At 38.6% G+C, this 144179-nt stretch overlaps 4 protein-coding genes and 2 long non-coding RNA genes across 8 annotated transcripts in view; 4 read left to right on the forward strand and 2 right to left on the reverse strand.

Annotated features, from left to right (window-relative positions):
* Window positions 1-1973: 1973 nt before the first annotated feature.
* Window positions 1974-30363, forward strand: LOC117678461 (ovotransferrin). The gene is made up of 17 exons (XM_087872124.1): window positions 1974-2367; window positions 6450-6619; window positions 7832-7943; window positions 9214-9405; window positions 10744-10879; window positions 14531-14586; window positions 15736-15908; window positions 17798-17972; window positions 20452-20609; window positions 21469-21559; window positions 22256-22300; window positions 22982-23146; window positions 24839-24995; window positions 26487-26551; window positions 27894-28078; window positions 28622-28805; window positions 30137-30363. The coding sequence occupies exons 1-17, from the start codon at window positions 2325-2327 to the stop codon at window positions 30175-30177; spliced, it is 2148 nt and encodes a 715-aa protein (XP_087728250.1). The 5' UTR covers window positions 1974-2324; the 3' UTR covers window positions 30178-30363.
* LOC132709409 (uncharacterized) lies at window positions 24195-26553 on the reverse strand. The gene is made up of 2 exons (XR_009620415.2): window positions 26461-26553; window positions 24195-25098 (listed from the first exon to the last, which is right to left on the reverse strand). It is a non-coding gene; the product is annotated as an uncharacterized LOC132709409 (long non-coding RNA).
* A 4936-nt stretch (window positions 30364-35299) lies between the features above and the next one.
* On the forward strand, window positions 35300-42963 carry SRPRB (SRP receptor subunit beta). The gene is made up of 7 exons (XM_034439576.3): window positions 35300-35609; window positions 37180-37274; window positions 37449-37526; window positions 37769-37851; window positions 38194-38330; window positions 38952-39006; window positions 40475-42963. Exons 1-7 carry the CDS (start codon window positions 35474-35476, stop codon window positions 40689-40691), a joined length of 801 nt encoding a protein of 266 aa, XP_034295467.1. The 5' UTR covers window positions 35300-35473; the 3' UTR covers window positions 40692-42963.
* Window positions 42964-47549: 4586 nt separating this feature from the next.
* Window positions 47550-95967, forward strand: LOC117678780 (ovotransferrin-like). Its single transcript, XM_087872125.1, has 18 exons — window positions 47550-47873; window positions 53804-53973; window positions 58175-58286; window positions 59523-59714; window positions 65274-65409; window positions 74998-75053; window positions 77666-77838; window positions 79449-79623; window positions 82418-82575; window positions 83774-83864; window positions 84546-84590; window positions 85286-85450; window positions 87395-87551; window positions 88976-89040; window positions 90355-90539; window positions 91051-91234; window positions 93281-93340; window positions 95750-95967. The coding sequence occupies exons 1-18, from the start codon at window positions 47831-47833 to the stop codon at window positions 95764-95766; spliced, it is 2184 nt and encodes a 727-aa protein (XP_087728251.1). The 5' UTR covers window positions 47550-47830; the 3' UTR covers window positions 95767-95967.
* A 4238-nt stretch (window positions 95968-100205) lies between these two features.
* On the reverse strand, window positions 100206-141616 carry RAB6B (RAB6B, member RAS oncogene family). Of its 3 annotated transcripts, XM_087872126.1 has the most exons (9): window positions 141031-141426; window positions 129899-129947; window positions 122676-122734; window positions 114638-114691; window positions 112459-112564; window positions 108197-108308; window positions 107825-107918; window positions 107246-107312; window positions 100206-102342 (listed from the first exon to the last, which is right to left on the reverse strand). In XM_087872126.1, exons 3-9 carry the CDS (start codon window positions 122703-122705, stop codon window positions 102278-102280), a joined length of 528 nt encoding a protein of 175 aa, XP_087728252.1. In that variant the 5' UTR covers window positions 122706-122734; window positions 129899-129947; window positions 141031-141426; the 3' UTR covers window positions 100206-102277. The 3 variants fall into 3 exon arrangements, with proteins under 3 accessions (XP_087728252.1, XP_034295470.1, XP_034295471.1); XM_034439579.3 differs by lacking the exon at window positions 129899-129947 and having other exon boundaries at window positions 141031-141616; XM_034439580.3 differs by lacking the exons at window positions 129899-129947; window positions 141031-141426 and adding an exon at window positions 140431-140596.
* Window positions 141617-144166: 2550 nt separating this feature from the next.
* Window positions 144167-144179, forward strand: part of LOC117678828 (uncharacterized) — a 1001-nt gene continuing 988 nt past the window's right edge. The window contains exon 1 of the long non-coding RNA XR_004595146.2: window positions 144167-144179. This exon is cut by the window's right edge and continues 226 nt beyond it. This is a non-coding gene — a long non-coding RNA (uncharacterized LOC117678828).

Here is a 144179-nt window from a genome sequence, read left to right on the forward strand (position 1 = left end):
CCACGATACAGTTTGGACTGGCATCAGTTCCGAAAGCGACTCAGCCATGTCAAACACGTCTGGCCCGCAGTGGCTCAGGAAGAGGGTCCTTTTTCAGTTGCCCGGAAGGTTTTACAGGTCCAAGGAGCACTTCAACCGGATCATGTATGACCCCCACTTCTCTCTCGCTGGGTCGAAAGGCTTTGGCGGTACATACACAGACATCGTGGTAGTCCTGCTATGTACGGAGCTCGTCAGCCTGGCTGAATCCACTGTTGTGAGCTCTTTTTCGGCTTGCTTCTCATTGCCTCAATCCCACCTTCATTGCCAATGTTAAGTTGGGTGATTGAGGAGGCAGAAGCAAGGTAGTGCATGACAACAGCTCTTTAATATAGTGTGAACTTCAGCAAAAGCTAGAGCAATACAGGTCCCTTTATATACCTTGTTGGCCAGGAAACTGGCCAATCATGAGTGACCCATTGTCTTTCAAATCTCCCACCAAAACTTACATACATAACAGAAGAAGTCTTACAAAGCTTGCAATGCTGTCGCATTGAATCTATCTCCTGTCTAACATGAGGATTATTAGCTTCCAAATTAGATTCTGAAGAGAGTGGCCACACGGCCCAATCTTTATTTTCTGATACTTCTTGATAAGGTCTGTCTATTCTTCCTACAATTCCTCTTTGGACAGGAGCTTTTTTGTGTAAGAGTCTGTCCCAAACGGCACTCCCATCTCCACTGCAGCATCATGGTAGTCTGTCTCTCTGGCTTCCAAGCAGTTTTGATTGTCCTGCTCTTTGTCACATTACTTTTTCTCAAACTTCTCACAAAAATGCAATCTTTTCTAGTATGTAATTCCTATTCCTATTTGGTCCTTTCTTTTTCTTTGTTTGTCCTTTCTTTCACACTTCTATGTGGGCACATAGTCCATTCTTGCTCCATCTCTGAAGCCTTGCCAGAGTTCCAGTGGCATACAGAATAGTGTGGTATTTTTGTGTTAGGATATTTTTGCTACTGTCTCTGTAGGTCTGCTTCAACTGGTAAGGAGACCAAGGAGAGCTCTAAAGGTATTTTAAGCCATTCTTTTGTATTGGACCTTGAAATGGTCTCTATTACTTTTTTTGGTCAATAATTATGTTATGGTATTATGAAGCAGATGAAATTTCGACAGAGATTTCAAAGCCAGCTAAAGTACAATTCTCCAGTAGTCTCAATATGATATTACCCCAAAAATGCATCACTGTGGCCAGATACATAGTATTACCTTTCACTGGAAGATTTAAGAAGAAAAGAAAGCTAAAGAATCTACAAAATCTCATGCTATAATGTATTTGTCATTGGTTTTTAAGTTGCTAAAAGGTGGATGTTTTTGTAACAGTTAAATAAAGGTCTTGAAAAGTTTTTATTCCAGAAAAGAATAGCATCTCTATATTCCTCATATGGGTTCCTATGGAGTCCTTGGCACTGGAATATATTACTCTGCAATGCTGTTTATTTTTGGTTATGCATATTTTTTTTTAATCCTGTTTACACATGGTAGGATTATAAACTGCTCAGAATCAGATAGCAATTGGAGTGACATGGAAGCCAAATAAATAAAAACTTAAATAAATAATTTGTTTCCTACTTGAAACAAGTCCTGAGCCACAATGGATTTTTGAATGCATTGCCTTGTAAAAATAAACCGAAGGAGGGAAGGAAGGAAGGAAGGAAGGAAGGAAGGAAGGAAGGAAGGAAGGAAGGAAGGAAGGAAGGAAAGAAAGGGTTCCTTGACTTTCAACCCTCTGTTCATTTCAATATCTACATTGAGGCCCCCTAACAGAGAGTCATCAATAATGGTTATTGCTTTTAAGATATAGTATTAGTTGTATAGAAATTAAACCTCTGACTTTTAACAGAGTGGAGCTGTTGCATAAGTAGGCAAAATTGAGTAACAGTTTCAGCAGGCATATGTAGATTGCATTGCAATGATGGGAGTGGAAGAATGTGTCCTTGCTAATAGAACTGAGTTTCAGGTAAAGGAAGAATTAAATGATGTGGAAATTCCCAGCTGAAGCTTCTCGAACAATTCCCCCTTTTCTATTCCGGGCATGCAGTGAATTCAGTGCCAACGTGAGATTCTCCCTGAAGTGGGCTGGTGAGATAGAGCAGGAGAGAGGCACTATTGGGAAACAAGGAAGGACAAACACTGTTGGGTCACTGCTTCTGCTAACCCTGCAGAGTCCAGGCTCTCTATAAAAAGGCAAGACAGCTGAGTCAACAGCCTTCACAGACTCTGGGAGAGCAGTCTGTGACTGACAGCTCTGCAACACCTTGCCTGAAAGCCACCAGAAGAGGGGAAAATGAAATTTGCTCTCCAAGCCACTCTGTCCTTTGGGCTGCTGGGTAAGTGAATGCAGACTAACAGATAGTAACAATTCTAGCACCAGAATTGATGAGATGATTAAAGGGGAAACTTCTACACTAGCTTTCAAAATGAAACCTTTTAACTACTGTGGAATATTTCTTTCTCTTTCTATTACATTTATTTTCCACCTTTTCTTCTAAGAACTCAGGTTGGCATATATGGGGTCTTATTTACTTTTATGTTTTCACCTACCCTAAAGGTTGGTTTGGCTGAGGAAAAGTTTAGTATAAAATCACTCAGCATACTCCATGATCATATGAGGACATGAATATAGATTTCCATCATGTAAGTCTAGCACCTTACCCACTATGCTACTCCAATTGCCTTATTCCAGATGTTTTTTAAGAACTAGAAAATTGCAAAAAACAAACCAAAAACCAAAACCCTCCCAAAAATTTCATTTTTAACTAAATATCTGGTTCAAGAATTCTGCCAAATATACATTTTTAATATGAAAATTTAAGTTTCAGTTTAAGCAAATGCTGAACTTGGAGTTATGCTTTCATACAGGCTGAAAGGGGGAATAATACATAAATTATTTAATTAGATGTGAGTTAAAAGGCAAAAGAAGAAAGAGTACTATTTTTATTATCATTATGAATGAACGTGCTTTGAACAAGGAATATTAGGGTGGGGTGAGATACTTTAAGAAATATTTCCAAGTTAATGTGATTGCATAATAAAAGAAACTATAGGAGAGAAATGGTGAATAAGAGATAGGTTGGTTAATTATTCCTATGTCATCTAAATTATCCCTGCAATTTACTTCTTTCCTGGTGAGATTAGAACAAATACAGGTATAGGGGCAGGTATGGAATGGAATAGACACACTTATCTTGATAATTAGTTCCTGCTATTGTTATCTCTGTCTTGTACACAGGTTACAGAATAAACCTGAGTCTGAGAAATCTATTATATTTGTTTTATAATGTGATTTTGAGGACTGAAAAGAATGGGATGTGTTGTGGAGGCAGAAATTTTGGAAAGTTATTTGGCAGTGGCTTTCCTAAGTTTCAGAATAGGAAGTTTTTCACCTCTAACCTAATGCTGTTCCTTGAAGTAGGGATCAACAAAACATTGCATCAACTCTGTTATTTTAAATAATATGCCGGCATTTTAAAAAAAAACTGTGTAAATTTTGGAGGTGGAATGAAGATCATGAACCTGGGGTGTTAGTAAAGGGAGGTTAATAATCTTCCTGTTATCCGTGATGTTATCAAAATCTCAATAAAAGTCCTTTTGCAGAACAGTCTCCAAAATTCAATTCAAATGCCAATATTCATAACCAGCAAAATTAATGGCAAGAGATAGTACAGGGATCCAGAATGTCTATTTCAAAGGCTGTAAATCTTTTCATATGTTACTGTCATGCATTGGTACACCTTCCAGTAATGAATATTTGTAATACAATGGAGAATATGAACATTATCTCATGTCATGAGTTGACATGTGATGTCTGGTACACTTCTAAAATGAATTGCTGCAATACAGTTATAATTCAGCAGAGACTGAATAACAACAAATAGGCAATGGATTAATATGCATATCTCATGACCCTATATTGGTAAAAAACATAATAAATAGTGAAATATGTTGATGAAGATTCTCAGTCATCCAGGTAGAGTTGTCTGTAATTTGAGTCATGGCAACTTGACTTCTTTTCTTTCTTTGTTTGAAATGTTTCACTGCTTATCCAAGTAGCTTTTTCAGTCTGAAAAAGTCTTTTAAGACTGACAAAGCTACTTGGATAAGAAGTGAAATGTTTCAAACAAACAAAGAAGTCCAGTGCCATGGCTCTACTTCCAAACAGATAGTGAAATTGCTCTAAACAGTGTTACTTTTCCATCATCTTAAGAAACAATACAACACAGTACATGACTTGAAATAGGTTTTTTAAAAAAGCTGGTTGAAGAACTTGATGGGCAAGTTGTTGAACAATGCACAGCATAAAGAAAATCTACTGGCAAGATCCTACATCTACTATTCATCTAGCTACAGCTTGGAAACCTTTTGAATGTATTATGATAGTCTAAATCAGAAATAGGCCACCAGGGATGATTAACATGTTTTAGACTACACCCTTATAATCCATTAGGTAGGTTTGGGCTTTCAGGTCAATTTTTGACTGCTGGTGACTTCATAGACTAGTCTTTGCAGTTTTCTTGGCAATTTTTTGACCAATTTGGCTAAGTCTAGGGGAATTGTTGAATATCTAGAGAACATCAGACTACATATCTGAAGTCTAAATTATCTGTACAAAAACAATCAGGAACTTTTTTTTTGTTCTTGCTTCTGTTTGTGTCTTCTTTTGTTTTTGCAATTGAGCTTATTTTGCCATAAGCATCACTATTAAAATCAGGTAGAGTGATTTGCTAAAAGAAATCTATATTCCTCTAAAATTCTTGTGTCTGTTTGATTGTTTGTAACCTTCAATTGGGTGAAATCAAATGATATATCATAAGGCAACAATACTTCAATCAACACACCTCAAATGGGCTAACTTACAGAAAGTGTTCAAAATCCAGAACCCATGGCTAAGTGGCATTGGAATTTGACAAAGGTGTGGCCACTTCAATGCTATTGTACTGCCATGTCATTATAGTCAGCCATCGTCATTTGATCATAATTTCCAACATTCCCTGCCAGTTTACTACAAGAAAAATCAATGAGGAAGATGGCTGGAAGTCAGAAGCTGCTTCTGATCAAATGGCATTTTTGTCGGGCCATATCATTCTGTTTCTTTGTTATGCATGGAAAAATATCTGAAATGATGACCCAATGACTCATGAGTTATCTAGTTCCTTTTCAAGATTTCTATGAGGCTAGTAGAAGAGCTTGTGCAGCAGCACCGCCTCTATTTAGGAGCTGTGGTGGCGTAGTGATTAGAATGTAGTATTGCAGGCTGACTGTCAAGGGTTAGATCCTCACTGAGGGAGCGGGAGGAGGGGATCTGGGCCCCTTGAGTAGCAGCCGGTGTGCAACACGCGCTTGCATGCGCAGCTAACTGATACACACACACACATGCGTACACAGGTCAACTTTTGCAAGTTGAGCTGAATGCACACGTGCACACCGGCCCGCAGCTCATGCAGCCTGGTTGTGAATAGGCCATGGAATGGTAGTGGGCCATGGCCCTGGGGTTGGAGACCCCCTGAATTAGATAATTTAGATGAAAATTTTCTGTAGCAGCATGGGGATTGAGTAACTTCTTCCCTAACGAGTTTAGTTTGTCTTCTTCACTGAATAGTTTCTATGCGATAATAAGAAATTCTTTTTCTGCTCAATATTTGTTGTTTTATATGTTTGGCTGCCAGTTTTACTCTTTGGAAAGTTTTTGGCCTGTCTTCAGTCTCAATTGCATTTAAATTGCTTTAATGACTTTTTCATATCCCTTCTTGAAACCCAAAAACATTTTCTAAATTATTTTGCAAACTATAAAATTTTTCTCAGTAATTGATCTATAATATATTGTTAAAAAGTGCAATTATTTTTTTTCTATCACTGAGCATGCTAATCACCTTAACAGATTATCACTTTTTATAATAATGATGTAATTGTAATGTTATCTATTTAGATATTGTATCCACAATTTTATTTCTAGTTAATTTCATTTATTAACTTTCTCTGTGTCTCCTCTTCCTAAGTGAATTTAAAATGAAATTGGATTTACCTGGATTTTAGGAATGTCTGCTGACAAATCTTCAAATTGACAACTATCTTTTAGAAACTAGAAAAGATACATTTCTATATACAAAATTTATGTTGCTGCTCATTCTACGAAATCAGTAATATAACTAACCTTGCATATAAAAATGGATTCTAAATAACAGGTGACATTGTTCGATAAGTGGCAACCCAAATGCAAGTCCAGATATTCTTGTCTGAGAGACGCAAAGCACCATCCCTACAGTCAATAAAAATGAATCCAGTCCACTTCCGCTCATTACCCCTCTTGATCTGATTTTGTATGTTGAAAAAGCTTCAACCAGGCAACTTTATCAATCCTTGCTTAAAATCTTTGATATTAACTTTATCTGCACCCTTTTCATTCTTTTCGTAGCTCTGTGTCTTGCATCTTCTTCGGTAAGATGGTGCACAATATCCAATGAAGAGCAGGAGAAATGCCTAAGGCTTAAGCAGGAATGCTTTTCCCAGCAACAATCCAAGGAATTTCCAGAACTGATTTGTGTGAGGAAGACTGATTACCAGGAATGCATAACAGCTATTAAAGTAAGTGACTGCTGACACCTGGATAGGAAAGCTGGGAAACTTCCTGAGTTCATTGTTCAAACAACCTTATTTTTTAATTCCCTTTCAAAAATGATTGATTTGGAAGGTTCCAGATAGAAATAAAACAGGAGCAAGTACTGTAGAAAATAGAAAATCATACATGGAAGCAGAATTTGGAAAAATATGCTTGGATGATGGGAAAACTGACATAGTCTGAAATGATGCAATCAGTATAAAATATTTTTTGTCCACTTATTGAATTTTCAGATTTCGGAACAGTCATTCATTGCTTGCAAATTTTATTTATTAGATCAGAGACCCCCAACCTTTTGGGCACCAGGGACTAGTTCCATGGAGAGAGTTTTTTCCGTGGACCAGAGGGGGCGTGGTTTTGCATACTGTCTGCATCCCATGGATGGGGTTTCACTTGATTGTGAGGCCTGGTTTCTGGCATGCCGCGGTCCGGTGCTTGTCCACGGACTGGGGGTTGGGGGGTTGGGGACCCCTGTATTAAATCAATAAAATTCTGACCATCTGCAGAGGGTTGTCTAAATCAGCATTCCCCAACCTTTGCAGCTTGGCAGCCCAGCTGGGGAGGAAAAGGGGAATTGGGCCGCACAAGCAGTGGGCCAATGTGTATGTGTACAGCTCAATTTGTTTGAGTGGCAGGCTGGCACACATGTACGCAAGTGCCAACTGGTCTGCCACTTGTGCAAGTTGAGCTGCGTGTGTGTACATACTCCAGCCATCCATTCACATGGACCAATTCTGAATAGGCCATGGCCGAGTAGTGGGCCACAACCTGAGGGTTGGGGATCCCTGGTCTAAATAGTCAAAAGACTACCATGATCATGTGATTAAACCCTCCCCTCCCCTTCCCTTCAACATATAATAAAGAGGCCAGGCTTCAATCACAAAGTTGTAACTTAATTTTAATTTTAATTTTCTTGAACTCCTCTGTGGATGCTCCTGACTTTGGAAAGAAGTCAGCTTAAGAATCCCATGAAACTATCAACTGATCTAGAAGCCCAGTGCTCTGTTCAAGATAGCATTATCACTCTTCATGGCAAATATGCTGTGAAAGAAAAGGAAGTCATGTTAATTTCCAGATCTAGGAAGAAACAAGGAGATATAACTGTTATGAATTCATGATATATTTTATGCCAAAGAAATACTTTCTCCTTATTATCCTACTTTTATGTTTTTTTTTAGAACTCAGAAGCAGATGCCATCACTTTAGATGCCGGTCTTATTTTAGAAGCAAGCTTGAACCCTTATAATCTAAAGCCTGTTATAGCGGAACTTCATCAAAAAGGCTCAGGAGGTAAATTTGAATACATTGATCTGAAAATGCAAAGAGGATGCATAATTCATTCAATAGTTCGTCATTGGGAGGGGAGATGATAAGGGCCCTTCTGTGTCATGGGAGCTGCCCAGGTTATGGATAACTCCAACCATACTGCCTTTCAGAAAGCCATGAAAACCTGGCTCTTCTCCCAGATATTTGGGCCAGGCTATTAATTTGGGAGTTCTGGAGTAGACATACAGAATACATATTTTGTGTTTTTAATAAGAGGACTTTGGCTTGGATTTTTAATGTTATATTGCTGGTGTTTGCCAACCATAGTTTTGTAGAATCAATGAGTGGCCTTACAAATTTGATAACGAAATAAAGATAAAGTTGCTAATATGAATTAAACTAGATATGTGGGTTGCTATAGCTCACCATGCAGAATCCACTTGGAAATTCACTCAAATGAAGCCATCAGAGACTAGAGTTGGGGATTTGCTACATGCCAGGTTTATGTTCCAGTCCAGTCAAATTTGACAACTTGAAGATATATGACTTAATTCCTAGAATTCTCCAGACGGGCCTGGGAATTCTGGAAGTTGAAGCCCATATATTTTCAAGTTGTCAAGTTTGAGAAATACTGCAGTGCCCTTTCTGGGTATTGACTCCTGGAGGCTCCAGATGTATTTAAGGTGAGTTTTGGATTTGTGATCCAAGGATACAGTGCTAGGATACCTTCACATGCTCAGGGTTTTTCTACTCTTCAGCCTTAGGCTGCCAGACTCCTGCACACAAACTTCTGGAAACCAAGTCAGTTTCAGAAATCCCCTTTCAGAATGTCAACTCCTTCCTCTCCTTTAGTTATGATGGTGGCCTGATGTTTTCTTTGGATCACATTTACCAGAGCCCCCAACTGGTGAAGTCCTCTGGACTGATCAAAAGAGAAAGCGTGTCCTTCCTCCTTTTCAAGATACAGTCTCTGTGTTACATTTGCTTTAATCAATTTCACCTTAACACAGTCATGGTGCTTTAGTCTTTAATTTATTTAATTTAGTCTTTAATTTATTTAATTTATTTATACAAATAGTTTCAGTTTATTAACATAACAAGCAATTACAATAGAAGTACATTGGCAAGCCCACTCCTAAATATATATTTTGCTGTTTCCTCTATAGTATAAGGATATTACAGGATAATGAAGTTTGTTCATTTTGCTACAAATTGTTTCTTAAACAATCTTGTTGGAAATAGATAGAGACTATAGCTATAACCTACATTTGATTTTTCCTTCTTTCCTTATCAGTAACTACTACTAGTTATCATGCCATTGCTGTTGTGAAGAAAGGAACTATTTCTTCACTTGAAGACCTCAAAGGGAAGAGATCTTGTCACACTGGTTTTAGAAGATCTGCAGGCTGGCTCATCCCAATAGGAACTCTTGTGTCTAAGAATTTGATACAGTGGGATGGAACAGAATCAGTACCTGTAGAAAATGGTAAGAAAAATCTCTATAGTTCTATTTGTCTATTTATCATCTATATCCATATTTATTATTTTTACAAATAACTCAAGGTAGAGAATATATCCTACACACATTCCTTCTCCCATTCTCCCTAAAACAATCACCCTGATAAATTTCTGAAAAAAAACAGAAAAAAAAAGGAGGGGGATGAACAATCAAACTAGTCCCTTTTTAAAAAAAAATTCCCTAGAGATTTTCCAGCTGTATTCATAATAGAAATAATTTTAGAGAAAGCATCATGCTTAAATTTATGAAATTGCAAAAAGCCTCTCAGTAAGGGCAATACTTCCATTAAGACATGATTTATCCTGGACAGAATTGTCTGAAATAAATTATATTGCAGGAGGAACTGAGAATGCAGAAATGGTAATAAATAAAGGCAAATAGTCACACACTGAAGAGCAGAGCAGAAAAGGATAGTCAAGTTATCAGAGAATAAGTCTAGCACCATTAAAACTTTATAAAAATGTATGCTCCATTTGAATTATCATAAGTGGTATCATGAAGTTGAGGGTTTTAGTATAATCTTTTGAATCCCCCAAAATAAAAATCAACACATGAAGTAGTTATGTGTGTGATAAAGAAAGAACAATCTTTCTGGCAAGTATAGAAATATATGGTTAGGTTGAAAGGTTGAATGAATGGTATGAATATAAAATGGTTTTACATATACTTCTTTTTCTTTATCTTATGTATTTAATTTCTTTGGTATATTATTTATTACCCTCTTTTTTGTACTCTACAAAGTTGCTTGCTCCAAAAAAACCCTGTGTGATGTGTATGTGCATTTAAGAATAGGAATATTTCTTCATCTTTTCTTTTTTTCCCCTTTGCCTCTCCATATATTCTTTTCATATGAACACAGCTACAGTAAAATGTTCCATATATAAAACAATATTTTTATTGCCTTACATTTTTATTACCTTATGTAGTTATGGAGTAGGATCCAAGAAGTGTGCCTACTTATATGACCTTGTAGGGACCATACTTTCTCAACTGGTATGCAGCTGCTGTCCATAAGTAACATATGTGTGAGATTTATGATCCAGCAAATCTTTGACATCACAGGGGAATGTGGAATCTTCCAATCTGAGATTGTTTACCAACTACCGGTGCTTCCTTTGAAGGAAAAGATGTCCCTGTCACCCTTGAATATAATAAGACTTCAAGCATGCCATGTGAGGCACAGTATGTTCAATCCAACTCTGAACCAAACTTGAAGAAGGCAATTTAATAATATAAAGGACCTATTACCTTTATCGTGCTAATAAAGGTCTGTCAACGACTTACCCATCTGATTTCTTTTTACAGCTGTAGGAAGATTTTTTGCAGCCAGTTGTGTCCCAGGTCTCAAAAATGTACAAAATTTACAAAATCTGTGCCATGCTTGTAGAACCGGAACCTGTGACTTGAATGATCCTTATGCTGGATATGCAGGAGCCTATCAGTAAGTGACACATGCTTTCCCCCATAAGCCATGGTTAACTTTTATCATGCTTCCATAACTATTTCCGAAATATATTTTATAAGGGTCCATGCCCTCCATTTAAGTTCAACTTTTTAAAATTCACATTCTGTTCACATAGAGTAAAATATTTTTTTACAGAATAAAAGGCAATTTGAAAGAAAAAAAAAGAAAGAAAAAGGGAGAAAGAAATAAGAAAGTACAGGAAATGAAAAACAAAGAAAAAATTAAAGTTAAATATGTGAACGACTTCCAACCTTTATTTAAGAGATAATTACAATCTTGTTGTCCCACTTCCCTCTTAGTTGATATGCAAATCCTTTTAGCCTTCATATGCAGGTAGTCCTCAATGTACGACCACCACAATTGAACCCATAATTTCTGTTGCTAAGCAATGGAAATTATTAAGAGAAGGTTGCCTCATTTTACAACCCTTCTTGCCACAATTATGAAGTGAATTGCTGCAGTTGTTAAGCTAGTAATAAGGTTGTTAACTGAATCTGGCTTTTCCAATGACTTTGCTTGTAAGTAGGTCGCAAAAGGTCATCATATGACCCCAGGACACTGCAACTGTCATAAATACCTGCCAGTTGACAAGCATCTGAATTTTGATCATGTGATCATTGGGATGCTGCAATGGTCATGTGGAAAACTTCATAAGTCACTTTTTTCAGTGCTGTTGTAACTTCAAATGGTCACTAAACGAATGATTGTAATCAAGGACTACCCACCCATCCCCCAATGCAGAAAAACCTTCCAGTTGCTCTTAGGTCCAACTGGGAACTGAATTCTGTGAGATTTGCACATAGACCAAAAGACCTACTGCATTCACTGTGCTGCTATGCATAATGAACAGAGAAATGTTCACTTCAGGGCAGGAGAATCAAAGCCCTGTGAAGGACTAATTTAAAAAACTATGATAGAAACAAAGAATCATCAAATAAGGCAGGGACAAAAGCAATATCACTCAGATGCTATAATGTGCAGAATCTCATGTTAAAGTTCCCAAAGCCCCATGTACATTAGCCTTACTACACACATTGCAGTGATGGGTAATTCCAAATGATGTGTGCAATGTTGTCCTTGGGGTGTGGTCATGCACATGCTCATCCAAGTCAGGCTTCTTTTGAATCCATGTTGCATGTGTGGTAGGGAACCATTGCTGCATGGAGTTCTTTAAAATCTCCTCAAATTGTTAGTAGCCCTCCTGCTCCTGGAGAGTAGTTCAGATTTGTTGTAGATCTTATCCCTGACCATCTTCCACTGCATGCAGCAAAGCACTGCTGATGTCCTCTAGAACAGGGGTCTCCAACCTTGGCAACTTTAAGCCTGGTGGACTTCAATTCCCAGAGGTCTGGGGAATTCTAGGAGTTGAAGTACTCCAGGCTTAAATTTGCCAAGGTTGGAGACCCCTGGTCTAGAATGCTCCCAGCCTGGTGTATATTGCCCACTGTTCCTTCTCCATTTTGACTGCTATAATTGTTTTTCAGCTGGTCATTTCCCCCCCAATGTGCAATATTACCATTGGGAATATCCAATAAGCTCTTGCTTCTATTTATTAATATGTTAGCTGCCTGCAATTGGCTAACTGACTACCATGTTTCCCTGAAAATAAGACCCTTTCTAATATTTTTTTGAACTTCGAAAAAAGTGCTTGGCCTTATTTTTTGGGAGGTCCTATTATTTTAGGGCATGTAGAGGAAACCAGAAGAAATGGCGGGGACTGGCTACACATGCATTTAAATATTTTCAGGGAGGGTTTATTTTCAGGAGGGGCTTATTTTAGTGCATGTGCTCAAAAGCCCGATTGGGCTTATTATCAGGAGATGTCTTATTTTAGGGGAAACAGGGTAGGACAACATACAACCAGTTCAACAATCAGTCCTGTTACTGCCTGCACCAAGAAGTAGGCTACGTATTTTTACATGGTAGCAGTATAGTATTAAGTTCTATTGGATAATGGAACTCTAAATGTTACCCAGAGTGAATCTTTTGGATCATGTATGTTCCATTTGCCCTTCATCCATCTCTTGCCAGATATTCCTTTTTCAGTACAGGTAGTCCTCGGGTTACAACAGTTTGTCTAGTGACTGTTTGAAGTTACAGTGGCACTGAAAAAAGTAACTTGTGACCATTTTTCACACTTACAACTATTGCAGCATCCCCATGGTCACGTGATCAAAATTCAGATGCTTGGCAACTGACTCATATTTACAATGGTTGCAGTGTGCTGCTTTCATGGGATCACTTTTTGTGACTGTCCTGTCCTGCTCACACACGCACACTCCACGGGTGTTAGAAGTCTTTACTGATGCTTCCCAAGCCCCAAATAGTTTTCCACCAAGTTTGAGGTATAGAATCCAGGTAGTCCAAGGCAAAAATTACGTTGGTTAAAGAACGCATGGCAAGAAAACAGACATGTTGTTCCTAGCGTTGTTTCACTCTCTGGTGCAGCCCATTAAGAATCACCTCGCAAGTAGAGTGGCTGACTTCCTTGTGCTGGCCTCCTCTCAGCCCTATGTGCTTTCGGATTAGGAGGAGGAGGCAGTTCTTTCTTATCTCCACTGGCCAGCTGTGCACCTTCTCCACCCAAAGCCTCTGGGCTTCCCAGCTGCAGCTATGCCTCTCCTGTCAACCAGCTTCTCATCTTGTCACTCCTCCTGTGATAGCTCCGCAGTGCTCACCCTCGCCACTCCTGGCTTAGAGCTTCCGGCAATCTCTGGACACTCCTCCATGTCCCCCCACATAATATCCCTAGACCCAGTTCTTCCTCATCTGAGCTAGCATCCAGAGACTTGTCCAGGGAAGTGCCCGGGAAAGCCATTACAGTGACCTTCTAACAAACAAAGTCAATGGGGAAGCCAGATTAACTTAACAACTATGTTACTAATTTAACAATTGCAGTGATTCACTTAACAACTGTGGTAGGAAAGGTAGTAAAATGGGGGCAAAACTCACTTATCTGTCTTGCTTAGCAACAGAAATTTTCACCTGAATTGTGGTCGTAAATTGAGGACTAACTGTAACAAGATGTAAGTCAGTAGTTCATTTCTTATCTTAATTACCAAAGGTTTCAGGTGCTTCAACTAGGCACAGTTCTGGTTTTCAGTGATGGCAAAGTGTTTTGTCCAACATCCTAAAGAACTGTTGCCAGTCTGTTTGCACAATATTGGGCTAGATGGACAAATTGCCTAACCAGAGAGAAATCAGTTGTTTTACTCCTGCCTTGATTCTTCTTCCATATTCTCACTATTAATTTCCTGTAAAAGTTCTCTATTCAGTTCATATTTATTTATTCTCTTGGTAAGAAACAATAATTAAAGTACGATATCAGCAGTGTTAGCTTGAGGATATGGGTCACATTGACAGATGCTACTACCTCCCATCAATGTACAGATTTGTATTTTTAGAAGTGCCTTTGTTTTTGGAATAGGGGCAGTATTGGCACACCCTAAATTTTGGTACCCTAAGCCAGTGCCTCGCTTGCTTTGGTTAGCTGAATTTGGGCAGTTTGGGTAGGTTGCTTCTATTCAGTTGAAAAAGCAGAAATGTTGTTGATAGCATCATACAATATGCAAGAAATATAATATTTAACCACCACCCCTTTCTAATATTTTATCCTTTTTTCATAAGGTGTCTGAAATCTGGATCTGGAGATGTGGCTTTTGTGAATGAGGGAGTCGTATTAGGTATGAATCTGGGAAAATGCTAAGCTCTAAATTCAAATACCAAAAAGTGCTTAAATATATAACTATTTGCAAGGATTTCATTTTATGAAGTACTCATCTTTTGGGTCCTCAACTCCAGTTTTCTAGAGGTGTTCCAGAGAAAGCTTGAGGTGTACTTAACATTTTTTGGGAGATCAGTGAAATCTATACATATAATAGCACTGTACATGCTTTTAAGTAAAGTGTACCAAGTGCATTAAATGTGGAAATTTCCCAAACAACAGTCTTACAAGAATATGTGACAAGTTGGTTTTGAAATAGGAATTTCAAAACCTGTTTATGATATTGTATAATGGTCTGCAATTGAGAAAGAGAAAAATAGTATTATGTTAAATATGCAAGGGAGTCAGGGCCCGTTCAATTTACCTGTCCCAGGGGATTAATTGAACCCGGTGGAGTTCCAGAGAGAGATTGGAGGTTTCCTGGTGGACAGTTCAGCTGAGGCTCTAGTTGCTGTCTGAAGTGGGCAGGTGCCAAGGCTTGTACTGTATCACTTTTGTTGAGCCAGTGATTCCTGAGGAAGTGGACAGGGCTCTCTGTGCTATCAATTCGGTCACCTGTTTACTAGATCTGGATTCCTTCTGGGTTTTGAAATCAGCAGATGGCTCCATGATATAGTGTCAACCTCTTTGATAGATGGAGTAGTGCCCCCAACTTTAATAGAGCTGGCGATTCACTCCGTCCCCAAAGGCCATCCTTGGACCCAACAGTCTTCAATAATTATCACCAGCTTCTATTTCTCAATTTCTGTGGAAGGTTGTTGAGAAGATGCTTGGCTTGCAGCTGTTGAGAACCCTGGAGAAAACTGATATCTAGTCCTATTTCAGTCAGGTTTCAGCCATGATTTAATACTGAGACTGTTTTGTTCACACCAGTAGATTATCTGTAGCAGAGCTAGGATGGTGGTGATACATCATGCTTGTGTTCCTTGATCTTTCAATACTGTTAATCATGGTACTTCTTTTTGCTTTTTGTCTTTTCCATTGTCTTTGTTTTTCATCCTTGAAATAATTATTACTTTTAAAAAAATAATTCAAGTGACATACAAGTTTAATAAACAACAACCTACTTTGTTTTCTTACACTCACTGTTGCCTTTTATTCTCCACAGCTGACAGTGCAGAAGAAAGAAGCAAGTATGAGTTACTTTGTTATGATGGCTCCAGAAAGCCTGTTGAAGAATATGAATCCTGTAACTGGGCTAGAGTGTCAGCTCATGCTGTGGTAACACGATCTGTTGATGGTCGGGCAGATAAAATCTGGGCACTCCTCTCTTATGCACTGGTATTTATCAAGTTTTCCTTTTTTTATAAAACAGAGATGAAAAATAAATATAACAAACGTCTCAATTTTATGAAGGACTAAAAGAAGACCAATGTATTAAAGCTACTAGTAGGAAAATGTTAACTTGAAAAGGGAATGCCACTAATAAAGCTGTTTTGACTGCTTTGTACACTACGAAGTTCATTTTAAAAAGAATTAAAAAAATATTCTTTTACATTGTTCCTGATCTGGTACTGTGAGCCATTTTTACCACAGCCAGATAGAGAACATAAATTCTTTTGGCTGACAGCAATAATTCATAATTTTCATATAAGTGGAAATTTGCCTGACCCATTAGTAAAAACAGTAATGAGATCATTGTGATAGTTTCATGGAGGAACTGATACTTTACATTGCTCCATACAAAGAAATCAGCCAAATGGACAACGAGTATAAATTTTCACTCTTTATACTAAAGGCTGAAAATAACAATTTTGCCACTGCCTTTTAAAGGAAAAGGTATTAAACTGCTGCGAAGTCAAAATTATGCTTAAATTCCCAAGCAGATTTACCCAAAGAAGTCTTCAGAAGGGTGGTTCCTACAGGTTTCAATTAAAGGACAGTGCATTGATTCCATTTGCTTTTTGTAAATGAACTAAATTGTGAGGAAATATGAAAGAATTACAGGTGAAAGTTTTCGTCATCTGAATTCCTCTCTCCCATAACATTTCGTGAATAAGACAGAGTGATATTTGAACAATAATAGTATAGTGTGGAAGATTGTTCAGATAAATTGGGGGTAGTAAATAATTGAAACATTAAAGCTACCAAGGAAAGAGAAATTGGAAAATAAAATGGAGGGAAAAAAAGAATTGATATTTTTGACTCCTGATGGTGTTTCCTGGTTTTAAAAAGTCTTCCCTTTATTCTATAAATCAGTTGAATGAAGAGAATTAGAAGAGAATTATATGCAAGGAAAGAGGGGTGGATGGATCACAGAATATTTTGGTTAAGATAAAGCCAAAATTGCTACCATTCTCTTTCCTTTTTCAATTGGGGGCTCTGGTTTAGAAAAAAACTTCTGAATTTAATTCTAAGTTTGTTCACACTGCAGTAGTCTTCTCCCAAACTTCCTACCCGCAATGTAGCTCCTGAATTTTTCATGCAGTTGTCTTCCTATCTTCTCTCTGATCCCTCAAAGGGTGGGGGAGGCCCTGCTCACAGTCACTCATGCCCTTGTGATCCCCAGTAATGAACTATTGTAATGCACTTTATGTGGGGCTGATCTTGAAGAGTATTTGAAAGCTTTAACTGGTACAAAACATGGCGATGAAGACAGTTACTGGTACCAGTTACTTGGCACATGTAACACCACTGCTCCGTAAACTGCATTGGCTTCTGATATGTTGTCGGGTGAAATTCAAAGTGCTGGTTATCAATTTAAAACCCTTTGTGACTTTGGACTGAGCTATATACAGGATCACCTTTCGCCAATTATCTCTATCAGTCCTATCAGATTTGGTAGAAAAGTACGCTTTGAGTGCTATCAGACAGGAAGTGTTGCCTGGCATCTGTCCATTGGAGCATCATCCCCTCTGAGATTAGATTGACCCCATCCCAGTTGACCTTTTTTGAGGTCTTGAAAACGTGGCTTTGCGCTTGAACCTGGGGCCCTGAGTGTGGATTAAAGCCCATCTCCTGGTTATATGGATGATGTTAGATCACACCCAGCTGCTATGGGTTTTTATTTTTGTTTTATTTATTATGTATTCTGTCTTTTTGTTTTATTGCAAAACATGTAAAAGTGAGACGGTCAGCTATACAAATTGAATAAATAAAATAAATATTCCATTAAATTTCATATTCCATCTCATCTCATTCTTCTTTGATTCGTTTTTTTCTTATTTTAGGAACAGATGAAGCAAAAGCAAACAAGATGCCAACTTTTTAAATCTCCTAATGACTCTGGCAAAGATCTCCTGTTTAAGGATAGCGCAGTTGGTCTTGTTCAAGTGCCTGAACGAGCAGATGCTGAACTTTACCTAGGTCCTAAGTACTGTGCTGCAATACAGAGTCTCAAAAGAGGTAAATAGGGCAGGACTTGTTATGCATTATGAAGTCACAGTGATGAACACCAGGCATTGAAAATGAGGCATTAGAAAACTGTTTAAAAAATAATAATTAGTTCACTTGCTATCAGCAATACTAGCTTAATTGCAATTCAGTCTGATGACTGCTTCTAAAATTTCTGTGATGGGTAAAAATGTCAAACTTTTGTCAAAGTGGAAGCTTTTATGCTTTGGCTACACCCGTGTTATAACGGGATTCAGTCCAACTTGTTTGTGACCAAAACTCATATTTTATTTTGGCTAACTGAGGGTAGCACTGAAGTAATAAAAAGGATAATAATAGCAAATCATAAGCAATAGAATCTGGGAGCAAAAGTAAGTGTAGATATTCTGACTCAGCTCCCCAAACACGACAAACCCTATGAAGTTAACTCAAAGATTCCTTTATGAGGAGTGCCAGTGGCCCCGGCAAAAAGTTTCTCTCTCAACACAGGCTAACAAGTCCATCTGGCTGGAAGATGAATAGTTGTCTGCCCTGATCTATTCATCTCCACCCCATGCCTTTTATCCCCAGAGCTAGGGTGGGACTTCGTTAGCAACAGTGGCTCTTCCTTCCCAAGGATCGACCCACAGATTTCCACTGCTTTCCTCTTTTCTGCTTTCTGTGCATCCGCGCATCAGGCACTGGACTCAGCTATTCCTCCTCTTCCTCATCAGTCACCTCCAGACCTGGGGACTGTTGACTCTCCATCTGAGGGCTGATGGACGGCTCAGGGTCCGCCTCTGTCTCTGTCCATCTCAAGCTCCATTCCCTCTTCCCCCTTGGATCTCTGGTTGTCTTGATGCTGACCCTGACTCCCACGCCTCTTCCTGCTCTGATTCGGCTCCTGGAGAGGCTGGTGGCCAACAGGCCACAACAGTACATCCAAATTTCTCCTTCTTGAAAATCAAGAGGAAAAACTTTTACAGCAATAAATCACAGTCCCTATTTTATCTCATAATCCGGAATGAGTTCCAGGCAGATGGGAAAAAGGTTTGATTGCAGAAACCAACTCTCTCTCTCTCTCTCTCTCTCTCTCTCTCTCTCTCTGTGTGTGTGTGTGTGTGTGTGTGTGTGTGAGTTATGACCGTTTTTCACAGTTACCACCTTTGCAGCATCCCCATGGTCACATGATCAAAATTCAGATGCTTGGCAACTGGTTCATATTTATGACCCTATTATTACGTCTCCTTTTGCAACCTTCTGACAAGCAAAGTCAATGGGGAAGCCAGATTCACTTAACAACCAGGTTACTAAGTAATCAACTGCAGTGATTCACTTAACAACTGTGGCAGGAAAGGTTGTAAAATGAGGCAAAACTCATTTAACAAATGTCTCACTTAACAACAGAAATGTTGGGCTCAGTTGTGGTAGTAAGTCAACGACTACCTGTACAAGGTTAAAGCATCAAAATGCACATACAATATATAAGCTCTTTTCCCTCCTTTTGCTAAGTACCTATTTCAGTTTCCTGGCTTTTTTTAAAAGTACAGTGGTATACCATTTAATCCTTTTTTCAAGTTGACATATGCTAGATAAATAACAATTTTTCAAGTGACCTGAGGTAGAAATGTTGTACCACCAGCAGCCAGGCAGTCTGTTTTGGATTATCTGGGAGCTAGAACAGAAACCTTTCCATGCTAAATAAAATAAGGATACAATAACGAGGTCTAAAGTTTTTCTTAGTGCAGCTATGTTTTAATTGTGTCATATAAATGTAATTTCTACTATTTTTCTAAAATGGCTAAATGACCCTTTAAATATCTTGGATACTAGTGTTCTAGAACAAAAGCCTCTAAAGGACATTTTTTGTGTTCTTTCCCATCTCAATTCTGTTTTTCTGATTCTCCTTATAAAAATCAAGACAGTTGAATATCATTATTTATACAATAATAATATAATAAGATTAAGAAGTAAGGCAGAATTGAAAAATCAATACATTATAACAACCTAGGTCCTTGGGAAGAAATCAGTGCATATAAAGGCCAACAACAGCTAAAGAACCGGCAGTTGTGATTTCACCTATAGTGAACTGATAATAAATAATAACCAGGTCTACAACAACTTGCCTTAGCCAACTAGCCACTGGACAACTTGTCGCGGGACAAGAGTTACACTAATATCAAAGAAATAGTGGAACAGGATCATTAAAAAAGGATGCCAAAGGAGGGAATGACAAAAACTAAAATATTTTTAAAACTATTTTAAATAATTAAATTGAATTGTTGAATTGTCTCACAGTGAGTTGTCCTGTGGTGAGTTGGTCGTGGCGAGTTGATGTGGTGAATTGGCTGTGGTGAGTTTGCTGCAGTGAGTTCTTCCATTCCGCTCTATTTGAGTCTAGAGCATAAAGATGGTACACTGAAGGTTACAGTGGTTCTTATATCAGCAATTAGTCTGCAATATTCTGAGGAATCTGAATACTTGGTTAACCGAGATATTTCTTGTCCTTTAGAGAGACCCGTTTCAGATCCTGATACCACAGGAAGAATTGTGTGGTGTGCAGTGGGCAAGGCTGAAAAGAAAAAATGTGATATGTGGAGTGCACAGAGCAATGGTGCCGTTGAATGTGAGGTTGCAGAAACTACGGAAAATTGCCTTATCAAGATCATAGTAAGTGTTTGAAGTTTCCACATACCTTTTCACATGAAAATAGTGATTGAGTCCAGGCACTTTAGTTGAAAAAATATTTTAAAAAACAAGGGTACTAGGTGCAATCCATGAAACAGACACTAGTAAAATAAACAAGAAGTTTGTGATTTTGCTGGTACATGTTAATTGAATATATCCAAGGAATCCCATGTTATGAATCTTTTATACTGGGCAAGAGGCCTCTGCAACAATGCACTGAGTGCATAGTGTAGTGTTTCCCACCATGAGATTCTACAGATATGTTGAATTATAACCTCTAGAATTATAAAATTCTATAATTCTAAGATGGGAATGATTGAAATAGTTAAAGACTACCAGTATGAGGACAGTTGATACTTCTATTCATGATTTACCTCTGCACTTACGGTGATGTCTCTGCCCTCAATACCAGTGCCAATTTGTTCCCAGGGAACATACTCAGTGGTCCGTTTAACTTTTATCTTCTCCGTTTGGAGCCTCTCTCCATTATTTTACAGGGCCTGGTGGCTCAGCAGACTGATAGCATTGTGATTAACACCAGCTGTCTGCTATTACTGTAAGTTCGAATCTCACCAGGCTCAAGGTTGACTCAGCCTTCCATCCTTTCTAAGGTAGGTAAATTGAGGACCCAGTTTGTGGGGGCAATAAGCTGACTTCATATATACAAAAGTATGAAGGCTATTGCTTAACGCATTGTAAGCCGTCCTGAGTCTCCGGAGAAGGGCGGCATATAAATCAATTAAAAAAAAAAAAATTCTCCGCTTATTTTATTTTGACTGGAATTGTAACCTGTAATATTAGGAAATGTGTTTGCTGATATAAAATACATTGGTCTTTGCAGAAAAGAGAAGCTGATGCCATTACCTTGGATGGCGGGCATATCTATACTGCTGGAAAATGTGGCCTTGTCCCAGTATTGACAGAAATCCCTCGTAAGTATGAACTGAGTAGATCAATAGCTGTTGTAAGTATATAAGAAGTGACCTGTTATATAGGACTCTGGCCCATGTATTCCAGTAGTTTATCTCCATGTGGCTATCCAACTGCATAACAGAGTCTACTAGTCTTCCAGCATATAGTCTTCAAAGCAATCCCACGGCATTCAGGGTAGTAGCCATAATTATGTGCATGAAAATGACTTCTGAGGGCATGCCATTTTAGCTCTGTGCTTTAGACTAAGAAAAACATAGGTGTTCAGGCATCTGATCTGAAGGGAAGAAAATCTGTTCCAAGTGACCTCAGTCCTCCCTACTGTTCTTGGATCATAGCTGAAGCATGATCTTTCCTCCTTTTCATTGTCATGTTCACCAAGTGATCTAATACTTTTACCTCATCCACAAAGAGTGATATGCATGGCCCATTGCAAAATTGTAAGAGGATGGATAGAAATTGAGTCCATCTTTTTGTTCACCAGCATCATCAGTCCTAGATCATAGACATTATGTCTTGAGTTCAGATGCCATGCACTCCATAATGGTGTCCTTTATTTTGCAAATACGCTTGGCATTATCTGCTTTTAGGTCTATTTGTACAAGACACCTTTCCTGTAGTCCAGACAAAGGTAGATGAAATGTGCTTGAGCTTGAAGTGAGTTCTCCAAATCCTATTTTTACTTTTATTTCTTCCAGCTGAAGATTCTTCTGCCTGTGTCGATCCCAAGAAAGGTGTAACAGGTAGGTAATTATGGTGAATATATTGCCACTTAAGAGATCTGCAAGCATCTAAGCCTTTATTTGGCAATTTAAAACTTGGTCAAATCTTTCTGTACCAATCTTCCTAATCCGTTGAAGAAAATTCCTCTTTTTGGAGAAAATAGAGATAGTCCTCAACTTATGACCAAAATACAGATAGTCCTCAACTTATGACCCCAGCTGGTCCCAAAATTTTTGTTGCTGAGACAGTTGTTAATTGAATTTTGCCCCATTTTAGGACCTTTCCTGCTGCAGTTGTTAAGTGAATCACTGCAGTTGTTAAGTTAGTAACATGGTTGTTAAATGAATCTGGCTTCCCCATTGACTTTGCTTGTCAGAAGGTCGCAAAAGGGGGATCACGTGATCCCAGTTGCCAAGCGTTTAAGTTTTGATCTTGTGACAATGGAGACCCCGCAACGGTCATAAGCGTGAAATACGGTCTTATCTCACTTTTTTCAAAGTGCCGTTGTAACCTTGAATGGTTACTAAATGAACAGTTGTAAGTTGAGGTCTACCTGTACTTAGGTTTCCTATACGCAGGTGAACTCTTTTCTCTTTAAATGTTTGCAAAAGATGTGAAGGAGTCACTGGACCATGCCTACCTTCTGTGAGATTATTTGAATTGTCAGTGGAGAAATGCTGAGTCTGCTTCTTGTTTTCCAGCTAAAGGCTACTATGCTGTAGCTGTTGCTAAGAAACGTGACGCTGAGATCAACTGGACCACTCTGAGAGGAAAGACCTCCTGTCATACCGGTGTTGGTAGAACTGCTGGCTGGAATATTCCCATGGGCCTCATTAACAATCAGTATAATCTTAGCTGTAACCTTGGTGAGTGGCTTTATGTCCATATGGTTGCTTATGTTTTTTATACTACTACCCCACCCATCCTCTAAAACAGTGTTTCTGAACCATGCTGCCTGAGGAATTCTGGAATGGAAGTCCACACGTCATAAAGCTGCTAAAGTTCAGAAGCACTGCTGTAAAGGATTCAGTGCTTCTAGGACAACAGCTTCTGTAGTTCCAAGGGTTACCAAAGGGTTATGCATTAATTATGTCTCTCCACCCCCACCCCAAATAAGCATTTTGCATGGAAAAAGAAGAAAGAACAAATGATTGGCTATAAATGGAAATAGGCCTTATGTTCATTTCTTGATAATGTTTCAGAGACTATCACTAATTTTTCTTCTTTAGTTTTTTTAAAAAATAAAGTAACATAAACATTAGGGGCATGCAAAATGTTTGATCTAAAATGTCTTGAGCACATTTTTGGTGAAATGTTTTACTTTGAGCTTCAGGCTCTCCCCAAAGTACTCAAAACAGGTCATTTTGCACTAGAGATTTAATGAACCTTTATTAAAAACTCAAATTCAAAATGTTTTTAAATAAGACATTGTGCATGCCCTGCCCCAAGTCAAAATGCTTCTTAAGATATGTATATGTCAGTCCTTAAAATAGCATTCTGCTAAGATAATACAGGAGTGCAAAAGAATCTTGCAACATTGGACTGCTGCATTGAAATTTATGGAATAAATGGAACACCAGAAAGCGAATGAACATTATGAAAGCTATTCCTAATTCAATTTTTATCTAAAATCCCTGATGAAAATTAAATGAAAAATAAACATTTTTATTCCTTTTTCTCTCAACGATGAGCCTTAACTGCTATATTTCTGAGAATTCTGGCATATCACCTTCCATACTATTTAAAGATGGCTAAAGTGAATGCTAATTAATATTTTTTTTGATTAAAAGCATGAGCACTCAGTTAAAAACTATCATTGTTCACATTTTGAAGAATGCAGTTGAGCAGATATAGATAATTTTGGGGTGCTGTTAGACATATCTCAAAATATCAATTGTAGCTAGGAGAGATATATACGTTTATGATAGGCTTTTATTACTCAGAAAATTTATTAATCAGAAAAGGTGATCCCAGAGTCTTTCTGATTTGTGAAGGTATGTTTGTATGTATCCTCACAAAATGGCTACCAATGGGAAGGCTTGCCTTTCATAAAATGGCTACCTTTTTTAACATTACCAATCACAAAATGCACTTTTTCCAGCAGATAAACTGGTAACCACCTCTGCAACTGATCCTCTTTATTGGAGCTGGTCATTCTTTGGAAAAAACCAGCACAGTTTTTTCTTTTTAACCTAATACGACTGAGAGCAAATTCTGGGTTCCTCTTGAGGAACCCTGCTGTTGGTAGTTCCTTAATTTGTAATGTGATAGTCAGTTACATATTTTGAAAAGCCAGAATTCCGAAGTTGGCATTTTTAAGCTGGCCATGCTTCCCAATAATAATATTTTGGATTTGGGTCCAGATTTTGTAGATCTAGTTGTCAATAGTTAGCTTTATTACAACTACAGGATTGCTAGACCTAGATCACCCAATCTGATGCATTTCCCATGCTTTCTGGGGACTATGCAAACTGAAATCCAACACGACAACCAATTGGAGTATGTTATAATAATATATATAAAAGTATTTAAATGTTTGTTCTCTGATCCCATGCTAGATACATTCTTCAGAGAAAGCTGTGCGCCGGGTGCACCTCTTGAGTCTACATTGTGCAAACTATGCAAAGGCAGCGGTGGTCATGGTGCCCTGACTCAGAAATACAAATGTAAACCTAACAGCAATGAAATCTTCTATGGGTATAATGGTGCTCTTCGGTAGGTTGCTTTTCTTGGAATATGATAGATGAATGAGAAGACACTTGTTGATTATTCCTCATTCTCCACCTCCAGTTCAGGATTCCTTCCTGTAGATGTTAGCCTATAATAAAATTTATGTGTTATATGTGTTCTTAGGCTCTAGAAATAGTGCAGAGAAGAGCAACAAAGATGATTAGGAGACCGGAGGCTAAAACTTGTAAAGAACAGTTTCTGGAATTGGGTATGTCTTGTTTAATGAAAAGAAGGACTAGAAGTGACATGATAGCAGTGTTTCAGTATCTAAAGGATTGCCACAAAGAAGAGGGAGTCAATCTATTCTCCAAATCACCTGAAGGCAGGACAAGAAGCAATAGATGGAAACTAATCAAGGACAGAACCAACCTAGAACTAAGGAGAATGTTCCTGACAGTTAGAACAATTAATCAGTGGAACAACGGACACAACTCCAGTAGTTGTGAATGTTCCAACACTGGAAGTTTTTAAGAAGAGATTGGACAACCATTGGTCTGAAATGAGATAGGGTTTCTTGTCTGACCAGGGGATTGGAGTAGAAGACCTCTCAGGTTGCTTCCAACTCTCTTATTCTGTTATATATTTGTGGGAATTAAAAAGTCTAATCAACCAAGATAGTAAATACAAATGAGTAAACTGTGAGAATAAACAGTTTCAGATGGCTCATACAAGTCAGAATAGGGGAAGAAAATGTAACATGTGAATGAAGCTGATCTTGGAAAAGCTTATCTAGAGGTTTCAGAATTACCGAAGCATTTCCAGAATTCTTCCAAAGGAAATCTCAGAGCACATCAATTCCAAACCATAGTGTATATTGCCTTAATATTGCCTACTACTCAATTTTAAAAATATTCTTTCTTTTCTTTTCTTTTCTTTTCTTTTTTCTTTTCTTTTCTTTTCTTTTCTTATTATGGGGAAATGAAATTGTTAAAACAATAATTGGTCTGAAATGGTATATTATTTTAAGTAATGCCTTGGACTGAGAATCCTGTGAAAATACAAGATTCTGTAGTGTATCAGTCAGTGGAGGCTCTGCACAGGATCCTATGAACATTCTTAGTATATTTTTTTATTGTTATTACAAGTATTGTAACACACACACTAGGCAAAGCCTTGATATGGAAACTAGATTGGAAGTCCTCTTTAGAGGCAGTTACTACCCCACCTAGTGGTATAATGATCACTGTTATTCCACAATATAAGCATATATTATATGTAGCTTTTAAAAGCTTTTATGTTTTATATTAACATGTAAAAAGTAATCCCAAGTATATTAATGTAATATGATAAACAGGGCAGAACTTTTTCAGTTCACAACTATTTATAATTCTTCTTAATTCCAAATTAAAATGCAATGTAAACAGTGCAGAAATATTTGTTTTTAATTATTTTTGAATAATTTTTCAGATGAGAAACCTATGCAAGGCAAGAAGTGAAATGTGCCACTTACCTTTTTTCTTTGGTTGTATTTTCCAGATGCGTGATTGAAGTAGGAGACGTAGGTTTTGTTAAACATACCACCATCACTGAGGTCACAGAAGGTATGGAATCATACAAATAAATACATAACTGTTGATCATCTTATTTATGATAGTTGATAGTTGAGAAATAGTTGACTGATGAAGTTTGTCAGGCATAATCAAAAGAATGGTTATAATAATGCAATGCAATGCAATATAATTTAATAAATATAATGTTGATTATAATAAAATGATTATAATATAATGATAATGTTTATAAGATAAATTAACATTGATCCAGAATCATGTTGCATTAGAAAGCATCATCCAGTAGAATAAGAATACTGGAAAGCTCATTTTGTGCTGGAGTTGTACCAGACAAAGTTGAATACACCTATTCAAGTCAAGATGCAGAATACTAAGGTTGGCCTAGTGATTCTGGGGCATTCAGGCAGAAAATCCAAGCATCTGTGTTCTTGGAACTCTTAGAGCAGCACAGAAAAAAGAAAGATCTCGCATTATTACATGCCTCAAATACTTTGTCTCCCCTCAAATTTTCAGTTTGAACGATCGGATTAATTTTAATAAGTTCATGGAAAAGAAAACAGTACAGGTAGTCTTTGCTTAGTAACCACATGTTCAGCAACTGTTTGGTGATAAGGGAGATTCAAACATCAGCCTCAAAGTCCTCACAATCATGATTCAGGTGCTTGGCAAACTGCTCACACTTACAATGGCTAAAGTGCCCATAGCCACATGATCACTATTTGTGACTTTCTCTGCTGGCTTCCCACAAAGCAAAGTCAATGAGGAAGCTGGCAGGAGGTCCCCAGTCACTCCTGCAATTGCTCCCACTCTGCCATTGCTCCCACCCAGGAACCCCTGGGTGGCATGGGGATTTCTATTCCATAATATGTGTTTACCAACCTGCTCTTTGTAGTGGGCATCTTCCCATACCACCCATCTGCACTCCACAGTGGCTGCTAACCCACCAACACTTTGTAACATCATCTATCCTGCCCAGACTCCATAGGGCATGTCCATTGTACGTGCCATTGTGCCACCTGCATTTTGCACAATGCATCCACCCCTCTGTAGTGCCTACACATCCATTCGCCTGCATACTATAGCTCTTGCATGTAGCTATATATATTATTTCCATGTATGATATGCCTTATGCTAATTCAATAATAAATAAATATGAACATGCTGACAAAATGTCATGTATACACACCACTCCAAAGAACTTTGAAACTACTACATTGTCATATAGACTGTATTGCCAGTGGGATGCGAAATGGCATGGGGGGCAGCTGGCAAAGTCCTTTCTTCCCTTTCCATGGAGTAGGGATAATAAGGAAAATAAATGCATAGTGCTGCAGGGAGTCCTTATTCTTGTTAATAATTTTAATCATTTTTATAGGAGAGAACAGACCTGCTTGGGCAAGTGGCGTAACTTCTTCTGATTTTGTTCTTCTGAGCCAAAATGGTGAACGTTGTCGTCCTGATGAATATCAAAGATGCCATTTGGCCCAAGTTTGCAATCATGCAGTGGTGTCAAGACCTGAACGAGCAGAAGCGGTTAAAAAGATGGCACTTGAGCAACAGGTAAGCTCTGAATTGAGATTGTTATGTTTAATAGTAAAGTTATATAACATATACACATGGGGGAGATGTTTATCAGCTCTGATAGGCCAATGCACCGTAGCCAATTTGCCATGGCCAATTCTCACGGGACAAATTTGCCATGGGACAATTCAAGAATTCAACTTAGTTATTTGAAATAATTAAAAATGATTTTAATTTTTGTCAATCACATTTCAATTTGTTCCCTCTTTTTGTATTCTTTACTTAATGATTCTATCCCACCGTTTCTTTGATATTAGTATAACTCTTGTCTCATGGCGAGTTGGCCCTGGTGAGTTGTCCTGTAATGAGTTCCCTGTGAGAAGCATCTTCCAGTATAATATTCCAATAATAAAATTCCTTCAGAAATAACAGGCACAAATAAAAAGTATCAAATAGTACTTTTTATTTGTGCCTGTTAGAAATAGTACCAAAAAGAAGAAATGTTATGCATTCACTGGAAACAACCGTATTTATTAAATATTATGATAACTACTGAAATCCTGCTTTTGTTGATTTTTACAGAAACTATTTGGAAAACAGGGAACGCAGAAAGATGTCTTCCAGTTGTTCCACTCTGAAGCCAAAGATAGCTTGTTCAAAGATGGCACAGAATGCTTAGCTGTTCCAAATGAAAAAACCTTTGAGCAATATCTTGGGCAGGAATATCTGCAGTCTCTTGAAGGATTCGCCAAATGTTCATCTTCAGGTAACAATCTTAGATTAAGATGAATGGCATTCATCCATTTCAGTGGTAGAAATTTCATTTCAAACTGGTTATAAATGTAACTCTGACAGACTGTAAAATAAAGTGCAGGAGGCCCTCTCCAGACACTGCTAGATTGTAACTAACACTGTACCTTGTTTTGGCAATGTTTATGTTTCCCATCACTAACAATATAGTTTTATACTACTAGTTTGGTCTAGAGGTTAAGGCATCAGGCTAAAAACTAGGAAACCTTGAGTTTTAGCTACACCTTAGGCATGGAGCCAGTTGGGTGACCTTGGACCAATTCTCTCTCAACCCCAGGAAGAAGGTAATGGCAAGCCACGTCTGAAAATCTTGCCAAGAAAATTGGAGGGACTAATCCAGGCAGTTGCCAGCAGTCAAGAATGACTTCAAGGAACATATATTCACACACACAAGCTTGTTATTGTAATTTAACTTAAAAACTAAAGATGTAAATGAATAACACAAAGTAACATTAATACTAATTTACAAGCAGTCTACCAGATAACTCAGACTAGATTTGGAACTTTTGACTATCTGATCCTTCATAAACATCTAGGCTTGTAAAAAATATTATAATATACTATATTTCCAAACACCAGGCTCAAGGTTGACTCAGCCTTCCATCCTTCCGAGGTTGGTAAAATGAGGACCCAGATTATTGGGGGCAATATGTTGACTCTGTAAACTGCTTAGAGAGGGCTGTTAAGCACTGTGAAGCAGTATATAAATGCTAAATAAAGTTTTCTTTCTTTTGTTCATTTTTTAACTGTTCTGTTAAGTTCTTCAGAGATAAAGGAGAAGAAGCCAATTGGAGCAGGGTTGTTGTTTCTTTTTTTAAAAAAATTAATAGAACTTAACACTACTAAGGAATAATTTAAAACAGTTACAGTGATGATATTTTAATGATGCAGAGTATGCACTTTTGGAAGGTCTTTTTCAGTCTCATTATCTATAGAATATGTCTCTTTTGTTTCCATGCTCCCAACAATTTGTAGAGGAATGTGGAATTAAACACATGGTTAGATAAAAATCAAGTGGTTAGATATTTTTATACTCTCACCGCTCCCCCCCATTTCACACGAGTTTTGTTTTAAGAGATGCCATACTTCAGCCTTCCCAACCTGACAAGCTCTAGGTATTTTGGGACGGCAGGGATTCAAGCTGGGCCTGGAATAGTCAATACAGGAAAAGATTCTAACTACATTTCCTAAAGATTAAAGAGTTTGTGGGCCACTCTGCACTATTGTAGAACAATTTATTTAGTTCTGTCTCTTAATTCTTACTTTTTTTCTGTTTTCTTGTGACAGAACTCCTTAAGGTCTGCACCTTCCACGCTCATGACTGGTGAATATCAAGTTCTTGCAGTGAAATAAAATGGATGCTTCATACTTACTTGCCCAAAGTTGACAAAAGTCTACCGTACTTACTTTATTCTTCTTTAATACCAACAATCTGTTAAACTTTCCATTCTGGCTTTGTAACTCTGTAGAATCACTAGTGCAAAAAATAAAGAGAATTAACATCTACAGTTCAATTTCTGTTTATTATGATTGCTTATTTTAGTAGCTTGCCTTCATATATTAGCATTTTGTGTCATCGTCTATCAAGGCTGAAAACAATTCCTTGGACACAAATAATAATAACAAACAATAGTAAGGCAACTTTATTTGGAACAGCTTTCACTCTGTAACAATATGTTTAACACTATCAAACAACAATGGCTTATCCTAACTCCTTCGAAAGGAGTCAGTAGGTAGATAATAATGCCAAATTGAGTCTAAACATCTTGCTGACTATGCAACCAACCATAATAATTGCTTATGATTATTAATTGTGATGGTTTGTTATATAGTCAGTGAGATGTTTAAATTGGATTTGGTATTTTTATCCACATTGAGTGATTCCCAAGGACCTGGTATAGACAGCTGTTTGATAGTGCTAAAGTACCATTGCAAGATGTAAGCTGTTCCAAGTATAACTGCCTTTTGCAATTGACTGGTGGTGATTTTATCAATGTCAATGGTGTTCAAGTGATGCTCCCGATGTTTTGGGATTGCACCGAAGCCACTTATTTCTACTGATACTATCTTCATGGCTCTTCTAAACAACACTAGAGTGGGGCCATCCAGATATTGGAAGAAATCTAATTCCAGAGGGCAGGCACTGCTGCAGAAAAGGTATACTTTTAGGGTCCCAATAGATCACATTATTTAAACAAGGAACCTGAAGTGTGCCAGCCCTGCACTGAAATGGCCTACTCTAGATAATCCATTTCCTCCAGGTTCTAATCAGATGCAGTCTAACTATCAGCTAAACAAACTTTTCCAAGAAGGGATGATAGAAAACTGGTTGGTGGTTGTTGAAAACTGTTGGATTCAAGGATAGCTTTTTGAGGAGGGGGTGCACTAATGTTACCAGATATCTGAACAGGCAAAAGAGAATAAGGACAATTGGAAGAGGGAAAATAGGAAGGTGGGGGGGGGAAGGACACACCATGTATTTGTATTTACTTTCATTAGAGAGAAATGGATTACAAGTGAATAAACAGGTACACATTGCTAGTGTTGGCTATTTGCCTAGCCTGCTCTGCAAGGCATGTAGAAAGTTAGCACCCACCCCTCTCCTAGAAGAATGAAATATTTTGGAAAATATTATAAAAGACAGAATATTATATTCCCTAAAGGAGAAATATGCTATTAGAAAGCAGCCCCCACCTTTCTTAATAGCTCCAGTAGGCCAGCCTATCTACAAGACAAAAGACCTTCAGCTCCAGGATGATGGGATTATCCTTCAGGGAAAAGCCATTCAGCCACAATAGGAACTGCATTGCATCAGCCCAAGTTTCAGTCAAGCTTGACTCAGAAAACGTACAAAATTAGCTATGACCCCTGCATAGCTCCATGGGACTCTGACAGCAACCAATAGGATACATGTCCTTGCTACAGAAACAGGAAGCTCAAGGGCAAGGCCCAAGAGAGGGTATAAATAACATTCACTCTCCACTCCATGTGGCCAGCTGCCCAGGATCTCAAACCCATGTGGTCCTGTTCACCAATAAACCATCTTTCCAATCAGCCTCCATGTTTCCAATGTCTTTCTCCCCACTTGGAACGGAACCAGATGGATATTTTTTCCAACAGGCAGTTAGAAGTATGAAGCCGCTGGGTGAGATCATTCATGGTTTTGGGGTGATGTATCACCAATATGCGGATGATACTCAGCTTTATATCTCCACCCTGGATCACCCTAGGGATGCCCTTTCCGTCATGTCCCGTTGCCTGGAGGCAGTGCAGGCTTGGATGGGTAGGAACAGACTCAGACTCAACCCATCCAAGACTGAGTGGCTGTGGATGCCGGCATCTCGGGATCTAGAGGTACCATCTTTAGTGATAGGAGGGGAGACTCTTACCCCCTCCACTAGGGTTCGCAATCTGGTTGTCCTCCTGGATTCTCGGCTGTCCATGGATGACCATCTGACGGCCGTAACCAGGGGGGCCTTCGCACAACTACGTCTTGTGCGCCAGTTGCGCCCTTTCCTAGACCGAGATGCCCTCGCCACGGTCACCCACGCCCTTGTTACTTCTCGATTGGATTACTGCAACGCCCTCTACATGGGGCTGCCCTTGGGATGCATCTGGAGGCTCCAGCTGGTCCAGAATGCGGCCGCGTGGGTAGTTACTGGAGTTCCTCATTACTCCCGTGCAACACCTCTCCTGCGTGAGCTGCACTGGCTGCCGGTTGCTCTCCGGATCCGTTTCAAGGTGCTGGTGCTTACCTATAAAGCCCTACATGGCTTAGGTCTGGGGTACTTGCAGGACCATCTTCTGCCTTCCTCCCACCATCCCGTGCGCTCCCACAGAGCAGGCCTCCTGAGGGTGCCGTCGGCCAAACAGTGTCGACTGGCGTCCCCCAGGGGGAGAGCATTCTCTGTCAGAGAGCTGACCCTCTGGAATGATTTGCCCACCGAGCTCAGAATAGCCCCGGACCTCCTCTCCTTTCGCCGTGAACTGAAGACGTGGCTCTTCCGTCAAATAACTTGATCTGCTAGGGGTTGCACAAACTGTAATAATTTTAAATATGGTTTTTAAAGGGTTTTTAACTTATTTTGTTATTTTGTGATTTGTATTATTGATTGTTGTTGTAAGCCGTCCTGAGTCCTTTGGGAGAATGGCGGCATATAAATCGCAAAAATAAATAAATAAATAAATAAATAAATAAATAAATAAATAAATAAATAAATAAATAAATAGCAAAAGCCTTCAGTATGTCGCTAATTTAGGTCTTGTCAATTTCAAGCATCAGTGAAAGTTAGCCAAAGGTAAGCAAATAATTGATGTCAGAGAGCAGAACTTGCCTAAGCACATTTTCAAAAAGCTGCTGAGGAAGAAATAGTTTGTATCAGGGGTATCAAACCGGCAGCCAGTAGTCTGGATGCATCGTGAGCAGGCTATGCCAACCCCGGCTCCGCAAAGGCAAAAATCATTGCGATGCATCACGTGGTGTCACATAATGCGATCCGTGTTGACACCCGTGTTGTAGATGCTCAAAAAATGTACATTTGCTTTTAAGGTTATGCCCGGACAACGATACCACGTTCTTTTTCAGTGAGGTCAACACTATTGCCTGGCCCCAACAGCAGATTGCCTTCCTGGCCACTTTTACAATCCAGAACCCTAACCACTTCCTTGGGAATCAAGCCCAGATTAGAATCTAAATTTGTTTGCATGTTAAACAGAAACAGCTTTCACCCAAGAAAATCCAGAATTGGGAAATATTTTATTAATAGTTTAGATCATGGGTCCTCAAACTACGGCCCGCTGTAGTCATTAATCCAGCTCGCACAGGACCAAAGGCTGCCCCACCCACATCGCCCTGCCACCCTTAGGCTGAGCGCAGGACTTACCTTCCCTAGCCCCGTGGGCTGGAACTGAAAAGTAAGGCCAACAATATTGGCCTGCAGAGACACTTTGGAGGCAGGGGAGGTGAAAAATAGGGTGCCTAGACACCTCAGGAGGCCAAAAAATGGACAAAACCAGCCCATTTTGCCTGTTTTTGGCCTGCAGAATGCTGTTGGAATTGGGGGAGGTGAAAAATGGGGCGCACAGATGCCCCAGGAGGCCAAAAAAAGGGCGAAAACAGTCTGTTTTCACCTCCCCCACCTTCAGAAGATAGAGACAGAGAGACAGAGAGAGGGAGGGAGACAGAGAAAGACATAAAGAGAGAGAAAGAGAGAAAGAGAAAGAGAGAAAGAGGGAGAGACAGAAAGAGAGACACAGAGAGAAACAGAGACAGAGACACACACACACACAGAGATATTTCTCAAGCTTCTTGGGGCTGAGAATTGCTACAAAACTGAGTTTTCTGAAGTGGACCACTAGACTCCTAAACAACTGAAAAAATTATTTAGTAAAAAGAAAAGTCAACCAAAAGAGCAACGTGCAAACATAAGCAAATAAAACAGCCCCAGGAGCAAAACAAATTAAAGTTTAATTTGTGTGCATTGTTTAATGGACTGTTAAATTGCCCCCCCGCCTAGTCACATGACCTAGCCACCAGACCCATCCAGCTGGTCTGGTCCCCCAACAGTCTGAGGGACCATGAATTGGCCCCGTTTAAAAAGTTTGAGGACTCCTGGTTTAGATGTCATAAAATCTTGAGTAAGCTTTGGGGTTTCCTCAGATTTCTTCATCTAGTTGCATATAAAAAGAAATTAAAGGAAAGAATATGATGTAGAATTAGTGCTCTACCTTTAATATTTGCATATTACAGTGTATGACATATTGGAACATTGTAGTCACGTTTTAGATAAACATTGTCATGTTTCCCCCCTCACTTCTGACCATTTTTTTTTAAAAAAAAATCAGACTGATAAACATCTCCGAAAGTCACCACTTCAGAGCACTTTGATTATTTAAATAAAATTATTACTCAATTCAGGTTTGAATAGACATGCTACCATTACAGAGGTAGCAATAGAGTATGGGATTTACACCAGTTTGTTCTGAACTTAGTAAAAACACTCTCCCATTATTGTGTTGGAAACAAAATTTAATAACCACTTCCGTCAGCTTCTGTCAGTAGAGTAGGAGATGACTGACTGAGCAGAAATATTATTCTCGGCCGGGTTTTTCAAGAGTCATGATCAAGATCATCATTGCGTGGACACTGATCAATTGCACTAACAAAGCGTTTTTAAATGCTCTCCGTTTCATCTTCTATAGTTTTTATAAATCTGCCAACACTTTCCATGCCGAATGAAATGGGCTAATAAAATCATATTCGAATCTTTAAATCTGGCTCATTCCCCAAACTCTGATTTTTGGGTATAATATTACAAAATTCTCTTGATTTTGTTCCCTACAAGAAATTCATGCTTTAGATTTAGAACAAGCTTCCGCGTCTCGGTATCACTAACTTTCTTCGCTAGGAATTCTGGGCGCTGTAGTCCAATGTAATTATACCCCTCTTTGTTTTTTTTCTTACTTGAAGATGAGTGAACTACAGTTCCCATAAATCTCTTGGAACATGTTCCTCTGCTCCAGTAGCCAGCCACCCGCTGTAGAAGCCGGAAGTGGACGATTCCATAGCTGGACACGTCGCTACATGAGACGTATTAAGCTGTCACGCGTGTCGAGCGGCTCAGCATGAACGGTGTGAAAGTGACGCCGCAGCGCGAAGGGTTTCCCCCTCCCCAAGATGCGCCCCTGCCGGCCCAGGACGTGGCGCAGGTCCGGCTCCTGATCTCGGTGGCGGTGGCCGTGTTCGTCGTCTTGGTTCTGGGTGAGTTTCAGCGCGCCTTAGCCCTGCTCGGCGGTTGCTTTCCAGCGGCGCAGAAAGCGGGGAATGGAAGGTGAGCCGGGCTCTCCTGGTGACGCGGAGCCTTTCATCGCTCTGGCCCTTTAACTCACAATTGCAAGGCTGGCGTGCAGCATGGTCATTTGAAGGTAGGTGGCAGTGGGGCTTTTGTGAAGTTCATCAGGGGGTCTTGCCCTAGATTCTGTTATGGATTGCACCAGAGGGGCTAAACCAATTTCGTTGATGCACAATGACAATAAATGCTATATTATACTATACTATTGTAGAGAAACATCTTGCCACGTTTGGGGAATGTCTGGAAGGAGTAGTAGATTGCTCCCAAATGTATTACATTTGAACTTTCTTCTTTTCATTGAAGACTGCCATTAATCGACTGATTTGGGGGACTTTTGCAAAAGGCTATGTTCCTTGTCAACCTATCCCCCCCCCCTTTCTGGCAATTGACTCCAAACAGTCTTCCACTGTCAAAATAAAATGGCTGGGAAAATACGGCTTCTGATAAAACACATCTGGCAGCCCACAGGCTGGTGAAAAATTGCTTTGGACTTTATGGTGAGGGTTTTATAATATTTGATGAAAGTGCAGGAGAAAGAGAGCTTGTAGGCAAATTTAGAAAGTGAGAAGTAGGCAAATTTAATTGACAAAAGTGTGATTTCTGATTTAACTGATTTCTGACAAGATAATTGTAATTTGTAATTCTGTCAAAGTAGTGTATTTTATCATTGAATTTAATGTTATTTTGAATGAACTGCTATCCTACTACAATGATACTAAAAAGTTTGTAAACCTTTTTGAATGTTCACTATTTCTACATACCGTAGATATGATATAAAATGTGATCTGTCCTTCACTAAAAACTAGATAAAGAAATCAGTTAAATGAGTCAAAAACATATTTGTTTATTGTATATTTGAAAATGATCCAGAGGTACATATCTTTGTGTGATAAAAGTATGCCACGTTTCATATGTGAACCTTAACTGACAAGCCACCTTTAGGCATCAATAACTGCAACTAAATGTTGATTAGTTTTGCATGTTGATTTGGAGGAATTTTAGCTCATTCCTTCTTACAGAACAGCTTCAAAGGGATGTTGGTGGAGCTCCTTGCATGAACTGCCCACTTCCACAATATTTCTATACAGGATGAAGATCAGGATTTTGACTTGGTCAGAATATTTAATTTTCTTTGCTTTAACGATTCTTTGGTAATTTGACTTGCGTTTTGGGTCATTGTCTTCCTGCATTCCTAACCTTAACACTAAATCTGCACAACCATTTTCTCTTAAACTTCAGTTCAAGAACAGATGCTATGACATTTTGCAGTAGAATATGTTCTTACAATTCAGAATTCATATTTCCATCAATGATGGCAATCTGTCCTGGTCTTTGGGCAGGAAAGTAGGTTCAAACTCTCTGTACATAATGTGAAGTAGCTTTGGTTTTAGACATTGCATAAATCAAATTATTTTCATGGATAGCAATGTTATTTATGCATATAGCTTAGTTATTCAGTGGATTACTTGTCTTTTTCAGTACTTTGGAAAGTTTTCCAAGCAAGAAAGAGCAGTCGGACAGCAGTGCTTCTGGCTGGTCTGTGTGACTCAGGAAAAACTCTTCTATTTGTTAGGGTATGCAAGTTTCTTTCATAATTTCTTTTAGACTGTATCTAAAACTAATATTTTGTTGTGATTTTTTTATGTTATTGGAAGATTAAACTTTAACACTTGAAGTCTTTGAAAGCATTAGTTTGGTAATTTTACTGAGAATATTTAATTTTGTCTGCTTTCTTTTGATTTCCATAGCTCTTAACAGGAAATTTCCGAAATACTCAGACTTCCATAACAGATGGTTCTGCCTCATACAGAATAAAAAATGACAAGGTAAGGATGAAAATGTTACATATTGTGGTGTGTGTGTGTGTGTGTGTGTGTGTGTGTGTGTGTGTGTATATATATATATATATATATATATATATATATATATATATATATATATATATAAAAGGATTGTTATTCATTTGAAATAAACTCAAATAAAGGTAGAAGGCAATAAAAATGTATAAGTCTAAGCAAAATACTGCCTAAAATTGCTCCATGATAAATATTTATTGTTTCTCCCATAGAATAGGAATGTGACTTTAATTGACCTTCCTGGCCATGAGAGCTTGAGACTTCAGTTCCTGGATAGGTTCAAGACTGCAGCTAGGTAAGTTTCAAAAGAATGGTTCTATTAGCATTTTCAGGACATTACCGGTATATAGACTTTTAGGATTGCTGCAAATAAATAGAAGGATGTGATGAAATATGTGCATCTCATTTGTTGGATTTTGTTCATCTCTCTCTGTTTTCCTAAACTTTTCTGCCCTGCTAATTGGAGAAGAGAAGAGTTTCAAAACAAAACAATTCACATTAAGATAGCAAATTTTGACAATATCAAAACTTAGAGGGGGAAAAGTGATGATTATAAGCAGTTTCATATTGTGGAGGGGGAGTTGTTTATTTTGCTCATATACCAATTGAAGTTAATATGCACTGCATTTTTGTATAGGGCAATTGTGTTTGTTGTGGATAGTGTAGCTTTCCAACGGGAGATGAAAGACGTGGCAGAATTTCTGTACCAGCTCCTGACTGATAACACAATTCTGAAAAATGCACCTCCCCTCTTAATAGCCTGCAACAAACAAGGTAAAGACTATCATCTTTGAAATAAGCCGGCCTTTATTTACACATATTTTAAAATGTTTATACTGATTAGTATTTTGCCATGCCTTACTGTATATAAGGTGTAGAATAAATGCACATTTGGAAAATAGTTTCTGTCAATCCTGGTAAACTAATTAACAGCTTTTATCTGTTTCTGAAATTTGGATCCTGTTATGGGAAATCATGGTTTATTTTAATGGTGGTTTATGAACTCAGTCAATTAGCCAGATACAAATATAACTATTATTTATGTATCTGGATGGATATCACCAACCTCTTACCAAACCACTGTGTTGCAGTGGTGAATTCAGGGCTTACTAACTGCCCTTTTAAGGAACTGAGTGACGACTGTGTCTGGAAGTAATAGCTGTGTAACTTTCTCCATTTCTTGCAATTATCTGAGGAGATTTGCCTTCATCAACTTGCCTGATGACAACTCAGATTAAGCTTTCTCTAACAACGCTCCAATTTCTTTGGAATGCACCCCCTAGAGTTCAGAGGCCTAGCAGTGTCATTAGCTTTTAGAAAGTTCCTTCAAATGTATCAAGCCATTGTTATCTGTAGCACAATATTAATGTGTTTTTTCCCTTATTTCTTCCATAGATGTTACAATGGCAAAATCTTCTAAGCTCATACAACAGCAACTGGAAAGAGAACTGTAAGTTCAAAGAATCAGCTTATCAGGGGTCACCTTCATGCATCTTTCCTTATGTGCAAGGTTACTGCCCAGTAGGGATGACATTTTAAAAATTATTTTCCCATGGTTGTGAAGGCACATTGGAAAGTAACATTGAGCAGTGAAAAATAAAACCGAATATGCCCGTAGAATTTCCAAACTGTTCTGATGCATGAGATCAGCTAGATTTTTAAATAGCAACATACATATTAATTTAATCAAGTCTGTTAGATGGAGTATATTTTTAAAATGTTGCTTTCAAAAATTATTCAAATTATTCTTGATTTAGTATCTCAGTTGGTGTCCTCCCTCCCTCCCTTCCTCCCTAGCCATTGATTTTTTGTTGACTCCTGGTTCCTGAACTGGTCCCTGCAGTTTTCTTTATAAAATTTTGGAAATGGTTTACCATTATCTCCTTCCTGAGAGGGTGTGACTGAGTTCCTACAATATCCAATTTTACAAAAATGTATTTCTTTTATAACCTGAATGGAAAGTTATAGTTTTATGCATACTATATAGTTCACATTGAAAAATAACAAGAGATACCTTCTTTTCCCACGTATATACTCTCCCATCCATTAAAATAAGGAACATTTAAAGTAATGCCATAATTTGTTTTGTGTTTTCAAATTAAATTTCTCAGCAGATGTAACACACAAAAAGGTGTTTTCCTTTGTTGATCTTTAAATTAATCCTTAAAGCTAATCCCTGAATCATTATAATCTTATTTTTGATTATCACCAGAACTGACAACATATTGCAAAGTTGTTGCTGAGAGGAAAATATCACTTTCTTTGCCTTTTCTCCTTTTCCTAAAGTATAATTGAAGAATTAACACGCTTGACCAATTATTGAAACTTTAATTTCATTATGATTTACTATTGCCAGATTTTGGCTATAAATATCTATGATCTAATAATTAGGTTCTTTTCCCAAAGATGGATCATTCATCTTTATTTATTTCTGTTCCATGCTTTCTCTTGGGCAGCTCAGAGTGACTTACAAGGAAGTACTCTTAAAAAGAGTATAGCTAATCAAACATGAAAATAAAGTAAAAGTTATGCAGCGAATATCTCTACGTTGGGTGTAGGATAAGGATAAAGGTTTGTCCTCCAAGCTTATGGGTTGGTTTCCAAACATTTTGTTACCAGGCTAGTTAACATCTTTAACTCCACTGAAGATGTTACCTAGATAGCTAATGAAACGTTTGGAAAACAATCCACAAGGTCAGAGAACAAACCTTTATCCTAAAAGTTACGTTTTAAAAAGGAAAAAAAAAACCCCAATAAAACAGATAATAGTTTGGTTGTGGTGAAATTGTGATCCTACTCATATTAGCTAGTTTCATACATCTCTCTCTCTCAAGATTGTGCAACCTACCCACAATGCCAATGGTTGATTTTATACAGACCTATTTGTCTAAGTTTGTTCTCCTTGATTTTTTTTTCAGTAATACCTTACGAGTGACCCTCTCTGCTGCCCCAAGTACCATGGATAGTTCAAACTCGGGATCTGTCATTCAGCTTGGGAAGAAGGGAAAGGAGTTCGACTTCTCTCAGCTGCCCATGAAAGTTGAATTTATTGAATGTAGTGCCAGAGGAAACAAGGGAGAGGAGGGTAGTGCTGACATCAATGACTTGGAAAAATGGCTAGCAAAAATTGCCTGAGAATAAGAAGGTGGCAAAGAACAAGCCTTGGGAAGAGTAGGTATTGGAATGAGGCATGCAATTTAATAGAGCAAGAACTTGAGTTTTAAATAGTAGTTTGGCTAGGAAAAGATGCACACTTGGAGCTTGTAGCAATGGTGAGGACATGCTCAGGGAAGTTTTTACTTTCTGTTCATTGTTCACAGAAAGGCTCTGCTGAAGTAGCCTTGTTCTTTAAATATAGCCTAGCAAAGAGTAGCCCCTTTTCTGCTTCCTATTCTCATTGTTGCAGGTAATTTTCCTACTCTATTTTAGGAAAAGATCCCTTAAAAAGGAGAATCCTTGTTACACAAAAGTCTCAAGATGAAAAGGAACATTTCTAGATATTCCTAGATTCAAATTCCTTTGCTTCTGTTTTCCTTCCAATACTCTTTTCATCTGAAATGCTTGAGATCCACGTCAATTTGTTATTTTATCCTTTCATTCTCTAAAAAGTTTTATAACACTCTGGAATGAGTAGAATTTACTATTGTAACTATAGTAATGTGGCTTCTTAAAAAAAGTAATAGATAACTACTTCCAATGTTTTGTGCAATGCCTAGCAATGTGGCCATCCTATCACTTGATATATGTTGTCTGAATAATTGGTACACATTAGAAAATCTCAACTAACTTCCTTCCTTCCTTCCTTCCTTCCTTCCTTCCTTCCTTCCTTCCTTCCTTCCTTCCTTCCTTCCTTCCTTCCTTCCTGATGTTATTTCAGCTGTGCTTCTAAAAAGAAACATCACTATTTGTCTGATACACATTTGGTTGGATTACTAACTTCTTAGCAAATCTTAAATGTTATAGCATCTTCATGGAAAGAGAGTGCCAAGTTTGTAAATCTACTAAAATGTAACATGCTACCTTCTGAACATATTACATTTTAGTAGATTTAAAACTTCCATTACTGCTTTAAGACGTGTCATTTCCATCAGCTCTTGAAAGATGTTTCTCCTGTAGAATGTTCAATGTTCAAGAGAAGTAGTAACCATTAGAACTGTGTACCTGTGGTTCTCTATCAAATAAGATGTAACTGTTCTCACTTATATTCTTGTTTCACAGTGTATTTTATGCCATGCTTTTTACAGCAGAAATAGGTAACTTAGAATTTTTTTAGTGTGTCACAAGCTGGACTTGATACTTTTTCTAGATGAGTTGCATTTCCCAAAGTGTTGTCTGTAAAAAAAAGTAATACCTACACAGAAAACATTTCGAATTATTGTTTTGAATGCTTAATGTACATCTCTTCTGTCCTGTACTTGTTACTAAAGACCAAGTTCTATTAAATTGTTTTTCTTAAATTGTATGAATTAGTCCCTAAGATTTATGTATATCCCACAAAAATCTGTTCAGTATTAGTAGCTTCATGATTTGCTCCGAAGTTTAGACTTAGAAATAGCTTTTTGTGCTTGAGTGACTTGCAAATAGAACATCAGGGCCATGATTTTAAACTATGTTTGAGCTTAGGAATGGAGTTGTGCTCTCTTGCTTTTATTTCATAAGCTTTTTGCCAAATCCAGAATAAAAGTGGTAAATAAATCATGTCAGAGTTCATGAGAACTCTGCTTGCCATGAGGCCCACGGCCCACATTGTCTTTGAACAAGCTGCAAAGGTGTAGAAACCCACACATTTTACATTGTTATTTATGTCTACAAATAAAGATATATTTGCCTAACATGCCTCTGATTTTCTCAGTCACATTTTCTTTAAATAGAACGTGTGAATGCATTGTTCGGAGTGCATGTTTAAACATGGTTATTTTTGCTTGTGAAAGGCTTACAACTCTTGCTACAAAATTCTATAGGGTTAAAAGATGTATTTTAACAGGAGTTACTGTACATTTTTTTGTACTTCAGTTCTAAATTGTAATTGGGGAGGGAAGCAACAGTGATGTTGTAGAACTTAATTTGTTATAGGATGTAAACGTTCATTCCTGGAGCGGTGTCAAATTGTAGCATGTAAAAAATTATATCATGGTTACAAGCAACATTAAAACCTGTCTACTGCAGGGTGTTGGGTTTAAAGACAGCCCTTCAGGTTTGAGAAATGCTGGATTACATGTGAGAATACAAATGCTATATATGAAGCAATAAAAATACCCTATATATATTTTAATGTGAATTTACAAAGACAGAATTACAAGGCACAGATATGTGGAAACAGCATTTTATGAAAGATATATATGTTGTCTGCTTCTGTATTTAAGTAATTGCTGGAATAAAAGTAAATAAAAATCTTTTCCTATTGCAATAGGAAATTACTCTCATAGTTTTATTCGCCCAATATGTATTTGCCAATTGAAGGCAGCATTTTAACTTTTTTTAAGGCTTTGTTAATGGTGCTAAGAACATTTGCATGGAGATTCTGCTTTATTAAAAATAAGCTTTGATATATTTATATATTTAGTTACCTTTATTGTCATTTATAACCAGGAGCTTAAAGACACTGCTCTGCCAGTTGGCTTGAGACTCCAAAGGAGGGGCTCCATGTTGCGAGTGGTAGATAATATCAGATCCCATCTCCCCCACCGCTCATCCTACTCCCTCCCTCCCTCCCTCCCCATCTTTTAGGTATTGTATTTTGTATTTTTATATTTTAGGAGTATTCATATGGTTTTATCTTTTTAATATTGTAAGCTGCCCACAGTTACCGTGTGGTAAGATGGGCAGCCAATAAAATTAATAAATCTAAGTTCAATTCTATAAATTCCAATGAAAGATGATCCTAAAGAGACTGTCTCTTCTTCATTTTTTGTCTATAGTTGTTTTCTTCTCAATTCAGTGGGAGACTCTCCCTTGTATGATTTCTGTAAATTGCTCTGGGGAGTGTTATAGAAATTCTTCTTTGAAAGCTCTTCAGCTGAGCTATGTTGAAGTTTAGTTTTGTGTTTTGGTTGAATTTCTTTAGTTAATGCAAATGGCCAGAAGAGGGCAGAACCTCTAAATTTTAAATATTGGCCTGTGATTCCTTCACTTGTGTCTCACTTTGCAAATATTGCAGTTTTATGTATCAGGCTGTGATGTTAGTTTAATTCCTGGAATACTGGTGTTCCATTAATCTTGGGTCTCCTGGCTTAATTTAACTAGAGTGTTTCTAACTAAGTTTTTATTCTGCAAGTTCATTGTCCCTCTGGGGAATTTTCCTGCTGTCTTCACAAACAAAAAGTATGATAAGAGATGGAATAATGGCTCCCAGACATCATCATGCCTGCGATGATGTCTGGGAGCACTCTTTGCTAAGAATTTTGAGTGAGCAAATATTCTGCTTGGTGAAAGAGTTTTCTTTTGTACTCTTTTTCTCCCTAATATTTTGGGAATTTATCTACATGGGTTTACTGTTGCTAATCTGTGTGCGTATTTATCAGAACCACTTTTCTGCAACTTCTGCAGCCAAATGTGTTGGAATAACAACTCCCAGAATTTTAGCTAGATGGCATAATACGCCATGTTTTCGGCTTTCTCTTCCACAGATAATCAAATATTTCTGATGATATATGAAAGACACCTCCCCCTCCATTGGTACAGAAATTTTGTTTATGTTTTCTCAATTAGATAAGTATAAGATTAGATTATTAATGTACAATTAATGAACAGCTAAGATCATACAGAAAAATATAGATTCTACTAGAACAGATTTTTTAACTGGTTACTCTCATACTTGGTTTTCTCCAAGGAGATTCACATCCATTATTACATTTTAAATTCTACAGGGATATCAGGACTGCTTATATTCTGTTCCTGTTATATAAATTTCCAGGAAAACTGGACAATGTCTAAGTAAATCATTTTCAAGAAGATTCAAAACCTTTCAAAGCAGTTTTGGTTGTCCTGATCTTTATCACATTACTTTTTCTCAAACTTCTCACAAAAATGCAATCTTTTCTAGTATGTAATTCCTATTCCTATTTGGTCCTTTCTTTTTCTTTGTTTGTCCTTTCTTTCACACTTCTATGTGGGCACATAGTCCATTCTTGCTCCATCTCTGAAGCCTTGCCAGAGTTCCAGTGGCATACAGAATAGTGTGGTATTTTTGTGTTAGGGTATTTTTGCTATTGTATCTGTAAGTCTGCTTCAACTGGTAAGGAGACCGAGGTAAGCTCTAATGGTATTTTAAGCCATTCTTTTGAATTGGACCTTGAAATGGTCTCTATGTTTGGTCAATAATTTGTTATGGTATTATGAAGCAATTATGAAAAAAGGGACACGGTGGCTCAGTGGCTAAGTTTGTTGATCGAAAGGTTGGCAGTTCAGTTCGAATCCCTAGTGCTGCGTAATGGCTCCCATTACTTGTCCCAGCTTCTGCCAATGTAGCAGTTCAAAAGCACGTAAAAAATGCAAGTAGAAAAATAGGGACCACCTTTGGTGGGAAGGTAACAGCATTCCGTGTGTCTTTGGCATTTAGTCATGCTGGCCACATGACCATGGAGACGTCTTCCGACAGTGCTGGCTCTTCGGCTTTGAAACAGAGTTGAGTACCACCCCCTAAAGTCGGGAACGACTAGCACATATGTGCAAGGGGAATCTTTACCTTTATTATGAAGCAGATGAACTTTCCACAGATACTTCAAAGCCAGCTAAAGTACCATTCTCCAGTAGTCTCAATATGTTATTACCCCAAAAATGCATCACTGTGACCAAATACAAAGTATTACCTATCACTGGAAGATTTAAGAAGAAAAGAAAGCTGAAGAACCTACAAAATCTCATGCTACAATGGACGTGTCATTGGTTTTTAAGTTGCTAAAAGGTGGATGTTTTGTAAAAATCCACAAAAGAATAGCATCTCCTGCATATGGAGGATCTGTTCCAGTCGGGCTTCAGGCCTGGGTACAGCACAGAAACGGCATTGGTCGCATTGGTTGATGATCTCTGGAGGGCTCGGGACAGGGGTTGCTCCTCTGTCCTGGTCCTATTAGACCTCTCATCGACCATGGTATCATGCTGCACCGGCTGGAAGAGCTAGGGGTGGGAGGCACCGTGTTGCAGTGGTTCTCCTCCTTCCTCTCCAACCGGTCACAGTCAGTGTTGGCAGGGGGGCAGAGGTCAACCCCGAGGCCCCTTGTATGTGGGGTGCCACAAGGGTCGGTCCTCTCGCCCCTTCTGTTCAACATTTATGTGAAGCCGCTGGGTGAGATCATCCGTGGTTTTGGGGTGAAGTACCACCAGTACGCTGATGACACCCAGCTGTACATCTCCACCCCGGACCACCCCAATGATGCCCTTGAAGTGATGTCCCGGTGTCTGGAGGCTGTACAGATCGGGATGGGGAGGAACAGACTCAGGCTCAACCCATCCAAGACCGAGTGGCTGTGGTTTGCGACATCCCGATATAATCAGTTGGTGCCATCACTGACTATTGGGGGCGAGTCATTGGCCCCCACGGAGAGGGCTCGCAACTTGGGACTCCTCCTGGACTCACAGCTGTCTTTAGAAGAGCACTTGACGGCTGTGGCTGGGAGGGCGTTTTATCAGGTTCGCCTGATTTGCCAGTTGCGTCCATTTCTGGATCGGGACTCGTTAAATACGGTCACTCATGCCCTCGTCACTTCCCGCCTGAACTACTGCAATGCTCTCTACATGGGGCTCCCCTTGAGGAGCACCCGGAGGCTCCAGCTGGTCCAGAATGCGGCCACGCGGGTGGTTATGGGAGCGACGGGGCACTCCCATGTGACCCCCCTCCTGTGCGAGCTGCACTGGCTCCCGGTGGTCTTCTGGGTGCACTTCAAGGTTTTGGTTACCACCTTTAGAGCGCTCCATGGCTTAGGACCGGGGTATTTATGAGACCGCCTTCTGCCACCAGTAGCCTCTCACCGACCAGTACGCTCCCATAGAGAGGGGCTCTTCAGGGTGCCGTCGGCCAAACAATGTTGACTGGCGGCCCCCAGGGGGAGAGCCTTCTCTGTGGGGGCACCCGCCATCTGGAACGAGCTCCCCCCGAAGATACGGAGGATCCCGGACCTGCGCGCTTTTCGCCATGCCATCAAAACATTTCTTTTCCAGCAGGCCGGCCTGGCCTAACCTCTCTTTTAAACTTTTTAAAATTTTAAAATTCTTCAATTTTAAATTTGTTTTATGAATTTGGGGTGTTTTAAATTTCGTTTTCTGGGCCAATTATTTAATTGTATTTTAATGCTTTTTTAACATTTGTATTATATGTATTTTATCTGGCTGTTCACCGCCCTGAGTCCTTCGGGAGTCCTTCTGCAATGCTGTTTATTTATTTGGTTATGTCTAAAAAATTTTTAATCCTGTTTACACATGATAGGATTATAAGATGTTCAGAATCAGATAACAATTGGAGTGACGTGGAAGCCAAATAAATAAAAACTTAAATAATTTGTTTCCTACTTGAAACAAGCCCTGAGCCACAATGGATTTTTGAATGCATTGCCTTGTTAAAGTAAACCATAGGAAAGGGAGGGAGGGAGGGAGGGAGGGAGGGAGGAAAGGAAAGGAAAGGAAAGGAAAGGAAAGGAAGGAAGGAAGGAAGGAAGGAAGGAAGGAAGGAAGGAAGGAAGGAAGGAAGGAAGGAAGGAAGGAAGGGGTTATTTGACTTTCAACCCTCTGCTCATTTCAATATCTACATTGAGGCCTCCTAACAGCCATCAATAATGGATATTGCTTTTAAAGTATAGTCTTAGTTGTATAGAAATTAAACCTCTGACTTTTAACAGAGTGGAGCTGTTGCATAAATAGGCAAAATTTAGTCACAATTTCAGCAGACATATTAGATGGCATTGCAATTTTGGGAGTGGAAGAATGTGTCCTTGCTAATAGAACTGAACTTCAGGTAAAGGAAGAATTAAATGATGTGGAAATTCCCAGCTGAAGCTTCTCAAACAATTCCCCCTTTTCAATTCCGGGCATGCAGTGAATTCCGGGCATGAACGTGAGATTCTCCCTGAAGTGGGCTGATGAGATAGAGCAGGAGAGAGGCACTATTGGGAAACAAGGAAGGACAAACACTGTTGGGTCACTGCTTCTCCTAACACTGCAGAGTCCAGGCCCTCTATAAAAAGGCAAGACAGCTGAGTCAACAGACTTCACAGACTCTGTGAGAGCAGTTTGTGACTGACAGCTCTGCAACACCTTGTCTGAAAGCCACCAGAGGGGGGAAAATGAAATTTGCCCTCAGAGCCACTCTGTCCTTTGGGCTGCTGGGTAAGTGAATGCAGACTAACAGATAGTAACAACTCTAGCACCAGAGTTGCATGAGATGATTAAAGGGGCAACTTCTATACTAGTTTTCAAAATGAAACCTTTTAACTATTGTGGAGTATTTCTTTCTATTACATTTATTTTCCACCTTTTCTACTAAGAACTCAGGTCAGCATATATGGGATCTTATTTACTTTTATGTTTTCACCTACCCTAAAGGTTGGTTTGGCTGAGGAATAGTGTAGTATTAAATCACTCAGCATACTCCATGATCATATGAGGACATGAATATAGATTTCCATCATGTAAGTCTAGCACCTTACCCACTATGCTACTCCAATTGTCTTATTCCAGATGTTTTTTTAAGAACTAGAAAATTGCAAAAAACAAAACAAAAACAAAACCCTCCCAGAAATTTCATTTTTAACTGAGGATCCGGTTCAAGAATTCTGCCAAATGTACATTTTTAATATGAAAATTTAAGTTTCAGTTTAAGCAAATGCTGAACTTGGAGTTTATGCTTTCATACAGGCTGAAAGGGGGAATAATAGATAAATTATTTAATTAGATGTGAGTTAAAAGGCAAAAGAAGAAAGAGTACTATTTTTATTATCATTATGAATGAACATGCTTTGAACAAGGAATATTAGGGTGGGGTGAGATATTTAAGAAATATTTCCAAGTTAATGTGATTGCATAATAAAAGAATCTATAGGAGAGAAATGGTGAATAACAGACAGGTTGGTTAATTATTCCTATGACATAGATTAAAAATAATACGAGAATGATTTTAAACACATTGGAGTACTATGAGATACACCCAGTGGTGGATTTCAAATTTTTATACTACCGGTTCTGTGGGCATGGCTTGGTGGGCGTAGCTTGGTGGGCATGGCAGGGGAAGGTTACTGCAAAATCCCCATTCCTCCCATCAGCTGGGACTCCGGAGGCAGAGAATAGATGGGGGCAGGCCAGTCAAAGGTGATATTTACCGGTTCTCCGAACTACTCAAAATTTCTGCTACCAGTTCTTCAGAACTGGTCAGAACCTGCTGAATAGCACCTCTGGATACACCCTGGAAAACAAATGGCATTGATGTTTCTAGATGCACAGAAAGCAGTTGACAATGTTAATTGGCAATTCACGATAGCACAACTAAAATATATGGACTTTGGGGAGAGTTTTATTAATATGATTAAAGCAATATATTGTAAACAATCAGCTAAGGTGATAGTAAATGGAGATATGACAGAGAATTTTGATATCAAGAAAGGCAACAGACAGAGATGTCCACTGTCCCCATTGCTATTCATATTGACCTTGGAAGTGTTAACCAGGAAAATTCGGCAAGATGAAGAAATAAAAGGAATGGAAATCAAAAAAGAGAAATACAAACTACAGGCATTTACAGATGACTTAGTCTTCATACTAGAAGACCCCATAGGAACTGGACTGAAACTAATTAGAAAAATAAAAGAATATGAAGAAGTAGCAGGACTGAAAATAAACAGGGATAAGACAAAGATTTTAGTCAAGAACCTTATAGATACACAGAAGAGAGTGTTAATGGAAAGAATTAATATACAGATAGTTAAAAAATTGAAGTATTTAGGAATACAATTAAAATGTGCAACAATTAAAGAGGATAACAATATGAAACTGATGAGGCAAATTAGACCAGGAGAAATGGAAACATTTACAATTATCACTATCAGGAAGAATAACCACTATAAAAATGAACATTTTGCCAAGACTACTATACTTATTTCAAACAATACCAATCAAGCTGGAGAAAAAATAATTTGAAGAATTAAATAAAAGAATATTAAGATATGTATGGTTAGGAAAGAAGGCAAGAATAGGTTTGAAAATGCTGCAGGAAACCAAAATAAGACGGGATTTTGATCTACCAGATTGGAAATTGTACTACCAGGCCTTGGTACTCACATGGGTGAAAGAATGGATCAGCTTCAGACACATAAGACTATTAACATTAGAAGGGCATGACCTTCAACCAGGCTGGCATGCTTTCTTATGATATGGGAAGAATAAGATACACAGCTACTTTCAGAGACACTATGTTAGAAATGCATTGCTATCAGTCTGGTTTAAAATAAAAGAACTACAACATTATTTGAAAATACCAATCTGGCTTTCCACTGTGGAGGCATTGAAAAAAATTGTAAGATACAAATATATTTTGAATGACAAAGGGGAATTAAAAACTAAGCAGGAACTCAGTAGCCAAGGGATAGACATTGCATGGTGGCCACATATGTAAATACAATCCCGTTATGAGAAAGATGTTAAAATGTATGGTTTTAATAAAAGTTAACAGAACTAGACCAGATATTAACTGCAACAGATGACAAACTGATAAATTATATTGTTACTTATTAAGTATTAAATTTGAAAGTGAGCAGGTAAAAAAGAGAATGATTGCCTGGGCTAAAAACTTCGGATACACAATAATCATCTTCTTCTTCTTCTTCTTCTTCTTCTTCTTCTTCTTCTTCTTCTTCTTCTTCTTCTTCTTCTTCTTCTTCTTCTTCTTCTTCTTCTTCTTCTCCTCCTCCTCCTCCTCCTCCTCCTCCTCCTCCTCCTCCTCCTCCTCCTCCTCCTCCTCCTCCTCCTCCTCCTCCTCCTCCTCCTTCTTCTTCTTCGTATTAATGGGAGGACTGTTCTTTGCAGAGCTCTGACACTTATCTCCAGGTATTCTATCACACGTCACAGAGGGAAGAGAGTCTTCATAAACTGTCTCTGAAAGTACACTCCAAGCTGGCAGATTCTACTCCAAGCAAGAAGTCTTGCCTGATAGAATCTAAATCCTAAACCATGTAGGACTTTATACATTCTCAACAGCCCCTTGAATTCCACTTGGCATCAAGCTGGTAACTAAAGAAGCTAAAACTACATTGTGTTTATCTAAGTGAAGGATTTTTTAATCAATGCAGGAAAGCTGCCAAGCACAGGGGCTACCCACAGTATTGTACTTTTTTCTTTTTTTCCTTGTTCCTCGTTATGGGTACCCCCAGGGGTTCTACCAGTCATCTATAAACTCTTGGACTTCCTCATTACAAACTCTCCTCAAGTGTAGCTTTCAAATGTTCTGCCCTCATGATGAAAGAGACTTTTCTAGATGTGACAGGTGCTTTACAGATAAAACAGATGGTTCAGTAATGGATTTGAAGCCAAGTACTACTTATAAAAGTAGTACTTTCATGGAAAATTGCCATGAGTGTTATGGAACAGAGCTAACAAGCTTTTTTAGCTACTGCAAATGTCTGCCTTCAGTTGCATTTTCTTTTCTTGGTATATCAGTCATTCAAAAACAAATATCACACATCTTTCTGTCTTGGACAGAGAATAGCTTTGCATAGTAAGAATTAATTATGGGGTCCTTGGTACTCTCTGAGTTGGCTGTTTTTTGCAGATGCTTCGCTACTCAACTAGGTAACATCATGAGTGCTAGAAGGAAGTAGAGTTTGCTCTCTATTTATATACAAGTGGTCTGCTCTGTCAGTGTTAGTGGAGAAGGGCCCAGGCAGGAGAAATTATGCTATATGAAACTGTCAAAAATTTGGTACTAATCAAAAGATACACCTAATGCATTTGGGAAACCAAACCCTCCTCTCCTTCATTGTCAAATGCATGTTTTTGAAAGATATATTTGGAACTGAAAAATGAGAGAGAGAGAGGGGGGGGGGTGGAGAGGGAGAGAACGAGAGCTACATATAAGTATTTATTTATTTGTTTGTTTATTTGTATCTCACCTTTATTATTTGTACAAATAACTCAAGGTGGCAAACAAACCCAACAAACCTCCTATTTCCGTTATAACAACAACCCTGAGAGGAGGGTTGAGCTGAGAGAGTGACTGGTCCAAAGTAATCCAGCTGGCCTTCATGGCTAAAGTGGGACTTGAACTTGCTTTCTAGCAAGATATAAAGTATTGTGGGAATTACTTTCATTTTGCAAGTATATACCCTACCCAAAAGCTAAAGCAAAGGACTCCCATCTATCAATATCCAAAGAAGTCTCTTCACAAAACATATTTAATTTAATGCAATTATTTGAGAAATATCAGATGCAATAAAAATATCAGATTAGTTCCAACATTTGGTACATTCATGAAAATAATTACTGAGTGTATTATAAACAAATCTGTGTCTATTGATATCAGTTCTGACTTAGATTAATTTATGAGGTCAAAATGCATGTTTTGATATTTGCCTCCTTTAACTGCCTCCTCCCCAAGAAGTCATGAATAGGACTCAGGATGAGTTACAGGCAACCCTGATTGTCCTACACAGTGGTGGGTTTCAATTTTTTTTACTACCGGTTCTGTGGGCGTGGCTTGGTGGGCGTGGCATGGCAGGCATGGCTTTGTGGGCGTGGCAGGGGAAGGATTCTGTAAAATCTCCATTCCCACCCCACTCTGGGGGAAGGATACTGCAAAATTCCCATTTCCTCCAGATCAGCTGGGACTTGGGAGGCAGAGAATAGATGGGGGCGGGGCCAGTCAGAATTTTTACTACCGGTTCTCCGAATTACTCAAAATTTCCGCTACTGGTTCTCCAGTAGCCTCAAGCAATTCCAACCAAACTTGGTACACAGATGACTTACCCTCTGGAGACAAATACTGTGGGGGTAAGAAACTCCTAACACCCCTCGGTGTGTGTGTGTGTGTATGTGTGTTCCAGCATAACTCTGGAATACGTCAAGCAATTTCAACCAAACTTGAATAGATGGGGGCGGGGCCAGTCAGAATTTTTACTACCGGTTCTCCGAATTACTCAAAATTTCCGCTACTGGTTCTCCAGTAGCCTCAAGCAATTCCAACCAAACTTGGTACACAGATGACTTACCCTCTGGAGACAAACACTGTGGGGGTAAGACACCACTAAGACCCCTTGGGGTATGTGTGTGTGTTCCAGCATAACTCTGGAACACCTTAAGCAATTTCAACCAAACTTGGTACACAGATGACTTACCCTCTGGAGACAAACACTGTGGGAGTAAGACACCACTAAGACCCCTTGGGGTATGTGTGTGTGTTCCAGCATAACTCTGGAACACCTTAAGCAATTTCAACCAAACTTGGTACACAGATGACTTACTCTGTGGAAAAAAATACTGTGGGGGTAAGACTCCCCTAACACCCCTCAAGGTGTTTGTGTGTGTGTCCTAGCACGCAGGTGGCACAGAGAGCCCAACATAGCTCCACTGCGCAAGTGCGTGTGCCTCTTGCCGGCTACGTGTTATTCGGGTCTCTGCCGTGCATGCACGGGAGCAGGGGAATGCAGGGTGTGTGGCATGAGCCCCAGAGGCCCGTTTTGGCTGCAGGGAGGCAGACTAGGCCCAAAACGGGCCCGGGGGGGGTCGTATGCACAGGAGGTGGGTGGGTTTAGGATGAAAAAATACCTGGACAGCAAGTGTATTTAGAGAGTCAGTATCCACAATTTTATTTCTAGTTAATTTCATTTATTAACTTTCTCTGTGTCTCCTCTTCCTAAGTGAATTTAAACTGAAATTGGATTTACCTGGATTTTAGGAATGTCTGCTGACAAATCTTCAAATTGACAACTATCTTTTAGAAACTAGAAAAGATACATTTCTATATACAAAATTTATGCTGCTGCTCATTCTACGAAATTAGTAATATAGCTAACCTTGCATATAAAAATGGATTCTAAATAACAGGTGACATTGTTCGATAAGTGGCAACCCAAATGCAAGTCCAGATATTCTTGTCTGAGAGACGCAAAGCACCATCCCTACAGTCAATAAAAATGAATCCAGTCCACTTCCGCTCATTACCCCTCTTGATCTGATTTTGTATGTTGAAAAAGCTTCAACCAGGCAACTTTATCAATCTTTGCTTAAAATCTGTGATATTAACATTATCTGCACCCTTTTCATTCTTTTCATAGCTCTGTGTCTTGCATCTTCTTCGGTAAGATGGTGCACAATATCCAATGAAGAGCAGGAGAAATGCCTAAGGCTTAAGCAGGAATGCTTTTCCCAGCAACAATCCAAGGATTTTCCAGAACTGATTTGTGTGAGGAAGACTGATTACCAGGAGTGCATAACAGCTATTAAAGTAAGTGACTGCTGACGGCTGGATAGGAAAGCTGGCAAACTTCCTAAATTCATTGTTCAAATAACCTAATTTTTTTATTCCCCTTCAAGGAATGATTGATTTGGAAGGTTCCAGAGAGAAATAAAACAGGAGCAAGTAATGTAGAAAATAGAATATCATACATGGAAGCTGAATTTGGAAAAATATGCTTGGATGATGGGAAAACTGACATAGTCTGAAATGATGCAATAAAAAAAATTTTTTTTTTGTCCACTTATTGAATTTTCAGATTTCAGAACAGTCATTCATTGCCTGCAAATTTTATTTATTAGATCAGAGACCCCCAACCTTTTGGGCACCAGGGACCAGTTCCATGGAGAGAGTTTTTTACGTGGACCAGAGGGGGCGTGGATTTGCATACTGTCTGCATCCCGTGGATGGGGTTTCATTTGTTTGTGAGGCCTGGTTTCTGGCATGCCGCGGACCGGTGCTTGTCCACGGACTGGGGGTTGGGGGGTTGGGGACCCCTGTATTAAATCAATAAAATGCTGACCACAGGGAATCTGCAGAGGGTTGTCTAAATCAGCATTCCCCAACCTTTGCAGCTTGGCAGCCCAGCTGGGAAGGAAAAAGGGAACTGGGCCGCACAAGCAGTGGGCCAATGTGTATGTGTACAGCTCAATTTGTTTGAGTGGCAGGCTGACACACATGCACGCAAGTGCCAACTGGCCTGCCAGTTGTGCAAGTTGATACCCCAACCAGCCATTCACATGGACCAATCCCGAATAGGCCATGGCCTGATAGTGGGCCACAACCTGAGGGTTGGGGATCCCTGGTCTAAATAGTCAAAAGACTACTATGATCATGTGATTAAATCCTCCCTTCCCTTCCTTTCCCTTCAACATTGTGAGATTTAAAAAAAACAGCAAACCTCATAAAAAGTGAAATAGAGGCCATGAACAAGTAAAAAGCAGATTTTTTTTTAAAAATTTGATTTATATGCCGCCCTTCTCCGAAGACTCAGGGCGGCTTACAATGTGCTCAGCAATAGCCTTCATCCTTTTGTATATTTATACAAAGTCAGCTTATTGCCCCCACAACTGGGTCCTCAGTTTTATTAAATATATACATATATTTATGTATATGTTACAGGTTGTTGAGAGTGTGGTCGCGCGACAGTTCCCGCAATTCCTGGAGGAAACATCCTATCTGGATCCATTCCAGTCTGGTTTCAGGCCTGGGCACAGCACGGAAACGGCATTGGTCGCGTTGGTTGATGATCTCTGGAGGGCTCGGGACAGGGGTTGCTCCTCTGTTCTGGTCCTGTTAGACCTCTCAGCGGCTTTTGATACCATCGACCATGGTATCATGCTGCACCGGTTGGAAGAGTTGGGGATGGGGGGCACCGTGTTACGGTGGTTCTCCTCCTTTCTCTCCGACCGGTCACAGTTCGTGTTGGCAGGGGGGCAGAGGTCGACCTCGAGGCCTCTTATATGTGGAGTGCCTCAGGGGTCGGTCCTCTCGCCCCTCCTGTTCAACATTTATGTGAAGCCGCTGGGCGAGATCATCCGTGGCTTTGGGGTGAGATACCATCAGTACGCTGATGATACTCAGCTGTACATCTCCACCCCAGGCCACCCCAATGATGCCCTTGAAGTGATGTCCCAGTGCCTGGAGGCTGTACGGATCTGGATGGGGAGGAACAGGCTCAGGCTCAACCCTTCCAAGACTGAGTGGCTGTGGTTCCCGGCATCCCGATATGGTCAGTTGACTCCATCACTGACTATTGGGGGAGAGTCTTTGGCCCCCACAGAGAGGGCTCGCAATCTGGGAGTCCTCCTGGATACGCAGCTGTCCTTGGAGGAACATCTGACGGCTGTAACCAGGGGGACCTTTTATCAGGTTCGCCTGATCCGCCAGTTGCGGCCCTTTCTTGATCGGGATTCCTTGTGCACAGTCACTCATGCCCTCCTAACCTCTCGCCTTGATTACTGCAATGCTCTCTACATGGGGCTCCCCTTGAAGAGCACCCAGAGGCTCCAACTGGTCCAGAACGCAGCAGCTCGGGTAGTGACGGGAGCAGCGTGGCGCTCCCATGTAACACCGCTCCTGCGTGAACTGCACTGGCTCCCGGTGGTCTTCCGGGTGCGCTTCAAGGTGTTGGTTATCACCTTTAAAGCGTTCCATGGCATAGGGCCTAGCTATCTTCGAGACCGCCTACTGCCACCGACGACCTCCCACCGACCCGTGCGCTCCCACAGAGAGGGCCTCCTCGGGGTGCCATCAGCCAAACAATGCAGGCTGGTGACCCCCAGGGGGAGGGCCTTCTCTGTGGGGGCACCCACCCTCTGGAATCAGTTGCCCCCTGAGATAAGGAGAATCCATGACCTCAGTGCCTTCCGCCGTACCCTTAAAACTTTCTTTTTTCAACAAGCCGGGCTGGCTTAATTTCTTTTTAAGGGTTTTTTAATTGTTTTGTTTTGTTTATCGTTTTAATTAATGGGGCCAAATCTATATATATATTTTAAATGTGTTTTAATATTTGTATTTGATGTTTTTATTTGGCTGTTCACCACCCTGAGTCCTCAGGGAGAAGGGCGGTATACAAATTCAAAAATAAAATAAATAAAATAAAATAAATATATTTCAAGCTTTTGCAAAAGGGTTCTCCCATGAAAGAGAGAACGTCTGACCACTTTGAGTTCATGGTTTAAATACAGTTTTCAAGGTACAGCAATACAATGCAAACGTCCCCCGTCCACCCCCCAGGGAATTGTTTTTAGGTCATATATAAAACTTTTTGGCTCTCTTCACATGTTCCTCCCTGGAGTTTCCCTCCAAAAATACCCTCTGAAAATACCCTTCACAGATGTTTCCATGATGATTGGTATTGTTCCCCTTAATAGATCATTAGGCTCTTCCTCCTTTTCAATAGAGTTTAGGCCAGCCAGACCCAATTTAGAATGTACCAAAAACATTTATTTCCCCAAAACAAGCATCACAGTTTTTCAAAACAAGCATCACAGAAACATCACAGTTCCCTTTTTCCTTTCCAGAATCTAATGCGTATTCATGTCCTAATTACCAGATTATATAAATCAGATTATATAAAGGTTAAATATGGCGTTACTTTGGTTATACTTTTTGCAGGAATAATTCATTTTCTCTCAAACATATAATAAAGAGGCCAGGCTTCAATCACAAAGTTGTAGCTTAATTTTAATTTTCTTTTTAAAAAAAAAAAATTATTATTATTTTATTATGACACAATATGACAATCACATAACATACAACATATAAATATATCCTCTTTTTAAAACAGTGTTTCTTCGTGGTCTTCTTTCCGTTTCGTATCTTTCTGCCCATATCTCTTTTACTATTTCATTTTCTTCATTGTCCCTTTTTCTTTGGTTACACTGTATTCTCTAACACTGATAAACTTAATTTTATACCTTTCTATACCTTTCTATACATTTGTTATATACATATTTCATACTTTTAATTTTTCCCTGTATTTATTTTTCTTTATTTCTAGACTCAAGCCATTCATACCATTTATTCCAAATTATGTAATAATCTGTCTTTTTCTTTAATTTGAGATATTATTTGGGAACATCTTTGCAAGTCTTGTGGGTGAAAAGTGCCATCTATAAGACATCTTCAGCTGGTTTTCCTTGTATGCCGCGGATAATGTTAATTTTGAATTTACTTGCCACATTGTTTCCCATCTCTCCAAATCTATTGTATAATTAAAGTTCTGCACCCATTTAATCATTGTGTCTTTCACTATCTCCTCCTCCTCCATTTTATATCGCAATAGAAATTTATAAATCTTACTAATTAGCTTCTCATCTGTCCCTAATATAATTTTATCTAATTCATTTTGTTCTCTTTGTATTTCACATGTTTTTGTATCTTCCTTATATTTAGATTGGATTTGTGTGTACGTCCACCAGTCAATGTCTCTGTTTAAATCCAATTCCAATTCTTGTTTTAATTTCAGTTTTCCTTGTTGTTCTATTACATCTTTGTATCTTAGCCCAGTGCTCTGTTCAAGATAGCATTATCACCCTTCATGGCAAATATGTTGTGAAAGAAAAGGAAGTTATGTTAATTTCCAGATCTAGGAAGAAACAAGGAGATATAACTGTTATGCATTCATGATATATTTTATGCCAAAGAAATACTTTCTCCTTATTATCTTACTTTTATGTTTTTTTAGAACTCAGAAGCAGATGCCATCACTTTAGATGCCGGTCTTATTTTAGAAGCAAGCTTGAACCCTTATTATCTAAAGCCTGTTATAGCTGAACTTCATCAAAAAAGCTCAGGAGGTAAATTTGAATAGGATTGATCTGAAAATGCAAAGAGACTGCATAATTCATTCAATGGTTGCTCATTGGGAGGGAGATGATAAGGGCCCTTCTGTGTCATGGGACCTGCCCAGGGTATGGATAACTCCAACCATACTGCCTTTCAGAAAGCCATGAAAACCTGGCTCTTCTCCCAGATATTTGGGCCAGGCTATTAATTTGGGAGTTCTGGGGTAGACATACAGCATAGATATTTTGTGTTTTTAATAAGAGGACTTTGGCTTGGATTTTTACTGTTATATTGCTGGTGTTTGCCAACCATAGTTTTGTAAAATCAATGAGTGGCCTTACGAATTTGATAACGAAATAAAGATAAAGTTGCTAATATGAATTAAACTAGATATGTGGGTTGCTATAGCTCACCACGCAGAATCCACTTGGAAATGCACTCAAATGAAGCCATCAGGGACTGGAGTTGGGGATTTGCTGCATGCCAGGTTTATGTTCCAGTCCAGTCCAACTTGACAACTTGAAGTTGTATGGACTTTATTCCTAGAATTCTTCAGACAGGCCTGGGAATTCTGGGAATTTTCAAGTTGTCAAGTTTGAGAAATACTGCAATGCCCTTTCTGGGTTTTGACTCCTGGAGGCTACAGATGTATTTAAAATGAGTTTTGGATTTGTGATCCAAGGATGCAGTGCTAGGATACTTTCACATGCTCAGGGTTTTTCCACTCTTCAGCCTTAGGCTGCCAGACTCCTGCACACAAACTTCTGGAAACCAAGTCAGTTTCAGAAATCCCCTTTCAGAATTTCAACTCCTTCCTCTCCTTTAGTTATGATGGTGACCTGATGTTTTCTTTGGATCACATTTACCAGAGCCCCCAACTGGGGAAGTCCTCTGGACTGATCAAAAGAGAAAGCGTGTCCTTCCTCCTTTTCAAGATACAATCTCTGTGTTACATTTGCTGTCATCAATTTCACCTTAACACAATCATGGTGCTTTAGTCTTTAATTTATTTAATTCATTTATACAAGTAGTTTCAGTTTGTTAACATTACAAGCAATTACAATAGAAGTACATTGGCAAGCCCACTCCTAAATATATATTTTGCTGTTTCCTCTATAGTATAAGGATATTACAGGATAATGAAGTTTGTTCATTTTGCTACAAATTGTTTCTTAAACAATCTTGTTGGAAATAGATAGAGACTATAGCTATAACCTACATTTGATTTTTCCTTCTTTCCTTATCAGTAACTACTACTAGTTATCATGCCATTGCTGTTGTGAAGAAAGGAACTATTTCTTCACTTGAAGACCTCAAACAGAAGAGATCTTGTCACACTGGTTTTAGAAGATCTGCAGGCTGGCTCATCCCAATAGGAACTCTTGTGTCTAAGAATTTGATACAGTGGGATGGAACAGAATCAGTACCTGTAGAAAATGGTAAGAAAAATCTCTATAGTTCTATTTGTCTATTTATCATCTATATCCATATTTATTATTTTTACAGGTAGAGAATATATCCTACACACATTTCTTCTCCCATTGTCCCTAAAACAATCACCCTGATAAATTTCTGAAAAAAAACAGAAAAAAAAAGGAGGGGGGATGAACAATGACTATTCACTTCACAAGCACAGAAGGTTTCCCTAATGTCATGGCTTCAATCAGCCTTTTCAGGCTGAGGGTATAAGCCACTCTGGAAATAAAACTAATTTAGGTAGAGGGTATTTTTGGATTAATTCATGTTGGGAACTACTGTAGATGGCCAAGAAAGAGTAGAATGCTATCTTAGTATGGAATATGGGCAACCGTGGTGGGATTGCACGCATGTATAAATATGACATCAAAACCTTCTGTAATTTTTTTTTTTGTACAATGGGAAAATCCATCTCTCTCTATTAGTTCTTGTAATAACAGAGGTTTTTGGGCTTTTAAGCAAGTGCTCATATTGAGAACAGAATTATATCAAAAATGGAATTGAAGTTTTAGTTCTATTCCCTTTAACTCTAGTTTGATGTTTTTGCAAGCTTATATCATAAGCCTGTATACCTGGTCAAATTAGTCCTTTAAAAAAAAACAATTCCTCAGAGATTTTCCAGCTGTATTCATAATAGAAATAATTTAACAGAAAGCATCATGCTTAAATTTATGAAAATGCAAAAAGCCTCTCAGTAAGGGCAATACTTCCATTAAGACATGATTTGTCCTGGGTAGAATTGTCTGAAATAAATTATACTGCAGGAGGAACTGAGAATGCGGAAATGGTAATAAATAAAGGCAAATGATCACACACTGAAGAGCAGAGCAGAAAAGGATAGTAAAGTTATCAGAGAATAAGTCTGGCACTATTAAAACTTTATAAAAGTGTATGCTCCATGTGAATTATCATAAGTGGTATCATGAAGTTGAGGGTTTTAGTATAATCTTTTGAATTCCCCAAAATAAAAATCACATGAAGTAGTTATGTGTAGTTATGTGTGTGATAAAGAAAGGATTTGCAAGGATAGAAATATATGATTAGGTTGAAAGGTTGAATGAATGGTATGAATATAAAATGGTTTTATGTACACTTCTTATGTACGATCTTGGTAGAGGGGACCTAGATATCAAACCCTTGTCATGGACAGATCATTCGCTCCTCCACTTAGACTTTCCTACCGCCTTCCCCCGCCGCAGGGAGATGGAACCGACCAGATGGTTCCGTCCCAGGCGCCTGATGGACCCCGAAAGGTTCCTGACGGAGCTTGGGCCGTTTCCTGAGACTCTAACACATGACTCGACTGAAGAGCTGGTGGCCACCTGGGAAAGGGCGGCCGCTGGAGCTTTGGACCGCATCGTGCCTTTGCGGCCTCTGACCCGATGCCGATCTCAATTGGCTCCTTGGTTCTCTGAGGAGCTGAGAGAGATGAAGCGTTGGAAAAGATGCCTAGAGAGCATTTGGAGGACTAGTCAATCCGATTCCAACTGGACACAGGTGAGGTCTTATATCAAGACCTACCTAGTGGCGATAAAAGTGGCAAAATCTAACCATTTTTCCGCTCTTATCGCATCTGTAGAGAACCGCCCAGCCGCCCTGTTTAGGGTGACCCACTCCCTTCTTTGGGGGGGAGTGCGGGAAGATCCCTTGCAGGGTCGTGCTGAGGATTTTGTGCAATTCCTGCATGATAAAGTCGCTCGGATTCGGGATGGCTTGGACTCCGATTGGATGAGTCCACGGGAGGAGACGAGGGCAGGTCTTGAGAATGTTATCTGGGAGGAGTTTGATCCTGTGACTCCTGAGGATGTGGACAGGGTTCTGGGTAAGATTAGTGCCACCACGTGTTTATTGGACCCGTGTCCCTCCTGGTTGGTACTGGCCTCCCGGGAGGTTACACGAGGCTGGCTCCAGGGAATTATAAGTGCTTCTCTGAGTGAGGGTGCCTTTCCTGCCGCCTTGAAAGAGGCGGTAGTGAGGCTCCTCCTCAAGAAGCCTTCCCTGGACCCGGCTGAATTAGCCAACTATCGTCCAGTCTCCAACCTTCATTTTGTGGTGAAGGTTGTTGAGAGCGTGGTGGCACAACAACTTTCCCGGCACCTGGATGAAGCTATCTATCTAGACCTGTACCAGTCGGGCTTCAGGCAGGGGTACAGCACAGAAACAGCATTGGTCGCGTTGGTGGATGATCTCTGGAGGGCTTGGGACAGGGGTTGCTCCTCTGTCCTAGTCCTATTAGATCTCTCAGCGGCTTTTGATACCATTGACCATGGTATTGTTCTATCCCCATCCCCCCACACACACAAACAGCCAGCCGGGGGTTAAAGAATTACTTGGCACACACAAGGTTCATTATCAGGAACTTGGCAGCAATACAATAACCGTCTGCCAAGTACTTTACTTCAAGAAGAGGGAGTTTTCCTCCACCAGATAAACACCAACAAATACACACAGTTTTCAAAAACAGTCCAGCTCAAACAGAAACCTTCAGCAGATTCAGGCGTTGTACAAAGTGACTAGCCAGAAGTTAGTTTTGTCCGTCACAGAGTCTAAATGGCCACCACACTCTCTTATATAGCCTGTGGGGTGTGGTTCAGTGACTCAGCTTAATCCCTGGCATGCCTCCTCATCTGCTGCAAACGTTTATCTCGCCTTCATTGGCGTGGATCCAGGAACGACGTATCACCGTCATCGCTGTCATCGGAGACACCTGGCTCCTGGCCAATCTCCTCTCCCTCGGCAGACACCTGAGGCATAGCCAGAGAGGAGGGGTCTGGAGAGGGAGGCCTGGCCGACTCCTCTCCTTCATGTTCGGAGCCTTCTCCCTCCGATAAAATGGGCTCGGGGGTCGGAGCCACAACAGGTATTTATTTATTTATTTATTTATTTATTTATTTATTTATTTATTTATTATTCGAATTTCTATACCGCCCTTCTCCTTTCGGACTCAGGGCAGTGAACAGCCAAGATAAAAAACATTTATACATAAGTACAATTAAAAATAGATTTAAAATAATTAAATTTGGTCCATAGTTTAAAATTTATCAATTTAAAATCCATATCAAAATTTAAAACCAACCATAAAATCAAGAGAGACCGGCTAACTGAAAGAGATGAGTTTTTAGGGCCCGACGAAAGGTCCGGAGGTCGGAGATCACTCGTATCTCGGGGGGTAGATTGTTCCAAAGGGTAGGTGCCACCACAGAGAAGGCTCTCCTCCTGGGGGTCGCCAGCCGGCATTGTCTAGCTGACGGCACCCTGAGGAGGCCCTCTCTGTGGGAGCGAACTGGCCGGTGGGAGGCTATTGGTGGCAGAAGGCGGTCCTGTAAGTACCCTGGCCCTAAGCCATGGAGCGCTTTAAAGGTGATCACCAACACCTTGAAGCGCACCCGGAAGTCCACCGGAAGCCAATGCAGCTCGCGCAGGAGAGGAATCACATGGGAGCGCCCAGTCGCTCCCATAATCTCCCGCGCGGCCGCATTCTGCACCAGTTGGAGCCTCTGGGTGTACCCCAAGGGGAGCCCCATGTAGAGAGCGTTACAATAGTCCAGACGTGAGGTGACGAGTGCTTGAGTGACTGTGCATAGGGTATCATGCTGCAGCGGTTGAGGGGGTTAGGAATAGGGGGCACCGTTCTGCAGTGGTTCTCCTCCTTCCTCTCTGACCGCTCGCAGTTTGTGTTGGCAGGGTGGCAGAGGTCGACCTCGAGGCATCTCGCATGGGGAGTGCCGCAAGGGTCGGTCCTCTCGCCCCTCCTGTTCAACATTTATGTGAAGCCGCTGGGCGAGATCATCCGTGGTTTTGGGGTGAAGTGTCATCTGTACGCTGATGATACTCAGCTGTACATCTCCACCCCAGACCACCCCAACGATGCCCTTGATGTGATGTCTCGCTGCCTGGAGGCCGTGCGGGTCTGGATGGGGAGGAACAGGCTCAGACTCAACCCCTCCAAGACCGAGTGGCTGTGGCTTCCGGCGCCCGAATATAGTCAGCAGGTGCCATCGCTGACTATTGGGGGTGAATCTTTGCCCCCCACAGAGAGGGCTCGCAATCTGGGTGTCCTCCTGGACGCACGGCTGTCTTTAGAAGAGCATATGACGGCCGTGGCCAGGGGGGCCTTTTATCAGGTTCGCCTGATTCGCCAGTTGCAGCCCTTTCTGGACCGGGATGCCCTGCGCACGGTCACTCATGCCCTTGTTACCTCCCGGTTGGACTATTGTAATGCTCTCTACATGGGGCTCCCCTTGAAGAGCACTCGGAGGCTCCAACTGGTCCAGAATGTGGCCGCACGGGTGGTTATGGGTGCAACTCATTGTGCCCACGTGACACCCCTCCTGCGCGAGCTGCACTGGCTCCCAGTGGTCTTCCGGGTGCGATTCAAGGTGTTGGTTACCATGTTTAAAGCGCTCCATGGCATAGGACCCGGGTACCTTCGAGACCGTCTTCTGCCACCAATAGCCTCCCACCGGCCAGTCCGCTCCCACAGAGAGGGTCTCCTCAGGGTGCCATCGGCCAAGTTATGTCAGCTGGCGACACCCAGGGGGAGGGCCTTCTCTGTGGGAGCCCCAGCCCTGTGGAATGAACTGCCCCCGGAAATACGTAAGATCTCCGACCTCCGGGTGTTTTGCTGCGCACTGAAGACCCTGTTGTTCCGCCAGGCCGGGCTATCAACATAATAATTTTAAATTGGGGTATTTTAAATTTCTGGGGTTTTAAATTGAGCCAAATCTATTTAATTATTTTAAATTTTTAACCGTTGTTTTGTCTTGTGTTTTTAAATAGGCTGTACACCGCCCTGAGTCCTTCGGGAGAAGGGAGGTATAGAAATAAAATTATTATTATTATTATTATTATTATTATTATTATTATTATTATTATTATTATTATTATTATTATTATTATTATTATTATTTATCTTATGTATTTAATTTCTTTGGTATATTATTTATTACTCTCTTTTTGGACTCTACACAAGTTGTTTACTCTAAAAGAAAACCGTGTGATGTGTATGTGCGTAAAAGAATATACGCACATACATTCATCTTTTCTTTTTCTCTCCCTTGCTTCTCCGTATATTCTTTTCATATAAACACAGCTACAGTAAAATGTTCCATATATAAAACAATATTTTTATTGCCTTACATTTTTATTACCTTATGTAGTTATGGAGTAGGATCCAAGAAGTGTGCCTACTTATATGACCTTGTAGGGACCATACTTTCTCAACTGGTATGCAGCTGCTGTCCATAAGTAACATATGTGTGAGATTTATGATCCAGCAAATCTTTGACATCACAGGGGAATGTGGAATCTTCCAATCTGAGATTGTTTACCAACTACCGGTGCTTCCTTTGAAGAAAAAGATGCCTCTGTCATCCTTGAATATAATAAGACTTCAAGCATGCCATGTGAGGCACAGTATGTTCAATCCAATTCTGAACCAAACTTGAAGAATGCAATTTAATAATATAAAGGACCTGTTACCTTTATCGTCAAAGACTTACCCATCTGATTTCTTTTTACAGCTGTAGGAAGATTTTTTGCAGCCAGTTGTGTCCCAGGTCTCAAAAATGTACAAATTTTACAAAATCTGTGCCATGCTTGTAGAACCGGAACCTGTGACTTGAATGATCCTTTTGCTGGATATGCAGGAGCCTATCAGTAAGTGACACATGCTTTCCCCCATAAGCCATGGTAAACTTTTATCATGCTTCCATAACTATTTCCGAAATATATTTTATAAGGGTCCATGCCCTCCAATTAAGTTCAACCTTTTAAAATTCACATTCTGTTCACATAGAATAAAATATTTTTTTACAGAATAAAAGGCAATTTGAAAGGGAAAAAAAAAGAAAGAAAAAGGGAGAAAGAAATAAGAAAGTACAGGAAATGAAAAACAAAGGAAAAATTAAAGTTAAATATGTGAACGACTTCCAACCTTTATTTAAGAGATAATTACAATCTTGTTGTCCCACTTCCCTCTTAGCTGATATGGAAATCCCTTTAGCCTTCATATGCAGGTAGTCCTCAATGTACAACCACCACAATTGAAACCAAAATTTCTGTTGCTAAGCAAGGGAAATTATGAAGAGAAGGTTGCTATATTTTACAACCCTTCTTGCCACAATTATTAAGTGAATTGCTGCAGTTGTTAAGTTAGTGACAAGGTTGTTAACTGAATCTGGCGTTTCCAATGACTTTGCTTGTCAGTAGGTTGCAAAAAGTCATCACATGACCCCAGGACATTGCAACTGTCATAAATACCTACCAGTTGCCAAGCATCTGAATTTTGATCATGTGATCATTGGGATGCTGCAATGGTCATGTGGAAAACTGTCATAAGTCACTTTTTTCAGTTCTGTTGTAACTTCAAATGGTCACTAAACTAATGATTGTAATCAAGGACTACCCCTCCAATGCAGAAAAACCTTCCACTTGCTCTTAGCTCCCACTGGGAACTGAATTCTGTGAGATTTGCACATAGACCAAAAGAATTCACTGCTACACTACTGCATTCACTGTGCTGCTATACATAATGAACAGAGAAATGGCACTTCAGGGCAGGAGAATCAAAGCCCTATGAAGGACTAATTTAAAAAACTATGATAGAAACAAAGGATCATCAAATAAGGCAGAGACAAAAGCAATATCACTCAGATGCTATAATGTGCAGAATCTCATGTTTATTTATTTATTTATTTGATTCGATTTATATGCCGGAGACTTTTCCGGAGACTCAGGGCAGCTTACAATGCGTTAAGCAATAGCTGTCATACTTTTGTATATACCTGCTTAGTAGGGCTTTCGCCCGCCCCCCCAAGCGGTGTTCTTTTTTTATACAAAGTCAGCTTATTGCCCCCACAAACCAGGTCCTCATTTTACCTACCTCGAAAGGATGGAAGGCTGAGTCAACCTTGAGCTAAAGTTAAATGTTAAAGTTAAAGTTCCCAAAGCTACACATACATGAGCCTTATTATACATATTGCAGTGGTGGGTAATTCCATTTCCAAATGATGTTGTCCTTGGGGTGTGGTCATGCATATAGTCATGCAAGTCAGGCCACTTTTTGGATGCATGTTTACATGTATGGTAGGGAACCAGTGTTGCATGGAGATCTTTAAAATCTCCTCAAATTGTTAGTAGCCCTCCTGCTCCTGGAGAGTAGCTCCAATTTGTTGTAGATCTTATCCCTGACCATCTTCCACTGCATGCAGCAAAGCACCGCTGATGTGCTCTAGAACAGGGGTCTCCAGCCTTGGCAACTTTAAGCCTGGTGGACTTCAATTCTCAGAGGTCTGGGGAATTCTGGGAGTTGAAGTACTCCAGGCTTAAAGTTGCCAAGGTTGGAGACCCCTGGTCTAGAATGCTCCCAACCTGCTGTATATTGCCCACTGTTCCTTCTCCATTTTGACTGCTATAATTGTTTTTCAGCTGATCATTTCTCCCCCAATGTACAGTATTACCATTGAGAATATCCAATAAGCTCTTGTTTATTGCTTCTATTTATTAATATGTTAGTTGCCTGCAATTGGATGACTGACTAGGACAACATACAACCAGTTCAAGAATCAGTCCTGTTACTGCCTGCACCAAGAAGTAGGCTACGTATTTTTACATGGTAGCAGTATAGTATTAAGTTCTTCTATTGGATAATGGAACTCTAAATGTTACCCAGAGTGAATCTTTTGGATCATGTATGTTCCATTTGCCCTTCATCCATCTCTTGCCAGATATTCCTTTTTCAGTACAGGTAGTCCTCGGGTTATAACAGTTTGTCTAGTGACTGTTTGAAGTTACAGTGGCACTGAAAAAAGTAACCATTTTGTGACCATTTTTCACACTTACAACTATTGCAGCATCCCCATGGTCACGTGATCAAAATTCAGATGCTTGGCAACTGACTCATATTTACAATGGTTGCAGTGTGCTGCTTTCATGGGATCACTTTTTGTGACTGTCTTGTCCTGCTCACACATGCACACTCCACGGGTGTTAGAAGTCTTTACTGATGCTTCCCAAGCCCCAAATAGTCTTCCTCACATCCACACCAGCACCATTCTCAAAGAGTTCAATACGTTATTCAAGGAAAAACCCACGTCAGTCCACAGGGCAAAGGCACATCCGCAAAGCAAAGGCAAGTCCTTAATTCAAGAGGCACGATCCAAAGTTTGAGGTATAGAATCCAGGTGGTGTAGTCAAGGCAAGACTTACGGTGGTTAAAGAACACACGGCAAGAAAACAGACATGTTGTTCCTAGCGTTGTTTCACTCTCTGGTGCAGCCCATCAAGAGTCACCTCGCAAGTAGCCTGGTTGACTTTCTTGTGCCTGCCTCCTCTCAGCCCTACGTGCTTTCGAATTAGGAGGAGGCAGTTCTTTCTTATCTCCACTGGCCAGCTGTGCACCTTCTCCACCCAAAGCCTCTGGGCTTCCCAGCTGCAGCTATGCCTCTCCTGTCAACCAGCTTCTCATCTTGTCACTCCTCCTGTGATAGCTCTGCAGTGCTCGGCCTCGCCATTCCTGGCTTAGAGCTTCCAGCAATCTCTGGACACTCCTCCATGTCCCCCCACATAATATTCCTAGACCCAGTTCTTCCTCGTCTGAGCTAGCATCCAGAGACTTGTCCAGGGAAGTGCCAGGGAAAGCCATTACAGTGACCTTCTAACAAACAAAGTCAATGGGGAAGCCAGATTCACTTAACAACTATGTTACTAATTTAACAACTGCAGTGATTCACTTAACAACTGTGGCAGGAAAGGTCGTAAAATGGGGGCAAAACTCACTTATCTGTCTCGCTTAGCAACAGAAATTTTCACCTGAATTGTGGTCGTAAATTGAGGACTAACTGTAACAAGATGTAAGTCAATAGTTCATTTCTTATCTTAATTACCAAAGGTTTCAGGTTCTTCAACTAGGCACAGTTCTGGTTTTCAGTGATGGCAAAGTGTTTTGTCCAAGATCCTAAAGAACTGTTGCCAGTCTGTTTGCACAATATTGGGCTAGATGGACAAATTGCCTAACCAGAGAGAAATCAGTTGTCTTACTCCTGCCTTGATTCTTCTTCCATATTCTCACTACTCATTTCCTGTAAAAGTTCTCTATTCAGTTCATATTTATTTATTCTCTTGGTAAGAAACATAATTAAAGTACAATATCAGCAGTGTTAGCTTGAAGATATGGGTCACACATTGACTGATGCTGCTACCTCCCATCAATGTACAGATTTGTATTTTTAGAAGTGCCTTTGTTTTTGGAATAGGGGCAGTATTGGCACTGTTGCAATATTTTCAGGATCAGACTCAATAAAGATAATAGAAGTTAAAGCTTTAAATATATTTCTTTTTAATTATGATAGGCATTCTATATTCACTGAATATTCGAGGTAGAAGCAACGAGAATGGTGAGGGTGGCTCCTTATATATACAAGGGGTGGAGCTAGGAATGGGAGTGGTAAGTTATGAATACATTAAAGTCCAAAGAATAAGTTAACCTCTGATGTTCCATATATACATTATTTACACATTGGAGAATAAGGCATTTACATCTGACAAATTCCCCTCTAAATGCCGGTTCGTTACACAACACCAATTACATTCTGATTCAGGACAATATAATACATATAATTTAGAAGTTAAATATTTGTGTTGTTTAGAAGGTAAGGGTTTTGTTAATATGTCAGCTAATTGTTCAGAAGTATCGCAATGTATTGCTTTAATGAATCCGTCTTGAGACAGTTGTCTCACATGCTTAAACTTTATATCAATATGCCTGGACCTTTGTCCAATTGCATCGGATCTGGATATTTCAATGGCCGCTTTATTGTCTTCATGCATAATAAATGGTAAGGTGGGTTTCTTCCAAACATCAGTGATCAGATCATTGAACCATACAAGGTTATTTGCAGCTTTGGACAAACAAACATATTCCGCTTCTGTAGTAGAAGTGGCTACTAGTTCTTGTTTACCAGTATACCAGTAAACTGGACAATCATTCAATAGAAAAACATAACCAGAAGTACTCTTTCTGCATGTTGTATCACCAGCCCAATCTGCATCAGCATAACAAGTAATTTTTGGTTCTCTGTCATTATTGGGTTCCAACATTAAACAAAAATCTAATGTACCCTTCAGATATCTTAGAATTCTTTTGACAGCTTCCCAATGATACAAGGTTGGTTTACTAACATATCTTGACAATAGATTGAGAGGTAATGCAATATCTGGCCTAGTCCAATTAGATATATAAAGGAGTGAACCTATAACTGATCTGTAAAATGTGTTGTCTTTAAACTCAGGGGAAGATTCATCAGTGTTTCTAAGAAAATCAGTTTGCATAGGGGTGTCACAGGTTTTAGCATTATTTAAGTTACATTTGTTTAGGAGTTCGATGATTTTATCTTTCTGTGTAAGTTTGAATCCCCTTTTAGTTTTGTTAATTTGCACACCAAGGTATTTATTCACTTTACCCAGAGATTTCAGTGAGAAGTGTTCATTTAACTTATTTACAAAGATTTCCCTGCTCTCTTTATGCTTTCCAATGTATAAAATATCGTCCACGTAAATTAATACAAATTCAATATGATCATTACTCTTTTTTACAAAGAAACAGTTATCAGCAGTGGTGGCGTTGAAATCCATGGTCTTAAGTACTTTTACCAAGCAATCGTACCATCTTTTGCCGGATTGCTTTAATCCGTACAGACTCTTATTTAATAACCAAATTTCGTTCTTATTAGTGTATTGACTGTGTGGTGCTCTTACATATATTTCCTTATCTAATTTTGCATGTAAGTATGCGGTCTGTATGTCATATTGGAATACGTCCAGATTGAGTGCAGATGCTACTACAAGGGCTGTTTTGACACTCTCTGTTCTCACTGTGGGTGAATATGTATCAGTATAGTCTTCTGGATATTTTTGTGCATAGCCTTGTGCAACTAGTCTAGCCTTGTATAAGGTATTGCCTCCTTCTAAGTTCTTAATTTTATAAATCCACCTGGTACCTATAATTGTTTTATCCTTAGGTGCGATCGCAGGTGTGAATACATTTAATCCTTGTAAACTTTCCATCTCTTTTTCCATAGCTAGTTCCCATTTTTCTCTTTCTTCATGTGGAAGTTTCAATACTTCTTCATATGTATTAGGTGTTATTTGTTCTCCATTCATATGCATTATGTAATCTTTGTATTTATTTGGTATTTGGTTTCTATTGTTTCTAATAGTTCTTTCAGGCTTGCTATGGTTATCATGCAAATATCTAGCTTCCTTTTTTGTTAATGTGTCTGTCTTTATTTTATGCTGACTATTAGTCCAAGTTTTGGTTTTGTTCTTACTTTTGTTAATATTTTGATTTTCTGTTGTTCCTTCCTCACAAGATATCGTATCTTTACATTTATTAGGAAATATTTCATTAAGGTGCAATTTTGACCAATTGGCCTGTTCATGGAACACAGCTGTTCTGGATACTATAAATTTGTTATTACTATCAATAAATCTGTACCCTTTGGTTCCAGTTTCGTATCCCATGAATCTTAATCTCCTGGATACGTTTTCTCCCTTTCTCCTCAATTGTTTAGGTATGTGTACGTCTGCAGTGACTCCAAATATGTGCATGTGTGATAATTTGGGTTTTCTATTGTACATCACCTCATATGGTGTCTTATTCACAATACTGGACCAGGTTCTATTTTGAGTGTAATTCGAATAATGTAATGCCTCTGACCAAAATTGTTTGCCTAAACCAGCATCCTCTAATGTGCACCTAATCATGGTTTGTAGTGTGGAATTTTTCCTCTCTGCAACTCCATTTTGAAATGCAGAAAAAGGATTGGACGTGAAATGTAACATTCCTCTATCCTTTAACCATTGGGAGAATTCTTTAGACATGAACTCACATCCCCTATCTGTCATAATTTGCTTTATTCTGATATTATGTTGTGTTTCTATACGTTTGTAGAATTCCTTAAATTTCTGAAATGTTTCATCCTTGTGCTTTAATGTGTAAACAAAACCATATCGGCTGTAGTCATCCACTATTGTTAGGAAGTAACGTTTTCTATAGGTAATTGAGGGACTTAATGGACCAACTAAGTCCATATGTACCAAATCAAAAATATTGTTAGTTGATCTGTTAGATTTTTTTGGTTTGGGACTGGTTTTTAGTTTGGTGGACTTACATACTGAGCATTCCAAATAATTTTCACAATTTTTTATTTTGACACCTTCTGCGTGTTCAGTCATTTTTTGTACTACAGGAAAGCTTGCATGTCCTAACTTCCTGTGTAAGATGTGAGCACACTCATCATGAATTGGTTTACCTATTTTTGGTTTCTTTTCCTTGTATGTGTTTTTGTGATCATGAGTTATTCTACACTCATCATTGTCACTGTTACTGACATTTTCATCATCTGCTTCAATACAATCTTCCATATTTGAATCAATGTTATGTAAACATCTTTCTTTAGTTATCAGATAGGGTAGACCTCCTTTTATCATTACAGTACCTACATTTGTTTTGTTCTTTTCTATAGTTGCTTTCCCCTTTGAGAAAACTATATTGATATCAGATTCTCTGCTTAATTTTATGGCACTTAGTATGTTGTGAGGTATTTCTGGGATTAATAATACCCCCTCTATTTTCCCTAGACCAGGCAAGGTCACATTTCCTTTGCCTAGTACTTGAACCTTTTCTTGATTAGCTACCTTTATCACAAACTTATCTTCTATAAATGAAGATAATATACTTTTGTTGTTGGTGGTGTGATTTGTTGCACCAGAGTCAATAAGCCAATTGTTATTCTCATCCTGCTGTGTTCTGGTGCTGTCTTGTTTATTTAGCCCATTCAGTGACCCAGATTTCCTCTCTTTTGAATTTTCTCTACCCCCTCTACCTTCTTTGTAATTTGGTGGGCTTCTATATTTGTGTCTATCTGTGGAAGATTGTCTGTAATTATATTTGCTCCTATATTCTGGTCTATGTCTCTCTCTTGAGACTTTGGGGCAGTCTCTTCTACTATGTTCCCTGGATCCACAATTGTAGCATCTAAAGGCCTCATTATGTTTATCTTGAAAGACTACTTTCCTAAAAGGTTTGTGGTCTGTTTGGTTACTGGATCGATTTTTTCTTGAATTGTCTTCTGCTATCAATTTGTTAGATAGACTTTCTATGGATAAATATCCCAAATTAATGGTATCTAAGTGTGACATAAAGCTATCCCATGATGGATCAAGTGAATTGATAATAACACTTTTCATTGTTTGATCTGAAATCACTTCCCCCCTCAATTGTAGCTCAGCTCTTATTTTGTTTAGATTTATCAAATGCTCACTTATAGAAACCCCTGGTTTTACTCTAGAGGAAAAGAAATCCTTAGACATTCTTGTGGTTGTAGCTACGCTATCGCTGTGAAATAGATTAAACATGCATTGAATTATTTCTGATACAGTTAGGTTTGGTTTGATGCTATGATACATTGCAGGAGACACGCTAGATATTATTATGAAAAATGCTCTATGATGTAAACAATCTATTTTTAAAGTCCAAGGTCTTCTTGGAGGGCTAGTTATAAAGAATAGTAAATTTTCTTTCATGAAAATAACCTGAAGCTGTTGATACCACTCTTGTAAATTAATGCCATCAATTCTAAGTTTTGGGAAGTCACTGGGTAAGTTACCTACATTATTCTGTCCATTACTTACAACCTGGGGCAGTCCGTGATCTCTCAAGTGCAGGAAATTACAGAACGGCATTGGGATGCTTGCAATGAGTCTGCGCGGTTCTCTGGCCAGTTCAAGTCCTTCTGGGTCGTCTACGTAGTTTCGCACATGCGCGTTGTTCATTTCTTCTTTGGTGGCGTCGTGGAAGGTTCTCTCCCTTTCAGCTCTCTCGATCCGCTCCTCCTCAGATGAGTCGGTCTCTGGCTCGGTTTTTGGGGTTCTGGTGGTGGTGACGGTTCTTTTCTTCTTTTTGTGTGCGTTGGTATTCGATTTTGTCTGTGGTGTAGGGCGAAATCGGCATGGCTCTCTGGGCTCGGGCGTCGTCGCTTTCGAAGTCAGGATGGGAGCGTGCAGGTCTTGAGTCGCCGGTTTGATTTCTTGCTTCTTCGTAGATGTCTTGGTAATTTTCAGTCTTGGCCCAAAAGCAGCAAAAAGCGTTTTCATTGCTGATTTTACTTGAGATTTTGTTAAATCGTCTTCACTTTCTGATTTTGGATCATCTGAAGAGTTTGAGACTTCTTTCTCACTTTCTTCGTCTGATAGTGTTTTTCGCGCCAGAAATTTTGAACTGAGCGTTTTGATTGGCTCTGCTCCATTCTCTTTTGAAGTTCGTTGAAACCAAGATGGCTGCCATTCAAAATTTCGCGCGGGATCACATCTTTTCTTTTTAACAACTATTTTCTCAGTAGTCATCTCACTTACGATTTTTTGATCTTTGGGTTTTTCTTTAATGACGTTTTTCTCTCTCGCTGCTCCGCTGTTCTTCAGCATCTCCTGGAGGTCCGCGATGAGACTTTCATCATTCTTTTGGCTTTTTAGTATCTTTAATATCTCTGACCTGAGTTCGTTATTTTCTATTTCGATTTCTTTCTGGTCATTATTTTCACTCATTAGTTCTTCTTCTTCAGTGGTGTATTCTTCGGATTCTCTCGAAATCGCATTGGTGGATTCGTTGATCATCTCTTGATCAGTTTCTATTTCTTTGCTGTAGGCCCTGGTGTTGGGCCTATCTTTCTTGGACATTTTTAATTACTTATTGAGTCAATTAACCATCCTCTGCTACCAGCTTGTTGCAATATTTTCAGGATCAGACTCAATAAAGATAATAGAAGTTAAAGCTTTAAATATATTTCTTTTTAATTATGATAGGCATTCTATATTCACTGAATATTCGAGGTAGAAGCAACGAGAATGGTGAGGGTGGCTCCTTATATATACAAGGGGTGGAGCTAGGAATGGGAGTGGTAAGTTATGAATACATTAAAGTCCAAAGAATAAGTTAACCTCTGATGTTCCATATATACATTATTTACACATTGGAGAATAAGGCATTTACATCTGACAGGCACAACCTAAATTTTGGTACCCTAAACCAGTGCCTCATTTGCTTTGGCTAGCTGTATTTGGGCAGTTTGGGTAGGTTGCTTCTATTCAGTTGAAAAAGCAGAAATGTGGGTGATAGCATCATACAAGATGCAAGAAATATAATACTTAACCACTACCCACTTCCTAATATTTTATCCTTTTTTTCATAAGGTGTCTGAAATCTGGATCTGGAGATGTGGCTTTTGTGGATGAGGGAGTCGTGTTAGGTATGAATCTTGGAAAATGCTAACCTTTAATTCAAATACCAAAAAGTGCTTAAATTTATGACTATTTGCAGATGGATTTCATTTTATCTAGTACTCATCTATTGGGGCCTCAACTCCAGTTTTCTAGAGGGGTTCCCGAAAAAGCTTGCGGTGTACTTACCATTTTTGGGAAGATAGATGAAATCTATACATATAATAGCACCAAGGGTGGGTTCTAGTTACCTTTACTACCGGTTTGAATCGTGCCCACACGGGCGCATTCTTCTGTGGATGCACAGAAGCTTCTGCACATGTGCAGATTGGTTCTGATGACGTCCAGGTCAGTGGGTGGAGCCTCCAGGTGGTTTTACTACCGGTTCTATAAAACTGGTCCAAACCAGGGGCAACCCACCACTGAATAGCACTGTACATGCTTTTAAGCAAAGTGTACCAACCGCATTAAATGTGGAAATTTCCCGAATAACAGTCTTACAAGAATATGTGACAAGCCGGTTTTGAAACAGGAATTTCAAAACCTGTTTATGATATTGTATGATGGTCTGCAATTGAGAGAGAGAAAATGGTATTACATTAAATATGCAAGGGAGACAGGGCCCGTTCAATTTACCTGTCCCAGGGGATTAATTGAACCCGGTGGAGTTCCAGAGAGAGCTTGGAGGTTTCCTGGTGGACAGTTCAGCTGCGGCTCTAATTGCTGTCTGAAGTGGACAGGTGCCAAGGCTTGTACTGTATCACTTTTGTTGAGCCAGTGATTCCTGAGGAAGTGGACAGGGCTCTCTGTGCTATCAATTCGGTCACCTGTTTATTAGATCTGGATTCCTTCTGGGTTTTGAAATCAGCAGATGGCTCCATGCTATAGTGTCAACCTCTTTGATGAATGGATTAGTGCTCCCAAACTTAATAGAAGTGATGATGCACTCCGTCCCCATAGGTCATCCTTCGACCCAACAGTCTTCAATAATTATCACTAGCTTCTAATTCTCAATTTCTGTGGAAGGTTGTTGAGAAGATGCTTGATTTGCAGTTGTTGAGAACTCTGGAGAAAACTGATTATCTAATCCTTTTTCAGTTAGGTTTCAGTCATGATTTAATACTGAGACTGTTTTGTAGCAGAGCTAGGATAGTGGTGATATATCATGCTTGTGTTCCTTGATCTATCAATATTGTTAATCAAGGTATCCTACTGACACAATTCTGTTGGTTGAGGATTGAGGCACTGCTTTTTGGTGGTTCTGTTCCTTTCTCCAGAGCCAGTTCTAATTAATTTTAGTTGAGGGTAGGGGTGAGATTACTTCCTAGACCTCTCCTGTGTTTGGTTTTGTAGGGTTCTATCCTCTCTTCCCTTCTTTTCAACATCAACATGAAGCCACTTGTTGAGATCATCCATCAGTTTTGGTTTGGTATCATCAATATGTCAATAAGATTCAATTATATATTTCAAACCTGGTCAACCAAAGAAACCTGCTGAATTTCTGTCCTGGAGCCTGGGGATTATGAAGGTTTGGATAGGGAGGAAATGACTTGGTTCTATCAAGACTGAGTGGCTGTGGCTGTTTGGCCACCCACATCTGCAGATATTTTATCTCTGATCTTTCATGGAACTGCAATTTCCTATTCAACGATGGTGCATAACTTAGGGGCCTTCTTGGATTCATAGCTATTGTTCAATAACATACAGAAAGGCCTTTGCACAGATTTAACTGGTGATATATTTTTTTCTCTAATCAAAATGGTTAATTTAGCCATGTCTGAATGTTCATCATCTTCACCAATTATTCTTTCTCTTCCCTTCCACTTTTGATCATATAATAGTTTCATTGCAATGGGGATTCCATGAAAACCACCTGGAAGTTTCAATTAGTCTAGAATGCAGCAGCAAGAACTGAAGTAACACCTCCACTTCAAAGCTGCACTGATTTCCAGTTTGTTTCCAGATGTCATTTAAGGATCTAGTTGTTACCTATAAAGCCTTATATGGCATAGGGCAGGGGTGTTAAACTCGCGTTGTCACAGCATCGTCATGTGACGTATTGCAACTTTCCCCCACTTCACTAAATCGGGTGTGGGTGTGGCCAGTGTGTGATGCATCTGGCCCGCAGGCCGCAAGTTTGACAACCCTGGCATAGGTAGTTAAGGATTCCCTCTCTCCCATAACAAAGGATTCGTTCTCTCTCATAATTATTTGAGAGACTACCTGTCTCCCAATTCAGTTTGGCAAGTTTGGTGCACTCTTTATTCCTTCAGTTAAGCAATTTCATCTATCAGCATCCCAGAAACATACCTTCTCTGTTGCAGTTCCTGCCCTTTGGAATGAGGGGTCTCCTTCCTTCCAGGATCTAAATGTGGTCCTCACCCTGTTTGAGTTTTAAAGGAGTCTGAAGATTTGGCTCTTCACCCAGACCTTTCATGAGGATTTCTAAAATGTTGTTACTCTGGCATCCCTACCCTTCTTTTTGCTTTTTGTCTTTTACATTGTCCTTGTTTTTCATCCTTACAATAATTATTACTTTTTAAAAAATAATTGACGTGACATACACGTTTAATAAACAACAACAACATGATGGAGCCTACTTTGTTTTCTTACACTCACTGTTGCCTTTTATTCTCCACAGATGACTGTGCAGAAGAAAGAAGCAAATATGAGTTACTTTGTGTTGATGGCTCCAGAAAGCCTGTTGAAGAATATGAATCCTGTAACTGGGCTAGTGTGCCAGCTCCTGCTGTGGTGACACGATCTGTTGATGGTTGGACAGATAAAATCTGGGCACTCCTCTCTTATGCACTGGTATTTATCAAGTTTTCCTTTTTTATAAAACAGAGATCAAAAATAAATATCACAAACGTCTCAATTTTACGAAGGACTAAAAGAAGAATAATGTATTAAAGCTACTAGTAGGAAAATGTTACCTTGAAAAGGGAATGCCACAAATAAAACTGTTTTGACTGAGGTGTACACTACAAAGTTCTTTTCCTACAGGTTTCAGTTAAAGGACAGTGCATTGATTCCATTTGCTTTTTGTAAATGAACTAAATTTTGAGGAAATATAAAAGAATTACAGGTGAAAGTTTTCATCATCTGAACTCCTCTCTCCCATAACATTTCGTGAATAAGACAGAGTGATATTTGAACAATAATAGTATAGTGTGGAAGATTGTTCAGATAAATTGGGGGTAGTAAATAATTGAAACATTAAAGCTACCAAGGAAAGTGAAATTGGAAAATAACAGGGAGGGGGAAAAAAGAATTGATATTTTTGACTCCTGATAGTGTTTCCTGGTTTTAAAAGGTCTTCCCTTTATTCTATAAATCAGTTGAATGAAGAGAATTGGATGAGAATTATATGCAAGGAAAGAGGGGTGGGTGGGTCACAGAATATTTTGGTTAAGATAAAGCCAAAATTGCTACCATTCTCTTTCCTGTTTCAATTGGGGGCTCTGGTTTAGAAAAAACTTCTGAATTTAATTCTGAGTTTGTTCACACTGCAGTAGTCTTTTCCCAAACTACCTGCAATGTAGCTCCTGAATTTTTCATTCAGTTTCATTATTTAAAATTCTTTGTTCTTCCTAACTTCTCTCTGTTCTCTCAAAGGGTGGGGGAGGCCCTGCTCACAGTCACTCATGCCCTTGTAATCCCCAGTAATGGACTAGTGTAATACACTTTATGTGGGGCTGATCTTGAAGAGTATTTGAAACGGGTGGGTTCTACTTACCTTTACTACTGGTTTGCAATGGGGCCGTGCATGCGCGCTTGCTTCACACGTGTGTGTGCCCACTCTTCTGCATAAGTGCAGAACTCTTCTGTGCATGCGTAAAAGCATTTTGATGACGTCAGATTCGGTGGGCAGAGCCTCCCGCCAGTTTTACTACCGGTTCTATAGAACCGGTGTGAACCGGAGGCAACCCACCACTGATTTGAAAGCTTTAACTGGTACAAACATGGCGATGAAGATGGTTACCAGTACCAGTTACTTGGCACATGTAACACCACTGCTCCGTAAACTGCATTGGCTTCTGATATGTTTTCGGATGAAATTCAAAGTGCTGGTTATCAATTTAAAACCCTTTGTGACTTTGGACTGAGCTATATACAGGATCACCTTTCATCAATTGTCTCTATCAGTCCTATCTGATTTGGCAGAAAAGTACGCTTTGAGTGCTATCAGACAGGAAGGGTTGCCTGGCATCTGTCCATTGGAGCATCATCCCCTCTGAGATTAGATTGACCCCATCCCAGTTGACCTTTTTTGAGGTCTTGAAAATGTGGCTTTGTGCTTGAGCCTGCGGCCCTGAGTGTGGATTAAAGCCCATCAAATTGAATAAATACAATAAATATTCCATTAATTTTCATATTCCATCTCATCTCATTCTTCTTTGATTTGTTTTCTCTTATTTTAGGAACAGATGAAGCAAAAGCAAACAAGATGCCAACTTTTTAAATCTCCTCATGACTCTGGCAAAGATCTCCTGTTTAAGGATAGTGCGGTTGGTCTTGTTCAATTGCCTGAACGAACAGATGCTGAACTTTACCTAGGTCCTAAATTCAGTGCTGCAATTCAGAGTCTCAAAAGAGGTAAACAGGGCAGGACTTGTTGTGCATTATGAAGTCACAGTGATGAACAGGCATTGAAAATGAGGCATTAGAAAACTTTAAAAAATAATAATTAGTTCACTTGCTAGCTTAATTGCAATTCAGTCTGTTGACTGCCTCTAAAATTTCTGTGATGGGGAAAAACTTTTGTCAAAGTAGAAACTATTATGCTTTGGCTACACCCGTGTTATAACGGGATTAGGTCCAATTTGTTTGTGATTAAGACTCATATTTTACTCTGTTTGGCTAGCTGAGGGTAGCACTGAAGTAATAAATAGGGCAATAATAGCAAACCATAAGCAATAGGATGGGGGATCAAAAATCAGTGTAGATGTTCTGACTCAGCTCCCCAAGCATGTCAAACCCTACGAAGTAAACTCAAATATTCCTTTATTAGGAGTGCCAGAGACCATGGCAAAAAGTTTCTCTCTCAACGCAGACTAACAAGTCCATCTGGCTGGAAGATGAATAGTTGTCTGTCACATCTATTCATCTCTGCCCCCTGCCTTTTATCCCCAGAGCTAGGGTGGGACTTCGTTAGCAGTGGTGGCTCTTCCTTCCCAAGGATCGTCCCACAGATTTCCACTGCTGTCTCTTCTCTGCCTTCTGTGCATCCGTTTGTCAGGCACTGGACTCAGCTGTTCCTCCTCTTCCTCATCAGTCACCTCCAGACCTGGGGACTGTTGACTCTCTATCTGAGGGCTGATGGACGGCCCAGGGTCCATCTCTGTCTTTCTCTTTGCAAGCTCCATTCCTCGTCCCCCTTGGATCTCTGATTGCCTTGATGCTGACCCTGACTCCCATGCCTCCTCTTCCTCCGATTCGGCTGTTGGAGAAGCTGGCGGCTGACAGTCCACAACAGTAGACCCAGATTTCTCCTTCTTGAAAATCAAGAGGAAAAACTGTTATAGCAATAAATCATAGTCATGATCAAAATTCAGATGCTTGGCAACTGGTTCATGTGGTCCCCTTTTGCGATCTTCTGACAAGCAAAGTCAATGGGGAAGCCAGATTCACTTAACAACCAGGTTACTAAGTAATCAACTGCAGAGATTCGCTTAACAGCTGTGGCAGGAAAGGTTGTAAAATGAGGCAAAACTCATTTAACAAATGTCTAACAACAACAGAAATGTTGGGCTCAATTGTGGTAGAAAATCAAGGACTACCTGTACAAGGTTAAAGCATCAAAATGCACATACAATATATAAGCTCTTTCCCCCCCTTTTGCTAAGTACCTATTTCAGTTTCCTGACTTTTTTTAAAAGTACAGTGGTATACCATTTAATCCTTTTTTTAAGTTGACATATGCTAAATAAATAACAATTTTTCAAGTGACCTGAGGTAAAATGTTGTACCACCAGCAGCCAGGCAGTCTGTTTTGGATTATCTGGGAGCTAGAACAGAAACGTTTTCATGCTAAATAAAATAGCAAACTATGTAAAGCTCAAGCATACAATAACGAGGTCTAAAGTTTTTCTTAGTGCAGCTATGTTTTAATTGGGTCATTAATTTCTACTATTTTTCTAAAATGGCTAAATAACCCTTTAAGTATCTTGGATACTAGTGTTCTAGAACAAAAGCCTCTAAAGAACATTTTTTGTGTTCTTTCCCCTCTCAATTCTGTTTTTCTGATTTTCCTTATAAAAATCAAGACAGTTGAATATCATTATTTATACAATAATAAAACAATAACATTAAGAAGCAAGGCAGAATTGAAAAATCAATATATTATAACAACCTAGGTCCTTGGGAAGAAATCGATGCATATAAAGGCCAACAACAGCTAAAGAACTGACAGTTGTGATTTCACATATAGCAGGGGTGAAATGCTCCCAGTTGGGACTGGATCCCCCAATCCGGTAGCGATGGCGGTGGGTGGTTTGGAGAACCAGTAGCAAAAATCCCCCATGCTCAGCTGAGCCGCGCGATCATTAGAGGCTTTTTTTTTAACTTTTAAAAGCATTTTTTCTACAACATCTTCGACCAAAAAAAATGCTTTTAAAAGTTAAAAAAAAGCCTCTGATGATTGCGCGGCTCAGCTGGGATCATCAGAGGCCTCTAAAAGTATTTTTTTCTGCAACCTTTTCGGCCGAAGAGATTGTAGAAAAAAAAATGCCTTTAAAAGCCTCTGGCAATCCCATCTGCATTACCTGATCGTCAGAGGCTTCTCAAAGCATTTTTTTCTGCAACCTGTTAAGGTTGTAGAAAAAATGCTTTTAAAAGAAAAAAAAAAGTTGGCCACGCCCACCAGTCACATTAACCCCCCCACCAAGCCATGCCCACAGAACCGGTAGTAACAAATTTTACATTTCACGACTGACATATAGTGAACAGATAATAAATAATAACCAGGTCTACAACAACTTGTCATAGCCAACTAGCCACTGGAGAACTTGTCGCGGGACAAGAGTTACACTAATATCAAAGAAATAGTAGAACAGGATCATTAAAAAAGGATGCCAAAGGAGGGGCAAAATGAAATGTGAATGACAAAAACTAAAATCATTTTTAGTTATTATTAGTAATTATTTTAAATAATTAAATTGAATTGTTGAATTGTCCTGTAGTGAGTTGGTTGTGGCGAGTTGATGTGGTGAATTGGCTGTGGCTGCAGCGATTTCCTCCATTCCGCCCTAATTTGAGTCTAGAACATAAAGATGGTACACTGAAGCTTACAGTGGTTCTTATATTAGTGGTCTCTGTTTACCAGCAATTAGTTTGCAATATTCTGAGGAATCTGAATACTTGGTTAACCGAGGTATGTCTTGTCCTTTAGAGAGATTTGATTCAGATCCTTATACCACAGAAAGTATTGTGTGGTGTGCAGTGGGCAAGGCTGAACAGAAAAAATGTTATGTGTGGAGTGCACAGAGCGATGGTGCCATTGAATGTGCTGTTGCAGAAACTACAGAAGATTGCCTTATCAAGATCATAGTAAGTGTTTGAAGTTTCCACATACCTTTTCACATGAAAATAGTGATTGAGTCCAGGCACTTTAGTTGAAAAAATATTTTTAAAAACCTGGGTACTAGTGCAATCCATGAAAAAGACACTAGTAAAATAAACAAGAAGTTTGTGATTTTGCTGGTACATGTTAACTGAATATATCCCAGGAATCCCATGTTATGAGTCTTTCATACTGGGCAAGAGGCCTCTGCAACAATGCACTGAGTGCATAGTGTAGTGTTCCCACCCTGAGGTCCTACAGATATGTTGAATTATAACCCCTATGTTTTTAAACTGGGAATGATTGAAATAGTTAAAGAGTACCAGTATGAGGACAGTTTTACCTCTGCACTTACTGTGATGTCTCTGCCTGCAAAACCAGTGCCATTTAACTTTTATCTCCTCCGTTTGGAGCCTCTCTCCATTACTTTTCTCCTCTTATTTTATTTTGAAATAAAATATGGAATTGTAACCTGTCCTCTTTGTATTTATTTCTTCAGTAATATCAATTGGTCCTAGGATTAGGGACCAACTGATTTAATCCCTTGGATTAAATCCCAAAGTGAACCAGAAAATGTCCATCCACAGCATGAGACAGTACATATCTTTACTGCTATTCAGTTAGGTCAATATTCTCTGTATTATTTATTCTACTATGTTCTGTTTGGAAATTTAGGAATTTCTATACCTTGATTTCTATGGACAAGATCCTGAAAATGTTGGATTTACCTTGACTCTCCTGTCATTTATTTATTTATTTATTCAATTTATATGCCGCCCCTCTCCGAAGACTCAGGGCGGCTCACAATGCATTTAAAATCATTATAAAAAACATAATCTCTCTCCACTCTTTTGGAGAAAAATATACGGAGACTGCTATAGTTCTACAAACCCGAAAACCCAACAGCAGGAAACAAGAAGATAATGATTCATTTTTTTCTTGCTTCTCTGTCCAAGATTTTCAGTTTTGTTTCCTCAGTGCTCATCACTCCTCTGTCCCATTGAGTGTGCTCAGATAAGATTGGTTATTCAAAATATTGATGAGATTCTCTCCCCCCTCCCCACGCAATGTATTTTTTTAAAAAAACCTGGGGATCCCTGCTGAGCATGAATGATTCATTTTAATCATGTAAAGACACATATTAGGAAATGTATTTGCTGATAGAAAATACATTGGTCTTTGCAGAAAAGAGAAGCTGATGCCATTACCTTGGATGGCGGGCATATCTACACTGCTGGAAAATGTGGCCTTGTCCCAATATTGACAGAAATCCCTCGTAAGTCTGAACTCAGTAGATCAATAGCTGTTGTAAGTACATAAGAAGTGACCTGCCATATAGGACTCTGGCCCGTGTATTCCAGTAGTTTGTCTCCATGTGGCCATCCAACTGCATAACAGAGTCTACTAGTCTCCCAGCATATATAGTCTTCAGAAGCAATCCCACTGCCCTCAGGGTAATAGCCACAATTATGTGCATGAAAATGACTGATGGCATGCCATTTTAGATCTTTAGACTAAGAAAAACATAGGTGTTCAGGCATCAGATCTGAAAGGAGGAAAATCTGTTCCAAGTCACCTCAGTCCTCCCTACTGTTCTTGGATCATTTCCTCCTTTTCATTGTCATGTTCACCAAGTGATCTAATACTTTTACCTCATCCCCAAAGAGTGATATGCATGGCCCATTGCAAAATTGTAAGAGGATGGATAGAAATTGAGTCCATCTTTTTGATCACCAGCATCATCAGTCCTAGATCATAGACTTTATGTCTTGAGTTCAGATGCCTTGCACTCCATAATGGTGTCCTTTATTTTGCAAATACGCTTGGCATTATCTGCTTTTAGGTCTATGTTTACAAGACACCTTTCCTGTAGTCCAGACAAAGGTAGATGAAAATGGAATGTGCTTGAGCTTGAAGTGAGTTCTCCAAATCCTATTTTTATTTTTATATCTTCTAGGTGAAGATTCTTCTGCCTGTGTTGATCCCAAGAAAGGTCTAACAGGTAGGTAATTATGGTGAATATATTGCCATTTAAGAGATCTGCAAACATCTAAGCCTTTATTTGGCAATTTAAAACTTGGTCAAATATTCTGTACCTATCTTCCTAATCTATTGAAGAAAATTCCTTTTTTTTGGACAAAATACAGATAGTCCTCAATTTATGATCACAGCTGAGCCCAAAATGTTTGTTGCTGAGACAGTTGTTAAGTGAATTTTGCCCCATTTTATGACCTTTCCAGGTTTGCAACAACTGCTGCAGTTGTTAAGTGAATCACTGCAATTGTTAAGTTAGTAACATGGTTGTTAAATGAATCTGGCTTCCCCATTGACTTTGCTTATCAGAAGGTCGCAAAAGGGAATCAAGTGATCCCAGGACGGTGCAACTGTCATAAACAAGAGTCAGTTGCCAAGCGTCTAAATTTTGATCTTGTGACAATGGAGATCCCGCAACAGTCATAAGCATGAAATATGGCCTTATCTCACTTTTTTCAAAGTGCTGTTGTAACTTTGAATGGTCACTAAATGAACAGTTGTAAGTTGAGGTCTACCTGTACTTAGGTTTCCTATACGCAGGTGAACTCTTTTCTCTTTAAATGTTTGCAAAAGATGTGAAGGAGTCACTGGACCATGCCTACCTTCTGTGAGGTTATTTGAATTGTCAGTGGAGAAATGCTGAGTCTGCTTCTTGTTTTCCAGGTAAAGGCTACTATGCTGTAGCTGTTGCTAAGAAACGTGACGCTGACATCAACTGGACCACTCTGAGAGGAAAGACCTCCTGTCATACTGGTGTTGGTAGAACTGTTGGCTGGATTATTCCCATGGGCCTCATTAACAATCAGAATAATCTTAGTTGTAACCTTGGTGAGTGGCTTTATGTCCATATGGTTGCTTATGTTTTTTATACTACTACCTCACCCATCCTCTAAAACAGTGTTTCTGAACCATGCTGTCTGAGGAATTCTGAAATGGAAGTCCACACGTGATAAAGCTGCTAAAGTTGAGAAACACTGCTGTAAAGGATCCAGTGCTTCTAGGACAACAGCTTCTGTAGTTCCAAAGGGTTACCAAAGGGTTATGCATTAATTGTGTCCCCCCCTCAAGTATTTCAAGTGGAAAAAGAAGAAAGAAAGAGTGATCGGCTATAGATGGAAAAAGACCTTATGTTCATTTCTTGATAATGTTTCAGATTCAAAACTATCACTAGTTTTTTCTTCTTTAGTTTTTTTTAAAAATAAAGTAACATAAATATTAGGGGCATGCAAAGTGTTTTATCTAAAATGTCTTGAGCACATTTTTGGTGAAATGTTTTACTTTGAGCTTCAGGCTCTCCCCAAAGTAAGAGCCTGTAGTACAGTGGACTGTTATTAACATCTGCTGCTTGCAATTACTGCAAGTTCAAATCTCACCAGGCTCAAGGTTGACTCAGCCTTCCATCCTTTCAAAGGTAGGTAAAATGAATACCCAGATGGTGGGGGCAATAAGCTGACTTTGTATAAATATACAAAAGTATGAAGGCTATTGCTTAACACATTGTAAGCTGCCCTGAGTCTCCGGAGAAGGGCGGCATATAAATTAAAGCAAAAAAAAAAAAAAAGTACTCAAAACAGGACATTTTGCACTAGAAATTTAATGAACCTTTATTAAAAACTCAAGTTCAAAATGTTTTTAAATAAGACATTGTGCATGCCCTGCCCCAAGTTGAAATTCTTCTTAAGATATGTATATGTCAGTCCTTAAAATAGCATTCTGCTAAGATAATACAGGAGTGCAAAGGAATTTGCAACATTAGACTGCTGCATTGAAATTTATGGAATAAATGGAACACCAGAAAGCAAATGAACTTTATGAAAGCTATTCCTAATTCAATTTTTATCTAAAGTTCCTGATGAAAATTAAATGAAAAATAAACATTTTTATTCCTTTTTCTCTCAACGATTAGCTTTAACTGCTATATTTCTGAAAATTCTGGCACATCACCTTCCATACTATTTAAAAGATGGCTAAAGTGAACTCTAATTAATAATTTTTTTGACTAAGAGCATGAGCACTCAGTTAAAAACTATCATTGTTCACATTTTGAAGAATGCAGTTGAGCAGATATAGATAATTTTGGGGTGCTGTTAGACATATCTCAAAATATCAATTGTAGCCAGGAGACACATATACGTTTATGATAGGCTTTTATTACTCAGAAAATTTATTAATCAGATAAGGTGCTCCCAGAGTCTTTCTGATTTGTGAAGGTATGTTTGTATGTATCCTCACAAAATGGCTACCAATGGGAAGGCTTGCCTTTCATAAAATGGCTACCTTTTTTAACATTACCAATCACAAAATGCACTTTTTCCAGCAGATAAACTGGTAACCACCTCTGCAACTGATCCTCTTTATTGGAGCTGGTCATTCTTTGGAAAAAACCAGCAGTTTTTTCTTTTTAACCTAATATGACTGAGAGCAAATTCTGGGTTCCTCTTGAGGAACCCTGCTGTTGGTAGTTCCTTAATTTGTAATGTGATAGTCAGTTACATATTTTGAAAAACCAGAATTCTGAAGTTGGCATTTTTAAGCTGGCCATGCTTCCCAATAATAATATTTTGGATTTGGGTCCAGATTTTGTAGATCTAGTTGTCAATAGTTAGCTTTATTACAACTACAGGATTGCTAGACCTAGATCACCCAATCTGATGCATTTCCCATGCTTTCTGGGGACTATGCAAACTGAAATCCAACACGACAACCAATTGGAGTATGTTATAATAATATATATAAAAGTATTAAAATGTTTGTTCTCTGATCCCATGCTAGATACATTCTTCAGAGAAAGCTGTGCGCCGGGTGCACCTCTTGAGTCTACATTGTGCAAACTATGCAAAGGCAGCGGTGGTGATGGTGCCCTGTCTCAGAAATACAAATGTAAACCTAACAGCAATGAAATCTTCTATGGGTATACTGGTGCTCTTCGGTAGGTTGCTGTTCCTTGGAATATGATAGATGAATGAGAAGACACTTGTTGATTATTCCTCATTCTCCATCTCCAGTTCAGGATTCCTTCCTGTAGATGTTTAGCCTATAATAAAATTTATGCGTTATATGTGTTCTTAGGCTCTAGAAATAGTGCAGAGAAGAGCAACAAAGATGATTAGGGGACCGGAGGCTAAAACATATAAAGAACAGTTTCTGGAATTGAGTATGTCTAGTTTAATGAAAAGAAGGACTAGAAGTGACATAATAGCAGTGTTTCAGTATCTAAAGGATTGCCACAAAGAAGAGGGAGTCAACCTATTCTCCAAACCACCTGAAGGCAGGACAAGAAGCAATGGATGGAAAGTAATCAAGGACAGAACCAACCTAGAACTAAGGAGAACATTCCTGACAGTTAGAACAATTAATCAGTGGAACAACGGACACAACTCCAGAAGTTGTGAACGTTCCAACACTGGAAGTTTTTAAGAAGAGATTGGACAACCATTGGTCTGAAATGAGATAGGGTTTCCTGTCTGAGCAGGGGATTGGAGTAGAAGACCTCTCAGGTCGCTTCCAACTCTCTTATTCTGTTATATATTTGTGTGAATTAAAAAGTCTAATCAATCAAAGTAATAAATACAAATGAGTAAATGAGGTTTCAGAATTATCAAGCATTTCCTGAATCCTTCCACAGGAAATCTTATAGGGCATCAATTCCAAACCATAGTGTATATTGCCTTAATTTGTCACTCTACCACTCAATTTTTAAAATATTCCTTATTTTATTTTATTACTATTGGGAAATGAAGCTGTTAAAACAATAATTGGTCTGAAATGGTATATTATTTTAAGTAATGCCTAGGACTGAGAATCCTGTGAAGATACAAGATTCTGTAGTGTACTCTCGAAGCAAGATTTTGTCTACCGGAATCTTCCTTTAAATTTGATTGTGATCAGTCAGTGGAGGCTCTGCACAGGATCCTATGAACATTCTTAGTATATTTTTTTTATTGTTATTACAAGTATTGTAATGCACATACTAGGCAAAGCCTTGATATGGAAACTAGATTGGAAGTCCTCTTTAGAGGCAGTTACTACCCCACCTAGTGGTATAATGATCACTGTTATTCCACAATATAAGCATATTATTCTGTCATTATATGTAGCTTTTAAAAGATTTTATGTTTTATATTAACATGTAAAAAGTAATCCCAAGCATATTAATGTAATATGATAAACAGGGCAGAACCTTTTCAGTTCACAACTATTTATAATTCTTCTTAATTCCAAATTAAAACGCAATGTAAACAGTGTAGAAATATTTGTTTTTAATTATTTTTGAATAATTTTTCAGATGAGGAACCTATGCAAAGCAAGAAGTGAAATGTGCCACTTACCCTTTTCTTTGGTTGTATTTTCCAGATGCGTGATTGAAGCAGGAGACGTAGCTTTTGTTAAACATACCACCATCACTGAGGTCACAGAAGGTATGGAATCATACAAATAAATATATAACTGTTGATCATCTTATTTATGATAGTTGAGAAATAGTAGACTGATGAAGTTTGTCAGGCATAATCAAAAGAATGGTTATAATAATGCAATGCAATACAATATAATATAATAAATATAATGTTGATTATAATAAAATGATTATAATATAATGATAATGTTTATAAGATAAATTAACTGTGATCCAGAATCATGTTGCATTAGAAAGCATCATCCAGTAGAATAAGAATACTGGAAAGCTCATTTTGTGCTGGAGTTGTACCAGACAAAGTTGAATACACCTATTCAAGTCAAGATGCAGAATACTAAGGTTGGCCTAGTGATTCTGGGGCATTCAGGCAGAAAATCCAAGCATCTGTGTTCTTGGAACTCTTAGCGCAGCACAGAAAAAAGAAAGATCTCGCATTGCTACATGCCTCAAATACTTTGTCTCCCCTCAAATTTTCAGTATGAAAGATCGGATTAATTTTAATAAGTTCATGGAAAAGAAAATAGTACAGGTAGTCTTTGCTTAGTAATCACACATTCAGCAACTGTTTGGTGATAAGGGAGATTCAAACATCAGTATCAAAGTCCTCACAAACATGTTGTCATAATTCAGGTGCTTGGCAAACTGCTCACAGTTACAACAGTTTAAGTGTTCATAGCCACATGATCACTATTTGTAACTTACCCCACTGGTTTGTCAATGCGGAAGCTGGCAGGAGGTCCCCAGTCACTCCTGCAATTGCTCCCACTCTGCCATTTTTTTTTCTAAGGAACCCCTGGGCGGCATGGGGATCTCTATTCCATAATATCTGCTTATCCACCTGCTCTTTGTAGTGTACATCTGCCCATACCACCCACCTGCACTCCACAGTGGCTGCTCATCATCCATCCTACCCAGACTCCATAGGGCATGTCTATTGCACTTGCCATTGTCTCATCTGCATTGTGCAGCATGCATCCACCTCTCTGCCAACATTCTGTATGCCTACCCATCCATTTGCCTGCATACTGCAGCTCTCGCTTGCCTGTAGCTATATATATTATTTCCATGTATGATGTGCCATACGCTAATTCAATAATAAGTAAATATGAACATACTGACAAAATGTCATGTATACTCACCACTCCAGAGAACTTTGAAACTACTATATTGTCATATAGAGTATTGCCAGTGGGATGCGAAATGGCATGGGATGAGCTGACAAAGTCCTATCTCCCCTTTCCATGGAGTAGGGCTAATAAGAAAAATAAATGCATAGTTTTTATTCTTGTTAATAATTTTAATCATTTTTTTTAAACAGGAGAAAACAGACCTGCTTGGGCAAGTGGCGTAACTTCTTCTGATTTTGTTCTTCTGAGCCAAACTGGTGAACGTTGTCGTCCTGATGAATATCAAAGATGTCATTTGGGCACAATTTGCAATCATGCAGTGGTGTCAAGACCTGAACGAGCAGAAGTGGTTAAAAAGGTGGTACTTGAGCAACAGGTAAGCTCTGAATTGAGACTGTTATGTTTAATAGTAAAGTTATATAGCATATATACATGGGGAAGATGTGCATCAGCTCTGATTGACAGAACAGGCCAACTCACTGTAGCCAACTCGCCATGGCCAAGTCGCTGTGGGATAACTTGCTGTGGGACAATTCAACAATTCAACTTAGTTACTTAGTTCAACTTAGTTAAAATAATTTTAAATTTTGTCAATCACATTTCATCTTGTCCCTCTTTTTGTATTCTTTACTTAATAATTGTATCCTACCATTTCTTCACTATTAGTATAACTCTTGTCTCATGGTGAGTTGGCCCTGTAGTGAGTTGGCTTTGGTGAGTTGGCTGAGAGAAGAATCTACCGGTATAAAATTCCTTCAGAAATAACAGGCAGAAATAAAAAGGAGAAATAGTACAAAAAGAAGAAATGTTATGCATTCACTGGAAACAACCGTATTTATTAAATATTATGATAACTACTGAAATCCTGCTTTTGTTGATTTTTACAGAAACTATTTGGATCACAGGGAACGCAGAAAGATGTCTTCCAGTTGTTCCAATCTGAAGCCAAAGATAGCTTGTTCAAAGATGACACAGAATGCTTAGCTGTTCCAAATGAAGATACCTTTGAGCAATATCTTGGGCAGGAATATCTGCAGTCTCTTGAAAAATTCACCAAATGTTCACCTTCAGGTAACAATCTTAGATTAAGATGAATGGCATTCATCCATTTCAGTGGTAGAAATTTCATTTCAAACTGGTTATAAATGCAACTCTGACAGAATGTAAAATAAAATGCAGGAGGCCATCTCCAGACACTGCTAGATTGTAACCAACACTGTACCTTGTTTTGGCAATGTTTATGTTTCCCATCACAAACAATATAGTTTTATACTACTAGTTTGGTCTAGAGGTTAAGGCATCAGGCTAAAAACCAGGAAACCATGAGTTTTAATTACACCTTAGGCATGGAGCCAGTTGTGTGACTTTGGACCAATTCTCTTTCAACCCCAGGAAGAAGTTAATGGCAAGCCACATCTGAAAATCTTGCCAAGAAAATTGTAGGAACTAATCCAGGCAGTTGCCAGCAGTCAAGAATGACTTCAAGGCACATATACACATACATACAAGCTTGTTATTGTAATTTAACTTAAAAACTAAAGATGTAAATGAATAACACAAAGTAACATTAACACTAATTTACATGCAGTCTACCAGATAGCTCAGACTAAATTTGGAACTTTTGACTATCTGATCCTTCATAAACATCTAGGCTTGTCAAAAATATTATAATATACTATATTTCCAAACACCGCAACTTTCTGCAGTTGATGACTTGATAATTGTCCATCCTATTCTGTCCAAATGGTTTTCCTGTTCTTTTTGTATGGCACCAAATACACCAAATGTAGTTACTCTTTAGGTCCAGAACTTCTGTAAGTGGATTTTTAGGCTTGACAACTCACCTTGCAAATTGATTAAGTCAAGAGGTTATATTGGGATTTGTGAATTCTAGTTCTGCTTTAGGCATAATAGCTAGCTGGGTGACTTTGGGTCAGTTGCTCTCTTTCTCAGCCCAACCCACTTCACAGGGTTGTTGTGGGGAAAATAGGAGAAGTGGGGAGTATATGTTCACTACCTTTACTAAAGTGAATTATAAAGTACTGTAAGAAAGGCAGGATGAAAATACAACTGATAAATATCTGCACCATCATTTGAATAGCTTTTCTCTATTTTTAGAGATAATTTAAAAAGAAGGCTTATAACACCTTTGTACTAGAACTTTTTGATATAAAGCACATTCAAAGGATGAGATAAAGAGAAAATTAAATATTAGTTGTAATAGGTTACATTGAAAAGATATTTTAAATGTATGGCAAATGGTTCTGTAGAAAAATAGATCAGAGCTCTGGGCATGTTGTTTTCTTCATTGTGGTATATATCACAACTGTTTCTGGTGTAAAGGTGACATAAGAGAGCCACAGTGGTGCAGTGGTTAGAATGCAGTACTGCAGGCTATTTCTGCTGACTGCTGCTACCTGCAATTTGGCAGTTTGAATCTCACCAGGCTCAAGGTTGACTCAGCCTTCCATCTTTCCGAGGTTGGTAAAATGAGGACCCAGATTATTGGGGGCAATATGCTGACTCTGTAAACTGCTTAGAGAGGGCTGTTAAGCACTGTAAAGCAGTATATAAATGCTAAATAAATTTTTCTTTCTTTTGTTCATTTTTTAACTGTTCTGTTAGGCTCTTCAGAGATAAAGGAGAAGAAGCCAATTGGGATAGGGTTGTTGTTCCTTTTTTTTAAAAAAAATAGAACTAAACATTACTAAGGAATAATTTAAAACAGTTACTGCGATGATATTTTAATGGTGCAGAGTAGAATATGCACCTTGGGAAGGTCTTTTTCAGTCTCATTATCTATAGAATATGTCTCTTTTCTTTCCATGCTCCCAACAATTTGTAAAGGAATGTGGAATTAAATGCATAGCTGTCTAGTGGTTAGATAACTATTTTATGCTCTCACCCACCCCCATTTCACATGCTTTGTCTCTTAAGACATACTTAGGCCTTCCCAAACTGACATGCTCTAGGTATTTTGGGATGGTAGGGATTCTGTTCTGGAATACTCAGAACAGCAAAAGATTAAACAATTTGTGGGCCACTCTGTGCTATTGTAGAATAATTTATTTAGTTCTGTCTCTTAATTCTTACCTTTTTTCTGTTTTCTTGTGACAGAACTCCTTAAGGTCTGCACCTTCCCACACTCATCGATGCTTCATACGTATTTGTCCAAAGGTGACAAAAATCTTATTTTTGTACTTATTTTATTCTTCTTTAATACCAACAATCTGTTAAACTTTCCATTTTGGCTTTGTAACTCTGCACTAGCATCACTAGTGCAAAAAAATAAATAGAATTAACATCTACAGCTTAATTTCTGTTTATTATGATTGTTTATTTTAGTAGCTTGCCTTCATATATTAGCATTTTGTGTCATTATCTACCAAGGCTGAAAACAATTCCTTGGACACAAATAATAATTACAAATAATAGGCAACTTTATTTGGAACAGCTTTCACTCTGTAACAATATGTTTAACACTCTCAAACAACAATGGCTTATCCTAAGTCCTTCGAAAGGAGTCAGTAGGTGGATAATAATGCCAAATTGAGTCTAAACATCTTGCTGACTATGCAACCAACCATAATAATTGCTTATGATTATTAATTGTGATGGTTTGTTATATAGTCAGTGAGATGTTTAAATTGGATTTGGTATTTTTATCCACTTATCGAGTGATTCCTAAGGACCTGGTATAGACAGCTGTTTGATAGTGCTAAAGTACCATTGCAAGATGTAAGCTGTTCCAAGTATAACTGCCTTTTGCAATTGACTGATGATGATCTTATCAATGTCAATGGTGTTCAAGTGATGCTCCAGATGTTTTAGGATTGTCTGACTATCAGCTAAACAAACTTTTCCAAAAAGGGATGATAGGAAACTGGTTGGTGGTTGTTGAAAACTGTTGGATTCAGGGACAGCTTTTTGAGGAGGGGGTGCACTAATGTTATCGTATATCTGAACAGGCAAAAGAGAATAAGGACAATTGGAAAGGAAGAAAAATAGGAGGGATTGAAGGCAGCATTTTAATTTTTTTTAAGGATTTGTTAACTGTGCTAAGAACATTTGCATGGAGATTCTGCTGCTTTTATTAAAAATAAACTCTGATATGATATTTATATATTTAAGAGAAATTATCTTTATTGTCATTTATAACCAGGAGCTTAAAGACTTTGCTCTGCCAGTTGGCTTGGAACTCCAAAGAAGGAGCTTCATGTTGGGAGTGGTAGATAATATCAGATCCCATCTCCCCTACTGCTCATTCTACTCCCTCCCTCCCTCTCTTTTAGGCATTGTATTTTGTATTTTTATATTTTTGGAGTATTCATATGGTTTTATCTTTTTAATATTGTAAGCTGCTGAGTTACCCTGTGGTAAGATGGGCGGCCAATAAAATTAATAAAACTAAGTTCAATTCTATAAATTCCAATGAAAGATGATCCTAAAGAGACTGTCTCTTCTTCATATTTTTGTCTATAGTCTTTTTCTTCTCAACTATCCATTCAGTGGGAGACTCTCCCTTGTATGATTTCTGTAAATTGCTCCTGGGAGTGTTATAGAAACTCACCTTTGAAAGCTCTTCAGCTGAGCTATGTTGAAGTTTAGTTTTGTGTTTTGGTTGAATTTCTTCAGTTAATGCAAATGGCCAGAAGAGGGCAGAACCTCTAAATTTTAAATATTGGCCTGTGATTCCTCCACTTGTGTCTCACTTTGCAAATATTGCAGTTTTATGTATCAGGCTGTGATGTTAGTTTAATTCCTGGAATACTGGTGTTCCATTAATCTTGGGTCTCCTGGATTAATTTAACTAAAGTGTTTCTAACTAAGTTTTTATTCTGCAACTTCATTGTCCCTCTGGGGAATTTTCCTGCTGTCTTCACAAACAAAAAGTATGATAAGATCATGCCTGCGATGATGTCTGGGAGCACTCTTTGCTAAGAATTTTGAATAAGCAAATATTTTGCTTGGTGAAAGTTTTCTTTTGTACTCTTTTTCTCCCTAATATTTTGGGAATTTATCTACATGGATTCACTGTTGGTAATCTGTGTGCATATTTATCAGAACCAATTTCTGCAACTTCTGCAGCCAAATGTGTTGGAATAACAACTCCCAGAATTTTAGCTGGGTATTTAGCATAATGCCACTGGCCATGTTTTCTGCTTTCTCTTCCACAGATAATCAAATATTTCTGATGGTATATGAAAGGCACCTCCCCCTCCACTGGTACAGAAAGCTATAACTATGGCAAACCTAATAGACTGCCAACCAGCCTGTTTAAACTCCTGTGAAGAAGGCTCCACCTCTGAGGCATTCTGTTCCACTAAGCAGTGGAACAGCTGCTTAGGAAATTTATCCTGAGGTCATTAAAATTTGCCTTTTCATAATTTAAATCCTTTTTTAAAAACCTGTCTTCTGGAACAACTCTGAACTATACAATTCTGTCCTCTACATCAGGTGTGTCCAACCTGTAGCTAACAGGCCACATGTGACCCCAAACAGCTAGTAATACGCCCGCATATGGTTGTAAACTTTTAATGTTATGTGATTTATATATATTAAGTATATTATATATTTTATATGCAGCCCAAGATTCCTGTTAACTCAATGCGGCCGAGGCAAACCAGAAGATTGGACACTGATATTTTACATCATGGCCTTTTGGATACTTAAACAAGGGCTGTCACGTTTCCACATTGTCTTACATCTTCGGGCTAAAGACATCCGTTGCCTCCAGTTCCGTTAAAGTATTGCCTTCCAGCCTCCTTATCATCTTGATAATAAAGGTTTGTCTATGAGCATAACGATATGTGTAAATTGGCTTTTTGCTCACTAAATACATTTTTAACGAATCAATTACACCTGTCTTTTGTCGGTCTGTCTTCATATGAGTAGCTGTAGACAGCTAAGTTTACAGGAACTTTCATTAATGGTGAATTTTTAGAATAATACACAATTTTGCCTTTCCAAAAACATACTACTAGAAGGATTATACTACAGAAGTTGTGTTCGAGGTAAACCATTAGATTAACAGGTCAGATTTTTTAAAAAGTTTCAAGAAGTTTGTATTTTACTAGGGATAAATTCAAGATTTACCTTGAGCCATCTACTCAAGGGCAGAGATAGTTTAAGATGAAGTACAGGGGGGTGGGGGAAGAGATGGAGTTCTCATGAATTAACACAATAAAACATAATCATTGCCCCAGGAATGTGGCAGAGCAGAATTTTACCATCTTTGTGTCCTCCAAATATGTTGACTAAACCCTTACATCTTGCTAGTATGGACAATGCCAGGGGTTATGAAAGTTGCAGTCTTGACTACCTGGAAGAGATTTGCTTAGGGAATACTTCTTCAAACTTGAGCAAAAGTCTCAGGAACAAGGCCAAATGGTTAGATAGTTATATGCTGGTAGGTGGAGAATGGGCTTATTTTTCTTCTGAGTATAGACTCTTGCATCAAGCTAAAATAGAATCTGAAGCCTATTTCTTTAACAGGCAATATCAGTAGTATGTTTAAAGATGCACATAGCAAACATCCCATGTTTGGTCCTGTGATGAATGGTCTGGGAGGAAAAAAAAACCTCTTCATGCAGAAAAGAGATGGAGGATACACCATATGTTCATGAAAATTGCAGGTTTTTTAGCCAATATATTCAAAATGATAATGTTCAAAACTACTTTTTTCCGGACATCTGTGTTATGATTAATGAAATAATGTATTGCACATTGACTTTTGCTAAGGCAATCTTTTTTGTGGGGGAAAGATTCTAAATATATAAAAATAATAAGAGTTTCTCTAACTCTACTCTTCTAATTGTATGAAAATAAATACTGCAAACCCCTTCTCCCTTTCTTGTCCTTTTAAAGCCATGTGGCATGGTGAGAATTAGAGCTAATTTCATTCATAGAAGACATCTGAAATACATGTTGAACCACTTTTGTGCTTCATGAATCATTGTGTGAAACCAGAACGAGTAGTGAAAGCATCATATCAAAACATAAATCAAAACTAATAAGGCAGCTGGACTGTTGCTTTGAGGGTGAACCAATACAACAATGCTTGGGTTTGTTTGTACTGATTATTTTAAATATTTTTAACTCATGTTTGCCTTCAAACTTCAGTTATATGACCTAGCCATTGGGGTGAGGAAGCCGTTTGGAATTTCTCATCTCTGGTAAATTATAAATTATGAATACACTTAGATACACCTGAAATTTAAGCAAGGTGCAATATTTATATGAATTGGAGACATATTGGATATCCCTCTACACACAGAACCCTGCATTTTATGAACAATTGTAGTGGAATAAAATCCAGACCAATTATCATCTCTTCTAAACAAAAGAAACCCTCCCTCATATCAACACAGGCCATTAATTCATTTTTTTGTTTTTTGTTTTGGAACAATCCATTTTATTGGAAAGGAACTGATTACCTGGATCTCTGTGATCTTCTGGAGAAGGAACAGAAACATTTCTACTTCAAAGATTGAAGTGTATACTTTTGCATAATTATTGTTACAGATTGTAATTGAAGCAGATGAACTATAAGGTGAACTCAGGGGTACTATTCAGCAGGTTCTGGAGAACCGATAGCAAAAATTTTGAGTTCGGAGAACTGGCAAATACCACCTCTGGCTGGCCCCAGAGTGGGATGGGAATGGAGATTTTGCAGTATCCTTCCCCTGCCATGCCCACCAAGCCACGCCCACAGAACTGGTAGTAAAAAATTTTGAATTCCACCACTGCTCTTTCTGATTTTGTTTTTGTCTTGCAAACACCGCCTTTTAAAAAAAATGCCAGTTCATGTACTTCAGACATACATTGTGATTGGGAGGTCAGTGTCTTCAAAATGCATTGTGCCCTGGTGTCAAAATTGTTATGTATGCCTCATCTCTATTCTTATTCTGTTCAGCTGAGTTTTCAGAAGAAAAATAAATTACACCATGGTTTTATAATTTGTCACTTTAAAAAGTCATTTTTGGATTTTCCCAGTTGTTCCTTAGAAATGTGTTATACTGATACATTATACATTGGTTCTTCCACGTCTTTGGAGGGTAATGGGTTAATATATATTAAAAGGAAATGCTGTAACTATACTTTCTTCATAAATTAAAGCATGTTCAGTTTCTTTTGATACAAAATTTAAAAAATGTGCTCTTCACTCCAATTTTTGCTGTGGGTTACTTATGTTTGTGCTTCTGGTAAGATACCTAAAAATGTAAAATTTATTCATTTAACTTTGGAAGAGGCTTTCCAATGTCTTTGAGATTTAATTAATATGAATGAGACTTCTATGCTTTGCAGAAATACTTTTGCCAAGGCATCAAATCTCAGACCTTTAGAAAATCTCCAACTCATCTCAGCTATGTCATTTTTTATTTACATGCATGTCAATTCATGCCTACAACATGAGTCTAATATGTCTATAGTTAGAACGACTGCCAGGTTTTACATGATTTTCACTTCCCCCAGGAAGGGATTTCTCTTTTTAAAAGTAAATCCTATATAAAGGGGAATAACATAAATGTAGCATTCACATTTCTCTGCTTTTGACAGTGCAAAGGCAAATTCTCTCTCTCACACACACATCCACTATTCTGATAAATTCTAGTATGCTTGTTTCTTCAGAATAAGGTATGAGAGAGATACTGAATACATATATTCTCTGATGCTACCATTTCTTAAGATTATGGGGTCTTTTAAAAACGAAAATTAAATATACTTTGAAGGATCTATTTTTGCTGTCATTCTTAACAGAAGTTCATGGCTGGGGAAAATGTGTTTCCTTTAATTTATTTATTAAATAAATGGTATATTATGTTTGACCTAATTATCTCTTCTCGTTCTTTTTGATATAGATGCTTACCTCCATGTAGAAAGCCCATCTGAGTTGTTTTCCTTTGTTAACAGTTATAAGCTATTTCATTTAATTTTATTTCGAATCCTAATAATTGGGAATATCTGACCTCCATAATATTCAGCTCACTGTAAAATTGCATTATCCTTTTTCTGTTAACAAATTCAAACATTAACAATTTACTAACTTGCCTTGCTTTAATTTTTTAATCCCTTTTGCAGTGGTATATGGGCATGGTAGGGGGAAGAGTTACAATGAGGTGAATGTTCAGCTAAGAACGGAATGTGGGCATGGCAAACACTCAGAAGGAACCCTCCCTAGTTTCTTGAGCTGTAAAGCTAACAATGGAGAAATGTACTTTCAGACTTGCAAGGTTCTGATAATGTAACCTTACAATTATAATTTGTTTATCTAGGTGTGCTTCGTGTCTTAACTACCTCACAAAGTTGACAGGTTTTCAGTAATTTGGTTTTATCTTTAAAAATTTTATTTTTTCATAAAATACCCTGGAAAAGAAAATGGGATGGGATAATCTGCTTCTAGGATTACGTGTGTGTAACTAGGACCACTTCAAATAGTCTATTCGCTTTAAAACATTTGTGATTTCAATGGTGAAATGCAAAAAGGGCATTGTCAGACCCAGTATATCCACCTCAAAACAATTAGGCAATACCACTTAATCCTTCCTGTTTTCCCATTACTGTTCCCCCCCCCACCTTTTCCCCCCCAATGGTGAGCAGCACTGCAGAAGCAGCTATTTTTCATTCTGGTAATTTGCATAAGGATGCCTACATGGTTATTGGATGGGAAGCCCAATTGATTTTGCTTCTCAGGATCTGGTCACCCAGAATAATCAAAAAGCAGTAGGGCTGGGTAAAGGGGCTAAAACATAGGATTATTAGGCCAGGAGGAGGAAATTATGTCTATTTTACTGGAAATGAATATATTTTTCACCACAAATGGAGTGAGGTAATACTAGGTTATGACCAGTGGCTTGCTGTGTATTGACTGCTTACTTCATAATAAAAGCGTGATCTGATTGGCTGCCAGTTTTCAGCATATATTGCAGATTTACAGTGCAGAAGCCACTGTAACATTCAGCTAACTAAAATGGTAAGTGACCATTCAAACCTTGCTTCGTTTCATCTCATAAAATTAGAATCTTCAAATATGGTAGCACTCTTGTTAAAAACCTGAATGTTATTTTTATAACCAATTCTGAAGATAAAGCAGAAAACAAGTGTGACAACCATAAAGCGAAAATAGCAGTGGAGGTAATAAGCAGCTTCTGCTAGTGATAAGTGAATGAAGCAATATACAAGGCAGGGAAGTCACAGAGGTGCTTGCAAAAATGACAATATCCAGGAGAAATCAGCAAGGAAATTAATAGGTCAATGGATTTGAGAAGGAAGGAAAGAAAACTTGAGACAGATGATCAATAGCTTTGGCTACAATTAGACAAACTAAATTGTGCATGGGATAAGACTACAAGTAAGCAGAAGTAATTTCCAAAGCATATAACTGAAATATTTTGGCTGTACAGAACTGAGATTGAAAAATACTATTTCATAATGAAAAACCCACACTTGTTATAATATTGTAGTTAATCTCTGTGACACTTTCTGTAGTTTTAGCTGAAGTGACAGCTAAAATGAGATCTCAGAAAGTAACTTTCTCTGTAGTGCATCCAGAATGTGACTACATGGACTATCACACATTGATTAACAACATCTGGAGATATGTCTTTGTGTAGTTTTTTTTCTAGTTTCACATGTATCTGAGTTTCGTTTATTGAAGACATTGACAAATCACACTTTCCCCCAACAATTAACAAAGACTTTCTAGACCCACACACTGCAGCAACTATAATTTTTTACAATGATTGTTGGCTGCATTCTCAACTGTAATAGTGGGTGAAACCAAGCATTTATATTGTGCTTGGATGTGTATACATACACCTCTACACAACTCTGTGTGTTAGTGTATGTTTTATGTCACTATGAGACATGCATACACATGTATACCAAAATTACATACATTATCACTTTGTCATTGCCAAGGTAAATTTATGGAGACAGACCATTTATTCTCTCTCAACCTTTGTTCGTTCATGCAGAAATTACTATCACTCATAATAAACCACCTTGAATAGTCCTGTTGGTTAAAAATGGTGATCTTATAGGGACATTTTTTTGAAGTTATAGTAATTAACAATCCTGTTTGAAATCTGGCAACTGGTTTGAATTTTTCATTAGAAGAATCTACTTTTAACAATTGAAAGCATTGCATAAAGATATTTGGGGAGTGGGAAGGAAAAAAATATATTTTTCAACCTAAATTTAATGGTGCTCTTACTGATTACAGTGATTTATGCAGGGAATAAAGACTAACTCAGAGTTCCCTGATCCAAACGATGCTTGTAAATAGACAGCGGCGTTCTTGGTTTCCCATATACATTCAATTATACATTTGTTCTAGGGCTTCCATTAAAGTTTCAAAAAGTCACACACCTGGACTATATGACATAAGTGAGGACTTTAAACCATTTCTGATATTAAAATAGGATTCAGGAAGCTGCACATGCACCACAAAGTGTGCCAAGATGTTCTCTTTGAGAATGGGGTCTACTAGACAGAAAGACTGCCACTGTCATGAATTAGATTTCACTTATAGCTTGCTCTTCCTCCTCTTTATAACTATAGAATCAGAGACCTGTATTATGTTATAACAGTTGCAACGGGATTGACTATGCTGTCTCTAGTGTATAAATGGTAATGCTCAGTGAACTGATCAGTATTAGGTTATTACAAGATGCAACTACAGCTAATATGTTAAACTTTGAAATTAGGCAGCCTGTATAATCTTGGGGGTTTTCTTTGTAAATTTTAGTTCAAGTTGATGGAGACTTGACTTTTATTTTTTACAAATATACAATTAAAAAAAAAAGTGCCCCAAAAAGGATAAAAGTCCCCATGGCTGAAAGTTGTATACACATGATTAAAGTGTCTTGTGGAAAATTCTGAATTGTTTTGGCATTTTTAATAAAGTACATTATATTACAACTAAATAAAACAAAAAAGAAAAGGCTAGAGCCAGCTGTTGATTTGTGTTGAGCCTCCCACCCAAGAGAAGTATTGAGAGAAAAAAAATCCTCCCCAACCAATAACTCAATTTGTATTTTGAGGAAGCTAACCAATAGGAAGCAACACAACAAGCGTGGTGTCAAATGAAGCTGACAGATCCTGCATTTTGCATTAACAAGAGCATCCTCCTTCACTCGCTGGTGGTTCCTGTGGTTTGTCCAATTTAATGTCTATCACTGAAGAAAAGGGTTAAGGGAGATAAGCAAAAAAGTTATTCCTTTGGTCATTATGAAATAAGAATTGTATTCTTTGAGAGAACAAGATTTTGTTACAAATTCCAGTAAGCGAAAACAGGTAGTCCTTGACTTATGACCACAATTGAACTAAAAATTTATGTTGCTAAGTCAGAAATTTGTTAACTGAGTTTTTTCCCATTTTACGACTTTTCTTGCCACATTTGTTAAGTAAATCACTGTAGTAAAATGGTTGTTAAGTGAATCTGGTTTCCCCATTAACTTTGCTTGTCAGAAGGTTGCAAAAGCTGATCACATGACCCTGGGACACTTCAATCGTCATAAATGTGAGTCAGTTGTCAAGCATCTGAATGTAAATTATGTTATGCAATTATGCAATTATGCAATGGTCATAAGTGTGAAAAATGGTCATAAGTCACTTTTTCAATGCTGTTGTAACTATGAATGGTCATTAAGCAAACTGTTGTAAATTGAGGACACCTTGTACTGCATTAATCAGCAGCAGCAACTCTGAAGGGAAAGAATAAGCACTGTCTGCCTTTATAATCACCTGAAGTGCACTATAGAGACAATTCTGATTAAAAAACACTGCTAAGAATGCTTATAGCAAAGTTCAGATGGACTAATCAATTATCTTTTTTCTTTATCCTCAAAATGTTAAGAGTGCCATTTCCATTTATCCTGTTCCCTCTTTAGAATTGGTCCTTCACCAATCAATTGGCAATCTATGATGAAGTTAGGAAATGGATTATATAATCGATTATTACACCTGATATTCAGTTAACCAGTGGTAGTAGTTAAAATGAAGAACCAGGACATAAAAGGAGACCTAAATCATGCCACTATCCAGCTAATGAATAAATCACTGGAACTCAAAGTGAACATACTGTATATATTCAGTGCAGCTCCTCTAAATGTAAATAGTCCCATGAAAAACCGGGTGGAATTTCTTCCTGAATCACCCTGGAGAACAGATGCTCACGTTAAAAAGCAATGCAATTGAAATTATTTTGTTAGCAATGTCCAGAAGCAATGCTTTCTGTATGTGCTGCTAACATGCCTAACATATTTATTTACTTATTTATTGGTTCGATTTATATGCTGCCCTTCTCTGGACTCAGGGCGGTTTACAATGCGTTAAACAATAGCATTCATACTTTTGTATATACCTGCTTAGTAGGGCTTTGCCCCCACCCCCCAAGTGGTGTTCTTTTTTATACAAAGTCAGCTTATTGCCCCCACAAACCGGGTCCTCATTTTACCTACCTCGAAAGGATGGAAGGCTGAGTCAACCTTGAGCCTGGTGAGATTTGAACTTGCAGTAATTGCAGGCAGCTGGTGTTACTTAACAGCACTTTAGTCTGCTGCGCCGCAAGACTCTTATATTACTACACCACCTAAACGAGCTACCCTTTCCCAAAAGAAAAAGTAGGAATTAGACTACAAGACAGACATAGCTCTCTTTTGCTACAGGTACTTCAAGCATGTGCCTTTTTTTCTGTCCAAAGAAATATTTCGTAGTCTGGGTTGCTTTTAGACTTCTTGGATAAATGAAAATTAGGCCCAGTGTATCCTACTCTTCCATGACTACAAAGTAGACTGTATGGAAAATGCAAAAACTGCAATTTTAAAAACGTTGACTGTGGCTTCTGTTGTTGCTGAAAACCACAAAGATAAGTGGAGCAATTTATGTGTGCTATGGGCACTGTAACAAACTAAGGTCTTCCAGGTATGATGAAGTAGGGAGCAGTCTTGGGTCTCGAGGATCGCAGCAGCTTTGAGCATGCTGTCGGGCCAGTTGGGCAGCTAAGATGGGGGGACAAAATAGGCAAGTATAGGCAGTTGCAGCATTCCTGCAGTTGATAATAAGAGCAAGCTGACTGCCGAACACTTGAATTTTCATTACAAGACCACACGGGTACTACAATGGGTGTAACTCTGGGTATAAGTTGTAAGTCCCTTTGTTCAGCACGGTTATAATTTCAAAAGGTTGCTGAACAAACAGTTGTTAAGGGAGAACTACCTGTAGCTCATTTAATAAGGACTGAATGGCAAGATGTATATCATCTGAATATTGGCATGCAAAGCCCAGATAGAAAAAAGAATAACCCAAGCACATCATTCACGTTGTGTAAAAGACACATGAATGAGCTGACACTTGATCAGAAAACTTTCAATTTCTGATATCTCTTTTGTACAAGATTAAGTTTTTCAGTAATTAAAAGAACTTGAAATATACACGAATGCGTCAGGAAAAAAACCCAGCAGCAGTTTCCCTGTGGAAACTTCAAATTATGTTTGTGATTGCTGTGAAAGCAGATAAAAGGGAAATGGAAAAGGGGGAAACAATTCCTAAACTGAACATTGAAATTTAGTAAAGACACAACTGTTGTTCTGATTTGGAAGCCACTGAAGTGACTGACTACTTTTACAAAGTGAAGGCATATATATAACTCACATTTAACTCGAGTCTGCTCGAGTTAATTTCTAAATCACATTTATTTGTTAAGATCAGCAATTCGGGGAGAAGGAGGACTTACACAGTCCTCTTGCATAACTTACAGAAAGAATGGTATAAATTGCCATTAGTTGGCAACTATCCATGTGTATTCTCTATTTCCTGCCAGCCTCAGGGACAGAAGGAAGTCATTATTGCTGGGTATCACTTATCTCAAATAAATAACAGTTAATTGAACAATATTCATTAGTACTGTTCTGTGCTAATGCTTTCCATTGGTGTATTCATCCCATAATGGGAGAAATGAGATTCTGAGTTCAATTTAACAAGGTCATTGTGTGTGTCTGTGGAATTCACAATAGGAAGGATATGGTTAGCTGATTCCTCATCTGCCTTCTGATACCTTACAATACAAAGCTGAATGTTACCAAGACAAAGTTGTTGACTTGTACATGCAGTTTTTCCCAGTAGGAAAAACAAAATCCAAAACAACATGAACCATTTTCTACACATCTGCGATTAAAAATTCTAGAAATATACAATTCTTGAAGGATTTGAAACAAATACAAAATTATAACTTGGATTTCCAACACTTTTCAAAACAATTGCCTTTTGAAATCCACATAGGTGGAACACTATATAATGATCTTAAATTAAACTAAAGATGTTTGAACTTAAATAGCAATTTTCTTGATATATGCTTACATTAAAATATATGGAAAGCTCTATTTCCCTAAAAAAATAAGTACCAAAAATTCTTCACCAAGAAATGCTGAATTCTAAATGAGTGCATTTTTATGTGTTTGCTCGTTGTCCCTTCTATACTCTTATGTTGACTGAACATAAAGGGAGAGAGAAAAGAAAGTGCAAAACTTAGTTTTGTGGATACTGATAATTATAATCAGCCTGATATATTTCTCACTTTCAAGTCCTTCACCCCAACCACTAAGAACTACTTTAATTTAAAAACATCAGTATCATCCCAACTTTAATTTTAATGTTCTAGGAGTGCGGAGTTTGTATTGAGGCAATAGAGGTAGTCCTTGACTTACAACCATTTGATTAGTGACTGTTCAAAGTTACAACGGCACTGTAAAAAGTGACTTTTGACTGGTTTTCACACACTTTTGAAGTGTGAAAACAACCATTGCAGCATCCCCATGGTCACATGATCAAAATTCAGGCTCTTGGCAACTGGCATTTATTTATCACAATTACAATGTCTTGAGGTCATGTAGCCTTCCCAGTTGGCTTCCAAAAAGTAAAATCAATGGAGGAAATCAGATTCACTTAACAACCACATAATTCACGTAACAATTGCAGTGATTCACTTAACAACTGTGGCAAAAACGGTTGTAAAATGGGGCTTAACAATTTCCTTGCTTAGCAACTAAAATTTTGGGCTCAATTGTGGTTATAAATCAAGATTACCTGTATTACAAATAGCCTAAATCAGTTTTCTAGGCTACAAAACTTGGTTTAATTATATAATACTGAATGCATTAACCAAATTATTTCTCAGGCTTGATATAACAATTTGTATTTCTTTTCACTTCTGCATTCTGTCAGTCCAAAGGATACAGTATATTGCCCATTGCAAGAGACAGACCTTAGATTAGGACTAATATTCTTCATTTTGGAGTTTTAGAGAACTTGGATATTTGTATTATTTTGGGTGGTCCTATTAATTATTTCACACTTTAGATATTGGATTATATTGACTTAATAGTTAAATATTTCTTGCCACTCCAACAGATCCAACAACGTAGTCATGGATCCAGATGGGTTCTGTGGAACCATGCCATATTATGTGATCCAGGTAACATACCTTCCTCCAAGGTCTGTTTGCCGAAATTTTGCCAGCCTTATGAAAGGATGTGAAGATCTTGCTGTTACCTCACGTGTTGGGGTAAAGCTGCTAGAAAAGTTCAGCATATAATTTCAGGGGGTGTGGCTTGCTTTAAAGATGTCCCAGACTTTATATTCTGTTATAACTACTTTTAGAGAAATTGTACTTTTCTGTTCTGCTTTTATATTAGTTTCTGAATTGTGATTTCCTGAGTTATTTGCTTAAGTTGCAAAGCCATATACATTTTTCTAAATAAAGAAATAAATAATATTTCCCCTATTCCAACCATTGATAATTGATGTGTGTGTGTGTGTGTGTGTGCGAGAGAGAGGGGGGGGAGGGAGGGAGAATGGAACAGCAGAGTAAATCTCTTTAAACTTAAATTAATTTGGAGGAAAATATGTAATATATATACAGTACATGTTACATATAAGACAACATACAGCCTTATTACCACAATCACAACTAACTTACTTGCCACCTTAAACATCCCATTTCTTATTTATTTGAATTGCCTCTGAATTCCTAAATGGGAAATTCCCTTTGTGAAACTGCTGTTCTTAATTAATAAAGGATACTCCCTTCTTTACTCTTCTCTTGAACACTCTCCATCCCTGGTAGGGCTGATGCAACACGTCGGAAGAGCTAGAGACACCAAGGCCAATGGGAGATGGAATTAAATAACAAGAAAAGAAACAACCAGGATCTTTGCATCCAAAATGAATTTGAAACTAGCAATAATACTGTGCATGTGACATTTATAAAAAAAGAATCCCAAACTGTCTTCCACCAATATGTTGACTGAAGGTTACAAAAATGAGTGCTCTTCAGATTAGTATCACATGGAAAGCCCTTCCACTGAGCAGTGAAAGCCACGTGTTTCCAGGAGGTATCATTTCAATTTCTAGCATATGAAGTAATATGCCTGAAGAGCCAACTGATTGCAAATCAGGGATTAATTAAATAAAAATGATTTTTGTATAAAGGCTATTAAGTGATGGCATCCTGAAAATGCTCAGGTCACGAAGGCCTATTTGCGATGATTTTTACCAACAGAATAACCAGCTCTTTATATATTCCATCCCCCTCCCCGTTACATATCCTTTCTCATATATTAAAAATGCAATTTCTTATGTGTAGCCAAGAATAAGCATTACCTGTTTTACATTGTATCCTGTTTTTGCACTTGTTTCAATAAACATGACATTCAGTTCTTTAGCTCTCTGTTCCCCTTCTTCAATGGTGATTTGCCTAGAGTCAGACAAAGGGAAAATGGTAGCTAATTCAATGCAGCTGGGAAAGTGGGGAAAACAAGATATCTTGGAACTAGGCTCCATCTACTTCCACAACAAATGCAAGAAGAAATATCACTCTAGGGAATCTCTTCCTTTGACAAAGAGACCTTAAAGGTCTTCCACAGTATAAGACTTACTGCCTTTCTTCAACTTTTCTGTGTACATTATAAACAAATTAAGAGACACCTTCTGTACCTGCAATGTTTCCTTTTCATTCTGATAGTGGGTATTTACCTTTTATCTGCAAGATCAGTTTTGTTGCCCACTAACATAATGATGACATCACTTCCTCTTTCTGTTCTGACATCATCAATCCATTTGGAAGTTTGTTGGAATGAATTGAGATCTGTGAAGAAAAACCAGAAATTAGGTACAGGGCAAATGCCAGTTTTTTTCCAACAGATGATAGAAATGGCTTAGCCAAAGGATTTGGAGAATTTTTATGATATCAGTCACAGAGCTGAATGAATTTGAGAAAATTCATTCAGACTCAGGGATGGAGAAACTCTGGTCCCCAAATGTTTTTGAACCACAACTCATATAATTTTTAGCCAGGTACTCCACCCATATCTGGGTTCTTCCCCCTAGATTAATAAATTCAGAGTGACTGAATATTGAGTTTAGGTTAAAGTAATTTATTTATATGTGAAAATTTAAAGGGGATTTTGCACCAAATACTAAAACTATCTCATAGGATTATTTGAAAATTAAAGAGAAGTTGGACAGCTGACTGGATTTCCTTATAGAGAATCTCATTTCCTTAGAAAAAGGATGAAATACATCAGAGTGTACAAAGCAATTGTACAATAAAGAAGTGATATCAACTTTTCTGCCTATTTTATGAGGCTAGAGGAAAGAAGAAATAAAAGTGATTCAAAAAAATCAAGACTAAGATTTTGGGTACAAACTTCAGGACAATGAAAGCCAAAAGAGAGAAGGTTTTAATACAAAAAAATTCCAAATTAATAAGGTATTTTTACAAGGACAACAATGGACAGGAAGTGAACAGAAGGTTGAAGATTTGTTGCTTTATTTTAATTGTAATCCACAGTGATTGGGCATGACATCAAATGTGCCTTTCACCACAACATCCATTAGAATGTTCTCAACAGCACCTCATCTATGCCTATAGAAGAGACAGAATTAATGTCAACTGAGAAATTTCTCTCAGGTAGCTGAATTTTTTTTTATCAGAACATTCCCCCTCCCCTTAGCCAATTGATTTTAAAACATGCATATCACAGGCGACATTCATACAATTTACAAGTAATCTCACCAGGCTCAAGGTTGACTCAGCCTTCCATCCTTTCTAAGGTAGGTAAAATGAGGACCCAGTTTGTGGGGGCAATAAACTGACTTTGTATAAAATATACAAAAGTATGAAAGCTATTGCTTAACACATTGTAAGCCACCCTGAGTTTCCAGAGAAGGGCGGCATATAAATCAATTTTTTTTTAAAAAATCTATTTTTCAAGCTCAAGCTGCAAACACAGCCAATACTAACATTTTAAGCATTTCTGTACTAGTCACTTGCAGCTGCAGCCAGAAATTGTTCAAATAAAGTATCCCTTAGGAAAGGTATTTTGTGTTAGCACAGCAATAAATTTCAAGTACAGTAATGCTCTTTTCCCTACTATCCTTGTTTTGTAGACTATTTGGTCGCCTGTGTCTTTTGTTCACAGAGCTAGTTTTCTGTGTGTACCCTCACTGGCAACAGCTTCAACCACAAGTTCTTCTAAGGCAAACAAACTGTGACAGAAGGCCCAAGCTTTTTTATTCAACAAATCACTAATGCCTACATTTGTTTTCTAAGAAGGTCAGTTGTCAGTTAGAGACAGAGTTAATGCAACTATAGCAACCAAAGCAGTCCTCTCAGTCCTTCCAAAGCGAACCATTAGAAAAGGAGCTTTTATATTGAGTCACTTTTGTCTGTTCACTCCTTAACTGCCTTGATCAGCTGGAGCCACCAGAGGGAGGCAGATCGTCCTTTCTGTCACTTTCCGCTCCTGTTATGCTCCTTTCAATAGGAACAATACAATGGCGAGAAATGGCTTCAGAAAAAGTTATTGTTTTCATGGCAGAATCTGGATCCAGGTTCAAGATCAGAATTATTTTATCTTGGTAGCTCCTTCAGCATGGAGACAGGTTTCGTGGAAGGAAAAAAATGAGTACTATCTGAAAATCATTGAGGGAACTTAAATTATGGAATTTGCCCCCAGAAGGTTTGTGGATGGCCACCAATTCAAATGGGAGTGGACAAATTCATGAAAGATAACCAGTAGTGCAGATTAAGTAAGTTTATCAATAATTGATTTAGATGGTTGTGGTTATTTCAGACAAATCTTTCTCCACTTCTATCTTCCCCATAATGTAGGTCTGATCCGGGAGACTTTTCTTATGAATTGGATTGGCCAATGTGGTTATAATGGGTAGATCACACCTAGGGATCCCTGGATTAAAATGGACATTCAGCTACAAGGCGTAATGGGGTCAATCACTCCCTTTCAGCCTATATGAGGATAAAATGGGCATATGTGAATATTACAAATTAACTGTAATTTGAAGAAAGCATGGGATATAAATATAATAAATGAAAGAAATACAAGCACGGTATTAAAGCAAAACTGCCACAGATTGTTCTGGTGTTGGCAGTTCAAGCCATCTTGGGGGCAATATGCTATTTAGTATACTGTCTTTGGTGTAAGCCGCCCAGAGTCCTCGGAGAGTGGGCGGCATAGAAATATGAATAATAAAATAAATAATAATAAATAAAATCTTGAGCCAGAGAAATATTATAGTGATAGATACTGGAAAGGACAACAGAAGTGCAATCGAAAGTACCATCGCTCTAGATGCAAACATGTTAAAGGGAAGTAAATTAATGTGTCATTTTAAAAAAAAGACCCACAAAAATTTAAAACAGCGTATTTATAAAAATACTGATCAGAAGATAGTTCAGTGTTTTGCTTGTTTATTAGCTTCACTCAGCCCATAAATCAATTCATCTTTACCATATGGGCAATCAGTATTATATACACAAAGGGAAATAATGTACTCTTAACAAGATTTAAAAAGCATTGATCTAATTTCTCAGAAAGGAACCAGTGTATAATTAAAGGATTCCTTTATTTGGCATGAGACTTCCCAGTGTATCAGGTCTAATAATAGTGGAAGTAGAATGTGGGATTTGAGGATACTTATTTGGACTATGAAGCTACTCCTTAAGGCAATGATTCTTAACCTTGACAGCTTTAAGATGTGTGGACTTCAACTCCCAGAATTCCCCAACTAGCACCTGGCTAGGAATTTAAGGTATGTCTCTAATATTCATTGAACCTTAAGAATTAGCCTTCTCCAATATAGATATACACAGCCAGTTTGGTATAATGGTTAAGGCATTGGGCTAGAAGCTGAGGAACTGAGTTCTAGTCCCACCTTAAGCCAGTTGCTTTCTCTTTCACCCTAGGAAAGAGGCAATGGCAAACCACTTCTGAAAAACCTTGCTAAGAAAGCCACAGGGGTTTGTCAGGACAATCTCCAAAAATCAATATGATTAAATAGAAGAAAAATAAAACCTTGGATTACAATTATGCACATAAGGGAAGCTTTACTTCAACAAGATTGAAAGGTACTGGAAACTGCTAACAAGGACATTTAGAATTCCTGCATCCTACTGCAGCTTAAAATATTGTGATAGCATAAAGAAGAACAGAGCCAAGCTCTCCAGTGTTACATCTCATATCCTTTCAGTACAATCAGAATAACAGAATAACAGAATAAGAGAGTTGGAAGGGACCTTGTAGGTAATCTAGTCCACGGTGATCTAGTCCAAGGTGATCACCTTTAAAGCGCTCCATGGCTTAGGGCCGGGGTACTTACGGGACCGTCTTCTGCCACCAATTGCCTCCCACCGGCCAGTTCGCTCCCACAGAGAGGGCCTCCTCAGGGTGCCGTCGGCCAGACAATGCCGGCTGGCGACCCCCAGGGGGAGAGCCTTCTCTGTGGTGGCACCTACCCTCTGGAACAATCTACCCCCAGAGATACGAGTGATCCCAGACCTCCGGACTTTTTGTCGGGCCCTTAAAACCTACTTCTTTCAGTTAGCCGGGCTGTCCTGATTTTATGATGGGTTTTTAAAATTTGAAATTGGTTTTAAATTGAAATGTTTTAAATTATGGGCCAAATTATTTAATTTATTTTAAATCTATTTTAACTTTTGTGTATAAAGTGTTTTACTTTGGCTGTTCACCGCCCTGAGTCTGAAAGGAGAAGGGCGGTATAGAAATCTGAATAAATAAATAAATAAACCCTCTGCTCAAGCAGGAGACCCCACTATTTCTGGCAGATGGCACTCAGAAATCCTTCTAATGTAATCATTTGTTTTACTTTATATTGAGTAATGTGATATACTATGTAATAGAGAGTACTGATATTGAACTAAAAAGTGCCTTCATGGTGTATTTCCATTTAGACAACCACATCCAAACTTAACTCACTTGTGATATCATAAACCACCACAGCTACTGTAGAGTCACGAATGTAACTGGGAATCAAACTTCGGAATCTCTCTTGGCCTGCTGTGTCCCAAAGCTGCAACCGTACCTGCCAGGGCCAGGGGAGGAGAGCAGCAAAGAGAAAGGCATATACATATACACACATACAATTAGGAAGAGAAACAGATATAAACAACAGGAAGAAAACAAAAGTGATAAAGAATTAAACAGAAGAGGCTTCTAGCCATGTATTTTGTTTTTTAAATTGATTGTTTCATGTTTTATCCTTGTGTGTTAGTTATTCAAAACAATATTTGTAATTTTATGTAATGCCCATACAAGATTACAAACATAATTTTCTGTATTTATAATCTATAGAACATGGATGGCGAGAAAGAATTTCTATGTATATTTTGTACATTGGTTTCCCCCAACCTGATGTCCTTAAAATACGTTGGCCTTTGGAGGACACCAGACAGAAGACAATCTGCTACTTATTAAAATTTTGGACATGCATATTATCTGCTTTGATATATTTGTACTCCTTCTTCATGGAATCTTTAATCCAGAAAAGGTTGTATGTTTTAAAGTATGAGGTTGAAATTCTTATTTTAGAAAGTTGGCATCTTAAAAACGTATTACAAATGTTACAACTATGAAAGTTTGATATAATGAACAAAAAGGGGCCACCGAGATAGAAATTTGAAGGAGAGATGCTGTAATAGTTGGTTTTAAAAAGCAACTGGGATCAGGCTACAATTGTATCACGAAAGACACAGCCGGGTTTCACTGAAAGGAAGGCATAGGCAATGCACATTTGCATTGATTCATGAGATTTGCAACATAGTCTGTACCTATCTGCATTATTAGAGGGATCAGGAGAATCAGTATATCAGGAATACTCAAGCATCGTGTCATCATAAAGTACAATTGGGCACAAGAGTTTTACACATATACAAAATACAAATTGACTCAGGAATATTTGTCAAAGGAATGCTTCACCAAACCTAGTGTGAATGCAGGCAACTCACCCTTTGATACATTTGACTTGGTTTCCCTAGGGAAACAACAGGAGAAATAAGAAAGCTACAATATTCATTGTCCAGCCCCTAGATCATACAATCTGTGGGGCAGCCTAGGGAAATTTACCAGTATTTTTCCTCTTGCATTTCTATTATACTCTGCCTGTCATTTTCATAAAAGCAATTTGAAAGCCTTGGAAACAATCCATTAGGACTAAGATGGATGTTTTAGATTGCATTAACACTGCACGAGATGCTACTGATTAATGCAGTGCTGCGGCCGCTGCTTCTCTCTCGTTATAGCTGACGCCCATCTGGTTGACATTGGATTATCCTTACAAAAAGGTTCTCCCCAAATTATAAATTGTTTTTTTAAAGTAGGGGCAGTGACATTTCTATGAAAAAGTAGAAACCTCAAAACATAGGCACTTAAGGAAAGCTTCCTAGTTAAGAGGCCACGTGTCCCTCTTTGAAGAAATTGCATGCTCCATCTCATCCCAGCAATCATGCTAGCAGCAAGAAAGAAAATGAAGCCTTGGATGGGAGACTTCCAAGAAATATTAGCAATATACTAGACTAGAAAGTCAAAAATACATCCAGAAGAAAGTAATGACAAACAAACCATTCTGGTACTTAAGCCAAGCAAACGTGATGTGCCCCTGAAGCCTTCTGCAATCAAGGTCGATTCACAGGTAACTTTATTTATTGCCATGGAAAGAATGCAGTGAAGTTGCTAATCCCTACACTAAAATTCAGCCAAAATCCCAGATAAATGTTTTTTGGGTTTTAAGTAATCCATGGGGTTTGTGGTCATTATTTATGGAAGGTGATAATTGCTAGATCGAATTCTATTCATTTGTCCTACTTCTGCATCACAAGGAGCAACAGCAGAATCTTGTGAAAAGCAAGACGCGCCCACGTGGAAAAAGTGTGACTCCAATTTTTTTTTTTTTAGGACACCACTTTCTTAAGAGGATCCAGGGCAATATATCAAAAACAACCCTCTACTAGGTATGACACACTGTCAGTGGACAAGTTAATTATTAGTTTGGTCAAACAGGAGGGGTTTAGCATGGAAACCTCTTGATGTTTGCCCACTGTTTCTTTCTATACACAGAGCTTCATAATCTCAGCAGTTCACAGCACTTCCTGCTACTTACTGTCCGATCTTCCAAATACATGGTTTTAGATAGGAAGTCAATTCCAATTGTAGCCTGTAAGAAAGAGGGAAAATGGAAGAAATGTCAGCAGCTATTTTGATTCAAAATTAATTTTACATTATACTGCTTCAACAGGAACAAGTGCATTCAAGTATTGCAGCAGATATATTTATTTGTATGTTAAATTTATTTGTAGCCTATCTTGCCATGGGGCTACTCTAGGCAGCTTACAACAGTAAAAAGAAATGAAAAGAGTGTAAAGAGAACAGAAATAAGTTAATAAACAAAGAAAAAGAACACAATGAGAATACATCAATACAATAATAAAAAAAGATGGATGTATAGAGAGCAGAGAAAAACTGTGGGGGAAGGTTAGTAAGATAGACAGTAAGATCGTTCCCCTGTGCCACCCCCACCATCCAACCCCATTAAATATCAAGCTCCCATAGACTTTATAAACAAAACTTCAGAAAAGAAAATCAATTTGAAAAGAAAACTGGAAGGCTATTATTGTAAAAATAAGATCCCAAGCCTTCTTGAACATAGAAAATAAATGCAGACTTCTTAGGATGTAATTTACATAATGAAGTTCTGTCCTACATACACTGTTCACAATCAAGCAGCCTTCCCCAATCTTGCATCATTTACATTGCATCATCATATACCTGCTGTGCTCCTTGGAAGTCTTTCTGATTTTTAAATATGGCCCTGGTTGCAAAATAATTGCATCTACTTGATGTAATATACCCAAATATTAGTTATTTTCTATTACTTGATTTCAAATTGTTTTTCCCAGTCAAATATGCACATTGTAGTGGAGTACATGACAAAGGAGCTCTACAACATCATGACTGCAAAGGTGGCCAGTGTAGTTAAAAGGGGCTGTGTAGCAGAGCTCAGGCGGAGAAGTTTGGATTTCAAGTCACATCTGCTTCTGAGTTTAGCTGATTAATCAAACAGTGTGTGCTGCAGTCTGCAAAGGCATTCTCTCCAGAGGCAGCTGGCCAATATTTACCAAGCCAACGCAGCACTGACTCCATATGGTTAGCACTCCACAATGGGTTGCATTTATTTTTATTTATTTTTTTAGAAATACAAAAATAGAATTTGAAAATAAGATGACAAAAATCCATCTTCTACTGTTGAACTCAGATGGCTGTTCTAAGCTACCGAGTGATATAGCTCAGACATCAAAGAGAGTCTTTCCAGTTACAAGTGTGGCACAGCAGAGAAAGAAATAGATGGAATCTAATTTGCACATTTTCATGCCCTTGGCAGATTGGTTTATTTTGGCCTGCCTATTGCTGTGAAAAGCAACAATAAATTGTAGTGAAAGAAAAATAAGAAAAATACTCCCATGGATAAAGGAGCTCCATTCAATACTTATTTAGAACTTCTGGTTGTTGCTGAAATTCTGACATCTCACTAAAATAATTGAATTTCAGAAGGATTAGTGTTTGCCTTCATTAGACTTCCATAGCAACAGATAGTCTGGGTGAGCATAATTCTGAATAGCTGCATATCCTCCCACCTAAATATTAATGCCACCCTGTTTTGAAATTACTCTCTATTGTATCTATACCACAAAGGTACAAATATTTATCACTGATTCCTAATAAATGTAATAGTGAAGACCAAGCAGCAACCAACGAGACATATACAAATGGCTGTCACCAAAAAACTGACAAGGGAGAAATGATTGGGGATAGAGGCAGTTTGGGCATCATCTACCCACCTTTGTACACTTCCTCAGTTCAGATTGGCTTGGCCTTATCTGGTGTTCATTTACATATCTCCTTTGAGAAATGCAGAAAGTGATGACTGAATTTGGATTCAGTCTTTTAGGTTTCTTAGAATCTTGCCTTTACGGTTTAATAATAAAGTTTAATTTCATATTTTGGGGAAATGTTCTATATTAAGTTAATGGAGAATATGTCCTTCTACTTTTATTGATTTGCTTTGTAGCTGCAGCTGTCAGAAGGGGATAGAGTGGGATGAAAGAAAGAAAAGCAGTAGGGTCTGGAAGCTAATTAAGCTCCAGGTCCTGATATGCACAGTTCCTATCAGAAAAAAAACAAATAATCTTTTGATTTTCAAGGCCTTTGAATCTCAGGAGTAAGAAGGCATTTGAGAAGAAAGTCAGACAGAACCAAAAAAAAAAAAGGGTTGGGAGGGCCACTGGAGGATGAATAGGAATGGCACCAAATCATTTCTCTGCAAGGGTCATATTGGAGGTGAGATCAGAGAAAAATGATGAGAGAAAGGAAAGCCAGAAAATCTTTAGCAGATATCACTTTTAATACAACAGAATTTAAATAAGTATGTAAGGTAATTGCAAAAGCAGGCCACTATCTACTGAACATTAACTTTAAAAAAATATAGAAAAAAGTACATTATTAAAAAATACAGTTCTTCATAATAAATTCAAGACTCCTTCTCCTTTAAGATAATGATATATCTTCATGCCACAAAATTCACCCTGCTGTTGAGGTTAAGTACCTCCTTGTTGGTTCTAATTTTATACAAAAAAGTACATAACCTTTACAAATTAAATTAAAAGGAATGTTATACCTAAATAACATGCATTTTTGTATCCATAGTCCTTCCATTGAGACAATACTAATAATTTAGAGTATCAAAAATCCAGTGTTGAAATTCCGATGTCTTTATTTCTGAATAACAATAATTCTTGCTGTTATGAGCATAAACCTAATATCTGTATTCTTAATATTTTCATTTTCTTCTTTGAACAATGATAAAATGCACATTTTAATATAGCTTGAGCTAATGAAACAGATGTTTACCTCCTAAAGATTTCCCATTAAAATTTTGAGTCTTTGGGCAATCTTACCAAATGTCTTTTCATGTAGCCATATTCTTTCTGCTGTCCATAGATATACAGTATATATTTAATTTTTTGCTAAAAGCATTGGGATACAATACCGTTGCTGCATTAATTTCAAAGGATTTTCTCTAACTCTACTAGAAATAGATAAAGTAGCGAATTTAGCAGAAATGGCAAAAATTTCAGCATATTTGAAAGACTATTCACAAGAAAGATATATATCGGAATGGACAAGATGGATTGATTATATTCAAAACAAATATTGGACTAAAAAGTATCAATTAGCTTATGAATGAATAGAAAAATTAAGAGTATTCATATTTAGTTAAATAAAAGGGGATTTAAAGTGTGAAGGGGGGGACAGGAGTCCATAGATAGCTAGCTTAGGTTAGTATATGATTGTTAATTGTTATACCCTGTATTTTGTTCCGGGAAGTTCGAGGGTAAGGAAGGGAGGGGTGGGATAGAGAAATATTTGTAATTTTTTTTGTAAAACTCTTTAATAGAAATAGATACAGTATCAATGTGTATGTGTATGGGGGTTGCTCATGTATAATTCCATTTATCTTCAATATTTATATCAAGTTTCATTCTTGTAATTGAATGGGTATACATTCCAGAGATCCTTAATAATATACTTTTTTTTTTGGATACTGCCCTTTTAGGATTTCCCTCTCATTTTCTTCAAGAGAAGTTCTATTAAATCACACACCTGGATCTCCACTAATGCATAAATTGTTTCATTCCCATTCCCATCCCCAGTTCCTGTATTCAGTTTATTACAGGTAATCTCTTTGGAATCGGAAAAGATGCAATTACTTTCCTTTTGTCAAGCTCGGAACACCTATGATACCAGAGGTGGTATTCAGCAGGTTCTGATCTGTTCTGGAGAACCGGTAGTGGAAATTTTGAGTAGTTTGGAGAACCGGTAAATATCACCTCTGAATGGCCCCGCCCCCATCTATTCTCTGCCTCCCGAGTCCCAGCTGATCGGGAGGAAATGGGGATTTTGCAGTAACCTTCCCCTGGAGAGGGGAGGGAATGGAGATTTTACAGTATCCTTCCCCTGCCATGCCCACCGAGCCACTCCCACAGATCCAGTAGTAAAATTTTTTGAATCCCACCACTGTACGATACCCAGAAATTAAGAGCATGAACTATGAACCAAAACACTCATAGCAAATCTTATTGCAATGCTTGATGAATGCATGGATTCATCACATATTGTATACCAGATGCTCATAGTAAAAGCAAGAGAGAACAATCTTTCCGCATTCCAGCAATATTGTCTTGCTTTTGTTTGTGAAACATGCATGCTGTATTAAATGAAGCAGTATCGCAATTCTTATGTGAAATCCCTGCCACATGACATCAGTGTCAAAACCAGTCTGAAGCCAGAGCTGTTTGAAAGCATCACTTAGGCATTTTTTTTTTTCCTTAGACAGCAGGAGTGGGCTTTTCATGCACAAAGCTTAAAGCAGCTTTTTTCAATTAGGTTCTAATACACAATGTGCTGTTGGGTTGCAATGGCTGTTATTGACCAGGAGACTCATTTAAATTGTAGATGACTCCCTTGTCTTTCCTTCCATGTTAATTCATTTATATCACCCATCTTTCAGGGCAAGCCTTCTCCCAAGATTTCACAAGAAACAGCTGATTTAAAATATGTTTAACCCAAGCCATAGTACATGTAAAATGAAGAATGCAGATTTAATCTCCAGACATAAATATTTTCAAGTGAAAAACAAGGAAAATCAAGAGTTCGCATTTCTTTTGCAGAACAAAAGAAAATATATTTTGGAAACATAATTTAAATTAAATCCTCAAGGACATATATTATGCAAAAATTGGTCACTTTCTAGTCAACAGCAAGAGAACCAATACAGCAGAAATGAGTTACGAACCTGTAGTCACTTTAGAGACTTCTTGGGCTGATATGAGAAACAGCAATGTTGATGGACAACAAGGTCTGAGAGGTAGCAACATCTGTAAAGCATTGTGTAAAGGGAAATAATATTTCCCTCAACCCTTGATTTTCATATGTGATGTCCCTGATATCTTTCCTCTCCCAGTTTCAGTTTAGCTGCTTCATGCATCTGTTTCATTTGCAAGATGTAGAAATTGAATGCAATTAGATGTGATTTTTTTCTGAATACAGATGAACCTGCTTTCCTTTCTGCATCTCGGAACTGATGCCATTTTGTCTGCAGATCATGAAAATGGCAAGGCTAAAATCATATATTACAAATCAAAAAGTTGTCCTACCTTATAGTCTAAATCAGGAAGACAATACTAACTGAGTTGTGCTGTTATACTAATCTCTTAAGGTAAACAAGTTTTATGATCAGAATAACACATTTTTTCCCTAGAACACATGACTTCCTCCTCTGTGATGAAAAGTCACGAAAGAAGAAGGAATAAGGACAAAGGCACGTAACAAAAGAACCCAGTCAGAAGATTAGTTGTATCTCTACACATCCATGAGAAGACCTAATACAATGAAGCATAGAGTACAGTAAGCCCAGGCGTACATCACATCAGGATGTATTGTACTTGGTGGATATACGAAAATTACATGTCCCTTATATGCAGTTTTTAAATTTTGTAATAAGGAATAGTCACTCTGAAGTTACAACCCTTGAACATGTTACCTCAGTTTTGCATGTTATAAAATATTCCAAGTTCATTTATCAAATCTGATTATAAAAATGTATGCTTAAAATCTATGCAACTTTAGTTTACAATCCAGCCTGATCTATACTTCTATTAAACAAGTTCAGTAATATGATACATTTTTACAAATTCTTTTCATGAGTATAAGCAATTTGTACTTTTTTTTTCACTAATATAAACTTCGCATTTGTTGGAAGAAGTACATTGAGACATTTGGAAGTCTGTGAATTTTAAAAAACTGAACTGACTGAAAAATAAAAATTAGACAGCCTTGCATTTGAATGCAAACTAAATTAATTTTGCCCCCATCTCTAGCCCTTGCATGTGCTTTATTGGCATCAAATTCAAGTAGCCAGAAAGGAATGTGAAAAATATTGTGAGAAAAGATGCCACTCTGTAAAGTCCCATAAAGCTATTCTGGAAATTGAAGCAGGGTTTAACAAGAAAATCAATCTACTAAGTTCACTCAAGCAATGCTGCTGCTCCTGCGATGCATTTTAAATTGCCTGTCAAAAGGTGAAAGGGGAATTTGTTTACTACATTAAATTGCCATCATGATTGAGTCAGGTGGCTCTTTAAACCTAGGATGGCAGAGGAAATGATAGCTGAAAGCCAACAGTCTTTTAGGCTGGTTGAAACCTGTTTCAAATTGTAAACTGTGAACATATGGTCATAGAAAGAGTCTTCCTAGATAGAAGCTACTAGCTCTGTAGCTTAAGGGAAAAATGATCAGCACAGCAGCTGGTTAACATATAAGGCACAATTAGGACTCCTTTTCTCACCCCTTCTGATTTCTTACTCTTGATCCGGATTAGAGGAATTTTTGCTTATTTTTGATTTTCAATGCTTTTAATTCAGACAAGCTACTTACCATTCAACAGAAGCCTTATCTCTACCAGGAAGTACCACTGGTTTATAGCATATTAACTGCTAAGAAACCATTATTTGCTACAACCTCTAACATTCTCTAGGGAAAAGGAAGTAATTAAAAGACAGGAGTGTACCTAACGTGACTAACACCAATAGTTGGCATTCTGGGCAAGATATATCTGCTACTCTGAGCAACATTAAACAATTCATTAGTTATCTTTTAACTTCCATAATGTCCCTGACCTTTAAATCTGCTCCAATTTGCTTGGATCCCTCGAACAGTTTGGGGGTTGGGTATCAGAGGATACTATAGTTATCCAATGAGAACCAACGTGGCTCGTGTGTGGCTTTCAAACACAACTGAATTTAATATGTTAAAAAAACCTTCCTTATGAGCCTCTGTAGCAGGGATGTCAAACTCAATTACACTGAGGGCTGCATCAGCGTTCTGCTTAACTTCGGGGGGCCAGGTGGGCATGGCCAGGGTAGGCATGGCCAGCTTGACATCAGTCGTGTCGGGGGCTCCTGTGGTGGCCCGAGTGGTCTGCCAGCGAAAACAGGCTCCCAAGCTCAGTTTTCAGCTGCGATGACCTCCTGCAACTCTCTGCCAGCATAAGCAGATTTCAGGAGGGCTGCTTGCGGCCCTCATGAATTCCATTTTCGCTAGCAGAGGCACCTCACGCCAGTCCTTCGCTGTATCCAGGGAGACCCCACGGGCCAGATCTAAGCACTCTGTGGGCTGGAACTGGCCCCGGGCCTTGAGTTTGACACCCCTGCTCTATAGCAAGAAAATTGCTGGAACCCAATAAGGCCCAGCATCATAAGTGTGTCTATATGCTGATAATGTTCAGCTATAATTATTTTCTCCATGTACTTTTCCTATGGACTGACTGTAGCAGACTCTCTAATTTATTCAGGCATAAAAGAGTGAATATAGGAAAATAAAACTGAAGCTGAATCCAAGTTAGATGAAGCTATAACTGGGAGCAGGGTTTGGACATTTTGCGAAATACACGATTTTGATTAAGTTGTAATTCTCCATTAAGTTATATAATTGTACTCTAGGGGTTGTCCAGGGTCCATCATTGATACTGGATGGCCACATATTATTAGTGGCAAAAATGGTCTTTTAGAGGTTCTGACTTATAAAGTAGGGACATCTATTCCTGAAAAAGGCAGATTGGCTTTGGTAACTCATATACCGGTACTTGTTAATTGAAAGGTTGGCCTACTGCGGTGAGCTTTTTATTTGAAGATGATTAGGAAATTTCAAGCTTCAGGTGGCTAATAATAATTTTTAAAAAGACTAAAAAAGTCTGGATAATGGACATGGCAATACCTGGAGACAGTTAATATTACTTGGAACGTCTTGTATCCTGTGACAATACCTTTAACACGATCAAACATCCACCTATGTCTATCCCAGATCCTTGGGAAGGACTTGCTAGGTGGACAAAATTGCCAAATCCAGTCCCAACATCTGGCTGACTGTGCAACAAACAATTTAATTGCTATTAAATAAAATTGGAAAAATAAACATTCTTATAAGCTTTCACACCCACAATGCAAGCTTTCACACCACAGCCTATTAACCCAGAAACATTCCTCTTCATTAGCATATATCATGTGATTGAATATAAAGCAGCTAACCTGATATGTGTTGTCAAAACTGTCATACATGAATCTTGTGATCAGGGATGTCTTCCCAACTGTAAAGGAAAACAATAATTAGAGATTGAATAGTAGCCATGAATGTTGAGAGATCAGTCAGAATCCTGTATATCCCATGCAAGCCATAAGCAGGTATTTTAGAAGCATAATTCTTATTCAAATCAGATGTGAAAATGGGGGTGCCTAAATTTATTTTCTGTTTTTTAAAATTATTCACAAATGATCTCAGGGTCAAAGAGAAAAAAATAACATTAAACATTGTTGAAAAACATTCAACAAGGCTCCTCAAACCTGTATCTGTAAAAGGACGATGGAGCAGCCTGCATACAGACATTCCTAAGAACTGTGTATTTTAGTCACAGTGAAATGGATGCCAAAGCAGTAGATGAAGGCTATCCACCTTTCCTTTTGAAGTAGCCACCTTATTCCATCAATTGGCAGGTTCAGCACGGTAAACAGAAAACATTTTTAAAAGTATCTTTTTAACCCCACTCCTCAAATCCATTCTCTTTAAACCCCCCGATTTCAAATACCTAAGTATATACGCGATCATTTTACCATATGTAAAGCATACTAAAATATGCAGGAATTTTAAATTTCTAAGCTACCCCAAAGTTCAAGAAGTTGAAACTTTAGAAAAACTATTTTGGGTTACTCCATCATATATTGGGAAAAAATAAGATTAGAATCAAAATATAGGGTAGTTTGACAAGGAATATAAAATGATAAAATAAGATCAAATTTTGTTTTATCATGTAACTTGATTGACTCAAAAATGATTTAGTTTTTTCATCTATTATCTCCCCAAGAAACTCAAAGTGACATTTTAATTTTCTAGATACTGATATCATAGGTATATTTTTCATAATATCTTATTTTATGGACAGATTCTAATTATTATAGCATTTTCCAAAAAAGACAAACTATAAGAATATCTATCCGTAGTTTATTTTATTATTATAAATTATTTTGTTAAAATAATTCTTAGAATTTTGTTGCATTCGAAGTCATTTTCTAGAGAATTAAAAATCTAACCAAGTAGAAGAAATGTTGAATCAAAGGCAGTTTAATAATCTTGCAAATTAAGTAAGGGAGAAATCACAAGATTAGAGCTGATGTGTATAATTTTGAGAAAAGATGGAACATAAGATTTAAACCAAAAACATCTAAATGCCAGATATATGATTGATTTGAAGGACTGAAAGCTACCATGATATAACATTATGCCATATCTCAGGCTTATACTATACACTCCACTTTTGTCTTCTCTAGATGTGCTGGTATTTCCTAAAGAAAATCTAGTTCTTGGCAGGGTAGATAAAAATCAATGATTTTTTTTTAAAAATAAAAAAAATCAGATTTTTTTGATTTAAATCGGATTTTTTTGATTTTTATCAGATTTATTTTAATAAAAAACTTCTGGGGTAAAAATCTATCGTAAGATAGTTTTCTATTTAAGATACATAAATAATTTAGTTTATTCAGCATGAAATGGAGCTTAGTTATGTAGCATGAGGCTGTATATTCTGCAACACTGGGACTATCGGTGAGTCAACAGTGGGTCAAAGGAGTAGCAGAGATGACAGTTGCTCTTTAAAAATTATGATTTAAATCGAGTTGATTTAAATCAAGCCTTTTTACTAGTGATTTAAATCATGATTTAAATTGTGATTTAAATCAACTCGATTTAAATCAAATCCACCCTGGTTCTTGGTGACCAATACATTGCAGGCATATTATCGAACCATTGCTTACCCTACAGGAATGCAAAATTAGATATTCAGCTTATTGGGCAATACTGATTTCTTTATCTAGATTTCTGACTGAAGGCCCTAGAATCAGACAAAACTGAAAATCAGGTATAATTGGATTCAAACAGCATGGATTTAAATTTATAGCCTGTATACCTTTAAGCAAATAATTTAATATTTTCAGTATGGTCACTGATACAAGTATAAGAAGCATACAGACTCTACAGAGCTACCCAACCAGACACGCTATCTAAGCAAACTAGTATAAGCAATTCAGTTTTTTTCTTAGCCAAGTTTTTCATTTTGGAAGAAAAACAGTTATATGGGAAAGTTTCTATTATTTAACATAAAATATATAACAGCTCCCTCTTTAGCATATACAGTATTGATAAAATACACAGTTGAGTTTACTGTATTGAAACAAGCACCTCCTTGCTTCTCCCTCCAACCCTTCTGAAATGGCACTCATTAGGGCTCTGGGAAATGGGTAGAGGTGTCCATAGCGCTCGATGTAGATCTCAGCTGTGTCGAGGAATTGCGCTAGCTGGTCTGGATCGCCATCGCACTTCCCTCTGAAATGGGGTGGGTCCTCCCTCGCTGCCCTCTCCACCCACTGCGGGACTCTGTAAGCCTGCTCTCAGTGCCGCTGGTCCTCTTCCTCATCTCTCCTTCTAGGGTAGGGAGGTGATGTCCTATTTAGGCTGCTCTGCTTGCTATGTAAGGGGGGAACCCATGGATGCATCTTTGGGCTTCCTCTCCTTCTGCTGTGGGAGGGGGGAGGGCTGTGCTTTAGTCTAATAGTTTTTGCATAAGATTATAGGGTATGTTGTACTGTTTACCATTCAGAGCCATCCAAACTGACGTATATACATTTTATAAATAAACAAATCCTTAGTCCCATCAGAAAACTGAGACAATAAAAAGTGTTAAGAAATTGGCCCTTATCTTCAATTCTTTATTCATGATTTAGTAGGATATTACTTATATTTTTTGTGGAGTCCTTGATGCTCTCTGAGCTCGGTTAATTACTTGCAGATGTTTCATTATCCAACTCAGTAATATAATCAGTGCTATATTTACATTTTTTTTTCCAGCCAACAAATACAGGGGCTACTATGCTGGTTAGACTGAAAAAAAAATTAAGTACCATTTCCTTCCCACAAATACAAGTTATTTTATTATCAAGGCAGATGTTACTACTGTGTTTCCCCGAAAATAAAACCCTGTCTTATATTTTTTTGCCACGAAAAAAGGCACCAGGTCTTATTTTCAGGGGGGGGGGATGTCAATCACTGACTCAGCTTACTTGCATGCATCACCTCCAGTCTCCTTTTCACTGTCAGAGGCCTTCAGGAACTTCTTCTATGGCCAGGAAGACTTTCCTGAAGGCCTCTGCAGCCAATAACAGAGCTGCAGATTGATTCGGAGCTGTGTTATCAGCTGCAGAGGTCTTCAGGAAAGCCTTGCTGGCTGCAGAAGAAATGGGCCGGCAAGGCAGGTGTCGAGGTGTGTGAGGCCTGACTGTAACTGTCTGAAGGTAAATAGTAGGGCAGCTCCACCCCCTCATCCCCACTCTAGCTTAATTTTTATCCATGCACCCTGGAGTGGGCAGGGTCTTAATTAGGGTTTATTTTGGGGTAGGGTTTATATTGGGCGCATGTGTAAAATCAACCTAGGACTTATTTTCGGGATAGGCTGTATTTTCGGGAAACACGGTACTCTGTCAAAAACTGCTGCATTATTTACAATTATTCTCATTACATTTGATAAGGTTGCTTTCTTTGCAGTTTCAATGTTTCCAGCATTTGCCTTAGTTTTAAGATAGGTGATTAACTTGTTTCTCACTAGGCAATTAATTACCTTTTTATAGTCTGCAGCTTCCTATGCTAACTCAGGAGAAGACATGATGGGGTCTGATCTATCCTTCTCCTGACATGCTCCCAAATGTAAAGCGTATCTCAGAAAAATCTACCTTTCTACACACAACAATGAAAAAACAGCACTTCTGATTATGCTAATTAAATGCATAAAAAGGAAAACATTTTAACTCAACCTTGGTTTAACACCATTTCCCCCCTAGGAGACATTGGTTAATTAAGAAACTTTACAGAGCCATTCATCATGAGCCTTAATTAAGTATGCTAATTCCCTCTGTTGTGCCTGCTGTAAAGATAGGAGCTCTCTTTAGGTTTAATGAGCATCCTGTGCTGAGGGCACACCAGCAGGAGTGCAACAGCAAGGATCTTTATTGGTTGGAATTTTTTCACACATTTCCATTCCATCAAAATCTCCTGCCAGAAAAAAAGGAAAATACCATATTTTGCTTCAACACTTCATTCGGTGGATAAGGCTTAATGCCAGCTAATTTAGCATTCCAGCATTCCAGCTATCATTAAAAATATGATTCACTTGTGGAAAAGAAGGGAATTATTGTTTATAGGAATGGTACAACTATTTAGCACTTCTTTAAAAAAAAAAAAGTATGGCAAGATAAGAACATACCAGAGTGATTTTCCTTTAATGGGAAAGGAGAGAATAAACAATATTGCCTCCAGCAGCCATTGCTATCAATGCCAGAGACAATTTCATTTTAACACTAACAAGGACAACAGGAGGAGTGATTCCTTGTAGAGGAGTTCCACTGTACTGTGACATTTTATAATACTACGACGAACATCAACTGAGAATTCTATCTTAGGACGTTTATGCATTGTCAAGAAGGAGAAAAAGAATTAAGAAAACATGCCCACACACACGGAGCATGACATGGAGAATATTTACATAAAATCTATGTTTGTTAATTTATGGATGTAAATTTGGTTTTTAAAAAAAGCAATTCAGAAAAACTACAACTAGTTAAGCTGGGCACACATAGCTTCTGCTTCCATTTAAATAACTTTTTTTAAAAAAAACCAGACAATGTTCAAATTGATCTTGTAAAATAGGACATCCGGCTAGTCATCTTTGAGGTAATAGAATAGATAGGAGGAAGATATTGAATGAATTTTAGCAATCATTCTGAAATTATACTTCTCATATTGAATTTATAGCTTATCTTTTCGTTCCAACATTCCAACATTCAAGGTGACTTATAACAAGAACAAAGAAAAAAAATCAGAATATAAATAATTGAAAACCTGCTTCTGGATGATAGATATCAGCAATGTTGCAAGAATTCACACATGTTTTTACTAGCCAACTTTAATTCTATCGATGAAACAAAATCATAAATCTACATTCTCCACTATGGGATTTATGAGTAGGGCCATTAGTTGGAAAAAGGTTAATCCCAACACACACACCTCCATCAACCAATTTAATTGCATTGCTCTCACTTTGTATAACATGAAAATAGCAAAAGATCCAAGTCTAGATCTTCTCTTTCCAATAATTCTTTTGTACAACAGCATTCAGTTGTTAATTCGGAGACTACCAAAATGTATGAATGAGAAATACAAGCTGGTTTGAGGCTTTTGTATAATGAAACAAGAACTCACAGCTTCCCTACAATGGACCCTGTACATGGTTTCTACATTGGCAGCTTATTTGTTTCATCACGAAGGACTAGAATTTGGAATTTGCAAAATCGTACAAAAAGAAGAGACACAAGTCTCTTTTCATTCTTGATAAAATGTAAGCAATCACAAACAACACAATAAAAAAGTTAAATATATCAAAATATGAAAATCTAAATATCCTAATAAAATATCAACAATCACCTCCATTAATGTGTAGAAATAAACAGATGATCAAAAAATGTTAGTCGGATTTAATAGGTGTCTGATTTCATTGTATATGTCTTGCAAGAAAGTATTCTAATATTTTCTGGGATAATCCACAAAGTGATTGAAAACTGCTGGAACAATAATCAGACAGAAATAATTTGATTATTTGCCAGAGTTAGTTTTTGTTAAATACTTTTAAAGATAAGATATAGTATTTAAGAATTCCTATTTGCAGAAAACTGATAGAGCTGAATAGTTTTATTCATTTGTTGCAAATGGTACAAGACATATTCTATATGCTAGAATGCTTACAGTATATAATTTTTTATTTCTAGTTCTTACATACATAATTATTTACCTATGATTAAAAGCTAATTCTTTTAAAATGGTTTTGTTTTTCTTTAATGATATTTAAAAATATTAAATATTTCCAAAAACATTTTTGATAACTGAAATCTGCCCAAAAGATTTGGGGCAAATTAGTAATAAAATGAATTGAGAATGAAGAAAAGTAGTTTTCAGGACGAAAGCTAGCAATCAAAGACCAAATAATGTGCTATTTCACTTTAGGAACAGAAGGTAACTGTAAGTCAGGGGTCTCCTATCTTGGCAACTTTAAGACTTGTGGAGTTGAAGTTTGTGGACTTCAACTTTAAGACTTGTGGAGTTGAAGTTCACAAGTCTTAAAGTTGCCAAGATTGGAGACCCCTGCTGTAAGTAAATCAAAGCAGAGAAGAAAGGATAGACCATGAAGCCTCCCGCCAAGGACATAGTAACTGGCTTAAAAATCAAAAGATTTATCAGTTTGTATGAAGGGGAAATTATGCAAAATATGCCAAGACTGAGGCATAAAGAAAGAAAATAGTAGCAGTGAGTTTCCTGATATCAGAAATCTGCACGGCAGGTTTTTCTTGCTCTTTGCTATGTGGATTTGCTGAAGAGGCTTATTGTAAGTCAGCGGTACTGAGAAGGGAAACTACAGATAGTCCTTGACTTAAAACCACAATTGGGACCAGAAATTTTGTTGCTAAGCAAGGTGGCTGAAAAGAGAGTTCCATCTGATTATATGAGCTTTTTTTTTGCCACAATTGTTAAGTGGATCACTGCAGTTGTTAAGTGAATCACATGGTTGTTAAGTGAATGTGGTTTCCCCCATTGACTTTGCTTGTTGGAGGCCATCTGGGAAGACTGCAAATGGCAATCATATGATCTCATAAATATCCAGTATGCTGGTTGCCAACTGCCCAAATTTTTTATTTATTTATTTATTTATTTTTAATTTGATTTATATGCCGCCCTTCTCCGGAGACTCAGGGCGGCTTACAATGCATTAAGCAATAGACTTCATACTTTTGTATATTTATACAAAGTCAGCTTATTGCCCCCACAAACTGGGTCCTCATTTCACCTACCTTAGAAAGGATGGAAGGCTGAGTCAACCTTGAGCCTGGTAAGATTCGAACCTGCAGAAATTGCAGGCAGCTGTGTTAATAACAGGGTGCTTAGACCACTGTACCATCAAGGCTCTTTTTTTGACCATGGAGATGCTGCAACTGTTGTATGTTCGAGGACCTGCCATAAATAATTTTTTCAGTACCATTGTAACTTCAAATGGTCACTAAACAAATTGTTGTAAATTGGGGACTACTTGCACTGCATAAAGCTTTGCTCCTAAGGATGGATTTTAGATGGTATTTGCATGTGAATTTATTGGAATAGTAGTTACCTAGAATTTTATTTTGCTTCACAGTAGAATAGCTGGAACACAGGTTAATCTAAAAGTGAACAATAAATACATAGATAAATTTAGTTTAGTTTATGCATTTTACCATATATAATTCCTAGCACATGAGGAAAATGTTTTTGTATAAGAGATTAAAACATCCAACTGCTAGGTAATATCTCATTTGGTTGATACTGGCTCTATTCACATGACAACTTAACTGAGTCAAGATAAAGGCTGTTGTGTGAACACTGTAATCCAGTTCAATTAATCTTGAAATTCATTCGATCTATTTCCATACTTCTAAAACAGGGATATCCTAGAGAGGTCCTAAAAAGACAGCATTTCTCGGTTTTATTTCTCCAATTTTAAGAGTTACTCAGCAAACCCTAAACAGGCAGGCTATTTGTATTCCAGGCACATGCACCAGCCAGAACTCATGCAAGAACACCAGAATCTTGCAAAAACTCACAAGAGATTTTTCTCTCCTCAGAGCCTTTTTTATTTTTGACCATTACATGCTGGCAACTAGAAAAGGTTATAAACATTTGCTCTTCTGAGTTTTGATCTGTTGCCATTTTCACAGAAACACAACCAATCTTTACTAGCTTACCATTTTGCTTTGCCTACAAATCTAAAATAATAAAACGGCAGGGAAAAAGAGTCGATGGAAGATCCCAGAGTCCAACAATTCATCTAAAATTCTTCTCACATGAAACCACGTAATGCTTCACATTCAGGGACTGTAGTTCAATTGACTGGGTTATTAAGGATGGGTTCTATGAAAAGTGAAATAGATGCATAATGAAACAAGAGGGAAAAACTCAGTTCCACAGGAAACCTAATACAAATATGCAACAGTTTCTTATCAGACATCAGCTTAGAGAGATTTGGAGATCTGATTTTATATTATTAAAATCTAGCTTTATCTGGAACTCCAGATGAGAACTTAGTATACTGCAACCAACCCAGATGTTTTATTCACAGGCAGGTGTACCCATGATTAATTGAAATAAGCCATTTTGGGGGCTTCACAGGATACACTAAATTATTACTATCAACACGATTTTAAGTTCAGTCAACACACAGGACTAAAATGGGTTAGCTACTTTATTATTCAGTGTGTTGTGCAGGCAGGAATAGAGAGAATTGCCACTTCACTGCTCTTCTTGGGAAGATATTGAAGACAGGGAAAGAAAAAGGACAATTTTTATCCATTAGCCAGGCAGCCTAGCCAAATCAATACTAGATCAAAGGTGTCTAGCACAAAACAGTCCCAGCAATTCATCTTGGAGGTCACAGGCCTCTTTGACATTATCCGCAGAACGCAGGAAAAATCTGTCCTGAGTCCTGACTGAGCTACACTGACTAGAGGAGAAAAATGGTACTGTGACTTTGAACAAATAACTGTTTTATAGTCTGTCTAGAGACAACTGTCTGCTTGTGATAGGCTGCTGGTTTTGAACAGAGCACTACTCTTCTTCATCACATTTTTAAATAGTAAAAATTCTCTGCAGCAATGGAGATGCGGCTAATGGTTAGGTGCCTCTAAATAAAAGATACAAGCACACATGCCATTTCTGCAACATCTGCAGATCAAACAAGGCATTTTCTAATCTTACAGCAATTTTAGATGAAATGGTTGGGGACTGTCCAATTTCTTTTTTCAGAACCAAAAGCTAAAATTCCATATGAAATTTATGACAATGATTATTCCAAGTTTCCAATTTCCTGTTGGCAGGAACTAATGCCAATCTCTGCCTTGGAGTGGTTTTTTTTTTCCCCTTGTCTTTTCCCACAAGCCATTAAGCTGCTTCAATGCTCCAGGGTCCTTACATAGGCTTTTATGATGATGTGGAACTAGTCACCTAGATTTCTGCAGGTTTATATTACAATCACAAACATGAGATGAAGAAGCAAGGGCGGGGATAGGTGATGGGTACCACTGGAGGCTGATTTTGATTCCTCCTTCTTGGTCAGTTGCAGCTGATTAGCACATTCTGAGTTCCTGCTACATTTCCTGTACAGTGAGAAAAAGCCTTGGGCCACTACAAGATTGTCTTTGAATATTTCTGGCGTTTCAGCTCAATGCGGGGAGGGAGAAAATGGAATGGCCAGGAACAAAGATCTTAGACATAGAGACTTGGTGTACCCTTTACAACCTCATCAGTTCTATAAATGTTCTAAATTCAAAATTATTATTTGGATGGAAAAGCAGAAGGTATTAAGTATCTTAATAGCACCATTGAAGGATATTTATATGCTACTAAGATAGATACTTCCAATTTATATTCATAACTACAAAGCAGCATATCTCTTCCATTAGAAATCCTTGGGATCTTTTATTATCATCAGTGTTCCAGAAAGCACTCTAATTTCAATTTTTACCTCTATTGTTGTGCTGAGTTCACCTGAGAACTTAGATTAAAACATTAAAGCATAAGCAGATGACACTTACTGTAACTATCACCTTCTCACTGCATATGCTACAAAGCTTTTGGGGCCAATAATAGTCTAAATGAGAGCTCACAATCAGAAGTTTGACAAGATGAGTATGATTTGAGACTTACAAAACATGTAACTTGTTCAGAATAGGATGCCATTCATCAAGGATTAGTTTCATGATTTAAAGATGCTCTTAAATGTTAAATTTATTTATTTAAATTGGAATGTTTTTTATTATACCAGCTGAAATAGTTTTATAGCTATATTGTTTCATTTACTGATTGATCCTGTAAAGTGTTCTGCAAATCCCTTGGTGCCCAAAGAATTGAATATTAAATTATTATATTAATTTGTGTATCACTCAAAGCATCACATGTAACAGGAAATAACGAAGAAAATGTTATAGAAGTTCATAAAAATGATAAAAATGCAGAGCAAGACCATTAGGATGATATGCTTAGCGTCTTTTGGTAACAAATGGTTTTCTCCATGTCATACCTAGAATTCCTACTACCAATTAATTCTGTGGCCCCTCAACTTGAAAATATGCACCATTAACAGATTTTTAATGCAACTACACTTAAGCTTGATTTCTCAGAATAATCTTTCAGAGGTTCATGGAAAAAGGAGAATCCAGATGTGCTTTCTCCAATTTAGCACCCTCCAGAAACTGTGAGCAATGTGAAGTTGGGAGAAAATGTTTTAAACATCTGTCCCGAAGATCTCTCTTCTATTTAGAAACCTTAAATGTGATTCTTTCCAATAAAAAACAACAACTATTTCTGCTATATTTAATTAATGGGCTACAATTGGATACATTAAATACATTTTACAACTTTTATTAGGTCTCAGTTGGGTATTCATGTTAATGAAAAAGTACACCTTTTTGTAACTGATTTGAATTTTATTTATTTTGTACAATGGAACTACCTTCTCTGATCTTCTGTCCTGCAGTTTTATTGGACTAAAATGCACATCATTTCCCCAGTTGCAGGGAAGATTAAAAAGGCTAAATGTTTCCCCGCTCCAGAACTGGAACATTTATCTATGTGCAGGCCTGGCCATGTTGAGAGAGATTAATATCAAGAGAACAATCTTTCAAGAACACTGTCACCATTACTATTTGTTATTGCACTAACATCTGCCTAGCAACATCATCCACCCTATCCCAAGTCTTTGGGAAGGACTCGATCAGAGGACAAAAATGCCAAATCTTGTTTAAACTAAATCTGGTTTAGTGTGTGATCCACCACAATAATTGTTTTGGTTGGTCACACAATTAGCCACATGTTTAGAGTGGATTTGAAGGTGTTAGAGGTACTACATGGGATGTAAGCTTTTCCAAGTTAAGTTGCCTTTTGCATTTGACTGATGGTGAATTTGTCAGTGCTGATGGCATTCAGGTGGTGCTCCTGAAATTTTGGGATTGCCCCCAAAGTGCTTATTACTATTGATATTACCTTTGCTTTATTTTTCTACTGTCATTCTACTTCTATTTTCAGGTCTTCATATTTTGATTAAGATTTTCTCCAGTTTTTTTCTCTTCTGTTCTGGCTATGTTGGTTCATTGCACAGTCAGCCTGATATCCAGATTGGATTTTATTATCATTATATTATTTATTTTATTATTAATACTGTTGCTTTAGGAAATAACAAAACCATTTCCTCAATGGAACATCTACAGTTTTGTCCTAAGCATTGAGTACCAAAGATTATAAGGAACAGGAAAATAGAAGATTCTGTCAGGAAGAAGAAAAGAATTTGTGCATTATGTGAATGCATGAATGAAAGAGTTAAACCATAAACTGACTACTGAGAGAGCAGTAGATGATAAGAGCTATGAAGGGAAACACAGAACTCACGAGAGATAAGCAATGGTACTGCCAAACATCCTGATGCATAATTAAAGCCCATCCTGATGTCTTATGGAGTGGAAACCACTCTTCCCATGTCTGCTCTCTCAATTAGTCATGCTTGGGCAGAAAAAGCATCTGTCACGATGAACAGGGCTCCTGGGATGGGAAGGTTACTCAGACACGCATTGGCAAGGGTGCAGCACCAAGCAATCCCATTTCCATGGTAGCACAGAATCTGGGGCGAAGAGCAGGCATCACTTCTGGCTGCTTACTCTGGCAGCTCCACAAGTAGCTGCTCTCCATGCAGTGGGGTGGAACAAATAACATTCAAGTATATGTGCCACTCATAGCAAACTGTGCGCCTCTCCTCATCATACCAGCCAGCATTGCAGCCTCTTTAGCTGCACTTCCACTCCATCACAGTGGGAGAGAAATTCTTCCATTCGCTTTGTGTAAACCACTGGCCTTTGGAAAAGTGTGATCCTGACAGCAGGTACACAGATACAGAATGCTGCTATTCAGTTGCCAGGCAACCAGCAGTAAAGTGAGCAAGAAAGCGTTGAGAGGTCAGGGGGAGCCCTGCCGATTGGTGATGAGCTTCAGGCCACTTCTCTGACATATGGGCAAAAACACCCAATTAATGTGTGATTCAGGCATGAAAATGCTCGGAGATAAATCTCACCCAGACTCAAACAGGACTCATTCGTATGCAAGAGAACAAGGCATTATAACCCACTGCAAGACATTTACACTTATTAAGGAGAAAGATCTATTGAGCACCATGGGACTTTAAACAGTATAAATACGTAGAGAAGACCTGTTTAGTTATCCTCCTGAAACTATCGAATGGGGCTAAAATACTGAACTACATTCAGTCCAGGAAAGTGTGACTTTCTCAATTAATCTCTCTCAAAACGTCATAAGATTTTCCCAGGGTGTGCTGCTAATAATGTTAACAAGGGCTTCTTCAATGGAGAGCAGGATAGGGAAGAGGTGAGAAGTCTTACCTGGTAATCTGGAAAAAAAGAAAGGCACCTTGTTTCTCTTGCAAAACACTTCCATGGTTGTCTGTATTAGAAAGATAATCCTTTGGATAGTTCTGGGAAATATAAACTGTAAAGAAGTTTTTTTTTTTGGGTCAACAATAGGAAGTGGTTTGCTATCCCCTCCCCAGATGTTCCTTGAATTTTCCAGTTTATCTATGACTGTGAGATTTCCTGGTGTATCCTCATCCAAGGACAAGCAGGTCTGACAATGCTTTTTTTTTTCCAGATCAGCAAATTTCACCATTTCCTGTGGACCTCAATCAACAGTGATATTTGCTGAACTTTCAATAAGCTTTCATGTGTGGACTACAACTCTCAGAAATCCCTAGCCAGCATGCTGTCTGGGGAATTGTGGGTGTTGAAGTCCACACATCTTAAAGTTCACACATTAATATCTATTGCTTTAATTAACATTCAATTAAGTTCCAAAAATGATTAATATTATAGTTAAGAGCTAATTAATGCTCTGCACCAGCAAGGTTTTCCTAAAAACTGAAAATAATGAGTTCTCCTCCTTAAATTCATCCTGACAAGAAAAAAAAGTTGAAACAAATTGATTTACTGAGTTTCCAAATGATCTAAACAATAGTTTATTTGCAACAACCCATTGAGCAAGATACCACTAAGAGGAAAATCTCAAAATGCATGAAAATTCAGTGTTGCCATTCAGAATCTGCACTGCTCACATTATTATAAAATGAATGACAAACTGAAAAGAATCTTGTATGGATATATTGCTATATAGAACTGTAAAAAAAACCAAAACAAGTGGATGGCAAAACTTGTTCTGCTTTGTCACAAATCAGTTGGTTCAGTTCAAACCCAGGCCTACTGAAACACGGAGTTTAAAGTAGCCCCATGTTTCTTAAATCTTCTTTAACAATGTCTGATAACTATTTACATTTGGCACCTAATCTAGTGCAAACGTTTTAGATGAATAGGACGGCTACCTAAGTGAAAAGTTCCTGATGAATTCTGAACATCTAGATACTTGGATAAAACTCCCAGCAAATTCCATATTAGTAGAGAAGAAAATGAAGTTGATAGAATACATCAAGAAGTGACATCGGCAACCGATTTCAGTATTTCTTCCAAGAAAAGTACCCAGCTATTCCCATGTAGCCATCAGCATCTGAATGTAACTTAAAGAAGACATTATGTTTTTTAAGAGAGAACATAAACTATCTATTCAGACAAAGTGGATAAGAAAGAATAGTATAAAAATGGAGGCATGCCAGTTTTTTAAAGGGAAGAAACTGGATTATGAAATTAAAAAACCATCTTTTTGGTCCATTGGTAATCCTGTTAGAAATGAATGGTACTGACAAAAAAAGAGAGAACATTTTCAGTTCACTAAAACTTGCATTATCCCCAATGGCCACAAATAACCAGGCCACTATTTCTTTACTAGTCCCACCCATTTTTCTGCTATTTAACTATATTTTAATTTTTCATTCACTTAATCACAACTGAATAGCTGCAATGTGTAGGCTCATTAACATTCCTTTTGTCTCTGAGTAGGGACAGCTCAAAGAATTTTGCTGCTGAAGGCAGAGTGACGAAGGCGACCTCAGTGTTCTGCAGATCAAGATGCATAATATCCAAGGAGAAGAACCCTACCAGGGTTCTACTGCCTACCAGGCAGTAAATGCTAATAGTTATGGTGGTAATAATTATCTTTCATGACACGTTTTATGACTATACGTATTGCCTTCTGTATAGTGTGATGGCTTCAGCAGTTGCCACAAAATGCCTCCTGATGGGGCTGGCCCTGAAGAAAGGTACTTGCTGACCCACACATCAACAAAAAAACAACAACAAAAACCCTCCTGTTTACATAGCCAATATAAGTACAACAGGATAGCCCTCTTATGTGATTAAACTCTTTTATATCTAACTCTATTATTGTGTTCACTAGTGAGACTACCATATTTTTCAGAGTATAAGATGCACCTTTCCCCCCTCCTAAAAGGGGGTAAAAATGTAGGTCTTATACACTGAATGTAGCCCCGCCCACCCACTGGCCCCCACCCTTTGGCCTTGCAGCAGTTACCTCCTTGCAAGCAAACAGCAAGAAAAAAACAGCTCCTTTCAGCTTCAGCACAGCCTAATTAGCACAAGTTGATTGGATCGGCCTCCAACTCTCAACTGATTTGCTTTCAGCTGTTTTGCACAGGGGTCTGCTGCTTGCTGCAACGAGGTAAATTGCTGGAGTAGATTTTTTTTTTCCTTGTGCTAATCAAGCTATGCTGAAAATGAAAATGAAAGTAAAGCAGGCTGTTTGCTGTAACAAGGCAAAATTGCTCAGAGGCAGAGGGAGATTTCTTTTTCTTTTCCTCACCAAAAAAGGTAGGTGCATCTTATACTCTGGTGTGTCTTATACTCCAAAAAATACGGTAATTCTTTTTCTAATTTTGGAATTAAAAAAAAAAGGAATGCAAAAATGTTTTGTCAAACTGTGAAAAAGATGGATTCAAGATGCTCCTGTTGATCCTCTAAATTCTGGCATTTCAGCTCTCTGAATTGTCTACTATACTTGCATGCAAGTTGAAATAAACTTGGCAAATAGCCAAGACTGGACCATGGCTATTATCATATTGTAGCCAGCACAACCAATAGATACCATCAGATGGTAGATATTGTACTGTGGACACTAAACTCTAGTGTTTCTGTCTAATGTTCTTACTGCAAGCTGTGTTTTAAAACATTATGGTTTGGCCTGAAAGTATATGAGTTGGCTATACAACAGAAAGCAGCCACTTAAATACTATTCTTTCCATTTTCAACACACTGCCGTCAATGGAACTTAAGATGGCTGCTGCCTTTCACTAAGACCATTATTGTGCTTTCAACAGCACCAGAAATTTGGCAAGGAAGAGATCATCGCACAGAAAAGCAGAGGAAGTTCACCTGAGTAATTTTGTCCAGTCAGCTATTAAAAGCAATAAGCAACAGGCACAAAAGACAATGTGACAGACTTGTTAAGATGATTAGTTGAAGAATCATTTGAAAGAGAAAGTAATGCTGTAGAGCAGGGGTCTCCAATCTTGGCAACTTTAAGACTTGTGGACTTCAACTCCCAGAACTCTGAGAGTTAAAATCCACAAGTCTTAAAATTGCCAAGATTTGCTGTAGAGTACTATTGCATTTCTTAGCACCCTGCACTCTCTAGGCTCAGGTTCCCAAGTTGATTTGGAGCACAAGGAGTGTCAATGTAGCATCTGTCTCCAATTTCTTAAAACATCATACATTTTGAAGGAATCATATGGGAGTTTTAAATACTGCAGCAACGTGAGTAGAAATGAGAAATCCTTAGAATTTCTGCGGTCCAGACACCATTTAGGGAGTTCCAGGCTACAGAAATTACTCTGGATATGGATTTGAAAGCACTGGAAACAGCTACTGAAAATGAAATTCATCATTCATCAAAGCTTTCTTATGAAGAAAGAAGACCTCTGGTCCAAAATATAGGAGTGGCTTAACAGACTTGATGCAGCAAATGGGTGTTTCTGTGCTAAATTTTAAAGAAGACGGTATGTCCCAAGAGGATGGTCCCATAGATTGACCTATTATACTGCTCATCAAAGTGATTATCCATGCTTCCTCCCTTTAGTGTTTTTTAATTGTTATGATGTAGATATTATCAAATGGATGCTTAATTTCAAGAAAGAGAAAAAATGATGGCTCTCAAGAGTCTTTGAAGTCATGTGCTCCATATTCCATAAATGCAGAAGCTGGCTTGTGGTTTTTCAGCAGTGGGACAAGGAGGCGGCATACTGGAGCCAGAGACAAAAGTAACAGTAGGGCCATAATGTAAATTACACAGATAGAAGGCTCCAGGTTCAATCTCAGTATTCTTAAGTATTATTGAGGCTGGATAAACATCCATTAAATATCTGCCAGATCAACAGTACTGGTCCAGATGCACCAAGGATCTGAATCAGAGATTAGAACTGCACTAAGTCATAGTTTGATTGATAAATCACAACTGGTTAAGTTCACCCACATTAGGCTATGACTTACTGACCTCAATGAATTTAGCCAAGCACATCAAATCACAGGCTTATTTGTTCAATGATGGCCTAAAATATGTTTAGAATTTGTCAGTGTGATTTGCAAAGCCAGCCAAGACAGTTAGATTGTACTTTAATTTGTTCAAACTAAGATTTAATGCAGGTATGTATGTTATCCATTACACTGTTATGCAAACAATACAGGCTAAGACTAAGCCTGTTGTAGAAATCCAGTCATTATAACAGTCTAAGGCCATTTTATGGCCATATCCAGCCCTTTGGCTGTCTGAGTCCAGCCTGCATAGATAGCCTCCATTTTGAAGGTGACTCCTTTTTTTCTCTCTTCAATTTACATATGAGTGTGCCTGTATGCCTATGCAACTTCACAGCCCTATTAGTTCAGGCCTACACAACAGTCCCAGGTTCTCATGTGGGCCTTTGGGAAAATTAACTGCCCAGCGCTGCATTATAAGCAGCTTCCCATTTCTTCTATAGGCTCTTGACAAATCTTCTCTGGAGCATCCTACTGAAAAACAGGATGCAGGTGTCTTTGTGGTCCAGCCTAGCTGGGCTGTACTCTCACTCCTTTTTACGCAATACATGCAACAAAAACCAGTTTAGAGAGAATGCTTGCCAGGATCTGCCGTTTTATGGTACCTTGAGGAAAGCCCTCAAACCTGGCTCAAGTTAAGCCCTGCAGGCTGCAACAGCTGTCCTTCCCCCTTCCGCTGCGAAGTAGACTCCGCAGACAGATGCAACGGGAGGAAAGGTTTCTGGACTCTCTCCCTCCTTTCAAAGCCAACGAAGGAATGATGGGGGGGGGAGTGTTTGTTAAGCTCTGGGTAGGCCTGAGACGGAACGCCCGGAGCTCTCCTCCTCGCGGCGGAGACAACCCAGGAAGTTCTCTATCTGGTCGCAGACGGGGAAGGGGGGGGAGGGAGAGAGACTTGACCAGCGGTAGGGTGTGTCCTCTTTCCCGTATCTCGCTTCCTGCTTTATTTGCGCAAACCTTTCCCAAAGGAGCAGCAGCCGGCTAGCAGAGCGGGGAGGATGGTGGGGAGACTGAGAAATCACCTGGTTACGATGCCACCTGGGAGCTAGTAAGAAAACCCGAAAGCCACCCGAAAGGCGAAAATACATTTTTTAAAAAAATAAATAAATTAAAAAGTGTCTACCTGCACCCATCGCCGCCCTCATCTCTTTTGCAGGAGATCACAGGGCTTCTCCGTTAATGGCAGGTTTGCCTATTAGCCATCGCCCCCGGATAGTTCCCACAAAGCAGACGGGGAGGCTGCCTGTTTTCAAAGGCGAAGCGAGGCGGACCGGTGGGAACCCACCCTCAGACTTCGATCTATCCCCGTTTCTCCTTGGCGCGCTGCCTTGGCGAGCAGCCCGGCCTCCAACTCCCCGGATGCTCTTTCCCAGGCAGAAGCGACGTCGCAGCCCACCCGACAGCCCAGAGAAAGGGGCGAAGCGGCGCCCCAGCGACGGAAGAGTTGCCGCAATAGAGTCGGGCCAGAACCTGGCTCGTCTTCCCCCGCCTGAAAGGAGACCGGTCGGGTGCAGCGAGCCCACAAGCGCAGGGCTTGGGCAGCAGCCGGGCGCATCCAGCCCGTCCCTGTCGCCGCGCACGCAGCGGCCGAGGCTTTCCAGGCACCTGCCGCAGCGAGCCGGGGGCACCGCGCGCAAACGCTCCCTTGGCCGCGGCTATTTTGCAGGAGGCGAGCCGGATGGGGAGCAGGGGAGAAGGCGAGAAAGCGCGCCCGGCCACTTACCGCTTTGCTCGCCTAGGAAGACCAATTTGAATTTTCTAAGCGGGTTCCCGAAATCGCCTCCCGTAGTCATGATGCGCCTGGCTCGGCAGAGGGCTGCGCCGGGAGGAAAGCGAGGGCAGGGCGGGGAGAAGCAGCGTCTGCAGACTGGCTCCTTTGCTCAGGGCGACCCTAGCGCTCCCCTGCCCTCGCCACCAGCGGAGGGAGGCTCCGACCTCGGCGTTCTTACAGGGGAGCCGCCAGAGCCGGGCCCTTGACGGGCAAGGACGCGAGTCCGCACCGAGGAGGGAAGCGGGAGATGCTGGAGCGAGCGCGCTGCTCTCGGCCGCCCGCTGCCGCTGCTGCTCCTGGATGCCGCCTGCCAGCCGCTCGCCTCCCTCCCCAGTCCGCGGCGCCTGCGCTCTGGCCCTATCCCGGCCAGCCTGATGTCATGCTGGAGCGCCAGCAGTCCAATGCGGTGCTGCAGGAGAGGGGTGTGCTTGTGCATAGACGAACCCGGATTGCTGGTGGGGAGGGAGGGGCTCGCGGGTGTCTGTGATCCCGAGGAGAGGGTGATCCCAACCCCTGAAGGAGCTGGCTGCACCTTCCCGAAGGAACAGAGGCCCAACGGCTTCTCTCGCCTCTCATTCACACCTCTCCCCCTCCCCCTCCCCCGCATCGAACCGGCACCTGCGGGGAGTGAGCAGGTGCGACAGAAGCCACAAGTGTGTCTCTTGAGTAGGAAAAGGCAGACGAATTGGCTGGCTGATGATGAAATTTTTCCCAGCCCCGGATTTGGCACTAAATGATCCTGAATTATAATTCTTTTCTGGTGGTTTTAGCAATACCAGTTACTAATGGAGATTTATCCTATCTATCTATCTATCTATCTATCTATCTATCTATCTATCTATCTATCTATCATCGCAACAGAGGTGGGTAAACAGGTATATTGGTAACAGCCACAACTCTGGCATTCCCTGTCTGTATTTGTTGGGTGTGGCAATAGAAATGAGGGGTAGTGAACAGATGAGATAGATGGGCAAAAAGTGAGCATTAGTGACCTCATGGATTAGGGGCTAATCCTTATTAAATGCACGAGTACTCGTATTTTACACTTGTTCAATGATATGAAATCCTTTGATATTTTTACAATCAAATAACATGAAGTAAGAACCCTGTGTTCCTAATGACAGCCAGTTTGGTGTAGTGGTTAAGGCACCAGGCTAGAAAGCAGGAGAATGTAAATTCTAGTCACACTGTAGGAACACAGCCAACAAATGACCTTGGTCCAATCACTCAATCTCAACCCTAGGAAGTAGGCAATGGCAAACCTCTTCTAAAAAGTGTTGCCAGGAAAACTGCAGGGACTCATCCGTGAAACAACACTTATTCAAAGTCACCTCCTTCCCCCAAAAATTCTAACATAAATTGGGCAGCACTTTGCATTTTAATAGTCTAAATTTACAGAATAATGGAGATGGAAGGGACCTTGCAGATCTTCTAATCTAACTCCCTGCTCAAGCATTCCAGATAAATGGCTGTCCAATCTCTTCTTAAAATTTAAAATTGATTGCAGAAAATACGACTTCAACAACAGAGTTGTATACCTATACAACGAAATTCACTTAATACCCAAAGACCAGGTCCAACACACATAACAATCCCCAAACACACTCCCACCTACCACAAATTCCCCACCCCTAAACCACCCAAACATCCACACAACAGACCAAGTAATGCGTCCAACAGCTCACTAATGGTGGCCCTTTAGTTAATTGTTGAGTGCAATTATAGCTCTGTGATTAAAAACTATTCAGAAAACATGTGGTCCGAGTTTTAATTGTTCTGTATCTTCTGCCAGAAGGCAACAGTCCAAAAAGATTGTAAGCAGGATGGGAAGAATCTCTGAGAATGTTATGCAACTTCCTCAAACAGCGAGATTCAAATATGTCGTCCAGGGCTGGTAGCTGGAGCCCGATGATATTCTGAACAGTTTTAATGATTCTCTGTAGAGCTTTTTTGTCTGCTACAGAGCTGCTCCGATACCATGCAAGAATGTTGTATGTCAGAACATTTTCAATGGTGCTGTGATAGTAGGACAGAAGTAGATGCTGAGATAGATTTATCTTCTTGAGCATTCTCAGGAAGTACAGCCTCTTCTGTGCCTTCTTCACAAGAGGCTATACTTTCTGAGAATGCTCAGGAAGATAAAGACTTGAAGAAAATGTTACTTTTAAGTGTAGAGGTCCAGTCTGAAAGTACTATTAATATTACCGGTATAAGGTTCTCCAGATCAATCTGGAGCTCTGTTATCAGCTGCAGATGCCTTCCGGCAGGCATCTGAAGGCAAAACAGAGGCCGGGGCAATGCATGTGAGTGGTGGCAAGCAGACGCAGAAAAAGCAGCTGCAGAAGAAGGTGAGGCAGGTGTCAGGGTGTGCGAGGCATGGTAAGTAGGGCAGCTCCACACACACACACCATTCCTACTGTAGCTTATTTTTTACCTATGTGCCTCGCCCCACTCCCTGCACCCGGGGTAGGTGGGGTCTTAATTAGAGCTAATTTTGTGTGGGGGCTTAATTTGATTGTATGTGCTCAAAAACGTGATAGGGCTTCTTTTCAAGGTGGGTCATCACGGTATGTCTACTTTTCATAATAGATTCCTACAAGCAGCAAACAGTATTTCATTAAGTACATCTTGGGTGCCTTGGACTTCGTCTAAGTCTTGTAGTCTACCAATATTGAATGACTTTCAGTCCTTGGTTGCTTATAATAAATGGGTTATGTGTAGGCTGAGGACTGACCAAACCAGCTTGTGATGTATCCAGCATTCAGCACTTCACATGACATGGTGACATCTTTTAATATCTCATTAATATACTATGACATATATTGCAAGTAGGTGCCAGTGCTTGGATCTGGCAGTTTTGTACTTATGTATCAACCAGGTAATTTTGTATTTGTTGGCAAGTCTGAACATAGTGTTTGTGATGACTTGACAAGTTGAATTCAGCATATTTGCTCAGAAATAAGCCATTGTTATTTTGTTTTCCCACCTTGTATCTTCCAAAGCTCTCTTCCAGTTGTCACTGTCTGTGTCCACCCTAGCACTGAAGTCTCCCAGAATGATGAATTTATCACTGCTGGCGTTTGTTTGAATAAGCTGCTCCA

Source organism: Pantherophis guttatus, chromosome 6, assembly GCF_059756535.1.
Source record: "Pantherophis guttatus breed Tessera chromosome 6, ASM5975653v1, whole genome shotgun sequence".
NCBI lineage: Eukaryota > Metazoa > Chordata > Lepidosauria > Squamata > Colubridae > Pantherophis > Pantherophis guttatus.

What these genes read in the sequence shown, in the direction of transcription:
- LOC117678780 (XM_087872125.1), top strand. Translation starts at nt 47,831, where the DNA reads ATGAAATTTGCCCTCAGAGCCACTCTGTCCTTTGGGCTGCTGG. An exon ending in AGTGCATAACAGCTATTAAA is followed by an intron (nt 53,974 to 58,174) that starts GTAAGTGACTGC and finishes ATGTTTTTTTAG; the next exon opens with AACTCAGAAGCAGATGCCAT. An exon ending in TCCCAAGAAAGGTCTAACAG is followed by an intron (nt 84,591 to 85,285) that starts GTAGGTAATTAT and finishes CTTGTTTTCCAG; the next exon opens with GTAAAGGCTACTATGCTGTA.
- LOC117678461 (XM_087872124.1), top strand. Translation starts at nt 2,325, where the DNA reads ATGAAATTTGCTCTCCAAGCCACTCTGTCCTTTGGGCTGCTGG. An exon ending in AATGCATAACAGCTATTAAA is followed by an intron (nt 6,620 to 7,831) that starts GTAAGTGACTGC and finishes GTTTTTTTTTAG; the next exon opens with AACTCAGAAGCAGATGCCAT. An exon ending in CACTCCTCTCTTATGCACTG is followed by an intron (nt 15,909 to 17,797) that starts GTATTTATCAAG and finishes TTCTTATTTTAG; the next exon opens with GAACAGATGAAGCAAAAGCA.
- SRPRB (XM_034439576.3), top strand. Translation starts at nt 35,474, where the DNA reads ATGAACGGTGTGAAAGTGACGCCGCAGCGCGAAGGGTTTCCCCCTCCC. An exon ending in GTTCGTCGTCTTGGTTCTGG is followed by an intron (nt 35,610 to 37,179) that starts GTGAGTTTCAGC and finishes TGTCTTTTTCAG; the next exon opens with TACTTTGGAAAGTTTTCCAA. An exon ending in AAACTCTTCTATTTGTTAGG is followed by an intron (nt 37,275 to 37,448) that starts GTATGCAAGTTT and finishes TGATTTCCATAG; the next exon opens with CTCTTAACAGGAAATTTCCG.
- RAB6B (XM_034439579.3), bottom strand. Translation starts at nt 141,100, where the DNA reads ATGACTACGGGAGGCGATTTCGGGAACCCGCTTAGAAAATTCAAATTG. An exon ending in CAGGATACAATGTAAAACAG is followed by an intron (nt 107,313 to 107,824) that starts GTAATGCTTATT and finishes TGGTGTCTCTAG; the next exon opens with CTCTTCCGACGTGTTGCATC. An exon ending in AGAGAAGAGTAAAGAAGGGA is followed by an intron (nt 102,343 to 107,245) that starts GTATCCTTTATT and finishes CCTTTTCTTCAG; the next exon opens with TGATAGACATTAAATTGGAC.